Consider the following 144,179-nt stretch of genomic DNA (forward strand, 5'->3'; position numbering starts at 1 on the left):
TGGATGACGCTAATATTACTATTTGACTTTTTTAACCCCCGACGCAAAAACGAAGGGGTGTTATAAGTTTGACGTGTGTCTGTCTGTCTGTCTGTCCGTCTGTCCGTCTCTCCGTCTGTCCGTCTATCTGTCTGTCTGTCTGTCTGTTTGTCTGTCTGTCTCTGTGTGTGTCTGTTTGTGGCATTGTAGCTCCCGAACAGATGAACCGATTTAGATTTAGTTTTTTTTGTCTGAAAGCTGAGTTAGTCGGGAGTGTTCTTAGCCACATTTCATGAAAATCGGTCAACTATGTCGCAGTCGGGGGTTTTTTCAAAATTTTAATAACATATCAAGCTAAGAATTTGGAGCAAATTGTCAAAACTGAGGTTCAAAAGTTTCAAGTCTGTGTCAAGAGATGGCAGTCTATGCACTGTGATTACACATTTTACTTTGACAGTAACTCTCTATAATACCCGATCCTCTTTGCTTATACCTATGTAGATTGTGCCATTATCGTAGGCAGCCGCTTTGACTCGTAATGTCATGTTTTTTAAGGTTATGACCTTGGCAGATAAAAAAACAATTATTTACATTAACTAACTACTTAATAAAGTACGATAATTACCTATAATATTAATAATTCCTATTATTCAATAAGACCCTTATTATACAACCCTTAGATCCCGGAAAACGCGAATTTTCGAGTTTTCATGCGTTTTTCTTTCGCGTTAGTAAACGCAAAAATATGGTCGATAATTTCGCCAATCGACCCCAGGCTTCCATGAAGCTAGGAACACACTACGCGGACGTCCGTCGTGAATCGACCGCGGACGAGAATCTGGACAATGGAAATACACATAACCGTGCAAACTATCGGTCGACGGACGCGGACGTGGCCTTGAGCGCATGGACGTCCGATCGAAATCTGGCTCGCTGGATCTTTTGTTCCGTGCACACTGATAGGTCGCGGTCGCGGTCGTTTTACGACGGACGTCCGCGTAGTGTGTTCCTAGCTTGAGCCGTGGCAAAATAAATGCCAGGATAACGCAAGAAGGATGATGATGCAGTAAAAGGTTAAGTGGAATAATTATAATGGGTAAGTAATTAAAAATAAAACAAGGCAGTTATTTTTATATAAATGTAATTTACTATCTTAAAATATAATTAGTCAAAGGCAGTGTTGTTTCCACATTTTTTTGAGTATTTACCATTCTATTATTATAATTAAAATATATACTTAATATATCACTAGAATTGGGTAACTTCGTTTTCAAGACTAAAGTTTCTGTCAAAATAAAGAAGTTTTGAACAAAAGCAATACACCTTTTTTCCATTAACTTTTTACAGAAAGTTTAAAATTTCGTCACTTTGAGATGATATTATTATAAGCTGTCATTTTAATATGTTTTATGTGACGTAATCATTGACTATACGTCATTAAACTTATTAAAATGACAGGTTACTTGCTGAAGTGTATCCATTTCACTATAATTTCACTTTAGTTTCACTTACATTGTTTATAATGTAATAACTAAAGTGATGGACAACTATTTAATTAAATATTCTTTATTTTGACAGGGTAAACGTTCGTTCGTAATTATTCATACATCGTTAAAACAATATTTTAGGCCCGAAACCCAGACCTAATAACAAACCTTACAAAGTACTACCGAAAGTACTTTTTGGTATCACATATATGGCAACTTTGAATGTACTTTTATCTAACTTAGAAAACGAATGGTACTCGGGGCTTGTCGTAGAAGTAGCCTTGGTCTTCGATGAAGGGGGCCCTGGTTGTGGAGGGGGGGAGATAGATTGGGGGCGCTCGGGTCGTGGAAGGGGGTATGTAGATTGGGGGGGCTCTGGTTGTTGGAGGTGGGGTGTAAATAGGTCGCTTTGTTGTTGAAGGGGGGAGGTATATTGGTGGTGCGGTTGTTGAAGGGGGTAGGTAGATTGGAGGAGCTCTGGTTGTGGAGGGAGGGATGTATACTGGTGGTCTCGTAGGATATGTGAACGGGCTTGAAGGCTGAGGATAGTAATATCCTGTAGTTCTGGTTGTGGGGGGTGGTGGGGGCCTAGTAGTGGGAGGAGGAGGAGGCCTTGTTGTCGGGGGAGGTGTAGGCCTAGGGGTAGTTACTGGGGGTAAGTAGGTAGATGGTGGAAGTGGTCTCCTAGTAGTAGTGGTGGGGGGAAGGTAAGTTGATGGAGGAGTTCGCCTAGTGGTTGTTGGGGTTGGGTAAGTAAATGTTACGCTGGGTGTTGGGTAATTGTAACCTGTAGTTCTGGTTTGGGGTAGTTGGGTGGAGTATGTGGGTGGCCTTCTGGTTGTGGGGGTGGTGGGGGCCTGGTAGTGGGAGGTGGAGGAGGCCTTGTTGTTGGGGGCGGTGTTGGTCTGGGGGTAGTTACTGGGGGTAAGTAAGTGGAGGGTGGTAGTGGTCTCCTAGTTGTGGTGGGAGGTAGATAAGTGGAAGGGGGGAATGTTCTAGCTGTGGTTGGGTAAGTGAAGGTGACGCTTGGCGTGGGGTAATTGTAGCCTGTGGTTCTAGTAGGAAATAGTATTGTGGAGTAAGTGGGGGGTGCTCTTGTGGTTGGGGGTGGGGTTCTACGAGTTGTAGGAGGGGTAGGTCTTGGGGTGGTTACAGGGGGCAGATAAGCGGTAGTCGGTCGTCTAGTGGTAGGTGGTGGGGTTGGGCGGGGTGTTGTTACTGGAGGTAGATAGGTGGAAGGTGGCAGTGGTCTCCTAGTTGTGGGGGGTAAGTATGTAGAAGGGGGCAAAGGGCGCCTAGTCGTAGGATAGGTGAAGGTTACGCTTGGTGTGGGATAGTTGTAACCAGTGGTTCTGAAAGTGGGGGGGTTGGTGGGCGGTGGCCGAGTGGTGGGCGGTGGAGTTCTTCTTGTGGTTGGTGGTGGGGTTGGGCGTGGAGTGGTTACTGGTGGTAGGTAAGTAGGGGGTGGTGTTCTTCTTGTTGTAGTGACTGGGGGTAGGTAAGTAGGAGGTGGTGTTCTCCTAGTGGTAGGCGGTGGTGTTGGTCGTGGAGTAGTCACTGGCGGTAGGTAAGTAGGAGGTGGTGTCCTCCTAGTGGTAGGTGGGAGGTAAGTAGACGGAGGGAAAGTTCTCGCTGTCGTTGGCGGTGTACGCCTGGTGGTGGGGTAAGTGAAGGTCACACTAGGGGTAGGGTATTGGTAGCCCGTAGTTCTTGTTTGTGTGGGTGGTGGTGTACGTCTTGTGGTTGGAGGTGGAGTCGGGCGGGGGGTGGTTACCGGGGGCAAGTAAGTTGAAGGAGGGGGTGTTCTCCTAGTAGTTGGGGGTAAATAGGTAGATGGAGGGAAAGTGCGAGCGGTTGTGGGGGGTGTTGGGAAAGTGAATGGGATGCTGGGTTTAGGGTAGCTGTAGCCAGTAGTTCTGGAGACTGGGAGCTGTGTGGAATATGTGGGGGGAGGTGGTGGCCGAGTTGTTGGTGGTGGGGGTGGTCTTGTAGTGGGCGGTGGTGGTGGCCTAGTCGGTGGGTTGAAAGGGATAGTCGGCCTCTCGTAGACGTATCCTTGTGTCGGCTGCGGCACGTAGACATTGTTCTGGTTCTGCGGCTGCGGCTGGGGGAAGGGTATCTTCGGCTTGGGGTAGAAGTAGCCGTCCTCGTCCAGGTCAGCTCGGATGGGGGCGCCGAAGACGGCGTAGTTCTGGTTGGGGAAGCTGGAGATGTCCGGCTCGGAGCAGGTCTGGTGCAGTGCCAGCAGCACCACCGCTAGGTGCAGTGACAGCCTCTGGAAATGAGAGAATAGCAGGTTATTATTTGTGTAAAGAATCTCCTTATGTATCTATACTATATTATATTTAGAAGTTTTTAGCTTCTCAACTACTTTGTGTTTGTGTTTTGTTTTCACACTTTTTAAATGTGATCCAATTTTTGGTAAATTTTATGTTATTTCTAATCAGAATCCTTAGGTTTTTCAGTCCTAATAGGCAAATAATTTGCCCCATACGATTTGTTTATATTGTTACCATTTTCTATGGGGTAACAAAAGAGGAAAGTAACAAAAATATATGGAAATTCTTGGACACTTGTTGTCTCCTATTGAGATAGAAAGTGCTCATGATTCTGGATATAATTTACCTAAAATTGCGTAAAAACATAAAAAAATGGCAAAAAAAGAGACGCTCGTGTTTGTTTCATGATTTGTAAAAATATACACATTATTGTTTGACTTCACATAGTTTTACCCTTTATTTAAGGTATCCTTTGATATTAATTACAAAAGATAAAGAAAATATTACGAATAACAAATTACATTAAATTATGAATTTTTCACATTAGTGTAGTGTAAATAATTTGAGGTAAAATAAATAAAATATAAAAATTCCAGTGTTTTTGCGACATATTTTACTAAGCAAGTGTAAATAGCAAGTTTATGTCAAGGTCGTGTCGTAATGGTTAGCGCCTTAAATACTGTTTGTTTGGTCTAGCCACAGTTACAATATATAGGTATACCTACAGTATATTGTGTTAAGAACCGGTTACTGAGACTATACAATGTGTTACCACCATGCGAGCATTTGTTAAAAACTAATGATAATATGGTTCATATAGACATCATTATAATGACGTGAATTAACTGTACTATCATTTTCCAAAATTCGCACATTTTCATTCCTTATACTGTTAATGCTCAATAGTTCTCTTTCACACTTAGCTGTCATTTCTATTAGTCAATAATTTTATAAAACATTTTATAACAGTAAATATGGGAACCGGCAGATCTTAGTGAACTCGGCTACGGCGAGAGCTGGCGTGATGTCGTCTGGACTGTGAAATGAAAGTGGCGTGTTTTTACGTTGGAGGCCAAGGCACATTTTACCAACAGAGTGAGTGAGTAAATGTAGGAACACCATAAACTGTCGTAATATTTTAACTGTGTTAACCTTTAGGCCGATCTAACAAATTGCTCCCACTTCAGTTTTATTTCATGTTATTAATCTTTTGCTCTCAAATGATGTCATTATTTTATAGGTTGTTCAACTGTCAGACACTTCTACAGGTATTTTAAGACATTTTAGACAGCTAGATGAGTACAAGGAATTAATAAATATTAGATAGGAATGATGATTTATTTCAATCTTTTATTTGTTACCAAGATGTGCAGTGCAGACTAAATAATTTAGTTGTATGTGATTTAAATTTAAATAAGAAGTTAGTAGAAGTAGTATTTAGCTACACTATTTTCTATTGTAACTAGGCATAATAATAGTGATTTTATTGAAAAAAATTAGTTGCTATAAACTTTAATAGATACCATACATTAAAGAAAAAGCGACCAAGCCCACTGGTGGCGAAGCCGGGAATCGAACCCGGGTTTCCAGCTATCGCGGCTGATGTGGTTTACCGCTACCGCCGAGGTAACCGCCGAAATGCGTCGAGTGGGCTTGATCGCTTTTTCTTTAGTGTATGGTATCCATCTATTTCAGTTTATAATTTATATATATAGTAGTGTTACTTAAGACGATACGGTAGGGGTCAATTCTCCATACAAGCGCTCTCGACTATTTCCTCCTTGGTTTTTGAAGATAGAGCAATGGTTTTTTTAACACAGATTGTTATTATTTTTATCTGTGTCGGACGGTTTTGATTTTTTTGATATTCTGCTTTTTAAAGATTCTAGAGCCAATCAAAAATTTCCAAAAACGACCTTTTTCATTGTGGCGTAAAAAAGGTGTGATACTCAAGATTGGTAACAACTAACCAAAAAAGCTAAACGGTCCGATATAGATTATTTCATTGTTATTCAGATTCTTAAACTTCGTTCAGATTGATTAAGTTTTGAAGGAGGAAAGAGTCGAGAGCGGAACCTCGATTTTAAAGATTTTTTTGAAATATTTTTGACTGAGTTGTTCTTAATGGACAATTTCTTTTCGAGAAATCTAGTTAATAACACTTATATATTTAACTAAAATTCCCAAGTTGAAAGGGGGGCTCCTTTCCATTTTAGCATTTTCGCTACCGTATTGTCTTATAAAAAAACAAATCAAAACATATTTAATAAAATTATTTGTTTTGTTCTCCACGTTGAATTTAGTTGCTCTTAAATTATTTTTATAACAGAACTTTCTCTAAGAAATTGAACGTAGGTACTTTTGACCCCATTTTCATACAGGTATAAGTTATTTCCCCTTCTCCGTCACACACCTAAGAGGGGATTCAACTATCACTGCACATGGTGGTGGTTATTGACATTTTATTTTAATTAAAACTATTAATTGGGTTAAATTGTGGCGTAGGCGAGAGGCTGGCAACCTGTCACTGCAATGTCACAGTTTCGTTTTCTTTCAACCCCTTATTTGCCAAGAGTGGCACTGAAACCCACCTGAAACCGGAGTAGTTTTATGTGCTCTGCCTACCCCTTCACGAGACACAGGCGTGATTGTATGTATGTATTTTAATTAATTCCAAGTGAAATTGAGGTCAAGGTCAATTTGAAGTGCAAATATTTTTTTTTTTGGCTACCAGCTTCTCCGCTCAACTTTGCATTGGGATATAAACAGGAAATGTCGCCGGTATTATTGAAACAGCCTGGCAAAAAAGAATAGAACATTAGAAATGCAGCCATTTTTTAACCCCCGACGCAAAAACGACGGGGTGTTATAAGTTTGACGTCTCTGTCTGTCTGTCTGTTTGTCTGTTGTCTGCTGTCTGTCTGTCTGTCTGTCTATCTGTCTATCTGTCTATCTGTTTGTCTGTCTGTCTGTCTGTCTGTCTGTCTGTCTGTCTGTCTGTCTGTCTGTCTGTCTGTCTGTCTGTCTGTCTGTCTGCTGTCTGTCTGTCTATATGTCTATCTGTTTGTCTTTCTGTTTCTGTGTGTGTGTGTGTGTCTGTCTGTGACATCGTAGCTCCCGAACGGAGTGTTCTTAGCCATGTTTCATGAAAATCGGTCTACTATGTCGCTGACGGGGGTTTTTAGGGTTCCGTAGTCAATTAGGAACCCTTATAGTTTCGCCATATCTGTCCGTCCGTCCGTCCGCGGATAATTTCAGCAACCGTTAGCACTAGAAAGCTGAAATTTAGTACCAATATGTATATCAATCACGCCAAAAAAGTGCAAAAATGAAAAATAGAAAAAAATGTATTATTAGGGTAATGTAAAGTGGGGGGCTGATATTTTTTTTCATTCCAACCCCAACGTGTGATACATTGTTGGATAGGTATTTAAAAATGAATAAGGATTTACCATGATCGTTTTTTGATAATATTAATATTTTCGGAAATAATCGCTCCTAACGGAAAAAAAAGTGCGTCCGGGGCCCTCTAACTTTTGAACCATAAGTTTAAAAAATATGAAAAAAATCACAAAAGTAGAACTTTATAAAAACTTTCTAGGAAAATTGTTTTGAACTTGATAGGTTCAGTAGTTTTTGAGAAAAATACGGAAAACTACGGAACCCTACACTGAGCGTGGCCCGACACGCTCTTGTCCGGTTTTTTCAAAATTTTAAGTTTGTGGTTAGGTTATTTATCATAGCAACACATACTGTTCTTACAGAAAAGTGACTGAATAGTTAGTGATTTAAACTAGTTTATGAGTTAAATTTAAATTTTCTGTAGTAAATAGATCAGTTTCTATAACATCGTGGGTGAAGAAGATTGGTAATTATATGAAATGTTGAACAATACAAACATATCTGAGTAATCTCTTTAATACTGTATTTTGTCAAAGTCAAATTATTCATTCGACCATTAACTTTACGAAACATGTTGTTCTAAAACCTGCATGTCAAAGGTCATGACTAACTGACCCAGTTTGTAATAGGTTTGTCACGAAAAAAAAAAACAAATATTTGTCGAAAATGTTCGTTGATAGTCGGTATTTGGATAAGAGTGTTAAGACACCTTAATTGGTATTGTGTTGACGGAGTAAAGAAGAAATTACCTCTAACATAATTTGCTCATGTTTTACATCAATTATCGCAGTAGGTGAAGGAAAGTAAATATATCTCGGTTTCGTTTTTTTTAATAACACGTCGGTGGCAAATAGGTGTACGGAAAGCGGTCAACGTAACCTATGGACGCCTGCCACTTAAGGGGTGTCACATGCGCGTTACCGACCTATTAGAAACTTGTACACTCCTTTTTTAAAGAACCCCATATAATAGGTACTGTAGTTCATCGGGAATACCTCGGCAGGGAGCTCATTCCACAGCCGGAGCGTCCGCGGGAGGAAATTCCTCTGAAACCGCACGGCGCGCGACTATTTAGGTTGCAAGGTGTGTGGATGAGCGCCCTGTCAATGGCGAGCGGTGCGATGATGAAAAGTGGCCGTTGGCATCATGTCAAACAGTTATTCAGAACACAACCCATTGTACAGGCGATAGAACACACATAAGGAGGCGAAGTTTCTCCTTAGACTTATTCAATTCAATTCATTCATCATCATTCATATTCATCCATCCCGCTCGCTCTTCTTTTATTATCATAACTTTTTCAATGGTTCAACCTCATTTTCATGTCACCGGTCTTTTTCCCAACCTGCGTAACAAATACTTCTGTCAATTTCGCTAAAAGTCACAACTGCCTGTCAGTGAAAATTCCACATATAATTTACCAATAAAGTAATATAAATATGAATATAATATCGGGAGTGTAGTAAACAACGGAAGATAGAACCTATTTTATAGTTGTGGCCGCCCTAAACTACATGGACTGTGTATTCAGGTAAGGTAAGGTCCAACTCACATATTATTTTACTTTCTCTAGTTTGTTTTTAGTAATTTAATTCAATAATTCTAAAATTGTATTGTATTTCAAAATTCCCTTACTATAGACTTTATCGTTGTGATATACCTACCTAGTTTTAAATTATTTATGTTTTTAATAGCACTGTTTTTGCATGTTTATAGAACATTAAGGACCTTCTTAAATGTAACACTACACTGACTGTTACAAAACTATGTTCTGGGAATAAATATAATTATTTCTATTTCTATTTCTAATAGTTCGCCTGGAGCTGGAATATTACGCTGGTCCCTGGTTCTTCCAGCAGTAAGAGTAAGTATAATTACAATACATAATTATTATGTCATGGTAAAATTTAAAATTATACATACTATGAGGATTTATTAAATGCGTAAGTTTCCTAACACAATCATAATTGATAAATAAATAAAAATGAATTAAATACGACAGTTAAAATTATATTACTACTCTTATGGTTAAAATATAATTGGGATAAACTAATATCTTATTGGAATATGTGTTTGCATCTTTAACGCCTGTGATTATTATCCGAGCATAGCCATAAGTACGCTAATTTATGGATTATTTAAATTTTATAGGTTATACACACATAATTGAAACTAACACACATAATTGAAACTAACACAACAAAATAACATCAAATAATACAATTATTAATAATTACCTAAAAACTAACTAAACCATATCAATATATAAGGTGCATTAGGGTAATTCCAAAAGTTGTCTAATTACGAAAGTCGCATAAAAACCACCATTATTTCCATTATTTCAAGATTCCCCTTTCGGAATTACCAGAGCATTTCTGTCATTCGGAATTACCCTAATGCACCTTACTACCACTGTCTACCCTAATCATCTAATTAACCCCTTAAAAAAAACAAGTTACGTGGAATTTGCAATGACAAAATGTAGGTAAAATTGCTGTCAATAGAAATTGCCAACAATGTAAACAAACCATTATACAAAATATCAATATTTTAGCACAATTTTATTATTTCAAAGGTTGAGGATCACAATTTGATATGAATTGATTAAATGACACATGGATTTAGCCAGTATCTGATGAGTTAGAATGAAAATTAAAGACATTTTGACTACAAGGTTTGTTTACATTGTTCACAAATTCTATAGACGGCGACTTTAGTCATAAATGTCATAATTTACGTCTAATTAAATTTTCGAGGAATTTTCCTATGTTCAAGTAGATGCAAAGTTAATAGTTTGGACAGAATATATATGTAGACTCAAAAAAGGAAAAAGTATAACACTTAATAAATCTTAATAGTGTATTTTATGGTTATTAGTAACTACCTCATTCATCACTTAGCTTATACCCAATAAGAACCATTTATATCTTTTTTAATTACTTCTGAGTGCCCATCATAACATAATAGACAAGAAAAGGCACGTATAACAAATAAAATAACAATAACTTCTCAAATTCAATAACAATTCTCAATCAGTATCAAATCAAGCACGAACACAGTTAATAAAAATAATTATTCTAATTAACCTTCTGATTGAAAATATAGTGTGCGTACCCGCATGCACAAACGCTCACGAAACGCTCACGATAATATTTCTTTCGTAGCTATCTATCTCTATCGCTTTTGCGTATTGGCGCGACAGAGCCAGACTACATTTCTGCGACGCGAAACGAAAACGAAACGCCCCGAAAGGTAGTGGCTCTGTCGCGCCAATACGCAAGAGCGATAGAGATAGATATCTACGAGCGTTTCGTTTCGTGAGCGTTTGTGCCATTCGGCTACGTCCGTACGTCCCCAGTAAATTATTGCCCTTCACGCTGACTACATTAAATTGAACGCAAGTTAGTTAACTATTATGAATGATTTTGATTGATGATGTCAAATGATCAATGTAGTGGAACAGTGATCTACTTATTTATTTTCCAAATAGAGCTGTCAATTTTGACACTGATAGATCATTGTATCTAGAGCTAAGAATTGATTTAGGGTGCCTTTCCATGAGAGATATCGTCACTACTTTTAAAAAAACTTGTATCTTCGTCTGTCAATGAAAAGAAAATTGTAGTATGTATGGAATGCATATAGAATTACTGCGTTGTAACTTTGAGGAGTAACGTGAGATACGAGATTTTTTCAAAGTAGTGACGATATTTTCAAAGTAGAGCTGCGTTGCTATGGATGCGTTTGATATCCACCGACCAGTCGAATCCGTTCCCACTAGCGCTAAGCTTTGTGTAACTATGAACATGATTGGTGGATATCAAACACGTCCACGTAGTGCATCTATGGTGGAAAGGCACTCTTAGTCGTAAAGTTGAAATAGGGTCATAAGTACTTTATACTTGTATACAGTTTTTATCAAGTTAATATTATTTTTGAACTCATATTTGGAGACGGTGGATCACTCTAGGTTATATTATGGTAATTATAACAACATTTCTTTTAAGAGATATCACGTTTTTACTGGTTTAAATATCACCACCTTATAAGGATAATTAAATTGCCCATCCATCTTCTCTGCAACTTTTTTAACAAGGTGTCAATGGCAAAAATCCAAATAATTAACATAAAAATGCGGCTACATGTGTAAGGATTTTTAATAAGCAACTTTATCATGATAATGATGATTTGTAGTTTCCAAATTGAATGAGGTGTCTTTGTCAAACAGAATAACATTACCTTTTATTTAATAAAGAAGACGTTTAAAAATTTCCACTTTGGGGCCAAAATGAATTGCACATTTCTTAATATGTCCGGGTCTTTGATAAGACAAGGGTGCGCGCTCACGGGCGACAAAGTTGCTCGGCGACTTACGTATTTGTATGAAAAGTGTCGCGACAAAAAAGTCGCGTCGAAAAGTCGCCCGTGGGCGCAACCTCTAAGACAGCTTGATCTGTTTAAATAATATCCTAGTATAATTTGATTCCTTCATTAAAATAATATCCTAGTATAATTTGATTCCTGGCCCTACGTGACAATTTGCTAATTATGCGTTATTTTTAAAATTCAAATGAAAGACCTATGTTTTTTCTGTCCACTTTTTTTATAAACTAACGATTGAAGTTCAAGAAAAAAAACTGCTGTAGCACATTTTTGTCACATCGTTGCTATTCGTAACTTCCTACCTCACGGGCCATGACTAGTATTATGTTATGTTTAATAAGGCCCACTTGTACCAACGACAACTGAGTCGTCTTAACGAGTGGGCTGTCATCTGTAAAATTCCATATAAAATGAAAGAAAGAAAGAAAGAAAAAGCATTTATTAGCACAAAATACATATCAATAACTATCTAAAACTAAAACTAGTCACAAACAAAAAATTATAAGTTGCGCTAAATGGTCCTTACTCAGCTAGGTGTCACGGTATGAGCCACATGACACACTCCGCAACGCTGGTTTTCTGTAAGGCCTAGAAGATGGACTAGGTTAACCCTCGATATTTGTTGGTGCAAGTGTCTTTAAGTGAACAAATACATATTCTACAATATTTCGCAATATTGCAGGACAATTACACAAATCAGTATGTTTAATGAATGTCTCTAACCTTGTCAGTAGATAACCTAACCACAAAATTAAAATTTTGAAAAAACCCCCGACCGCGACATAGTAGACCGATTTTCATGAAACATGGCTAAGAACACTCCCGACTAACTCAGCTTTCAGACAAAAGAAACTAAATCTAAATTGGTTCATCCGTTCGGGAGCTACGATGCCACAGACAGACACACACACAGACAGACAGACAAACAGACAAACAGACAGAGAGACAGACAGACAGACAGACAGATAGACACGTCACGGGGGTTAAAAAGGAGACAATTCAACTTTTTTACAGGAAATCAACTTTTCGAGCAATATTGCAGCAATTTCCCCTGACATAGCGTACTGTTTCTCTGAGATTAATATGCGATAGATGGACGTAGTTTTTGAAAATAGTTATTCTGTAATACTCTTAATAAATGGACAAACAAGTATGTTAAAATATTTCGGCAATATTGCACGGATATAGTCCGAGAGCAGACACACAATGAGGCAAGCGACAATACATCCGTCACACTCTTGGAAAAAGTAGGCTGTCGCTTCCACTGAGCAATACACACACACCAGTAACCATATAAAGAATGTATCTCACTTATGCAAAAGTTTACCTAATCTTTAAATAGTAACTGTTGGCAAGGACGATATATACCGGGACTCGCAAAGCCCGTACAAAAAATGTACCCTGAAATGTATGGGCCTTTCAGGGATAAAACTAGATGGCGCTGTTTCGCAGTCTAGAAGTGGCAAAATTCTTTTTTTCTCCTTATACTTTTGCGTGTTTTTATTTTTTATAAGAATAAATGACATATTTCTTTATTTTAATATCATATGATATCACGTGTTAACACATCTTGAAAAAAAGAAATTTTTAGGCATAATCAGTGTAGTTATAATAGTATTTAATAGGTGTCGCTAAACAATTGAGGTGCAATTCTTAGTTTGAAGATTGTCAATCTTATTATGTTGGTATAATAATCGAATCTGTTAAAAAAAGGTATTTCCAGTAAAGAGGACTTCCGAAGAGATAGACGGAATATTTTTTCCAAAGTTGATACAAAGGGCATACCATACGCACGCAATAGGAAACTTGCTGTTGTCCTTAAAATAATAGTTATTTGTTATACAAGGGGGCAAAGTTGTATTTTAACGCCGAGTGTGGAATTGAAAAACGAGCAAGTGAAAGGATTCTATAGTTGAACCACGAGCAAAGCGAGTGGTTCGAGATTAGAATCCTGAACTTGCGAGTTTTTAACACACGAGAAGTAAAATACACTTGCACCCGAGTGTAACACAAAACTTTTCCCCTCACTATAGCGAGGAAACTACAACGCAAAAAATGCGTTTATCACTGCCACCAGTAGTTTCACAGGTGGTAAATCATCTTTATTACTAGATTCACCTACTTTTATCAATTTTAAAGCAGTTAATTTGACTCTATTCGAGGTCAAATTACTTTACCCACTAGTGGATAAAATGCGTTTTTACCCGCTGGTATTAAAGGACAAAACACGTGTTTCTGAGCTAGTGAGGGGAAAAATGGTTTATAGCATGCTGGTGACGGAAGGACCTACAGAACTAAATTTGTTCCGTCTATTGTCCTTTGAGTCGTCGGCAACCCGAACCCTCCGTGGAACTTGTACACTCCTTCTTGCTGTGTACTTAACACAGCGAAAGGGAGTGTACATGTTTCTAATGGGTTGGCAACGCGCATGTGACGCTCCTTGAGTTGCAGGCGTCCATAGGTTGCGGTACTTGCGGTGACCGCTTTCCATCAGGCCGACCGTATGCTTGTTTGCAACCGACGTAGTATAAAAAAAATGGTTTATGTGGTAGGTCTGTGCTCCGACCCTTGCTTCGCTCGATTAGGTAGCAAGATTATAAATTGTTATATTTATTTTCCATATTTTGTAAGTAATTGAAACGTTCAGTAACTATACAATTTCCCCGTCTAATATGTTAAAGACATTGTGTAAAGACTGTAAAGAGGTCATCTTGCCTAATGTAGGTTTCAATATTTAGCGCCGCGTTGGGCAGAAACGTGCGTCGTGGATAATAAGTAAACACGGAGCTTAGAAGACCTTCCTTATAGGGTTTCGGCAATCGGTATCCTTTTTAGGGTTCCGTAGTCAACTAGGAACCCTTATAGTTTCGCCATGTCTGTCTGTCCGTCCGTCCGTCCGTCCGTCCGTCCGTCCGTCCGCGGATAATCTCAGTAACCGTAAGCACTATAAAGCTGAAATTTGGTACCAATATGTATATCAATCACGCCAACAAAGTACAAAAATAAAAATTGGAAAAAAATATTTTATTAGGGTACCCCCCCTACATGCAAAGTGGGGGCTGATATTTTTTTTCATTCCAACCCCAACGTTTGATATATTGTTGGATAGGTATTTAAAAATGAATAAGGGTTTACTAAGATCGTTTTTTGATAATATTAATATTTTCGGAAATAATCGCTCCTAAAGGAAAAAAAAGTGCGTCCCCCCCCTCTAACTTTTGAACCATATGTTTAAAAAATATGAAAAAAATCACAAAAGTAGAACTTTATAAATAATTTCTAGGAAAATTGTTTTGAACTTGATAGGTTCAGTAGTTTTTGAGAAAAATACGGAAAACTACGGAACCCTACACTGAGCGTGGCCCGACACGCTCTTGGCCGGTTTTTATACTTGTTGGTAATTTTAACATTGTTTTTAACCCCCGACGCAAAAACGACGGGGTGTTATACGTTTGACGTGTCTGTCTGTCTGCGTGTGTGTCTGTCTGTGGCATCGTAGCTCCTGAACGGATGAACCGATTTAGATTTAGTTTCTTTTGTTTGAAAGCTGGGTTAGTCGGGAGTGTTCTTAGCAATGTTTCATGAAAATCGGTCCACGATGTTGGGGGGTTTTTTAAAATTTTTAATTTTGTGGTTAGGTTATCATAATATTACATACAAATTGTAGAAACGTATTTTCCACAACGTCAAAATTTAGGGAGGAAAAAGAGGATTTGGTTGAGGAAAGTTAGAATGGAGATTAGATCGTCCTCTATGTTTTTATACACGGTGTAATATGAGGAACCGAATAATTTTAACAGCGTATTCCTCATCATATTAGAAGAGTAAAATGTCATATAAACTTTTCTGGATTTCGCCTACTTTCAGAGTTAAGCATTTAAAACAGTATTATATTATTTATCAGAATAAAACGCTATTTTGATGGCGATGATGCCGTTATTCGACATAATCTAACTATCCTCGTTGGTAGATGTCAAAAAATAACTAGTAATTAATTGCAAAAAAATATTTTTTTTAATGTAAATTTTTATTTTAAGTAATAGTTTTACGAATAAAATTTACTTTTTATGTGAAAATACATTAAAAAAAAACAAAAAAAATATTTTTATTTTGGAAAAATTTGCTTGACGTCATATAACGTTTTATCTTTATTTTGCCTCCGAAATGCGTAGTTAAAATCATTCGGTTCCCTCATATTACACCGTGTATTTAATTTGTTGTACTTCAATAACATCATCTTACTAAGCATTTTCAATCAGTTATAGGATACTTTACTCCATAGCGCAGCACACGTTATGGAAATTGTATGCAATTTTAGGTTTAAGTAAGTACTTAATCTGTTCACTTTCTTCATACAATGATAGTAATTTTCCGTATTTAAAACATTATTAATAGTTTACTAGAGGTTAGGTTTTAGTAACTACTATTTTAAGCAACAAGACGATAATGTATAATGATAAACAAAGCTAGGTGACTCCATCTAGTGACAAGCTGGGTAATTAATTGATTGAAATAAGAGCCACTTGACACCGATGCACAGATATGTATTTACGATTGAGTCCGGTAAGGTTACAGAATACGGATTTAGACTGCATACCTTCTGAAATAGACGTTGTATGAGATGAAAATGCAGACGATTCGGTTTAAGTAAACAGTTAGTTTTAGCAAAGAGGATCGAGTATATTAGACAGTTACTGTCAAAGTGTAATCATGCTGCATAGACTACCATCTCTCGACAGAGACTTAAAACTTTTGAACCTCAGTTTTGACAATTTGGCCCATATTCTTGGCTTGATATGTGTTAAAATGCCGGACCTTTCTCTGTATGGTTTTGAGGTAGTACGTTTTTTTCTTAGACTTTACCCTTGATTTGAAGGTTGCCGGGTTATATGAGGTCGGAAAATTAGGTATTTTTATGTAATTAAATTAAATTTTACAGTTAATTTTATTTACTAAGCAATAGTGTGACATTAATGTAAACCATGTTGTAACAAATATCAATATAAAATAACGAACATTAATTCAGTCCTTGATAGACAGTAAGCAAACATCATATAATACTTTGTAACGTATCATAATGCAGTCGGGTTATGATGAAACAATTCCATCTTAGATTGTATATAACTTCTGTACCTAACTACCTAGTTTATTTAATGGTCTAACTATGACCTTTAAAGAGCAAATAATTTTCTGCTCTATAAATGTAAGTATTTTAAATAGATTTTATCAAAATAGTTGCCACACAAGAGCTACAATAATTTAAACAAAATATCGATGTTCATTTGAATTGAATGCTCTAGATATTTATGTAAAGATTTGATAGATATTATAAAAATACCTCTAAAATTGCAATATAAGTTTTTCTAATATTCTGAAGAAACTCTTTGTACTGAAGCAGATCTTCAATTCGAAAAAGAGGTATACAGACCACATGAAACTGGTCAGTGCCACTTAGAGGTTTCAGTTTACTAAAATTATGCTTTTCATCTATCTGATAAAATATGTCGATATACACGACATTATTTTAAGTTTATTCTTTAAGATTGTGAAGGTCATACATAAAAACATAATTATTTACTTTACAATAATCGATTTTTAATACAACCGGCAAAAGACAAAACCCACTTACGTCAATTTGAATTAATTTCGACCCTCAGCCGAGGGCATCATTATCGTTAACTTAATGACTATCGTCCATTTCTTTAAGGACAATTTCATCTTCAGTGTCTTCTGCTTTATTTGGTTCTGGTCCATGATTTTACTAAAATAAATCTGCATCCGATTCAACCATTTCATTTAAAACAAGTCTTTAAAACAAGAGGATCAGATTGCTTTTCAAAAATGTTGCATTCGACAGGTGCAGATTTAAGTTTGTGTGACAGACCAAGATTCCCTGTGAGGTGAAGTTGCCCAATACTAAATTATAGTCTCTCAATGAAGCGCTTCTGGCAATAATTTATGTACAAGAGATTGTATGGAACCATAAATGAGGTAAGAGGACGTTTTTCGTTCGATTCTGGAATGTTAAGGCATTTAATTGTTCTACCTTTATTGAGATTTTGCACTGATGTTTCGTCATTTTAGGTTTTAATGGGATTATTATAATATTTATAATTGTCATCTTTTGTGATTATATTTTAGGGGGTATTTACTTGAATTATGGGCCATTTTTTTTAAGGTTGTTCACCCCATTTTTTTGGATTTGGAATTTTTTATGTGATTTCCACTCAGAATCGCGAGCTCTTTCAATCCTAATAGAAGAAAAAAAGTGTCCCCAATGTTTTTTCCCCATTTCGTTACATTTTTTCATACATTTTGTATGGCGGTAATGGAATGGAAGGTCTGAAAAATGTATGGAAATCTTGGGACATTTTTTTTTCTCCTATCAGCGCAAAAAATACCCATGTTACAAAAAAAGTGGGGTAGACAACTTAAAAAAAATGGCCCTTATACATAACGTTGGTAACGCATAAATACTGCAAAATGTGTAATCATTTCTTCCACTTTATAACAAAATGCATGGTCAAAATAGTAAGGTGTACTTTTTGGCCTTACTGATGAATCTATTTATAGATTTATAGTATGCTTTAGTTTATGAGGATATCCGTATGTGGTTGACTGTATGTAAAACAATAAAGGCGTATAAAACATCATATTAAGCTTGTAACTATGTCGATAATGTATTAATAAAGTATTGTTTTTATGCAGGCCTTTGGCAGCACTGGATGAGATTCCGAGTCACATCCTTCTCATTGTAATTTGTAATGGACATGTCAGGGGACATTTTGTTATGAGTGATGAAGACGCTTATGAAGTAGTAGGTTTGAAGTTTGCTAACACACAGATCGTAAACAACAAAGATGTGTATTCGTTAAACCCGACGCAAAAACGACGGGGTGTTATAAGTTTGACGTGTCTGTCTGTCTGTCTGTGTGTGTGTCTTTCTGTGGCATCGTAGCTCCCGAACGGATAAACCGATTTAGATTTACTTTTTAGCTAAAGCTGAGTTAGTCGGGAGTGTTGTTAGCCATGTTTCATGAAAACCGGTCTACTATGTCACAGTCGGGGGTTTTTCCAAAATTTTAATTTTGTGGTTAGGTTAATTTTATTAGCTATAGGTAATCAAAAATCTAAATACGAGTACAATGCATGTAATGTACAACATAGACCAAAGTCTTTATCTAAAACCAGTATATCTGGCTTGATACTTCATTCGTATATTATAATCACAGAATGAGTAATTTGATACCAAAACACCTATATTAACTATAAACATCATCGCATAAGCTAGCTTAGATTAATTTATCAGACAACTTTTAAAAATATATTAAAATGCCAAGAAAGTTAATAATGTTGTATTTATTAGGTACTTGCTTTTATTTGATATGTCTAAGATTTGTCTAAGCTTTTGATTGATATTTCAAAATTGGTCTCTTAATGCACCGCCTACAATCTTCTCTGCTTTGCCCAAAGGTTGACTGGTAGAGAATGCCTCATGGCATTAAGTTCACCTTTTGTACATTAAGTTGTTCTTTTGTGCAATAAAGTTTAAATAAATAAATAAAATATGTCAATATTCACTTCTTTAGTCAGAAATTAAATAAGCAAATATAACATATCTGGTTATATTTTTTTCTCAACATAAGATAAATTAGTTATTTGGGTTTACCAAAATTAGCAGGTTTTAAACAAGTTTGCTATTTAAATTAATAACACCAGGCCCCGTAGCCGAATGGCATTTCTCCGACGCCAAACGAAAGCGATACGCCGCTGGCTCTGTCGCGCCAATACGCAAGCGCGATAGAGATAGATATCTACTAGCGCTTCGTTTCGTGAGCGTTTCGTGAGCGATTGTGCCATTCGGCTAGCCACCCAGGCCCCGTAGCCGAATGGCATTTCTCCGACGCCAAACGAAAGCGATACGCCGCTGGCTCTGTCGCGCCAATACGCAAGCGCGATAGAAATAGATATCTACTAGCGCTTCGTTTCGTGAGCGTTTCGTGAGCGATTGTGCCATTCGGCTAGCCACCCAGGCCCCGTAGCCGAATGGCATTTCTCCGACGCCAAACGAAAGCGATACGCCGCTGGCTCTGTCGCGCCAATACGCAAGCGCGATAGAAATAGATATCTACTAGCGCTTCGTTTCGTGAGCGTTTCGTGAGCGATTGTGCCATTCGGCTAGCCACCCAGAACTTCTACAAAATTGTTGTAACTTCAAGGTTACTGATAAATTATGGTTTAAATAATAATTAGAATTTTTAATTTTTAGAATTGTATAGTGTCAGACAGTAGATATACCTTTCAGATGTATGTGTGTGAGTTTGTTTGTAGGTTAAGAAAATTCAAAATAAAAAATAAAAAGGGTTACTAAAATTCGGTCAATAATATTCATTTTTAGGTGCTAAATATTCTATTTTATGATACAAGTGAAAGGCTTTGCTCAACCTCTTTTGATATTGCAAACTAGATCACAAACGAAATAGATACGTATCAATAACATCCTAGAAAGCCAGCACCTTGACTGTAACTGTGAGAAGTTCGCTTATCTAAATCACCAATCTCAAAACAAAACATTAACCATGCAACCAAATTGTTCTCACCAAATGACCTTGACTATTTAACAAAATCCCATAAAAGTACCTAAGCTACTTTTATTTTATTTTATTTGATTTATATTTTTATTTGATTTTATTTCTTTCTTTTTAATTTATATGTAGAAAGTGATGTTTTAATTTATATGTTATGGTTTGATGATGTGTGTTATTAAGGTATGTTAGAATTAAGAAATTAGTTTTTAGTTTTTTTTTTCAATGTAAATATTGTTATAATGTATGGATCATGATATTCGAAAATAAACAAATTATTATTATTATTATTAAAGGTACAACTCTAATAACCTAACCACAAAATTAAAATTTTGAATAACCTCCGACATAGTGGACCGATTTTCATGAAGCATGGCTAAGAACACTCCCGACTAACTCAGCTTTCAAACAAAAAAAAACTAAATCTAAATCGGCTCATCAGTTCAGGAGCTACGATGCTATAGACAGACACACAGACAGACAGACAGACAGACAAACAGACAGACATACATGTCAAACTTATAACACCCCGTCGGTTTTGCGTCGGGGGTTAAAAACAGACAACAATTTCAACTAGGATTGTAGGGCTACCTTGTTCCACGCCCAACAGATTGACGTAACGATCCAAAGTGGGAATGAATTCAGCCTTAGACCGTTTTCACATTATCCGATCCGATATCGGATGTCGGAAGGATTTCAATAGAAAAAATCCAAGATGGCGCCTGTAATGTATGGGATATCGGTCCGACATCCGATATCGGATCGGATAATGTGAAAACGCACTTAGAGTGAAGTGGGAAATCATATTTATTAGCATCGAGCCGCATTTTATGTATGAGATGGCTCGTTAGTGTGAAGACGCTTACGCATCGGAGAGCTGAAAGCAAGCGATACACAAAATGCGGTTCGGTGCTGCTGCTGATAGATATCACCACCGTTATTGAAACATTCGGAACCCTTGAAAGGGGGTCGGAAGTTGACGATCTGCATTAATACACATTGGGCTAACTCACCCAAGTTTTTACGTGTATTCGATTTAGCTTTTATGTTAGGTTAAGTTTTATTCTTCTTAAAAGTCAACGGAATGGTCGCAAAAACGGCCGTGTCCTTGACATTACGTCCACGACCTCGCTCTGTTAAACGCCGGCATCCGCCTCGGATACCAGAATAGGACCTGAGACGATGCCTAAGCGATGATGCCTGGCTTTTCCAGTTTGGGCGCGCTTTAGAGACCGAATGGCATAAAAACAAACTCGTAGTGATCAATTTTGTTTGGCGATTCTATTTCTGCTGTGCCCAATCATTGGACACAGCAAAAATAGACAGATTAAGTACAGATCACAGAGACTTTATATTCTTTTAGATAACAAACTATTTTTTTTAATGATAGTAAATATAATTGAAAATTTTTACGATAAATTATGAATGGGCATCTAGCTCAGTTACCAGAATAGTACTTGACTCAATTGAATGCTTAACTAAACGGTGATGTTGGTTGACGATGGTTTTCCGATAGTAGTAGTAGTAGTAACTCTTTATTGTAAAAAAAACATATTAGAAATAACATAAAATGAGAAGTCAAGTACAAAGGCAATCTTATCCCTCAAAGGGATCTCTTCCAGTACCTAACCAAAACCAAGTACATGGCAAGTACATAGGATACATACAATCACGCCTGTATCCCATAAAAGGGTAGGCAGAGTATGTATAGGTATACTACCCAAGTTTCAGTGCCACTCTTGAAAAAAAGGGGTTGAAAGAAAACAAAATTGAGACATTGCAGTGACAGATTGCCAGGCTCTCGCCTACGTCACAATTTAACCCATATCCCACAGTAGACTTTTACGACACCCATATTTATATTCATATTCTTTATTGATTATACATTATATGGTTTTACATAGGCTTTACCGCTTAAGTCTGCATAAAAGTTTAAGTGTTACACCAGATCCACCCACACTGAGAGAATCATCCGAACAAGTTAAGTCATTTTCGAGTCAAGGGCGATCAGATTATGCTAAATAAGTTGGTATTTACATGCGTTCTGATCAAATATGGAGATCGGGATGATTTAGATCCGACCTGCTCAGGGTCAGTAGAAGGGATACTCTAAGACGATGATGATGATAGAAATGGTTTTTTATACTACGTCAGTGGCAAATAAGCATACGGTCCGCCTGATGGAAAGCGGTCACCGTAACCTATGGACGCCTGCAACTCAAGGAATGTCACATGCGCGTTGCCAACCCATTAGAAACTTTTACACTCCTTTTTGCTGTGTTAAGTACACAGCAAAAAGGAGTGTGTAAGTTCCAAGGAGGGTTCGGGTTCCGACGACTCAAAGGACAATAGACGGAATAAATTAGTTCCGTAGTTCCTCCCGTCACCAGCACACCGCACCCTCGTTGAGCTCTGGCAGCCGTACTCACCGGCAGGAACACAACACTATGAGTAGGGTCTAGTGCTATTTGGCTGCTGTCTTCTGTAAGGCGGAGGTAACTTCCCCGGTTGGGCTCTGCTCTAGATTCGAGCGAGATGATATCCGCTGTGCTGTGCCTACCACATGAAGCGGAATATCTTTCGCTATGCCCTACTTCCCACAACTATGCCCTACCTTCTACCTCCTACAATGGTGCCTAGCGAAGGAATATTTTAACCTTCTGACGACCTATTGTCCCGGATTTGTAAGTTCACATTTTTGACACATTTGTTTTGAAGTATGTTGCGATGTGGCTAAGACGTATCGTTTGCCAAATCTAACGATTAATTTCGAATTGGTTGAATCGATTAGGCCCTATGTACAAGGAGGCGCTTAAACAAATATACGATTTCTATCAACTTACTGAAATGTCATTTGAATCGAAATGACAGACTCTGCCACAGCACTAGTTTAAAAATAAAAATGAATGATAAATGTCATAATAAGTAAATCCTGCGTGATAAATTAATATCGTAAAATACTCACTAACGAAGATCCGCAAAAATGTAACATGTGCTAGATTATGTTTAAAGTAAGCGAAATACTGTTTTTAAGTACTTGATTTTTTTAAATATTATTACATGATTTTATTTAAAATTTCATTAGGTTGCGCGAGTTTACGTATTGTGGACGCTGTCATGTGTCAAAAAGAGGTTCTTACAAATCAGGGACAATAGTTTCAAAATTTGCCAAAACTTGATTGGAGCTCATATACCTATGTGCGCGATTGCAAAAATATTTTGCAAACATATTCATATAAATTGATAAATCTTGATTAATCGCCATTATGACACAACCGAGACAAACAACCAATAACATAAAGCAAGACTTTTAACGCGACCTGCGTGCGTAACCGAATGCACAAACGCTCACGAAACGAAACGCTCGTAGCTATCTATCTCTATCGCTCTTGCGTATTTGCGCGACAGAGCCAGACTACCTTTCGCGGCGTTTCGTTTTCGTTTCGCGTCGTAGAAATGCCATTCGGGTACGGGGCCTGGGCACGTAGCCAAAAAACCTTTACGATAATATCGTTATCGTATCTCTATCGCTCCGCCATATTGGCGGGACAGAGATAGACTTCGTTTCAATCGGCGTCTAGCGTCAACGATTGTCATTTAGACTGAGGCTCAAATCGTCACTACTTTTAAAAAACTTGTATCTTCGTCTGTCAATGAAAAGAAAATTGTAGTAAGTATGTATGGAATGCATATAGACTTACTGCGTTTTAACTTTGAGGAGCAGCGTGAGATACGAGATTTTTTAAAAGTAGTGACGAAATATCAAGCAACATAATAAAATGATAAATGAGTGTATTGCACTATCCATACTTAATATTATAAATGGGAAAGTGTGTGTGTCTGTTTGTTTGTCCATCTTTCACGGCAAAACGGAGCGACAAATTGACGTGATTTTTTAAGTGGAAATAGATGAAGAGATGGAGAGTGACACAGGCACGGTATAATAAAGAGTACTATCGTACAGTATGGCCACTCCCGCTCGCCGCTGAAAACGCCGCCCACCCCCTCTCGGTTATCTCACAGTTACCGCCTGTCAAAAACGCGAACAGTCAACCTGTCAGATCTCACTCATACAAGCATGGTACGCGTTCACCTACACGAGCTTAGAATGTGTGCTGGGAAAGCGCCTCTTTCATATATTTGATCGCCAGTGTCCGAGATGTGACACAGGCGTCTTTTTGTCGCTCTCTAACCCCCCACTTTCATATAATTTGGGGTGGAAGTTTGTATGGAGCATCGCGCGATTTTCTAATTTACCGTGAGCGAAGCCGAAGCAAAAGCTAGTCATCTATAAATCTGTGATCAAGATTGCATACGATAAAAAATTAAGTACACTTATAACAAAGTTCAGACAAGATTTAGTGTCGAAACTTGCAATCTGAAAGCTATTAACCGCGAATCTAGAAAGGTTAGAGGTAGCGTCAATCGTAATGGCTAATACCTGGACAAGTCACCAGGAAAAAACTAACTCGAATTTAATATGTGTTGATATAAATAGGTAGTTAACATTAATGAACAATTAATTAAATATTAGTAGTTAATTTATTAGTATCTGCTGAGCGCAAAGCTCATAGACACTTAGAAACTACCGGTGACCAGAGAGCTGGCAGCTTTCTTTCGCAACGCATAAGCATTGCTATTCAGCGAGGGAATGCTGCCAGCATCTTTGGCACAATGCCGCGGGGGCCCTATTTGGATATATTTTAGTTTAGATTAGTTTTTAATTTAATTTTAAGTCGTTTTATAATTTTTTAGAGTTAGCTTGTTATTTAAGTTTTATAACCTTAATAAAGTTGTCTCAAGGACCTATTCAAACTTTGAGACAATGTGATTAAAAAAGTAAGGTACAGTGGGATAATTTCGACTGGGGGACAAATGCGACTGTTACATTTTTTCCGTGTTTTACAATATTTGCATTATCAAATTGAGTGTCCACTGTTTATACTAGTATATGGCACGCGTGTTCAGTGGATACATGTGTAACTCAACTGAATAGTGTAGGTAATAATGAAAAAATGGATCAGTCATTATTGCCCCCCAAACGATATTTGCCCCGCTGTAACTTACGTATTTGCAACAAATATAATTTTTCAAGAAAGTGTAAAATGTCACTACAAACACTTTTTTTTCTGGCTGGATTTTTAGATTTCGTACGCCAAACTGTAAATCTATACTTTTCATTCAATTCAACTCAAAATTAATGTCGACCAATCACATGTATCACGCAAAGGAAAAAACATCAACGCGCATCTGTTTAAGAAATATGAACGCGTTTATGTCTTTTGTACTTCAATTTATGTATATGAAGATTATGAAGTCACACTTTGATACAAAGTTTCTGCATATTTACGACTAGGCCTATGTCGAGATTTGAGATTCATCGCTACTAAGTGCATTTTCACATTATCCGATCCGAGATGGGATGTAGAAATCCTTGAAATCCTTCCGACACTCGATATCGGATCGGATAATGTGAAAAGTCACATACAGGTCGAACGCGATTAATTAACATTATTTTACCTTTCCACGGCCAGTGCAACCTGGCCGAAACGTTGGGAAAAAAGGTAAAATAATGTTAATTAATCGCGTTCGACCTGTATGTGACTTTAAATATGTGTACAAAGCGCGAGAACGCGCGTGTTATAATGTGAAAACGCGCTAACTTAGTTTAAAACTTAAATAAATTATGGTAGAAGGCCTAAATTACGTGATATGTATGCAAAAGCACGCCAGCCATTATGTTACATAACACAACTCGAACTTGACCGCCTATGTCGAGATTTGAGATTCATCGCTACTAAGTGCATTTTCACATTATCCGATCCGAGATGGGATGTAGAAATCCTTGAAATCCTTCCGACACTCGATATCGGATCGGATAATGTGAAAACGTATTTGAAGTCACATACAGGTCGAACGCGATTAATTAACATTATTTTACCTTTCCACGGCCAGTGCAACCTGGCCGAAACGTTGGGAAAATAGGTAAAATAATGTTAATTAATCGCGTTCGACCTGTATGTGACTTTAAATATGTGTACAAAGCGCGAGAACTTAGTGTTATGTATGTATGTATGTATAAGCTTTATTGTACATAAAGGAAACAAAAGAGACACAGTTACAGAGTCAGTAATATACAATGTAGGCGAACTTATCCCTTAATGGGATCTCTTCCAGTCAACCTTTGAGGAAATGAGTAGAAGCGAATTAACGATGAGTGACCAATTTAAAAATGTACAACCACAAAGAATTAAATGCAGATTTTGTATACACATGGTAACAAATATATACATATACAATTACATTAATACACCAATATATACATATATAATAATATAATAATAAATAAACAAATACTCATAAAATATATATTTATATAGGTACTCAGACCAAAAAGTATATGGATATTAATTCGAACCACAAAGCAAGACGACAATTTAAAAAATAGATAAAAAACATAATAATGTGAAAACGCACTTAGTTTAAAACTTAAATAAATTATGGTAGAAGGCCTAAATTACGTGATAAGTATGCAAAAGCACGCCAGCCATTATGTTACATAACTCGAACTTGACCGCCGACCTCATCTCAAACATACATCACCTGTTGATACGTCAGTTACGAGTTTTGTAATCAAATACATTTGGAAAACAAATGATGTTTTCTCAAACATGCCATGAAATATTGTCTTTACGTTCCTTAAAATGGGCTGGGAAGTATCGCTTTTTGGGCGCAACAACTCGAGAGGACTGTAAAGGGATTTCATATTATTTTTTAGGCCTAGGCCTGCAAAGTAACTTTTTTTTATAAAATATTGTCCTTTAGAGCATTTTTTTTATTTCATTGCATGTTTGAGAAAAGCACTATACATGCCTCGGCGTGAAAACGGATTCCCGGCCTCGTATCCCTATCCGGCCTCGCTCGCACGCTCGCTCGGCCGTATATACCCACTTGGCCGGAAATCCTCATTTTCCCGGCCTCTGATGTAATGTACTATTTTTTTTGTGCTTGGAGTAATTTGCTTTTTTTAGGGATGAAATTTCGATATCCTCGGAAAAAATCGTTTACTATGATGTCTACTATCACCATGCAAAGCGGCTTGCTTCCATCCAAAAGTGCAGCTTTTGGCCAAAAATTCTCCATAACAAGTATGACTAGAGAGAGTTTCTTATTAAACATGTGTACCCATAGTGTCATAGTGTTGTGTTCCTGCCGGTGAGTAAGGCTGCCAGAGCTCAACGAGGGTGCGGTGTGCTGATGACGGGAGGACTTACGGAACTAACTTGTTCCGTCTATTGTCCTTTGAGTCGTCGGCAACCCGAACCCTCCTTAGAACTTGTCCATTCCTTATTGCTGTGTACTTAACACAGCAAAAGGGAGTGTACAAGTTTCTAATAGAGTGGCAACGCGCTTGTGACACTGTTTGAGTTGCAGGCGTCCATAGGTTACGGTGACCGCTTTACATCAGGCGGGCTGTATGCTTGTTTGCCACCGACGTAGTATAAAACATGTAAAATCGGGTAACTCACGTAAAATTGTCGAAGGTCGCTCGACATGTTTCGCTCCGTATCGAGGAGCATTTTCATTGAGCACGCGCACATGATCATGTCGAGCGACCTTCGACAATTTTAGGTGAGTTAACCGATTTTACATGTTTCATATGTCTGTGTCTCATGTCTACGGTCACGTAGTTTTTTTTATTTAAATTGGTAATCTTTACTCTCTTCTTGTTTGTCTGTCTGTAGTGAGTAGCTTAAACTTTACCTATTGTGTTTCTAATTTAGTGAATCTTTAACTTTAAACGATTTTACTGTTGCACACAAACATTTATGTGATAACACACACGCACACAAATGGATTTTATACTACGCCGGTGGCAAATAAGCATACGGTCCACCTGATGGAAAGCGGTCACCGTAAACTATGGACGCCTGCAACTCAAAGAGTGTCATATGCGCGTCGCCAACCCATTAGAAACCTGTACACTTCCTTTTTCTGTGTTAAGTACACAGCAAAAAGGAGCGTACAAGTTCCAGAGAGGGTTCGGGTTCCGACGACTCAAAGGACAATAGACGGAACAAATTAGTTCCGTAGATCCTTCCTTTACCACCACACCGCACCTTCGTTGAGCTCTGGCAGCCTTACTCACCGACAGGAACACAACACTATGAGTAGGATCTAGTGCTATTTGGCTGCGGTCTTCTGTAAGACGGAGGTACTTCCCCAGCTACATGTTTTCTCTAAGAAAACAACTACATTTAGAGCAAAACTTAGTAATAAATTCCAAAAAGTTAAAATGATAGAATATGTAGGTAACATAGCTAGCCAATTTGTCTTTTATTAAATTATACCTAGCTAATAATTATTATCATAACATTAGTTAATATCTGAACAGGATTTAATATGATACATAATCATTCTAGACAAACTCGTTTAACGTTTTTATTTATTTAGTAAAATAGCTTTAAGTATAGTGAATGATTACAAATTAGGTTTAATTTTGTGTTTTATGATCAGTTACCATAATTATTATTGACTGTTATTTAGAATTCTTTAGGTCTTTATTCATCTTAAGATTTTAACAAAACTTTTTTAAAGCTTTTTGGATTGGTATTTAAAACATAATTTATACACTTTATTAGGTAATTTTACATTTTTCTTCAATAATTTACATTTTTAACCCCCGACGCAAAAACGACGGGGTGTTATAAGTTTGACGTGTCTGTCTGTCTGGTTGTCTGTCTGTCTGTGGCATCGTAGCTCCCGAAAGCATGAACCGATTTAGATTTAGTTTTGTTTGTTTGATAGCTGAGTTAGTCAGGAGTGTTCTTAGCTATGTTTCATAAAAATCGGTCCACTAAATATGTCGGCGGGGTTTCTCAATTTTTTTATTTTGTGGTTAGGTTATTTAAATCGTCACTACTTTTAAAAAAAAACTTGTATCTTCGTCTGTCAATGAAAAGAAAATTGTAGTAAGTATGTATGGAATGCATATAGACTTACTGCGTTTTAACTTTGAGAAGCAGCGTGAGATACGAGATTTTTTCAAAGTAGTGACGAAATGTGCGTGTGACGCTTGACAGTTACGACTGTATACAGTTCATACAAATCGAACAATCTTTTTTATGGGTTCCGTACCGAAAAGGTACAAAAGGTTTATGGCGCCGGTCTGTCCGTCTGTCTGTCACATTTCTAAATATTTCGAGAACATAAATTCATATTATCTTTCAAATAAAGTAAAACTAGCGAAATCGGTTAACATTATGAGACATGGCAATAGACATAGACATAGAAAGGCTTTATTTAATGTCACATTATAAAGAAATATCCCTGAAAAACCAACATACTACTCGTATTTATGTCGTGCAAATTAGTTAGCAAATTCACCGACAGATGGCGCTATACCTATAATTCTAGTCAAGTCTTTAAAGTTATATTAAGAAACGTGAGATTATGAAAGTTTGTACGAATACGGAACCCTCGGTGGGCGAGTCCGACTCGCACTTGGCCGGTTTTTTTATTCCAATCATGCCAACTGCTAAGAATGCGTCTTCACGCATATTTTAAGTAAGAACAAGCACATTTATTCTGGGTTAAGCATTATGTAATAACGTCGAGGTGGGTGCCCTTTGTGTAACATTGACATGGTTGTATCTTATGTTGTTGACTTCAACCTTATCTACTTCTTACTAGAGTTAGGTCTGATTTAGATGGCGTGCGAACTCGCATGCGATTTTAGTTACATTGCGAGCTGTTATATACAATTTTGCACAGCCATCAAATACCGCAATGTAATAAGACTCGTATGCGAGTTCTCGTACCGTCTAAATAGGCCCTTAGGCCAACATAAGTTGGCATCGATTTTTGTTGGCCCTGTAAACGTCATAATTTCATCGAAGTTTGTTTAAAATAACTTTTGCAGGGTGCAAAATCGATTGCACATTTTGTCAGTTCGGAGTTGCAATTTAAATTCATGAACGTTCACTAAAGTTACCAAGCCGATAAAGTTCGTTTGTCCCTTTCTACCACACCAATACGTTGGCAAGGGGCAAACGAACTTTATCGGCTTGACTAGCTTTTTCCCGCGGCGTCGCCCGCGTACGTAATCTTGTTTTCCCGTAAAAAATTTGGACCCCCATTCCACCCCCTTAGAAGATGAATTTTGAAAAATCCTTTTTTAGCGCTCCTGCACACCTTATAGGGAACCAACGTGCCAAATTTGGGATCTCTAGGACCAGCGGTTTCGGCTGTGCGTTTTGATATGTCAATCAGTCAGTCAGTTTCTTCTTTTATATATATTTAGATAACTTTAGTGATCGTTTATGGATAAAGGGGTAGGAAAGCCATGGGTAAGCATGCTTGTCATACCTATTTATACCTACTTATTATTGATTATAAAGACCTCCTTAGTCCCGATATTGTAAAATAAAACAAGAACATTGTTGTTCGTATATTTTTAAATTAAGTTCCTAAATATTTGCGAAGTCCTTAACCCGCATCGGGTCAGCGTGGGGGTAACCCATGCCCTCTCTCAAGCCCAGCAGTGGGAATAGTGGGATGTATGTGGGATGTGTGATGAGATTCGGCAATTTATGAGAATTAGGTAAACTTGATTACAATTGCTTCGTTTTCTGATAAAAATGGTCATGTAACATAATTTGTGTAGGTTGACAATTAATGTTCGATATTTTTTTTGTAAGATAAAATATTATAAGTATGTCATAACTGTTATAAGGCTCTGTTTTCCAATCTATTTAATTGCTGGAGACCCACTATTTAAAAAATATTTGTAGAGTTAAAAAAATCTAGCTCAAGCTACCGCAGTCAACTGCGGTGAAAAAAAAAACAAAAAAACAAAGTCTAACAGCTTGTCTCCTATTTTTATTGACAGATATCGTAAAAAAAAATGTCTTATGGTTTGTCAAAATCAAATAAGATGGTAATGACGGTATAAAATCTATAACAGGAATTACTTCAACACACATAAAGTAGCTAATAATCACAAGAGATGCTCAACTGTCACGCAAACTAAACAAAAACTACTTAAACCAACACAAATATGGCAACCCCGGATCCATTTCGACATACCACTCGTCTCAGTAGCATCGTTAAACAGATCTCCCAATAAACTATACCTTTATAATCTTAAGGTCCATAATACTGTGGACCAAATAGAATCAAATGCAAATATGTTTCAATGTCAACTTGTAACCAATGTCGTACAAACATTGATATGTCAAAGGTGGGACGGAAGAAAAATACGGATCTTCGCTGCGTCGGCACAATTTTGATCTTTATTAATATTTATATAGTTTCCAGAATGTGTTAGTGTTGTTTAATTTGATGTGGTCTGTTAACATTAATTAAAGTAGACGTAGTGTGTAATCTTGACCTTAAGTTATAGATGAGTAAACCATAGTCATATTAATAAAAGCGCGTTTGTAAATCTGCGTCTAGAACTCGTATTGTCATTTATAGGCGTATCCTCAATGTAACATCGCATTTTTTTCATCAAAAACGTCATTAAAATTGCTTAAAAAATGTAGATCAAAACATGAACTGGCTGAGACTACCTTTTTTAGGACCGGTAGAAGTGGCGTACACATCCAAGCACGTAGCGCTGACTAGAGAATGCAATACGGTTAAATGTTAAATACCCCCCCCCCCCACATCTAGCGTCGCGTCGGGCCACCTGTATGGCAAAGACCGACGCGGCTTCTTTTTCCATACAGTTGTCCCGACGCTACGCTCGCGAGATGCTAGATGTGGGCTGTGAGCCCCCCTACACCTAATTGCCATGGACAGTAATTACGTTTTTATTTTCCTGTGTGCCCTAGACCTAAAAATGCCTAAATCATTAGACCTTCTTCTTCTTCTTTGTCGTATCCTCATGACTGAGGGACGTGACGAATGTGGATGCTCTTCACCAGTTGTCTCCACGCCACTCGATCCTGGGCCCGGTGCATGCTAGCCTGCAAAGTGGTCTTTGTCACAGACGTTATTCTGTCTGCCCAACGCGTGCCCATGCTTCCACTTCTTCGCTTCCTTGCCATGCGTCCCGTGATTGTGAGTTTCTCTAGACTATCTGGTGCGGTTCTGCTCAGATGGCCGAAGAAACCCAGCACACGTTGGGTGCAAATAGACCATTAGACCTAGCGTCACATAACTTAATACCTAAACGACTATGATAAGAACAAGCCTGTTTGACAACTTCTCTGGTCTAGGCATAAGGTCAACGTAGCAAAGCCTAAAGTTACATTAGCTTTACAAATATGTTTACTTCGTATACATCTTTGCACAGGCAATTCTTGTGTATTTATATATTTGGAAAATCTCGGAAAGGGATGTAATAAATATTTATTTTTTAGTTTTTATCTTTTTTTTCTAAACTCTTTGAAAAATGCCACTGTTTGATCACTTTTAGCTTTTTTTTGTCGCGACTTGATTTCGTTTATATTATGTCAACAACAAAAGCAAAAAATTACATTTTTCTAATTTTGATGAACAAAGGACTCATCTGAACTTGTCCTTATCAGATTTTTTTAAATTGTTATGTTGTCCCAGTGTTTACACCACACATTTGTAGATGACCAATGGTCAGCCCACTCATGATGTAATGTCGACTTGAAAAATGTCGTCGGTTGATCAATTTTATATACTTTTTTTTTGACGACCGGTCTGGCGTAGTTGGTAGTGACCCTGCCTGCTAAACCGCGGTCCAGGGTTCGAATCCCGGTAAGGTTATTTATTTGTGTGATGAGCACAGATATTTGTTCCTGAGTCATGGATGTTTTTTATTATATATCGTTGTCTGAGTACCCACAATACAAGCCTTCTTGAGCTTACCGTGGGATTCAGTCAATCTGTGTAAAAATGTCGTATAATATTTATTTATTTTATTGTCGCGACTTGAATTTTTTTTAGCTTTAATAGCTAAAGCATTTTTTTTTTCTAATTTTGATGAACAATAAACTCATTTTAACTTGTTCCAATCATATTATTTCAATTGTTATAATATCCCCAGTGTTCAGACTACACATTTGTAGATGACCAATGGTCGACCCACTCATGATGTAATGTCGACTTGAAAAATGCCACTGGTTGATCAATTTTATATACTTTAATTGTCGCGACTTGAAATTTTCTGGCTTTAATAGTCAAAACATTTTATTTCTAATTTTGATGAACAATAAACTCATTTCAACTGGTCCCTATCAGATTATTTCAATATCCCCAGTGTTTAGTTCAGACTATACATTTGTAGATGATCAATAGCCGGCCCACTCATTATGTAACGTCGAGCCCGGATTTATCTCGGTTCCTTACAAGGATTGCGAAGAATGCGTCCAAGGTGACATCCTTGAGTTTTTCGCTCTTCTGATATTATGTTCGATTTGTTGTCTTATTTAATTGCTGTAATTCATAATGAAAACAAAAATGTAACGTAACGTAATATAAATAAATAATAAATAAATAAATATTATAGGACATTCTTATACAAATTGACTAAGGCCCACGGTAAGCTCAAGAAGGCTTGTGTTGTGGGTACTCAGACAACGATATATATAATATATAAATACTTATATACATAGAAAACATCCATGACTCAGGAACAAATATCTGTGCTCATCACACAAATAAATGCCCTTACCGGGATTCGAACCCGGGACCGCGGCGCAGCAGGCAGGGTCACTACCGACTGCGCCGGACCGGTCGTCAAATATTATATTTTGATGTGGAATAATATGAGAACTTATTATTCACCCCTAGTAATTATATCTCGGTGATTTTGGTCGGCTCAATACACAGCTACACATTTGGAAAAAACACCCATACATCGTTTCGACATAAAAAAGGAGTTGTAATAAGTGTTCAAGATATTTTTTTATTATATTTTTACAGACTTTTCCTTACCAATTGATTTGTGGGTGTAGTGCAATATGCCATTGTTGTCCGTATATAAAACGGAAAAATACCGTCAAACATGTGTGTAATTCTAAGTGACGTTACTTCAAAGCGTCACTTGACACTGGCATGTCCTATCCGTATCTGGAGTTAATTTTTGATGTCAGTCAGTACTAAAGTTCGAATCAGGCAACCAAACATGCCATTATTGACATGGCGCCTATATGCGTCTGCGCACAATAATAGGTCAAAGATCGTCATTTCGTCAGTAGCCATCTTCAATCACTGTCAGCAAGCCTAGCTGAAATGACACTCGCTTACGCTAGATACCGACCGAAACGCAGTCAGGCTCTATCGCGCCAATACGGCAGAGCGATAGAGATAGCTAGCTATGATAACGATGTTATCGTAAGCGTTTGTCCATTTGGTTACGTACCCTGTCGTCGCGCTGACTTGACCGTCTATCTTAATGGTTTATGTAGGTGCTATATGAATAAATTATTTATGTTGAAAACAAAGTCGTTCGTCAGTATTGTGTGTCGCTTCCTATTGTGCCAGTTTTGTTAGATCACATGAGTATCACATCTGTTTAAAGGGCCGAATAGGATACACCAGTGTGCGTAGCCAAATGCACAAACGCGCACGAAACGCTCATGATAATATCTCTTTCGTAGCTATCTATCTCTATCGCTCTTGCGTATTGGCGCGACAGAGCCAGACTACATTTTTGCGGCGTTTTGGTGGCGTTTTGCGTCGCAGAAATGCCATTCCGCGACGGGGCCTATACTATGCACTCTCTTTCAGGTCCTGTCTACAGGAGAGTAAGCACGGTAGCAAGATATGACCTATGACGTCGGTGCATTCTTTTCGCACATTCTACAAATGCGACAACGACTCACCGACGCGGCACGCTAGGCACCACTCTAGTGTGCAAGGCCCGTAAGTCTCAGAGAGTGTAATAAAACTTTTTTTCCTTTTTTTATTAGCCTATATGGTAGCCTACTGCTGGGCAAAGGCCTGAAAAAACTGGCATAGAAAAATAAAAAGAAAAAAATTTTTACCTGGCTACATTTATTAAGATGCCCCCCAAACTGTAAAAACAGTGAGCCAGGTTATTAGGACAGAATTCGGTATGAAAATGGAAACATACTTACAGCATGTGTTCTAAAGCAAGAAATAATGTTAGATATGATAACATGTCAGTTGACTTCCTCATTTTGAAATCTGTCATTCAAATTTTGTCTGCTACGAGTAGGTACAGACAATTTTGACTTTGAAACTTCACTTTCTATTCCTTGAGTTGATGTTAACATAAATCGAAAGTAAAAGTTGTGATTGTTGTGAACTGTAAAGACCATTTCCTTTGTTATAAAGATGGCTGCCAATCATTGTCGTAACATGCTACTGACTTGTATGAATCGTCAGTTTACTTTAGTAACAAAACATTTAGAACGAATTCGTCATTTAAGTCCAGTCTCGAGATTTTAACGTGCTGACAAAAAACCAAAAGGTTTCTTAAACGGGCGTCCTAATTCAGGTAAATTACAAAACTTAATGATTTATTATGATACATTTTTTTAAGTTTCATACAAATATTATACATATACTTACCTAGTAACCTATACATAATTATTATTTAAGGAAGTAATTAAGGAAAAAAACTACCTAAAATACATAAGTTGCAGCCTTTTATTTTAGGATTAGGGAACTCACAATATCTAAACTTTAAACCATTGTTGGCAGAATAATTACCCAAATTGCTGATATTTTAAAGCTAAATTATCTGTTTCCAATTTGTGCTTCATCTAGAATTCAACAAAATTTAGAATACTTATTTTTGTTCAAGTCGGTTCTCAAGTGAAACCATAATATCAAGTGGCTTTTCAGTAGATATAACTCTAATCAAAATTATATAGCTTCGATTCCTAAGCCAAAGGATTCCAATCACCTCTTCGTTTATAGCACACCATTAAAGCCTACACATTAACGACATCTGCGAAGCCTACTTGGCCCAAGGCTGATCAAATGTTACCGCTTAATTTGTTGGTAATGAGTATTGAGTGTGAATCAATTCTGTGTGGCCTTTGCGAGGAATTTCAACCACGGTCAAGGGAAAATTTAGGATTAGACACCTGAGGTTCTGGGAGAAAAAGAGTGCTCATAAGATAGTTAATTATTTTTTAATGAGTTTTATTTACATCCATACCTATCATAAGTTTTGTAGGTACGCTACGTATAATATGCTTAAGAGCGATAAGAAAATGGTGCATCATCGCATTCACAAATGCATCGTAATTTTTACTTTTCCGTATCATACTATAATTACATTTACACTTGGAATATTAGTGCAATCTGCTACAAAAAATAGTACACTGTGCATGTGCAACAAGGGGAGGAAGTTGAATATCACTAACGAGAGTAAGTTAAATCGCGACGACTTGCCGGATCGGTTTAAAGACTCGAGTTAGTAATATTCAGACTTCCCGAGTTATACACAATGTTTTTCATCACACTTGCATTATAAAAAATATGCAAACAGTTAAAAAAGAGTTCAATACAGTACTACCTCTAGAAATTTCTTAACTTCCTAGAGAGAACGATTTTTCTATAACTCAAGCTCCGCCTGCGTGCAGTAGCACATTCAGTGTGCGAGTGTGATGAGATGATAGAAATGAATAAGATGAGAGATCATATTTGCGACGATAGAATTCGTCGATCAGACATTTGTTTCATTTCGAATATCGAACGTTTTTAAAGTAATCTTTAATCTAAGTCTGACCGTCGTGTCGATCCAATAAGACAGCAAAACTGGATAGGTACCTACTTGATCACCTGTTTACAATTACTTTTAAAGATTTTTCATAATTGTTTAGTCATAACCATAAGTGAAAATGAAGTAAGTATGTACATTTATTTATCAACTGTACGAAAACGAAAAAAACTTAATATTTTTATTTATAACTGGCATTTGTCGCAGCCTTCATTTCCGTTGCCGTCCTAGGGTTTTATAGTCTACTTCAGTGAATAATAAAGTACAACTGTGATTGGATATTTTAATGAATTAATGCTATAAAATATGAATAAATTTGTTTCTAATGAAACAATAATTCCATTTAATTACCGCTGATATAATGAATCTGCGTAATAAATTTATCACAGGTGTTTTATTATCAAGCAATCTTGAAAAGGTCGCCGAACATCCAAGAAATCGAAGAAAGTGTTGCAAAAGCCCTACCGATAAATTTCACCTGCCAATACAATCTCGACCTCATTTTCCTCAATATACAGCGTAAAATACGGTACATCTGGAATTTTTAATCTGACGATTCGTCATTATGAGTTGCAAAATTGGACGAAAGTGTTGTGAGGGCCTTGGGCCGACAGATTGGTCAGATATATGATACTGTATTTCCAGATATATTAATCATCTTGATTTTTTGTTGTGCAATACTTATGCACATACAGAATGCCTAAATGTTCGATGGTTTTCCCTCTACAATTATCCTAAATTTGATTAATACTTTGCAGATCTTCTATATATTTTTAAAGGCTGGTCTAAATTCAGAATCAGAATGCTTTATTTGTAGAACATAGGTACATACATATTAGGTCTTCGGTCTATGGTTATGTCAATATTATAAATAAATGAGTATGAGTATGAGTATGAATGGTCTGAACAAACTATGTTTTGACGGTTGGCATACAAATATCAAAAAGGACGAGAGCAAATTAATTATATAAATATACATGCAGGAACTTAACTTAAAAATTAATAAATTACAATTAGTCAGAATTAAAATTACAATTCAAATAAATAGACACAACACAGGTAAGATGTAGTACTTATAATATCAACTAAATAAACTGACTGACTAATATTGATTGTTACCTTAGTTATTTTGTATAGGTATTTAAGACCATTAATTTCAATAACTAATGATTTTTTTCATTCGCGATTTCCATCGAAGTATGCTACGTATACCAAAACTAATAGCAAAAAAAATATTGTTTCTAAAATCCATTGAGTACATGTTGTCAAATTTTATTGTAAGTACTTATTTGAAGCACTTGAAGTAGAAGTTCTTCTCAAATAAGCTCTCCTACTAGGTCCACAAATCCCATAGCCTTCAAAACTTGATATTTTTGCATTAATTATACCCTACATTGTTTATACTTAAGGTCAGTAACCGAGAAACAGGAGCATTACGAAAGACAACAAAGCTTACGTTACGTTTGTAAGGACGGTGGTTGAGTCATTCATCACTTGTGTAGCAAACTGTACCTTCGTTATCAGATCGTTCGCACTACAATGGGCTATTTGACACGTTTTTAATCTAGAGGCGTAAGTAAAAATTGGTAGGAAACAAAAGATAGGGATCGCCATGTGAAACATGCGATTGCAGTCGCCCTGCGCAGGTTTTTATATTTGAAAAATGGCATATGAAACTGTGTATTCTAATAAATGTATCAACTAACTTCCTGGATCCTTGGCAAATTTTTGGGCATTTGAATTTCGAAATTTCTTTTTAACCGACTTCAAAAACGGAACCCTAAAAGGAGGAGGTTCGCAATTCAACTGAATGTTATGTTACTCGATCTCTCCGAGAATCTTGAACCGATTTTCAATGGTTAGGAGTTAAAGGATAATTCTTTCACTACTGTACATATATTCGGACTGATACATATAATATCAATGGGAACCACTAAAAATCAACAAATAAATAAACTTTTTAACAAAAAATAAAACAGCCTTCAAAAATGCTGTTGGGCTTCAAAAGGATGCTGTTGGGACTGCCTCGTTATTGCAGTGCGTCAGGCATGTTCGCTGAGGCCCGCACTGACAGTTTCGGTGCTATAATACGCAAAAGAACTGCCTCCCTGATGCGTCGCGTGCGAGACAGCTCCAACAGCCTTGTGCGCCTAGTGTTGGAATCGCCTGCTTGTGCTATCTGGAGACACTGGGATGGTGTACATATGGAATCCAGAGGCCAAGTGTATAATTTATTATAGTTTTAGTTTTTTTTTTTTTTTTTTTTTTTTTTTTTTTTTTTTTTTTTTTTTTTTAGATGTAATAAATAATATGTAAATGTAACTAACATAGGTTTAAGGGAATGTACACTAACACTATGGATTTTTTCCGAAATAAAAATTATTGAATTGAATTATTGAAAAATAAGCGCGTTACAAAACACGGAGAAACTAAAAAGCAAAAAATAATAAATCTTTGAATTCAGATTTCTCATCGGATTGCAATAATCAAAACATCCAAATTATAAACAAATCAATTATTTTTGGAGTCGGGGCCAGCCTGCGTATGGTTGGGTGGGGCAAACAGGATAGCAAGGCGACGAACAGGTCTGGTACCGACTACAAAAATAATTGATTTGTTTATAATTTGGATGTTTTGATTATTGCAATCCGATAAGAAATCTGAATTCAAAGGTTTATTATTTTTTGCTTTTTAGTTTCTCCGTGTTTTGTAACGCGCTTATTTTTGAAGGCGGTTTTGTATTCTTGTAAAAGTTCAAACCCTATGTACGAGCACCTCGTACGAAGGCACCAGGATCCAGAAGGATAATTTATTTTTAATAAAAATGTGAGATATCTGTGACAGAAGACTGCGCTCTTTCCGGGAAATATTTTGTTTACAAATTAATTTACATTTTATTTCAATTACTCTGGTTAATACATACCTATTTTATAAAAAAAAACTAGCTTTTGCCCGCGACTTCGCTCGCGTTAGAAAGAGACAAAAAGTAGCCTATGTCACTCTCCATCCCTTCAACTATCTCCACTTAATAGTAGGTATCTCCAATAATCATAGGTCACTAACTAACTAGACTAGAGAGGTCAGGTAGACTAACTAGTTGCTAACTAAGAGTCGTTGTGTTGTGAATATACAACTACAAATGCATTGTAAATATGTATACTGGTTAAACAAATGAATACAAAACTATCGCTCGCTCCATCTCATTGTGGAAGCGTTGACATGCGTACATATTGTTAGAGAGGGGTTAAGGCATAGGTAGAGAGCGATATTTCCTTCAACGCTTAATTTAGAAATAGAAGTCGTGAGTTTAAACTTCTTTGGAACTCAATAGTATCAATAATTTTGGCTAGAATAAAAAATAAAAAGTAGGTCAGAATACAGTACCTACTTTAGATATATGATGATGATGATGAGATATATTATTGTTTGTATGTCTTACAATATCTCGGGACCATGGGGTCCCGGACTTTTGGGAGGCATGTGTGGGGCCGAAGCCAACATCACAGAGGCCCTTTTAGACACTTTAATCTAAAGGCAAGGGATACACGTGGCGGATACCATCCCCGAGCGCACAATATGATACATCCGGAGATGGTCCCCGCCAGGTGTAAAGACTATTTCAGTGCAGCACTTTTGTGCTGCGATGGGAACTAAGGTCATAGGTTACTGTTGTGCAAGTTGGATGGACTGGATAATGGTCTATGGGGGGAGACTATCGGACACCTGCCATGACAACTAGTCTCAGGATTGTAAAAGACAGGCGGTGACTCGCCAACTCATTGAGTGGGCCCTGCAAAACGGCCGCACGCACGGTGCGACAACAGAGCAACACTTGAAGAGTGGCTGAAAGGTTGTCGAGAGGTGAGACTGCGGTAGCCAGATCCCGGTGATCCGTTCAGCAGGCCGCCGGCGTTATGACATTTTACACTTCCAACCTGGAGCATAGGTCCCGCTCTTGCGAATCCACTCTGGCCGGCCGGTTAAGGCAAGCGCAGAGGCGAGGGCTAGATGGAAGTGCCCTCTGGAATAGGGGTCCGCGGTGTCACCACTCACCGTCAGCTCGCCACAAGCTGCCCCCGCAAATATTATTGTTATTATTCTACTTCCAAGTACTCATTAATAGTAAGATTGCATGCTATTATAAAAACAAGTAAATGTAAATTACAGGTAAATGTAGCGATTACGGAATTATTCAGTATTCTGTATTTTTGCCTTATCGGTACATTTTTAAACCTATAGTAAATATTTATGCAACAAAATGATAAAATACTGTATTTTCTACGCATGTGTAATACAAACATACAAACCTACTTATGTTCTTAAATGTTCATGACATGACTTAAAATTATTGCATCAGAGGTCAATGCTAAAATAGTAAATATCTATTTTTAAATTGTAGGCTTAAAGTATGCTACAAAAAGTAAGGAAGATTATATTACTGACATTTAACTAAGAGGTCTCTAGATGAGCATAACAACTAGCATTTTAGGAATCGCAACCAGTTTTATAAATAATTCGTCATGTAAGAGTACTAGTATTACAAACTTGATTCCTTTGCGATAATTTGCATTTGTTACACGGAAATGATTTTATTTCGATATTTTATTCTACAAATAGATTTTATTATAACTATGTAAAATATACAAGGACGTTATACTACTCTTGAAACTAGTTTAACACTTCCTTCAAGGTTTAGTTATTCATAAAAGAAGGCTACGTGCTTTCCGTAAAAGCTACCAAAAACCGAACTGTAGAATACTTATACCGGTTCTAACGCTTTCTTACTTTTAAAGTTTGAATGAGCTTAAATTATGTTGGAAAATTAAAAAAATACAATAACGATGGGCGCAAGTATATTTGAGCCATATTTTTTTTAAGTTGTCAACCCCACTTTTTTTTGGATTTGGAATTTTTTATATGGTTTCCACTCAGAATCGCGAACTCTACAATTCTAATCGGAGAAAAAAGTGTCCCAAGGTTTTTTCCCATTCCGTTATCATTTTTTCATACATTTTGTAGGGCGGTAACGGAATGGAAGGTTCGAAAAAATGTATGGTAATCTTGGGACATTTTTTTTCTTCTATCAGGATCGAAAGAGCTCGCGATTCTGAGCATTAATCGCGTAAAAAATACCCATGTTACAAAAAAGTGGGGTGGACAACTTTTAAAAAAATGGCCCATTTCCACACGTTGAGAACTACCCGCTACCTCTCGTGTCGGACACCACAGGCGTCTGAGAACCGCCGTACATTTGCAACATTCCGCGCCGCTTTGTATAGCTTCTTAGGAAAAATCGTTTAGATAACACTTAGCCAACTCATTTGTCAGTGTGTGGCAACCACGGCGTGTTCGCAGGTGTTCAAACATAGACACAGCTGATTAGTGTATAAGTGCGTTTTCACATTATCCGATCCGATATCGGATGTAGGACCGATATCCCATACATTTAAGCCACAATCTTTGATTTTTGGCTTTGAAATCTTTCCGACATCCGATATCGGATCGGATAATGTGAAAACGCACTAAGCTGTCGGTGTCTTTAAAAATCGGTCAGTGGTGTGTCTGACCACCTCTTGATCTAGGTCAATTTTGAATTTAGAACTTTCTTTTTTTGTTAAAAGAATTCCTTCTTGTATAGAACCAGGATAGAAAGCTTATTGTGTAATATAAATAGTTACATATATCGGCCTATCGGCGAGACTGAATATTATCTGGCCGAGACTTGCATAATTTTAATGAGGAGACAGATTTTCTTGAAGCTTTCCCTCTTTACCTACACCCGATTCAACAACAAAAGGGGTATTTTTTTTTTGCTTTTTGGCTATTAGTAATGAAAAAAAATCTTCATTAAATATGGAACCTGAAGTATAAAATAAATAAATAAATAAATAAATATTATAGGACATTCTTACACAGATCTCAGACAGAAGTATCTGTCTTAAAAATGTAAAAACCAGACACACAGATTTTATTTCATCTTAAATCTAATAATTTCTAAATCTTACCAATGTTGATATCAATAAATACTGGTGACAGTGGTGACGAATGAAACCCGAAAAATTATTTTGTAGACCTTATGTCTCCGCAGTGAGGTTTACGATTTGAATTTTATTATTTAACAATATGAATGTATATGTCAAGTGTTCGTCCACTAGTCTTGTCCATTTGATGGTCAAGATGGCCATTTGGTAAACACAATGGATGCCTAATAGGTACTCTTGTTTGTGCATTCAGATTGGCTGACGGTAAGTAGATACAGTAGCTAATAGAGGCTCAGATTAACTTTTATTATGTATACGGTACTATGTCAATGAAATTGTTTCAAAATATATTTTTTGATGTTTTACAGTAAGTAGCTATATAATAATTGTGGCGGTAATTTACCGTACTAGGTATTTACTGCGCAAACTAATACTTACTTTATTTGACTATTTTGAAACTTTAAAGGGCTATAATAAAGGTGCTGTAAAATATTGTAAAATAAACGTACGGATAGGTAACTCCTACCTTTCGAAATAGTAATGATTAGTAGCACTTTTTTGTGAAATACTAACGCATATTCATAATACAACAATTTGTATTCCCAAATCGGATAGGCACAACACATGAGGTAGTCAATTTACACAAGGTAGGTATAGGTAGTAAATTTTTTTTTCACATTGTTTCTAGTACATACTATACAACGTGTTTCTGGTATCATTCAAAACCTCAGACACCCCAACTGATTTTTATTTTTTTTAAACTCATCTAGAGTATTCATCTTTTAATCTGATGGTTACTTTTTTTTTAGATTGAATTTTTAATTTTCTGTACAGCTCTACTTGACTTTTAGCTCTACACTCAATAAAATAATTGCTAACTACCATCATAAACCATAAAATTATTTATTTGTGTACGTTTCTGCAACGACATAAGGTTTACCAATAGACAGCTAAGATGTCACTGTAAAACACTTTAAAGCTTTGTTAAATTAAACTTCAAATTGAACAGGTAATCGCAGTAAGCATTTTTAAACCCAATATTCAAAATGACAAGGTTGTAATTAGGTACGAGTTCAGTTTGTTATGACTTATGATAAACATTAAGATTAAACTGACAAACAACGTCAAACTCTTAGCGGAAAAAATAATCGTCCAAGTAACCAGCCATTACTAATACTCAAAAAGGTAAACAACCTCTAGCAGTGCGATATACACAATGTTGTATTACGAGTACAATAGAATAGTCACGTAAAAAATAAGTAATAATACTAATTTAAATAAAAATACTACCCCCATCAAGATATAGCTCAATCGATTCTACTCTCGATTCTGAGCAAACTGTTCTCAGGTTTTTAGTGTTAAGTGAAACACGGTGTATACATACATACATACTAAGCATGGAGGCTTGTTTGTGGATTCTTTTACTACCAACTGTGCTAAAAGTCAATTTGTAAAGGTTATAGCTGTTTCGTTTATGATGACAACACTAGGTCTACTACGATATGGATTGGATAGGTCAGTGTTGGCTATGGCGTAATCTTAAGTTATTGGCTACTGAGGTACACTGTTGAAATTCGCACCTCTTCAAGGTTCTTATTCGTTAATTAATGAATCTGATACTATCTGAGGTTTACTGGTAGATCCCTAAAAAGGATAGAACTTTGTGTTTGTGCCAATGCTGTGTGAGTTTTTTCCGTTTTTGTATTTTGTAGAAAAAAGTGTTTTACTATTATGTATTACTAAAGAAATATAAGTTAATGCTTTCATGCATAGGTACATACATACAATCACGCCTGTGTCCCATAAAGGTGTAGGCAGAGCACATGAATACTCAACTTTCAGTGCCACTCTTGGCGAATAAGGGGTTGAAAGAAAACGAAACTGTGACATTGCAGTGACAGGTTGCCAGCCTCTCGCCTACGCTACAATTTAACCCATATCCCACAGTCAACTTCTACGACACCCGCGGGAAGAAAGGGATGGTGAAATTCTTAACCCGTCACCACACGGGCAATAAATAATATATTTCGTTAGTACAGATATTGAATAATGTAAATGAATCGCCAGTAAGTACTAAAGGAAATATTTTCCTATGGCTAAATTTGCTTTGCATAAATTAATTTTACAATCTACAAGCATAAACCGTGTTTAAGCATGATTTGTGTGACAAGCTATATGACTTACTAAACAATTGTCAGAAACTTACTTCTGCCTACAGCTTTGTCAGCCTATAATGATGATTTCGTAATAAAACCGGCCAAGAGCGTGTCGGGCCACGCTCAGTGTAAGGTTCCGTAGTTTTCCGTATTTTTCTCAAAAACTACTTAACCTATCAAGTTAAAAACAATTTTCCTAGAAAGTCTTTATGAAGTTCAACTTTTGTGATTTTTTTCATATTTTTTAAACATATGGTTCAAAAGTTAGAGGGGGGGGGGACACCTTTTTTTCCCTTTAGGAGCGCTTATTTCCGAAAATGTTAATATTATCAAAAAAATGATTTTAGTGAACCCTTATTCATTTTTAAATACCTATCCAAAAATATATCACACGTTGGGGTTGGAATGAAAAAAAAAGTCCCCACTTTACATGTAGGGGGGGGGGCACCCTAACAAAACATTATTTCCAATTTTAATTTTACCAATTTGTCGGCGTGATTGATTTTTTTATTTTATTTTATTTATTGATATACATATTGGTACCAAATTTCAGCTTTCTAGTGCTAACGGTCACTGAGATTATCCGCGGACGGACGATAAGGGTTCCTAGTTGACTACGGAACCCTAAAAAACTACATATCTTCATATCAAATTTTTGTTACATGTAGGGTACAAAACCAACTTCACAATCCCTAACGCTTCGTAAGCGCAAGGTAGCTCTACCCTATCGCTCTTCTCAGGCCCCGTAGCCGAATGGCATTTCTCCGACGCCAAACGAAAGCGATACGCCGCTGGCTCTGTCGCGCCAATACGCAAGCGCGATAGAGATAGATATCTACTAGCGCTTCGTTTCGTGAGCGTTTCGTGAGCGATTGTGCCATTCGGCTAGCCACCCAGGCCCCGTAGCCGAATGGCATTTCTCCGACGCCAAACGAAAGCGATACGCCGCTGGCTCTGTCGCGCCAATACGCAAGCGCGATAGAGATAGATATCTACTAGCGCTTCGTTTCGTGAGCGTTTCGTGAGCGATTGTGCCATTCGGCTAGCCACCCAGGCCCCGTAGCCGAATGGCATTTCTCCGACGCCAAACGAAAGCGATACGCCGCTGGCTCTGTCGCGCCAATACGCAAGCGCGATAGAGATAGATATCTACTAGCGCTTCGTTTCGTGAGCGTTTCGTGAGCGATTGTGCCATTCGGCTAGCCACCCAGGCCCCGTAGCCGAATGGCATTTCTCCGACGCCAAACGAAAGCGATACGCCGCTGGCTCTGTCGCGCCAATACGCAAGCGCGATAGAGATAGATATCTACTAGCGCTTCGTTTCGTGAGCGTTTCGTGAGCGATTGTGCCATTCGGCTAGCCACCCAGGCCCCGTAGCCGAATGGCATTTCTCCGACGCCAAACGAAAGCGATACGCCGCTGGCTCTGTCGCGCCAATACGCAAGCGCGATAGAGATAGATATCTACTAGCGCTTCGTTTCGTGAGCGTTTCGTGAGCGATTGTGCCATTCGGCTAGCCACCCAGGCCCCGTAGCCGAATGGCATTTCTCCGACGCCAAACGAAAGCGATACGCTGCTGGCTCTGTCGCGCCAATACGCAAGCGCGATAGAGATAGATATCTACTAGCGCTTCGTTTCGTGAGCGTTTCGTGAGCGATTGTGCCATTCGGCTAGCCACCCTGGGCTCGGTCGGATACCGGTTAAATTTTCAAACCGTTATCATATTGTACTTGTGGACAAACCTTTAAATTTCATTTTCGCTCGAAAAGCCGCTATTTTTAAACCGGTTGTTAGGAGAACTCTTTCATAAAGGTTTCGTTCGATTAACCGGTTTAGAATAAATATAACCGGTTTATTCCGCAGCATGATAGGTAATACCGTTCTAACCAAACAAAAACTCGCTGCGTGAACGTAGGTATTTAAATGCGTCTCGCCGCTCGTCGAATAAACCGGTTTATTTCGGTTAAAATAAAGTCCTCATGTCGTTAGCGTTCTTTAAAAAGTTCGGAGTAAAATCGAAATAAACCGGTTTTAACCGGTAAAAATAAACCGGTTCCGAGCCTTGGCTCTTCTATGGCGCGACAGAGCCAGACTGCGTTTAGATCGCCTCGTAGCGTCAACGATTGCCTCTTCGTCTACTGTCCCGGATTTGTAAGTTCACATTTTTGACACATTTGTTTTGAAGTATGTTGCGATGTGGCTAAGACGTATCGTTTGCCAAGTCTAACGATTAATTTCGAGTTGGTTGAATCGATTGGGCCCTACGTACAAGGAGGTGCTTAAACAAATATACGATTTCTATCAACTTAATGAAATGTCATTTGAATCGAAATGACAGACTCTGCCACAGCACTAGTTTAAAAATAAAAATGAATGATAAATGACATAATAAGTAAATCCTGGGTGATAAATTAATATCGTAAAATACTCACTAACGAAAATCCGTAAAAATGTAACATGTGTTAGATTATGTTTAAAGTAAGCGAAATATTGTTTTTAAGTACTAGATATTATTACAGGATTTTATTTAAAATTTCATTAGGTTGAGCGAGTTTACGTTTTGTGGTCGCTGTCATGTGTCAAAAAGAGGTTCTTACAAATCTGGGACAATAGGCCGGCAATTCGCCATGTAATTTTGCTGCTCGTTGTACACGACCGGATTCGAGCGAATTGGACACGATAGCTATGTCAAAATGGCATCATACTATTCATTCTATCAAAATGTAAGTTCGAATGACTCTTGTTCATCTAATAATTGACAGATAACTTATCCTTGGTGCTAATGACTTTGATATCTGTCGTAATTGATTTAAACTTAGTCATTTTCAAATCAATTCTCGACTCATACTTGGCGACGTCAAGATTCAAGGTAAGTTACGCAAAAAGTCATAGATGACAGTATGGAGGAGGAATCTTTTAATAAGATATTATCATTAGAAAAGTATTTATAATTATAATTATGTTCGTTGTAATTGTCGGTCGTGTTCGAACTATGTTTATAAGATTTCAACTCAATACGATATCAGTCTGTCTGTGACAAAAGCGCGGTATGCTATCGATGTGTTTTTTTTTTCATGCGTCGTTGTTCTTAAAGGGGTATTGTTAATTCTATTTAAGAAAAAGAAAAAACAGTCAATTTTGCATAACATGCAAATGTTAAGAAAAACTCATAATTGGTAGGTATAATTATGGATTATTCGGTGTACCTATTTCATTGGTATTTTGATAATTTTCCTTAACATCTCAATGTGTTGTTTTATTTGTATTAATCTAGTCACACCTAAGTCTTTTGCTAAACAAATAATAACATTGTAAAAATATCGTTCATATTTACTAACACTAATAGATAATTCAATAAAAAAGGTTTTTTCATGTTAACAATTTTAAACGAATGATATACTGATTAATGAATAATTATTCAAAACGGTGGTGATGGGTTAAGAATTTCACCACCCCCTTTCTTCCCGTGGGTGTCGTAGAAGTCGACTGTGGGATATGGGTTAAACTGTGGCGTAGGCGAGAGGCTGGCAACCTGTCACTGCAATGTCACAATTTGGATTTCTTTCAAACCCTTTTTGCCAAGAGTGGCACTGAAACTTAGTAGTTCATGTGCTCTGCCTACCCCTTTATGTGATACAGGTGTGATTACATGGATGTATGTTATGTGTATTAAAAATTAATTCTGGATTTTTTATCAAATAGGCAGCAAACGAGCTGGCGAGCCGCCTGATGGGAAGCAGTCATCACCGCCCATGGACATAAGCAACATCAGGGGAGCCACTTATGCGTTGCCGACCTTTGAGAACCCTAAATACCTGCTTCTTTATCAAGTACATAGTACAATAAAAATAAAATGCATTTATTTCAGAGTTTCAGACTACTTGGGTCCAATAAGTTTGTTAGTACATTTTACAATATACATATACATTTATAGTACATTTTATAATACATTGTTATTTTCCCTTAATATATTTTTCTGGAAATATCGTGTGTATGTATTCATAGGCTTGGTATTTCTCTGGATATCAATTACGCTGCCTACGTAAGGGCAGCTGGCGAGTGTATCCTGCTATCGGATCGACCTTTGCCATAGTATAAGATTTCTTGCTATCAATACATGTATCAGGCATGATACCAGAAATTTAATGCTGACTTGTAGGCATAAAATAGTAGGTACATACAAGTACGATACGATACAAGTGCGGAAAAAAAGTGTTTTAAATCGACACGAGTTACAAATTTCCTTTTAGCACGTGTATCGTACGACGTTTTTCAGTACTGATGGCCCTCCGATGTTTCGCCCTGACAAGAAATGAACTACTTCTCGCACTAGTTCTAAAAAAAATACCATATGTACTGAAAATAAATTATTTTCAAAAAACATTGGGTTTTTGATTTTATTACTTTATTACAAATTTCCTTTTCTCACGTGTATTGTACGAAGTCTTTTCTGATGTTTTGACTTGACAAGAAATGAAGCACTTCTTGCACTAGTTCGTAAAAAAAGCACCATCAGACCTTGAGGCCTTCGTGAACTAGCCCGGGGATATGGAGAACAGGAATGGAATTTTGTGGGACACTCAAATAGGTTAAGTATAACCACAAAATTAAAAATTTGAAAAAACCCCTTACAGCAACATAGTAAACCGATTTTCATGAAAGAGCTAAGAACACTCCCGACTAACTCAGCTTTCAGACAAAAAAAAAAACTAAATCTAAATCGGTTCATCCGTTCGGAAGCTACGATGCCACAGACAGACACACACACAGACAGACAGACACGTCAAACTTATAACACCCCGTCCTTTTTGTGTCGGGGGTTAAAAATCAGAAAAACCGTTGCTCAAGACTAGGACAAAAATACTTAAAGTTGAGAGACATAAAGGCTGCAAAAACGTACTTACAACCTAACAATAAAATAAAAATTTTGAAAAAAACCCGACATAGTAGACAGACTTTCATGAAACATGGCTCATGTTTCATGAAACAGAGTGCTCTTACTCTCGACTAATTTCTTTCACAGCTTTCAAACAAAAAAAACTAAATCTAAATCTTGGTCCATCCGTTCGGGAGCTACGATGCCACAGACAGACACACACACACAAACAGTTAGTAAAACTGAACAACTTCATCAATTCTTGTATTATTTTCTCTGATTATATATTCACTCATATTATTAAATTAAAACGGGACTTAATTGCGTAAAACTTACGTTTTATATTTAACCCGACGTTTCGGACATGACATTACGTCCGTGGTCACGGGTAGACTGTTCTAAAAGTACTTAACGTGCAAGAAAATCATCAATGGCTGTTAAATACATTTGATGTGACAAAAGCGCAATTAACAGTTTTTATTTAATTAATAATTATATACTAAAATTCCATTTGTATTATTGCATTAAAAAACAATGCACAAAGTCTGCATAGATAATTTTTAAATCTGTGTCAAGAAAACCTAGGTCCTTACCTAGGTTCAAGGAGTTCATTTCAATAAGTTAATATTCATCTCATACACGTTTTTCTCAATTTTCAATAATGTGGTGAGCAACGGCCGCTGTGACCTTTGGCTGTTGCGTCAGTTCTGACCTGCGTGTGCGCATTCGGACTTGAAAATATGATTACTGATGTCGATGTGATATTCATCGTTCAGATTCATATTAGTAAGGGTTGGATATAACATTCATAGTATCAGGGACGATATATACTGGGACTGACAAAGCTCATACAAAAAAGTCTTACCCCTGAAATGTATGGGCCTTTTAGGGATAAAACTAGATGGCGCTGTTCGCAACCTGGAAGTGCTGATATTTTTGCGTGTTTTTATTTTTTATAAGAATAAATTATATAATTTTTTATATTAATGTCATGACATCACATTAATACACATTTTGAAAAAATAAATTTGTAGGTTTTATCATTGTAGTTATGATAGTATTTAATAGGTGGCGCGCTAAAAAATTGAAGTACGATTCTTAGTATGAAGATTGTCAATCCTAATATGCCTAAATTATCCTTGATAGTATGAATAATATGAATGTTATACAGGGTGGGGCCTGTAACAAAAGCAAAAAATTAAACTGTAGGCTGTACTCCTTAAACTGACCAACATTTCTTCAGCGACTTTTAAAAATTATGAAGTCTTTAATTTTCTTATTTTTCATACAAAATAAATATTAGCTTCAATGGACGCCATTATTGTTGTCATTGACGTTGTCAGTCACACTTTAGACTTAACAGAATTCGCAATACATTACCTCTTAGGAAAAACTTTTAAGGGTGATAAATAACAAAATACAAGTTATTTTTAAAAGTCGCTGAACAAATGTTAGTCTGTGTAAGGAGTACAGCCTACAGTTTAATTTTTTGCTTTTGTTACAGGCCCCACCCGGTATATAGGATGAAATAAGAAGGACCAGCCATACTTTGCATAGTGGCTTTTGTGGTCATAATGAGCAATTTTTATTATGGCACCAATGCTGAAATCGCGGAAAAAATTGGGTGTTCCAACCAAAACGCCATGCCACTCGATTTTGTGAAACATCCAGTTTTTTTAACGATTTCAGCATGATAAACGTCATTATGTCCTTAAAAGTCACTAGGTATGTAAAGTAGGTCCTTTTATTTCACCCAAAAAAAGTTATAGTTTGTGATCGAAATTGTAATGCTTGAGTGTCGATGCAATTGAACTTATATACCACAGTCGATTTCTAGGACACCTACGCAAGGAAAGAGGGTGGTGAGACGATATGAATAATTAATAAATCAATAGAGGTATTATGGGACATTCTTAAACAAATAAACAAACCTGTAGTCGAATGCACAAACGCTTAACGAAACGCTCACAAATCGTGAACGAATCGTGAGAGAATCGTGAGCGAATCTTGAACGAATCGTCAGCGAATCGTGAACGAACCGTGAGCGAATCGTGAACGAATCGTGAGCGAACCGTAAAGCGTTTGTGCATTCGGATACGCACACTGTACTAACTTATTGCATACATCAAAGTACTAGATCGTGTTTAAATCGAGATCATGATTTGAATATTGGAATACGCTTCGATATTTATGATATTTTGTCCACTCGCTCTGTCAGAGATCAGGAGGCTAATTCTGATATACAATTTGTAATGAAAATGATATGTAGCTAGCTCGTGTATACTAGCTCTTGCTCGGGGCTTCGCTCGTGTTAGAAGGAGACAAAAAGTAGCCTATGTCACTCTCCATCCCTTCAACTATCTCCACTTAAAAAAATCACGTCATTTCGCCGCTTCGTTTTGCCGTGAAAGACGGCAAACAAACAGACACACACACTTTCCCATTTATAATATTAGTATGGATAAGTTTTATGTTTAAAAACAATTGATATGAGCAGGTTCAAAGTTTGTAGGCTGTAAAATAATTTACATTTAGCGTGGGAACGCATCGAGTGTGATGGGCACCTTTGCACCTGAGAGGGCCCGGAACAAGTTTTGTGAATAGGGTTTAGTTTTATAGTAATGTTAGTTTTAATAAACTAGTTTGTTAATTAGTATTTTTTAGTTAGTTATTCATGTAGCGATGAATAAAGTAGATTTTCTCCATTTACATTGAAAAAAAGTGTTTTTGTTTAATTATTTATAATTTTTCTATGCTTAGAGGTATTGTATTTTGTTTTTATTCTTAACTGTGTGAAATTTAATTGCTTAGTTAAATCGTAAAGCTGATACAATGATTAGATTCTGAGATTATAAACATTTTATGGTTTGAGTAAAACCAGATAACATTATACTCGTTTTATATGTGTTATAACTGTTAAGATATATGTATAAAGTATGTACCTAATATTGCGTTTGTTGTAGTAGTAAAACATTTTATAGCATAAGACAAGTACATAAACTTATTGAGAATATAACCTCGTAAGGCTCAACATATTTAGTTTTCCCGTTTTGATTTTGAGGCTTGTTTTATATATAAATTGGTAAGAATTTCGTTTGTTTTAAAAATCAATGTAATAAAGGAAAATCTTCTTTATTTGGTAATTTTGAAGGATTCAAATTATATTGCAACAACTATGTACACTGTAGTGTACATTGGGCCTTACCAGGATAATAAACGTAAGTATATAAAACTAAGTATTTCTATAAACCAGTGTTTATTTGCAAGATAGTTTGTGCATAAATTGTAATGTAAAGATCGCGTTAGCAGTGTCATCATATCCGTCTCCACATTCCATCCATATGATTTGTATGGAGACAGCCACTTCATGAAGCTTCAAAGCGTTACGTTTTATCACATATGTGTGGCTTTGCTTTATATAAGGGTTATTTCTTCAAAATAAGTTTTTTACTAGCCTGATTTAGGGTTAGGCCGTTTTCACATTATCCGATCCGATATCGGATGTAGGAAGGAATGTAAAATGTAAGATTTATGCGCTTCCAGGTCTTTATTTATGTATTTGATAGATCATTATTACTAAAAAACGATATAAAACGCAAAAATTGCGGATTTAATCCAGATGGCACTATCCTACGACAGTTTTTGTCCGAGGCACCATCGAACTGCCGATATCGGCAGGACGCTTCCGACATTTTTGGCATGCCAGACCCCCCGCCAGCTGTCGGCCGATAATATTTGTATGTGTGCGTATATAATGTAGGTATACGTTTGTAGTAGTGTGCGAGACAAAAATGGCGTCTATTAAACAGCTGTTAATGATGAATTTCTGTTGAAAAAAAAAGATTGGTATTCATCGGTCCGAATTGCGGATACTATTTTTTTCATCTTTTAGTAGATATAGTTAAATGTAAAATTATTTATTTTAGCTGCCACTCTTGAGTATTTTTATGATCGTTATTTAAATTTTACAATAAAATATTTGAAATGTAGTGCGTATAATTATTAAATATAAAAAAAATTAAAAATATTTTTTGTATCAAAATCATACTTCATTGATTTGGAACAATGCGTTTTATCGGTCCGACATCTGACACTATCGGAAGCGTTTATCGGGTGTAGGATGTCGGTCCGATACCCGATATCAGATCGGATAATGTGAAAACGGCCTTAGAGGTTAAATTCCTACTGGGCAAAGGTCTCCCCTTGCTTATTCCACTCAATCCTGGATTTTTGAAATTAAGAACAACTTTCTACATCTTAATAGAATATGTAAAAAATATTTTTTATAACACATAAAACCTAACTAACTTATGAACGAAAAACCACATTATAATTATGAAAATCTACTTATATGAGTAATCTCCAGATACGTTCGATTCATCCGTTCTCCAAAAGTATTTTAATGTGAACACTCAACTTAAAATCTGACCTTGACCTTACCATTTACCAGTATCCAATATGGATCATCCAAAGGTCATTTATCATTGACATTTCGTTGGGCTCATAAATAATTTAAATTATTTTATATAATCTATTCGGATTAATTAAAAGATGTCTGCATAATAGCTCCGGTAAATTGAATTTGTAAGTTGTTTTTTATTATTTACATATTTAAGTCAATTTGATGATGTTTTAGTTACGGATGATATGACAATTTTTTTGAGTCATTCTAATATAATATCTAACGATTTGGTATCTTAATGTTTAATTGAATACTTAGATAAATGTCAAAGCATAAAGCATTTAATTTAATTTAATTATACAATTCATTTTAATTTAATTTGTTTGTTTTATTTATTGTATTTTAATATGGGCTCAAGGTCTGAAATAAATAATATTTTATTTTTTTATTTATAAATTACGGTATTTAATAAAATCATTATTTTGGACTAATTAATTAACTAGAATTTAGCATCTTAGATTCAGATTCAATAGTTCATTTTATTTTATTTTATAGTTATGTAGTTTCTAGCTTTTATTGCATAATAAAATACAATCTAATAGACTTATATTGACTAATGAAAATAACCGTGAATCATTCAAAGCTCTTACAAGCTAATAATTTACTGATAAGTGATTTTATTTGTACTTAAGATCGCTATAGCTAAAAGTATACTTGTTTATTTAATTATGCAATCTAGCCCCCGTAATGCATACATAAACAATTTATTTACTCATTGCAATATCACTTCCGCAGAAATCCCTCTATTATTTTAAACCTTATTGATTACAAAAATAAACAAATGTATTACAAATCACTAGCGTTGATAAATGGCCTAATTGATTAAGATCACGATTACCACGCGCACGCGCCTCCATTATGTCAATTAAGTTTTTATTTCAATTACACCTCACGTTTTTTTTTCTTGACTTTGTGCAGCTATGGTTTGTAAACAAAGCTTTAAGTGGGGTTTCTTGAAAAATTATGATTTGAAAAAAAAAGAAAATACTAAAATCTGAGGTAAGTGTGTCCTATTCTACTTCCACTCTAAAAAAAGTTTGACATGACTTTTTTTTTAAGTTTCCTATTATGCATGGGAAAGATTCAATATTTTTTATTCTAATTGAAATGTCTAAAAATCTCAAAAGAATTACAAATCTTTTGGTGTTATTTCTATTGTTTTTTTTTATTTTTCCCATTACAACTACTTGTTTGAAATTCTTATTTTTTTACGGTTTATAATTGTATTTTTATTATTATTTATACTTAATTGATTTATTGATTTTTTCACAACAATTTTATGTTGAATATATATTCCACCATGTTTTTTTCTTCAATCCTTTCCTGCCATTCCAACCCTAAAAATGCCTAAAAAAACCGTACGCTGTACTCACCATGTTTTTCTGTGTGTGTCCCACTCACTGCATTTCACACGGCACTACGCGGCGCAGACGCGGCACTTGTGACGACCGCCTGCGCAGACGCAGCTATATAGCTTCGCTTATACAGCCTGAAAGCGCAAGGCTCTGTAACGGTGTTATTATCCTGAATAATACTAAATACTATGTAAGGCTTTTATGCAAGAAATGTATTGTAATTGCATATTAAGCAGTCACTTAAAATTTTTAATATGATTAATATTATTATAAAAAATATTAAAAAAAAAACAATAATGACTTTCGTTCCAGTCTAGTACTACTCTAGCTTTGGATATACAGCCTAAACACATTAGGAAGGCTCTACTCGTGTTGTAATCCTGTAAACTGAAGCTGAATTATTTATATGCAACAATATTTTTTCACGTACTTACAACTTACTTATACGTATTTACATCAATGTTTTTAAGCATTATACTGCTATATACATACCTATATGTTATGTTTATAAGTATTTAATCTATTACTACTACTACGCCTTAGAGTCAATTTCAGACGATTTATGGTGCCATGTCCGAGAGACATCGCTTTTGATGACTAAAGACACCTATGTGAGAGCGACACATTTTGCCACATAGCTGACAAGGGAAGCTTGCAACCGATTGCGGTGTTCCGCTATGGTGTCTTACTTCCCTTTTGTCAGCAAGTGCCGCAAAACCAGGTCTCATCGACGAACTTGCGACCATCTCCAACGCATCGCTTCTCCGCAACCTAATTACTCTAATTACAAATTCAAATAAACGACATAGGTACAAAAATAAGGAGCCAATCAATGGCTTTCATTCAGCCACACATTTGAGAACATACGGATCAGATAAGAGGAAGCTGGCTTTCAGAAAGCTTAATCTAATACTACATGTAAAATGACTACCATATCATTAAAATTTCAGATGGAAAGGACAGTTTATGAGTATTTTCTGAATTATCTATAGTTTAGTTTATTTATTTCATAATGGTAAATTAACAGTATAAATCATTCTACGTTAACCTATAAGAATTTACATTATGATTGTCAATTATAATAATTTGGCATGCAAAAATACAATAATATAATGTCAATAATACCCCAAAGCAATAGAAATTATTAAATTAACATTTTGTAAATATGGTTTTTAAAACCACCGTCATTAGAAACTGAATAAGAATAACTACCCTTATAGTGGAAATGAATGCTCATTAAGGTGTTATACCTCAAGGGATACGACTGGGGACTGTTATGTTGACCTCCCTAGTCTTAAAAAAGTAATAAGCCCCTAATTGAAAGAAAGGTCACCCCCATACCGGGCTTCTGATCTGTAGAGCCCGTATTAGACCCAGAGCCCAGGCCCGCCAGACCTTCCTCAAATTCTCAAGGATGAAACTTTGGGACAATGTAGAGTTCATATCGGCGGTTAATGTGTGCATATTTTCTAGTTCGGCCCATCGGCCAATTTTTTGCTATCAAGTGATGAAGGTGAAAAAAAAATGTGCTTACTTTCCTTAAATTCTCAAGGCTGATTTTTATATATGTGTTAGAGCACGTTGTTAGAAATTGGTTATCATCAATGCCAGACCGTTTCCGCCGGCCATAACTTTTACCAGACGCGACAAAGTTAGAAAAAAACGACTCTAACTTACCTCATTTTCTCAAGCCTGATTTTGATATATGATACGCAGGGACCTGTAACTAGACCGTTTGTAAGCAGCCAGACCAATCGGATGGACCCAACCATCCGCCAGACCGACTTAAAGTTTCGATATGAGCATTAGTAGAATTGAAATATTCCGGGTCTATAAAAGCTAAAAACTTGAATTTTCTACATTAAGCTACGTGTATATTGTATACTTGACGTAATAAGCGACTTTCAAAAATTTTACTTCTAAGGAAATAAAAAAATGAAAGTTTATATGTGGTGCAAGATTAATTTTAAGCTATGAATTTTATTTACACTGCGTAAGTACATGTGTATTTTATTATAAATTTAAATAAGAAAAGTAAATTAAACTTTTTTTCGGTCGTCGAACAAGGTGGTTTAAAATTAATTTTAAGATCGATCCTTTTTAATTTGTGGGCGAGGGACCTCACATTATGTATAAAGGCACTATGTGTATGTTGCATATAATGTCAAATCCCTCGCATACTACAAAAGTTATTTAAGCATTTATATAAGTTCAGTTAAAATGAGGTGGAAAGTATAAGTGTATATGTTGTGTACACACGTAAAGTATTCTAAACTTTTTATAACGGCATACATGTATTTAAAGAATGCCAAAAATGTATTCGTGTCTGAAAATTCAGGATCTCCGACATGGGTTATAACGGGGTTGATGATAAACCACCTTGTTCGACGACCGAAAAAAAAGTTTAATTTACTTTTCTTCTTTTATTTATAATAAAATACACATGTAGTTACGCAGTGTAAATAAAATTCATAGCTTAAAATTAGTCTTGCACCACATATAAACTTACATTTTTTTATTTCCTTAGAAGTAAAATTTTTGAAAGTCGCTTATACACGTATCTTAATGTAGAAAATTCAAGTTTTTAGCTTTTATAGACCCAGAATATTTCAATTCTACTAATGCTCATATCGAAACTTTAAGTCGGTCTGGCGGATGGTTGGGTCCATCCGATTGGTCTGGCTGCTTACAAACGGTCTGGTTACAGGTCCCTGCGTATCATATACCAAAATCAGGCTTGAGAAAATGAGGTAAGTTAGAGTCGTTTTTTGCCAACTTTGTCGCGTCTGGTAAAAATTATATTTATAATAAAATACACATGTACTTACGCAGTGTAAATAAAAGTCATAGCTTAAAATTAATCTTGCACCACATATAAACTTTCATTTTTCTATTTCCTTAGAAGTAAAATTTTTGAAAGTCGCTTATTACGTCAAGTATACAATATACAGTATACACGTAGCTTAATGTAGAAAATTCAAGTTCTTAGCTTTTATAGACCCAGAATATTTCAATTCTACTAATGCTCATATCGAAACTTTAAGTCGTTCTGGCGGATGGTTGGGTCCATCCGATTGGTCTGGCTGCTTACAAACGGTCTAGTTATAGGTCCCTGCGTATCATATATCAAAATCAGGCTTGAGAAAATGAGGTAAGTTAGAGTCGTTTTTTGCCAACTTTGTCGCGTCTGGTAAAAGTTATGGCCGGCGGAAACGGTCTGGCATTGATGATAACCAATTTCTAACAACGTGCTCTAACACATATATAAAAATCAGCCTTGAGAATTTAAGGAAAGTAAGCACTTTTTTTTTTCACCTTCATCACTTGATAGCAAAAAATTGGCCGATGGGCCGAACTAGAAAATATGCACACATTAAACGCCGATGTGAACTCTACATTGTCCCAAAGTTTCATCCTTGAGAATTTGAGGAAGGTCTGGCGGGCCTGGGCTCTTGATCTATATTGTCAGTGACAAATCATGGCCTTTTATTTTGACGGAATGGAAGCATTACGAACGCTCTACCCACTAAACCCACTCTGGCGTTTTAGCGTCATACGTACATCAAAATCAAAATTGAAATTTTGAAAAAAACCCCGAAATAGTGGACCGATTTTCATGAAACATGGCTAAGAACACTCCCGACTAACTCAGCTTTCAAACAAAAACAAACTAAATCTAAATCGGTTCATCTATTCAGGAGCTACGATGCCACAGATAGACACACACACAGACAGACAGACAGACAGAGAGACAGACAGACAATCAGACAGACAGACCCCATCGTTTTAGTGTCGGGGGTTAAAAAAACCTTCATTTTATTCCAGAATGTATAAAAACAAAAGTCTAACTTAGATTATTAAGAACTAGCTCTTGCTCGCGGCTTCGCTCGCGTTAGAAAGAGACAAAAAGTAGCCTATGTCACTCTCCATCCCTTCAACTATCTCCGCTTAAAAAATCACGTCAATTCGTCGCCCCGTTTTGCAGCGAAAGACGGAAAAACAAACACAAACACTTTCACATTTATAATATAAGTATGGATAGTTTAGGTGGCGAGTTAGTATGATTATTGACATCTTGAGCCTATGAGTAAAGGTAAAACCAAAATGTATAATTAAGTAGCTATAACCTTGACTTTTGATAGTTTATTAGTATGCAGATTTATCAATTTGGTATACTGTGATGTAACTCGTGGATCCGTGTGAATGACTTTAAAATTTTTCTCATAAAATATTCGAATAATTTAGACTTTTTGAAAATTAAGTTCTCCGATCTGAGCATTTAGATATTTTAGATATTATATTACTGTTTAGGATATAAATAGATAGGAGTGATAGGACGCACGTGTAAAATAATGTGATCGTGTAATATAAATATGTATAGTTTATTGCACTTATAAATATAATATAACCTAAACACAAAATTAAAAATTTGAAAACAACTCCGACATAGTAGACCGATTTTCATGAACCATGACTAAAAACACTCCCGACTATTCAGCTTTCGAACAAAAAAGAAACTAAATCTAAATCGGTTCATCCCTTCGAGAACTACGATGCCACAGACAGACACACACACACAGACAGACAGGCAGACAGACAGACAGACAGACAGTAAAAAAGACATACAGACACGTCAAACTTATAGAATAGAATAGAACAGAATAGAATAAACATTTATTCGTGAACACAGGCAAGACAAAATACACATAATAAGATAGATATACGTTTATTTGTTTGTCAAAATACACACAGAATACACAAAAGAAATAATTTACAAAAAAGAATTAGAATACATAATAAGCAAATTGGAAAACAGGAAATTACACAGATTTTTACCAATAGCGTACTATGATACTGTGCGCGTCGCAACAAGACAAAAGGGTTACGGCTCAGTATTACGCTACGCCCTGAGGCAGCAGCACTGATATTCTGCCGGAACCAGATCAGATCACGATAACACATAATTGATTGAATAAGAAATATTGTAAAGAGATGAAAGTATATACCTAAAATATCTATCTATAACAACACCCCGTCGTTGTTGCGTCGGGGGTTAAAAATACATTAGGAATAAAACAGTACTAGGCCCTCTCTTTATAGGTAATGCGTGTGAAAGGGTGACGCTGATTGTCACAAACACCCCAGGCCCCGTAGCCGAATGGCATTTCTCCGACGTCAAACGAAAGCGATACGCCGCTGGCTCTGTCGCGCCAATACGCAAGCGCGATAGAGATAGATATCTACTAGCGCTTCGTTTCGTGAGTGTTTCGTGAGCGATTGTGCCATTCGGCTAGCCACCCAGGGTGCCTAGCCGAATGGCACAAACGCTCACGAAACGAAACGATAGTAGATATCTATCCCTATCGCTCTTGCGTATTGATGCGACAGAGCCGGACTATGTTTCGTTTTCGTTTGGCGTCGGAGAAATGCCATTCGGCTACGGGGCCTGCAGTCTCAAGCGCGGATCCAGCTTCGTGCCCAGGGGGGGGGGGGGGGTCACGTGGTAAAGGCCCAGGCCCCAGAGGGTGGCACGTGGTCTATTTGGATGGCCAACCTAGGCTCCAGGGGGGGGGTCATGACCCCCATGACACCCCCCTGGATCCGCGAATGTGCAGTCTGCAAAAAACGGTAGAAATTAAATAGTGCCTAGTGGCATCATTGTATTTCAAATAAATAAAGGGTGTCCCAGAAGTAAAGAGACATTTTTAAAAATCTTACTGGCCGAAAATTTTATAAGAAAGAAAAAAAGGTTTAGGTGTCATGACGTCTATGTTTTTGTTATCTGTCATTTAAAGCGGGAATTTCATTATTGCGGAATATTTTTTCAAAATGAAGCGTCAAGAATATGAAGTATTTGCTAACAGAGTTATTCTATTTTACGAATCTCATAATAAAAAAGATACAGTAAACCACTTTCTTCAAGAAGGTGCTAGGCGAACTAGTATATATAGAATTATAAGACGTTACGAACAAACGGCTGAGACTAGTTTTAAGAAGATTCCGGGAAGAAATGGGAGGGGGGGAAGAAATGGGTGGGGAGTAAGGGGAGAACGGTAATAACATCTTATCCGACCCAAATGTCAACCCCACCTGCACGCGCCGGATGGCGGCGGCAACCAATCGGTTGCCGTGGTGCTCCCTGCTAGATAACGAACGGGGCTCTGGCGACCGAGTAAGTGGCGGTATAACCACTATCCTAGCCGGGCAACCGGCCAGAAGAGGCCTAGCCAGCCTTGGGGATCAAATACCCTCAAAAAGGAGCAAGTGCAGAAAGACTTGGGGCGCTACTGCATACCAAATGCCCTAAGAACACCACCTCGGACTTACAACACAAACATGAACAGTACACCCAGCAGAAAGATTATGCCCAGCGATCCGGCTAGCGCCCGGCGTCGGGAGAATACCGGGTCTCCCGATGTAAAATTTGTAACCGGAGAAGAATATGCGATCACAGAAGCCATGCCATTATCAAGAAGAAAGAAGAATAAACCGCTACTAATAGGCACCTGGAATGTAAGGAGCCTTATCAAGACAGGAAAACTAGAGAATACCATTCAGGAAATGAAAAGACTCCAGTTGAGTATTCTGGGACTAAGTGAGATCAAATGGTCTGACAATGGCATAGTAAATAAGGATGACGTAACGCTATACTACTCTGGAAAGCCAGCAGCAGAAAAGAACCACCATTACGGTGTCGGAATGTTGATTAAGAAGGAAATGTCAAAGTTCGTAACCAATTTTGTTCCATACTCGGATAGATGTATGCTGTTGCAGTTCAATGCTAAACCCTTTAATTTAAGTGTTCTTCAGGTATATGCGCCTACAGCTCGAAGCACAAATGACAAAATCGAATCATTTTATAAAGAAGTAGAAGAGCTAATACAGAGCATCAATTCACAAGACATGATCATTATACTAGGCGATATGAATGCCAAGATTGGTAGAGGAGCCGTAGGAAAAACAGTAGGAGACTATGGGCTTGGCGAAAGAAACGAAAGGGGCGATAGATTACTACAATTCTGCGTCGAAAAGGACTTAATAATAACAAACACCTGGTATCAACACCCACCCAGACGATTATACACGTGGACATCTCCCCGAGACACAGCCGAACATGTTGTCAGAAATCAAATCGACTATATAATGATACAAGCACGCTATAGAAACTCAATAGTTAACGTGAAAACTTACCCTGGCGCTGATATTGGTTCGGACCATAATCTTCTAGTAGCAAAACTAAACCTAAAATTAAAATTACTAAGTAAACCAGAGAGGCACAAGAAAATTGATATTAGAAAATTAAAAAGTATGGATATAAGGATGGAAACTATAAATATGTTAAATAAAGAGATTCGAGCTACCACAGACAACATAAACGAAGAGAATATAGAAAGTAACTGGAATAAAATTAAAAAAGTAATAGTAACAACATCAGAAAAATGTCTGGGTTTCAAGAAAAGAGAGAAAAGGTTAGAATGGATTACAACCGAAATCCTTGATCTCATGGAACAAAGAAGACAATTTAAAGGAATTGATAAAAATAAATATAAAGAAATAAATAATGTTATCCGAACTAAAATCAGAGAAACTAGGGATAGGTGTTTAAATGAAGATTGTGAGCAAATAGAAAAACTTCAAGAAAAAAGGGACAACTTCAACTTACACAAGAAAATAAAAGAACTTACCAAAACAAATAAGAAACAAATAATTGGTAAATTAACAAATTCTCATAACAAACTTGTAATCGATAACGAAAAACAATGTAAAACATGGGAACTGTATATTGAGCAACTGTTCGAAGATGATAGAGCAGATTTGGATACAAACGCCGGGGAAGCTGAACTCAACGTGGAGGGACCACCAATACTCCAAATAGAAATTGAAAAAGCAATAAGAACTATGAAAGATGGAAAAGCTGTTGGCCCAGATGGAATATATGTAGAAATGTTTAAATTATTAAATGATGACAATTTAAAGTTATTAGTTAAAATGTATAACAAAATTTATGATAAAGGAATATTACCAGACGATTGGTTAAAATCCTCATTCCTTCCGCTGCCTAAAAAGGCAAATGCCAAAACATGCGGTGACCACAGGCTCATAAGAGGGCCTTGTCGAAGCAGTTGTTGGAGGAAAGGGAGGAAAGCGAAGTGGAGCTCCAGAAAGTAATCAACAAAAACTCAGAATTGAAAAGGGAGCTGGCGGACAATGATGTGCAGCTGACTGATGCCCGCGGAGAAGTGGACCGTTTGCAAGGCACAATAGACACCTTCAACCAGTGCGCTTCGACACATGAAGTGGCCTTGGCCCGCATCACACAGTTAGAAGAAGAACTGGGTGCGGCTAATGAGGAACTTAATTTGTTTAGGAAAGAGCGGGAGCACTATGATGCTTCGCAGTTACAGAATGTGTACCAAGAGTTGGTAAGCGGTGAAACACAATTGAGTAGGGACTCCAAACACATAGTATTCTTTAATAGTAGTAGTAAGTTAAAAAAGTACATTAAGATTAATAGGTATATTAGGAGAACCCAAAAGCTGATCAAAGGCCAGGCATGTATTAAAAAATATAGTAAATTAAAACATACATTAACAGTTATGAAAAATAGGGTTCAAGACTGTCATTCAGAGCTGGAAGTCAAGGAATCAAATTTTCTGAAATTAAATGCCGACATTAACAGGCTGAAAGATGAGCTTTTGGCAGTATCCACCATGTATGAGACTACTAAAAAACAAGTTGAGGAGCACATACAGGCTTTTAATACATTGCTGCTAGAAAATAGAGATTTGGAGGAGCGGTGTAAGGCATTATTAAATGGAAAACATTGTAATTGTGGCCAAATGCCACCAGCAAAGATTATTCAAGCCGATGTGGCCCACGACACAACTAGGCATGCGGCAGTAGTTAAACAGCCCCTAGAGCAGTCAGTAAGACTGTTGTTTTTTCAGATCAGATTGGGTTAGGAATGGGCCCATTATTAAGCTACCAGTTAGAGCAACAAGTGACAAATTACTGTTATCAAAACATTACTTTGTCTCATTTATGTGACCTTATTTCAAAGGGATGTTATGATAGCAGTACTACATTAGTAATTTTATTAGGAAATAGTCTTAATGTAGATAAGCTTAGCATAGATAAATTGATGTCCACACTAAATGTTATTGAAAAATCTGGTGTGGGGAAAATTATATTATGTGCACTACCTTATGCAGAAAATGTATCATATGACTATAATTGTAAGATAGCTTACTATAATTCTTTAATGTACCATGCCATAGCTGTTAATAAAAAGTACCATTTCTTTGACTTAAATAAATTCATTGAGCGCTTCATGCTAGCTCCACGGAAGGTATTTTTGCCAAAGAAATTATTTGTATATTTAGTGGAGTTATTGGCCTTCAATATTGAGCCAAATAGATGTAATAGTGTTATATATAAGTCTCAGTCAGCTGACAAAGCCAAGGACCCCATGCCTCATTTAAACTAGATTGTAAGACAGCGGAAAAACACCTGAATATGAACGTTGTTCACCAGAATATTCAGGGTTTTTCCAGCAAAGAATTAGAAGTAGGATTATTTTTAGATAGTAATAATGTTGAAGTTATGTGTATTACTGAACATTGGTTGAAACAAGAACAGTTGATATTTGATTATGTTAATTTTAAATTAGCTAGTTTTTTTGCCAGAAAATCTGCTGCTCATGGTGGCTCCCTTATTATTGTTAAAAATTGTATGAAGTGTAAAGAGCGCAAAGATGTTGTAAAATATTCCATAGAAAGAACTATAGAAATTTCATGTGTTGAATTAGACAGATATATTATTGTATGTGTTTATAGACCACCATCAGCTGACTTCAGCATATTTGAATCTTCAATGGAAAATGTTCTGAATTTAGTATGCAAGGGCCAAAAACATGTTATTGTATGTGGAGATTTTAATGTTAACTTGCTCGAGTCATCTAGTAATACTGTTAAAATGTTCTGTTTGTTTAAATCATTTAATTTATTTAATTTATTTCTTGAACCTACCCGGGTAGGTGTGACTAGTGCAACATGCCTAGATAATATTTTTTGTAACTGTGAATGTATAGATAAGAAATTATTTAACTGTTTTCATTCCGATCACAGCGGCCAAAGGGCAGCTTTCTTAAACGTTATTCATGATACTCCACAAACAATAACATATAGACCCATTACTGGATCTCGCTTGGAATCATTCAAAAATGAAATTCTACATAGTTTGTCTATAATACCATTTTCGCATTATGACTGTAATCATTTGTATCAAGATGTTTTCAATGTAATTCTTAATCAATTTAATAACAATTTCAAAATGAAATCTATTAGTGGGTCAAAAGTTAAAACAAAGTTTAGTGAATGGGCTACTGTAGGTATTCACAAAAGTAGAAAAAGACTTTATGAACTTTATGGTGAGAGAGAGCTGAACAAGAATTCAGAATTCCTGGACTATGTAAGAAACTACTCAAGAATCTTCAAGAAAGTGTGTTTAACTGCCAAGAAAAACTTTATTAGTTCTAAATTGAAAGTGTCGGACAACAAAGTGAAAACAACTTGGAGTATTATAAATAAAGAAGCTGGTAAATGTAAATCACGCGATTGTCAAGTCAACATTGTATCAGATAATCAACAAATAGTGTCGAACAGCGATGTTGCCTCGGCATTCGAAGATTATTTCTCAAACATAGCCGTTAACACCACAAAATGTTTACATTCTTCTGCGGCTCAAGCCCATTCATTACTTTGTGCTAATGTTAAGAAATGTAATAATTCATTTGAATTTAGTCAAGTAGACTCTGTAAATATTGTTAAAACATTCAAGTCACTCAATTTAAAGAAAACGGAAGACTTATGGGGAACATCAGTTAAAGTAATTAGTCATGTCATAGATATAATAGCACCTTACTTGGCCGTAATATATAATATTTCAATTTCACAAGGCACCTTTCCAGATCTTATGAAATGTAGCAAAGTCATACCGCTTTTTAAATCGGGTGATTCGAGTGATATAACCAATTTCCGTCCCATATCAATACTTCCTGTACTAAGTAAAGTCTTTGAGAAGCTAATGTTAAATGATCTACTGGGACACTTCAACAGACATAGATTACTTACAAGCAAACAGTTCGGTTTCACAAGGGGCCGTTCCACGACCGATGCTGCTTCGGTACTCATTAAACATATATATAATTTTTGGGAAAATTCTTGTGATGCAATTGGCATATTTTGTGATCTTTCAAAAGCCTTTGATTGTGTGGATCATGGAACGCTCATTTTGAAATTAGAACACTATGGTTTGTCTATAAATGCCCTAAACTTTATGTCTTCTTACCTTAGCAATAGAACACAAACAGTAGTTGTTAACAAAACTCGCTCTAGCGGGACTGTAGTCCAATTAGGAGTGCCACAAGGCTCAATTTTAGGTCCATTCCTGTTTTTGGTTTATATAAATGATTTGCCATGTATAGTGAAAAACTTTTGTGAAATAGTACTTTTTGCTGATGATACATCACTGCTTTTTAATGTTGACCGAAAATCTACGGATTACAATGTAATTAATAGCACGTTAGCTGATGTACTGCAGTGGTTTACTGTCAACAATTTACTTCTTAATTCTAAGAAAACCAAATGTATTCGATTTTCTCTGCCGAATGTTAAACCAATCGATACAAAAATACTTTTGAATGATGAATGCTTAGAGATGGTAGATACAACACTGTTTCTTGGTTTAACATTGGACAAAAATCTACAATGGAGTCCTCATATAAAGAAACTAGCAAGCAAATTAAGTTCAGCCGCATACGCCGTTAGGAGAATCAGGCAACTGACTAATGTTGAGACAGCTCGCCTAGTGTATCATAGTTATTTTCACAGTGTAATGTCATACGGTATTCTGGTTTGGGGCAAAGCAGCTGACATACAGACTATCTTTGTATTACAAAAGAGAGCCATTCGTTCTATTTACAACTTAGGAACACGTGAATCAGTAAGAGAACTCTTCAAAGAAATTAATATCTTAACTGTAGCTTCCCAATACATTTATGATAGTATAATTTATGTTGTTAAGAATTTAGACTGTTTCACTAAGAATTCTGATATCCATAATTATAACACTAGAAACAAAAATAAGCTTGCCATAAAGAAGTTTCGTGTCCGTAAAGTACAGAAGTCATTTGTTGGGCAATGCATTCATTTTTATAATAAGTTACCTGACACTGCTTTGAGATTACCCCTCCCAGCTCTTAAGAACTACTTAAAAAAATCATTGATGTTAAAGGCTTATTACAGAGTCGAGGACTATTTGACAGACAAACATGCATGGCCCGAACCAGAAACTACAAAAAACGAATAGCAATTAAAATAATTGTATTATGTATAGAGGACACAGTTCAGATAAGAAAGCACATCAAATATTTTATATTTTATGTTGTGTAGGTAAATTACATATTTAATGATATTGAGATTCATATTATCTTTTTCTTCTATGACAATTTGATATGTTTTCTCTGAAGAAGAACGACGTATTATTAATCAATAATATAATTTATTGAAATTGATTTCCATAGAGTACCTAGTCTGTTCATATTCTTTGATGAATACTTTTGCATGTTAAATTGTATGTTGTTATTTAATGCATGTTAATTATAAGATGTAATGTTTTGAAAAGAAGTTGCCCGCCGAGTTTCTTGCCGGTCCCATAGTGGATACCCCCCTCCCAACTGAGGGGGGACTGAAATCTTCTCGAGGCTGAGGCGTAGGGTTAGAGCCGGCGTAGCTTTATTTGACGTTCATATGCGCATTGTAATATGCCTACTTGAAAAATAAATATTTCATTTTCATTTTCATTTCATTTCATTTTCATTTTTCATAAGCCTGATGAGTCACGCCCTTAAAGTATTTCTAAAAGTGATTCATATGAGAATTTATAATAAAATTGATAAAACTATATCAGACAACCAATTTGGATTCAGAAATGGTTTAGGAACACGAGAAGCCCTAGTAGCAGTTCAAGTGCTAGTGCAGAACAGTCTAGAACATAACAATGAAGTGTATGCATGTTTTATAGATTTTGAGAAAGCATTCGACAACGTAAAACACGAAAAACTAATGCATATACTCAATAAGACCGAAATAGACAGCAAAGACCAAAGAATTATCAGAAACCTGTACTGGAACCAGTCAGCACACATTAAAATCGGACCATATGGCACTGATGATATCAAAATACGTAAAGGAGTGAGACAGGGGTGTATCCTGTCACCACTATTATTTAATCTGTACTCTGAAACTATATTTCAAGAAGCTTTCGATGGCGTTGAAACTGGTATCAAAGTGAACGGTACAGTGGTTAATAACCTCCGATACGCCGATGATACCGTTATCTTAGCTCACTCCCTTCAAGAACTTCAAACTCTTTTAAACCGCTTAAATACTGTCGTGGAAGATTACGGCTTAAAAATGAACATAACGAAGACCAAGTATATGATAATGAGAAAGAACACAAGTTCATCAGAAGGTCCGACCACACTGTCTATTAACGGCCAACCACTTGAAAGAGTCAAACATTACAAATATTTAGGAAGCTATCTTAACGAAAACTGGGATCCACAGAAAGAGATACGTATAAGAATGGAGATGGCAAGAAGCACATTCATGAAAATGAACAAACTGTTCACCAATAAGGACATAAACCTGAAACTTCGATGGAGAATGGTTAAATGTTACGTGCTATCTGTATTTTTGTATGGGGTCGAAAGCTGGACCATAAACCGAAAGATAGAGGCAAAAATAAATGCTTTTGAAATGTGGCTCTACCGAAGAATGCTGAAAATATCATGGAGAGATCGAATAACCAATGTAGAAGTTCTACAAAGAATGAAGAAAAAATTAGAACTTTTACAAACAGTAAAAAAAAGAAAAATTTCTTATTTTGGACATATATACAGGAACAATAAATATCAATTTTTAAGGAAAATAATAGAAGGCAAAATAGAGGGCAAGAGAAGTAGAGGAGGAAGGAAGCTAACCTGGATGAATAATATTAAAAGCTGGACTAGTAATGAGAACGCTGCCATTCTGAGCAGAATAGCACAGGACAGGAATAAGTTCCGAGAGATGGTCGCCGACGTCCGATGAGGACATGGCACAAGAAGAAGAAGAAGGGAAGAAATAGGACAGTGGCGGTACCTCGTAATATAAATCGGGTTAAATCGATTTTTGACAAGACTCCTTCGACGTCCGTCAGAGTGGCAGCTGATAAATTAAAAATACCTAAGTCGTCTGTCGCCAGAATAAAGAAGAATGATCTAGGTTTGAAAGCATATGTAAAACAATCAGCTCCTAAATACATAAAGGACCAAGAGCAACGTGCAAAACGAGGGTGCCGAAGAGTTTACAACAGTCAGCTAAGCAAAGTACTCGTTATTGACGATGAAACTTATGTTCCGGTGGATCCCAACGATGTTCCTGGAAAGCAGTATTTCCATTGTACCAGTCGTAAAGATGTGGCTTACGACCAAAAAATTGCAGCAAAAGCCAAATTTTTCGCAAAATATTTAGTGTGGCAAGCTATAGACCAATTTGGCAATGTCTCCGAGCCATACATTTCGTCAGCCTCCATGAACGCAAAAGTGTATCTGAACGAATGCATTATTAAACGGTTGATACCTTTTATAGACAAGCATCATTTCAGGGATAAGGTTATCTTTTGGCCGGACATGGCGACGTGTCACTACGCTACTGATGTTACTCGGTACTTAGAGTGCGAAAACATCGACTTTGTACGTAAAGAAAAAAACGCTCCGAATGTACCACAAGCTCGCGGTATCGAAATGTTTTGGTCCCTGTGCAAAAGGGAGTACAAGAAACGACCAGAGAAACCTAAATCCATAAAAGCTTTCAAGCAAATATGGACCAAATTGTCCAAAGAAGTGGCTGCAAAATCAGGAACAGCCGTAATGCGGCGGGCCTCAAAAAATTTAAGAAAAATTGCTTACAAAGGTGTTGCCAACGCAAATTTAATATAAATATAATAATTTAATTACTTTTGTTATTATTTTCAACGAAAATTGTTACCTTTGATGTTTACTTTATATTAAAAAACTTGAAAATAAATTTGTCTCTTTACTTCTGGGACACCCCATTATATGTGAGAAAGCGGGACGTACGATCTTGCCACTTTTTTAATTAGTCTTTTTGCTACCGAAGTCACAGTATAAAGAGTACTATCGTACAGTATGCCCACTCCCGCTCCCCGCTGAAAGTGCCCCCCAACCGCTCTCGGTTATCTCACAGTTACCGCCTGTCAACAACGTAAACAGTCAACCTGTCACATCTCACTCATACAAGCAAGTACGCGTTCACCTACACGAGCTTAGAATGTGTGCTAGTAACGCGACTCTTTCATATATTTAATCGCCAATTGTCCGAGATGTTCCTAAGTTGTACTCTTATGGACAAGTCAAGAATAGCAAGTCCAGGGGCCCATTTCTCAAAACTGAAAGTTACAAGGTACAAGCGGAAGTCTCTTTCCAACTTGTCATATTTAGACATTGACAACCACTTGTAAATTGTAACTTGTAGCTTCGAGAAATGGGCCCCAGGAATAGCGGTGGCTATATAGTCTTTGCTCCAGACTCCATAAGACTTCATAAAGAAAATACTACAAAGTGCAACAACACCAGTCGTGCAACTTCTTAAAATAAATCCATCTCTTCATTAACATCATCGAGTTAATAACAAAACAATAAAATTGGACATGGTCTTCAATCAACATGATTATGATCCTCAAATTACAAATAGCTCACAAATTCGACTCAAGTACCTATTGTTTGATGCCACCCACCTTCCGAAAACGACGAATACTTAAATATTATCGTCCCGTGTCTGCTAAACGGTCACATATCAAAATTTTTGATTTTTGAGGTTCAGAATCAATCAAATTACGACCTTAATTCGGAAATAATAAAAAAGTCTACTTTAAAGCCTGGAAGATGCATATAAATAAATAAATAAATATTATAGGACATTCTTACACAGATTGACTGAGGCCCACGGTAAGCTCAAGAAGGCTTGTGTTGTGGGTACTCAGACAACGATATATATAATATATAAATACTTATATACATAGAAAACATCCATGACTCAGGAACAAATATCTGTGCTCATCACACAAATAAATGTCCTTACCGAGATTCGAACCCGGGACCGCGGCGCAGCAGACAGGGTCACTACCGACTGCGCCAGACTGGTCGTCAAAATAAACCATACATATGGAAATATATCTTCACAAAAATTGACAATTTCTTTAAATCCTGCAATACAGCAACAAATCCAAATGTCCCGTCATAATATTTTTTTTAGCGTATTAAAATTTGAGTGTCCTTCTGCTGGGCAAAGGCCTATCCTCTGGCTCTCCATGACTCCCGATTCTCCGTTTTCTCCGGCCAGTTCTTCAGAAAGGCGTCAAGATCGTTTCACCATCTTAGCCTGGGCCTGCCCGGCCCATGTTTCTTCGTCGGCATCCACTTGGTAGCTACGTTAGCCCACCTTTCTATATAAGTATTTTTAAATTGTGGCCGTATTGCACAAACTTTTGAGAAACTTTTTTTGAACTCATATAGGAAAATGTGACCCATATTACAATTATCCCATACACACATTTCCTATATTAATAAAAATTAAATGTCATAATGTAACACTAGATGGAAGCAGTATATTTTGAGGGACAATCCAAGCCCAAATATAACATGATTATCCCAACGAGAAAAAACTGACACGACTTCTCGAAATAGTACATTACATCAGAGGCCGGGAAAATGAGGATTTCCGGCCAAGTGGGTATAATATGGGGATAGGGATACGAGGCCGGGAATCCGTTTTCACGCCGAGGCATGTATAGTGCTTTTCTCAAACATACAATGAAATAAAAAAAAATGCTCTAAAGGACAATATTTTATAAAAAAAAGTTACTTTGCAGGCCTAGGCCTAAAAATAATATGAAATCCCTTTACAGTCCTCTCGAGTTGTTGCGCCCAAAAAGCGATACTTCCCAGCCCATTTTAAGGAACGTAAAGACAATATTTCATTGCATGTTTGAGAAAAAAGCTTTTTTTGATATGTGACCGTTTAGCAGGCAGGGGACGTTATCCTTCCCTCCCGCGCGCTCCTGTGTCAAGGCCGAAAATAAACTGACCATTTTTACGAGCAACGTTGTCAGCCAATTCGTAAAATTAAGGAGAATGTCCAATATATTCATTAGTAGTTTATGGAAATTAAATGTTTGATTCATATGAGTTTGAAGGTCTTAATACGGAAGGATACAGATAAAGGTCGTCAACTTGTGAACATCATCGTTGGGTCGAAATATTTGGTCCTGGGATTTTCCGACCTAGGGATTGATTTTTGAATTTCAAACGCACGAATTCGCCGTTCTAAAGTCTGTGGAAAGCCACGTAATGCTATTTTTGAAAAAGGACGGCTAGTAGTTTTAAAACTAGTGGTAATGACCACTCGTTTTCGATTCTGTTAGTAGAATTTAAATCGCTAGTAGTGGAGATATTATTGAACAAATTTCACGAAATCGAATGGCCGAGACTCATAAATCGGCCCCCTAGTCACTAACAGAATTTCTAAAATGTTAATCGGATGGTTTGGAAGCAAATCGCATTTTCATCATCATCATCATCATATCAGCATTCAATCATCCGGACAATAATTGTTAATGGAGTCGCCTTTGGGCCATTTTTTTTCAAAGTTGTACACCCCACTTTTTTTGGATTTGGATTTTTTAATGTGGTTTCCACTCAGAATCGCGAGCTCTTACAATTCTAACAGGAGAAGTGTCCCAAGGTTTTTTTCCCATTCCGTTACCATTTTTTCATACATTTCGTGTGGCGGTAAAGGAATGGAAGGTTCGAAAAAATGTATGGAAACCTTGGGACATTTTTTTTCTCCTATCAGGATCGAAAGAGCTCGCAATTCTGAGTAGGAATCGCGTAAAAAATACCCATGTTACAAAAAAGGTGGACAACTTTGAAATAAATAGCTCCTTTATGGGATATGACAAGGAAGAGGATGATGATCAGCCTTTTATCGCCCACTGCTGAGCATAATAGGCCTCTCTTCTAGTACGCCACTTGTCCCGGTTCTGCGTGCTTGGCCGAATGCACAAACGCTCACGAAACGCTCACGATAATATCTCTTTCGTAGATATCTATCTCTATTGCTTTTGCGAATTGGCGCGACAGAGCCAGACTACCTTTCGCGGCGTTTAGTTTTCGTTTCGCGTTGCAGAAATTCCATTCGGCTACGGTACCAGAGTCTTATCCAGTAGTGACCCGTAATTTTCCAGATGTCGTTCACTCAACAAGCCAACGGATGCCAAGCGCTTCTTACATCAGTAAGCGGCCACCATTTAGTTCAACTGGTAATTAAATATTATAAGACATTCTTACACAGATTTACTGAGGCCCACGGTAAGCTCCAGAAGGCTCTATATATATAGAAAACATCCATGACTCGGCGCGGGAACAAATATCTGTGCTCATCACACAAATAAATGCCCTTACCGGGATTCGAACCCGGGACCGCAACGCAGCAGGCAGGGTCACTACCGACTGCGCCAGACCGGTCGTCAAATTGTATTTTAGTACGTTGTAAAAATACAAATAATTTAGAAATTATAAACTAGTAAATAGGTATATATTAGTAGGTGTACCACTTAACTAAATACATAGTGCATTAATTTTGAACACTATATTACGTCTCGATTATGACTTTAAATTAGCTCATTAAGATTATACAATATTTTAAGCATGTTAATAGTATCTGGTCAAACAAGAACTATCAGTTTTTATCTATCAGATATTACATGATATTAAACGGGTGACTGATTCAGATGTCAAAAAGGATACTGATTTTCAATTGACTTTGATACGACTTTCAAGATTGTCTTGTACATAAAATTATTCTTGTGTTCGAACCTTATGTCAAATTAGCTGTTCTTCTTTTCGACTAGAACATGATGATTATATCCAATCCGTATTAAAATCTTCATGCGCTATTTTCATTTCAATTTTCATGTAACTATTATGTAAATATGTAATGCCTGGGCGCAGATGTCAAACAATTGAAGCTCATACAAGTATCATGAGTCGACGCTGAATAATTTTGCCTACTCATAGTGTTGCGTTCCTGCCGGTGAGTAAGGCTGCCAGAGCTCAACGAGGGTGCGGGGTGCTGACGACGGGAGGACTTACGGAACTAATTTGTTCCGTCTTTTGTCCTTTTAGTCGTCGGCAACCCAACCCCTCCTTTGTACTTGTACACTCCTTTTTGCTGTGTACTTATACTTAACACAGCAAAGGGCAGTGTAAAAGTTTCTAATGGGGTGGCAACGCGCATGTGACACTCTTTGAGTTGCAGGCGTCCATAGGTATGCTTGTTTGCCACCGACGTAGTATAAAATAAAAATTTATAATGGACATGTGTCCAAAGCATGTGCTTGCTCACCCCGCTGCACGCTTGTCGAACACTCTACTCCGAGCGTCCACACGACCCTACACTTAATATGCCTCATCTATCCTCGAGGTAATATCAAAACAAGAACAAAATCAAATCAATTATTACCAACATAATCGATCTCTTTGCCAATTTGTCTGTTTATTCCGACCTCCGAAACGAACTTGACCAAGTGACGCGATAAAAACTTATCGCTTCGACAGAGCCGCGAGATATTGTCACGCGTTACGTCGAGACAATTGGGTGGCATGGGAAATAGGCTAGTTCTTGTCGACATAATATAAATTAGATTAGATTGGTATGTGTAGGATTAGACAGGCTATGCAATATTGGCTTCAAAATAAAGTAAGTATGTGTTTTAATTTGACGTTTTGTTTACCATGTTTTCCAACTTAAACCACATTAAACGCAACTATAGGAACAAATCAAATTATTTGTCTTTAATATATGGCATCTTATTTTGATTTTTAAACCACATTTATTCAATATTGGTTACTAGTGGCAGGTATTTTAAGTAAACATGAAATGTATATTATTATTTAAAAAAACGATTCCTAAAATTATGAAGTTGAAATTAATTTATGCAACGCTCGCGTGTTTTTTTTTGACCAGTATAATGATATTCGTTTTCTTCGGGATTTTTCTTTTGTATTTTTATTTGATACCCGCAACATTCAGTTTGTAGTCGTATAGTAAGGGGTAAAAATACAATTGTATTTGGGTATTTTTGCTAAATTTTTATTCGTTTTAGGAGAAATTATTTTAAAACCCGACTATTCTTAAAGTTTCAAGGTTTGGCGATAAACCGGATGAACTACTGACTGTCTATTGAACTCAAATAGTCACGAATTATATTGATCGGCAAATCGGATCTGCATCTAGACTTTACTTGACGGAAGTAGAAATTCAATTTCGCGAGTTCTGGGAACAGATAAGCGATAAGTTTGTTATAAAAAAACGTTCGTATCCTTATTTGTAAATGTTATTGACCGTCCCAAGAACACAACTATGGATTATACGATATATTTGTCTAGTTTTAAAATGTTTTAATTTTTTTATAGAATTTGCCGAAGAATAAATTAAATTAAAATGTGGTAAAAATAAATAATTTAAAAGTGTCGACAGTACCTAATTTAAATGTATAGGTTAAATGTATGGTGAAATCTTTATGCAAAATCACACAGCCACGAAACCTTTAAAAAAACGAATACTTGAGCATTTCTTTTTTTTGTCACTTTTATGAAGTGTGATATTTTTGAAAAAAAAAATGCTATTTCTACTCAGAATTACTATTTTTTTTGTCTCCCAGTGAGATCGAAAGTACTCGTGATTCTGAGTACAATTGACCTAAAATTCCCTAAAACAAAAAAAAAAATTGGCAAAAAAAAAAAGAAATGCTCACTTAAGGTACTTCATATAATTATTATTTATTTACCATGCCATGTCGCTTAGTGGTGAAACTAAGAACGTACTAAATAAAGACATAAACGCGCTTTTTCATCTCCAACAAAATGTCAGTGAAGATACGACCATTCTCCGAACTTTCAGGGCTGAATACACAAATATTGATGATTATGAGGAAGAATACACATTTTATAAGACATGATTATATTAAGAATAAGGAAGAAAGTGTCATCAGTTTGGTCTTCCGGGTGTAAATTGATTCCGCAAATTTACTGTTATAGGTTACAAGAATCATACAAAGGAAAGGAATGGAAGGAAAGGAAAGTACACGTTTTTAAATGAAATGAAATGAAATATTTATTTTCCAAGTAGGCATATTACAATGCGCTTATGAACGTCAAATAAAACTACGCCGGCTCTAACCCTACGCCTCAGCCTCGAGAAGATTTCAGTCCCCCCTCAGTTGGAGGGGGGTATCCACTATGGGACCGGCAAGAAACTCGGCGGGCCACTTCTTTTCAAAACATTACATCTTATAATTAACATGCATTAAAAAACGAGATACAATTTAATCAGCAAAAGTATTCATTAAAAAAAAAGAAATATTAACAGACCTAGAACCTACTCTATGGAAATTCATTTCAGTAAATTATACAAAGTACAAAGCTACTACTATGATTAATAAGAGATGTTAGAGATGTATAGAGTCTCTAAGTGTTAAAGTACATCTAAAAAAAAGAAAAATTATACATGATGAAGAAAAAAAAAACGAACTGGTACAAATAAAAGATAACTAAAATAACCTTAGAATTGTAAAAGACTCTTGAAGTCTCAATTAAAAAAAAAAATTAGATATACTTAATCTACTTTTTTCCTTGGAGATGTATATGGTCTCCAAGAGTTAGAAAGAAAATAAACAAACAAGGACCGAACAGAGTGCCTCAATGTAATCACAATTAATGTTACAATATAATAGTTATAGCCTCTATTAGCTGAAACAGACCGGTCTTCACAAACAGCACCCGTTCACGAGTATGGCGCGTAAGCTCGCTAACACGTCTGCTGTCACAGGCATTTATATGCTTCTGTAGCTGCACTAGCTGCTTACCATCGGACAGGCTGTATGGATGTATTTTTATTACTTACGCATCATCATTTGTCATATTAGGTACTCGTATCTATTAAAAATCATTGCAGCGTAGCGTCGGATTCGATCAGAACCTGCAGGAACCTTGCTAGAAATAATAGGCTACTTTCCTCCTAGTCAAATCAGCATCTTTTTAAAAACTGTCAAAACGATTTTGAATGACTTGCTCATATGGAATTAATATGAAATCGAACTGAATGACGTCACGGTCAACTGATTTACTTCATATATTTTTATCTGATTTATAAAATATAAATTGGAGTTAAAAATAATTTCTGTCCCTGTTTTTATTATAATTATCTGATGCTTTATTTCGTGCATGGTATAAAATATTTTATTTTAAGTACAGTCATGTTGCCTATTAATTATTACCATAAATAAACTTAAGGGTCCCATCCTGCATATTTTTCCTCCCAATTATCTAAATCCTAATTATTTTCCGTTAATTATTTTGTCACTCTTGTGTTTACACACACACACACCTAGATGCAAAGCCTAGTTTAGACACACCTACATGCAAACTTGTACACATTCATAAGCACTTATACATACTACTACGAGGTATTTATAAACTACAACAAAAAACGCTTAAAATGCTGAAGCTTCTCGAATCGGGACATAATTTAAACTTATTACATCTGAGTTAATTTCCCAATCCATGTATCATTTTATCACCCCATCAATTTTATCGCGCGACAGTCAGAAGGATGTAGACATACTTCGCACGCTTTTATCGCGTGACTTTTTAAGTTATTTTAGTTGAGAAATAATTAATTATGTTACGGACAAGAAAGGGCGTTTTCTTCTTTTGGTTATTGAGCTACTTTATAGGGTTTAATTTAATAATATGTACGGTAAGAAATAACTTACAGCTCGAGTCCTACCATTTTCGGAGCTAATATCCGACGTATCTTATACTGTCTTATAGTTTGAATTGTACTTTTGGTATGTTGTAGTAATTCGAAGAAATCAAAAATATTTACAGGAAGTAACAGCAGGCACATTTTCGAAGAAGGGGTTCCTGCTTTTAAATCCCGGTCATCGTTTTTAATTGCATACATACAATCACGCCTGTATCCCATAAAGGGGTAGGCAGAGCACATGAAACTACTAAAGCTTCAGCTTCTTTCATAATACTTATATTCGTGTTTTTTATTTTATATATTTGTAAGTGGACTTACGGAACTAACTTGTTCCGTCTATTGTCCTTTGTCGTCGGCAACCCGAACCCTCCTTAGAACTTGTACACTCCTTTTTGCTGTGTACTTAACACAGCAAAAGGGAATGTACAACTTTCTAATGGGGTGGCAACGCGCATGTGACACCGTTTGAGTTGCAGGCGTCGATAGGTTACGGTGACCGCTTTTCATCAGGCGGGCCGTATGCTTGTTTGCCACCGACGTAGTATTTAAAAAAAAAGTGGTTTCTTCCTCACTACCAAACTTCAGGTAGCCTAGTCCTTTGTTGGTAGCATAGTTTACATTAGAAAATGCAATCCCTATGTATATATATATAAATTTGTATATATATATATATTTTTTTTTTTTTATTAATCCATACTAATATTATAAATGGGAAAGTCTGCGTCAGACACGCGTGTCTTCACTGTGTCTGTTTGTTTGTCCGTCTTTCACGGCAAAACGGAGCAACGAATTGACGTGATTTTTTAAGTGGAGATAGATAGTCGAAGAAATAGAGAGTAACATAGGCAATGTTTTGTCTCTTTCTAACCCCTCATTTCCCTAAAATGGGGGAAGGGAGTTTGTATGGATCATTGTGCAATTTTCATTTTTCCCCGGGCAAAAGCTAACTATTAAGTTTTATGCTTGGTATTATAATTTATGTAAATTTGTTCATGTACCTATAACATATTATTTCTATTCGTAGTGATTTGGACGACACGATCAATCAAACACAACTGAGTTTCTCTGTAAGAAAAGATTTATTGTATCATTATACAAGTATTTAGGTTATTCACAACAGTACGAGTTGAACAATAACAAAAGTAAACTTTACCTGTAAGAAAAGAAACGACATTTAATGTTATTAATCACAATATCGATTCTCAAATCACTATTCAGCTATTTCAGCTAATAAAGTATTAATTATTTATTGCTTTCTTATGAGCCATGACATGACAGCCTTTATGGTTTATAGTCTACCACAGACTATGCAATCTGTGTATGCTGCGACCTGCCAGTGACTCTCGACGCGCGGGATAATTAAAATGAAAGAAAATTATATTTTTCTTTACATACCTATACTTCGTTTCTTTTAAGATTAGAATTATCTGTCAAACGGGTAAACAAAGAAGCAGTGGTCGTAGACCTTCCTTCTTCGATTTCGGCCGATACCACTGATTTCTTGGAACTTATAACTTGTAATACTATGTACATAAGTTCCAAGAAATCAGTGGTATCGGCCGAAATCGAAGAAGGAAGGTCTACGACCACTGCTTCTTTGTTTACCCGTTTGACAGATAATTCTAATCTTAAAAGAAACGAAGTATAAATAGAGAGATCCTCACAAAATTTGAACATACCTAATAACTATGTCCGTCGTAGTAGACATAAAGACGACCGGCTCCCAAATTATATGTATTTGATAGTCAACAAAAAAATACATGTTTCTTACAATTTAAATCAGATCGCGTATCTTAATAGCTTGACATTTAAACAAAATTTATTACAGAGCATTCTACAAAAAAAACATGTTCAAATTTTCTTAAGCAGTGAGATAATACTGAAATCGTTATTTTAAATGTATACCTATGTTTATTGTTTTATTATGTAAACGGTTCAAGGTTGTAGATTATAATTAATTAGTAAATAAGTAGATCGACCGTCTGAGCGACACATTTTACGTTTTATATATTTAAATTACACAAAATATGCGTTACATTTGCTAAAGAGTACTGATTATTTGTTTTTATAAAAGTTGGTATGTTATAGCAACGAGGATCGAGTATTATAGAGAGTTACTGTCGAAGTAAAATGTGTAATCACAGTGCATAGACTGCCATCACTCGACACAAGCTTATAACTTTAAAACCTCAGTTTTGACAATTTGGCCCATATTCTTAGCTTGATTATGTGTTAAAATGTCAAATATTAATATTAGCGCCATCTAGCCGAGCGTCCCCCAAAGGTGTAACGCCATCTAGGCCACCGTACCTATTTCTATTATGGTTCTGAGGTACGTTTTTTTCTTAGACTGTAGCTGTCTATACGGAGTTACATAATATGAATATGAATATGAACATGAATATGAATATGTCCTTGGTTATAGCAAGGATTATTTATATAGGATTCACAATCTTCGTACAGTCGAGTTCATAAATATGTGTACATTTTTTCACCTTATTGCAACGAGTTAAGGTGAAGAAATGTACACATATTTATCAACTCGCCTGTACTAAAAATCGTGCCTCGTTGTTTTAGCGCCACCTATTAAATATAACTACAATGATGACGCCTACAATTTTTTTAAATGTGTATTGACATGATATCATGACATTAAAATAAAGAAATTAATAATTTGTTCTTTTAAAAAATACTAAAAACACGCAAAAATATTTGGGAAAAATATGATTTTGGCCACTTCCAGGCTGCGAAACAGCGCCATCTAGTTTTAAGCCTAAAAACCCATAAATTTCAGGGATACGCTTTGTATGGGATTTGTCAGTTTCGTATTATATCGTCCTTCGTTATACTTACTTACTTAATACGCTGGCTCAGCGACCCGAAGTGGATCTTGGCCTCCAACATTAGACTAGATTAGATTTATTAACATCTTAAGTCATAGCATAAGTTAGATATAAGTTAAAATTGCAGTGCCCTACAGGGTTTCGTAGCAGACCAAATATAATGTACCACCTGTATAACCTACGAAAGCAATAAACATACTGATTACTGATTACTGACTCCGCCATTTGCTCCTATCCTGTGTGATCTGAGGCCACTCCGTCACTTGAAGGTCACACAGGTCTGTCGGGACCTTATCGATCCATCCGTTCTTTAACAATTTCTTTCCTTAACCAATTATACTTGGCAAATTACTCAAATTACTTGCTGTTTCATAGCTCAGCCCTCAAGTCGGCTCGATATTGTACAAGTAGACTAGGCATACCAACATGAACACTAAAATTAACTCATTTTACTTACTTAAAACTTAGAATATCTGGGCAACCGAGCTTCGCTCGGTTCTGTTTCGTATCCTTGACATGTGTCGCCATCTAGTTCAAAAATTAATAGTACCTACATCGAGCGAAAGAATTCTCAGCCTTAACAACACAACTACTGCACACGAGATGGCGCGCATTTCGCCACAAAAACTCAAATAGTGTATTTTCTATTCGTTTTAGCCTTGACCTGTGTCGCCATCTAGTGTTTGCAATAAATAGTACTTACATCGACCGAAAGAATTCTGTCTTAACAGTACAACTACTGCACACGAGATGGCGCGCGAAGAAAACGCATGAAAACTCGAAAATTCGCGTTTTCCGGGACCTAAGTATAAGTTAGACCGATTTTTCACCCCCAAAAACCCCACATAACAAATTTCTGCGAAATCGTTAGAGCGGTTTCCGAGATCGTCAGTGTAAATATATATATATATATATATATATATATATATATATATATATATATATATATATATATATATATATATATATATATATATATATATATATATATATATATATAAATAAATAAATAAATATACAAGAATTGCTCGTTTAAAAGTATAAGATAAGATAAATACGTACAACTCTATTTATGTGCCCTTATCTGGGTAAAGGGACCTTATTGTCGATGGCGCTTACGGCGTTATGAGCCATGTTCGTGTACAAATACGACGCCGCGGGACGTAAGCGCCATCGACAATAAGCTCCCTTTCCCCAGATAACGCCACATATAAAGAAAAGTTTATATGGCAGATTTTCTGACAGGGAGTAAATTGTAGAAACGTTTGAAACGTTTTTGTACTGCAAGATTGTTCTTTCGTGCAATAATAGTTATTTGTTATACAAGGGGGCAAAGTTGTATTTTAACGCCGAGTGTGGAATTGAAAAACGAGCAAGTGAAAGGATTCTATAGTTGAACCACGAGCGAAGCGAGTGGTTCGAGAATAGAATCCTGAACTTGCGAGTTTTTTAACACACGAGAAGTAAAATACATTTGCACCCGAGTGTAACACAAAACTTTTCCCCTCACTATAGCGAGGAAACTACAACGCAAAAAATGCGTTTATCACTGCTTCCAGTAGTTCCACAGGTGGTAAATCATCTTTATTACTAAATTCACCTACTTTTTCAATTTTAAAGCAGTTAATTTGACTTAATTCAAGGTCAAATTACTTTACCCACTAGTGGATAAAATGCGTTTTTACCCGCTGGTATTAAAGGACAAAACACGTGTTTCCGAGCTAGTGAGGGAAAAGATTAAAATAAATAAATAAATCTTTATCACTCATGCGTTTTTGACATTTATTTTTATAATTCTCGTATAGGTGCCGATTCATAACTATAATCGTGATTGCCGATTGTGTCAAGCTCGTGCTGTTCGGTTTCAATCACTATTTGATTATTATAGTATAGTTACTCCTGTCCAATAAGTTTCGACCGACTGCTTCCATTTCCTGCAATAGTCTGTAAATTTAGTTTTGCTACATCGCAGTTTAATGTCAACTAACCCATACTTAGCTATAATGTGTACTTATTTATTTGATTCATGGACCCAGATTTTTTTTTGCTCAAAGAATATCATATATAATATGACTTTTTTATCGTAATTATATAGAACCTTAACTAACATTTGTAACTGTACTAACATTTACTGATCTTTTTTTTTTTTATACTACGTCGGTGGCAAACAAGTATACGGTCCGCCTGATGTAAAGCGGTCACCGTAACCTATGGACGCCTGCAACTCAAACAGTGTCACATGCGCGTTGCCACCCCATTAGAAACTTGTACACTCCCTTTTGCTGTGTTAAGTACACAGCAAAAAGGAGTGTACAAATTCCAAGGAGGGTTCGGGTTGCCGACGACTCAAAGGACAATAGACGGAACAAGTTGGCAGCCTTACTCACCGGCAGGAACACAACACTATGAGTAGGGTCCAGTGCTATCTTTGAAATTAAAGAAAGATCTTTGTAGAATAAGTATTTCCGTAAAAATTAAAATGTTAAAAATTGTATATAAAAATAAATACATTGTATATATACGGCGACCCTAATAAATATTGGAAAATAGGTGTAAAAAATATTTATTGGAATTATAAATCATCATTATTATCATCAAATCTTAATAACTCAAATAAATATTGTACCTTAAAAATGTAACCTTAAGGAATATTAAACGATTCCTCGTAAAGATTCACCTGCTGAGGTCAACCGAATTATTTTTGCCGTTGTGAGCGACGCCACTGTCGCATACGTTCATAATAAAATATATTGAAAACGTTTAGTTCCGAATTTGACCGACTACATAAATAATTTTGTACTGTGACCGGGTATGCAGTTTTACCAAGATATCTTTGCTGTTAAAAGAAGCGCTCGCCTCGCTCTGAGCCTTTGATGTTATTATGAGATTATGAATAGTTTCTATTTTCTCCGCGTGCGCAGATAAGTTTGTAGTTGAGTTGAGGTCACCGTGGTCACCTGATGGCCTCATACAGCACAGTAATCTGCTCCATAAAGATAAGGCAATTATTCTTATATATTTTTATTCATATGTCGTCGGCAGTTATAGATGAATATGGTAATATAAATATAAAAATTACAAAAGAACCACTGCAAGTACCTAAGTAAAAAAAATGTTTTATAAACATAAATATTCAAACCAGACTCAAAAATAGCTATATAATTAATTAATTATGTATATAAATGCTTGTAAATAATTTACTTATTGCGCTAAACGTTTGGTTTTACCACCTTTTAATAATTAGACAAAATACGCTATTCATCACAATACCTTCTAAACTATTTGTTTATTATATGTTTTGTGGCATATTTCAAAACAAATGTCACGATTATGTAATAAATATTGTTAACAGTACATTGACTTTTAAACAAAAACAAAGGTTATAATCATTAAGCCACTGGTGTTAAAATGTGCGTATTTGTGTTAACTACACTTACGAAGATAGTGTTTTAAAGCGTTGACATAGTTTATGTGTTTTTAATTATTTAACAGTATTAAGAAGTAATTAATTATGGACACATAAAGGTCGCATTAATTAACACATTAAGTCGAAAATTAATGTCATTCGATTTTGTTCGGTATTTTTTAGAAAAATAAAATACATACCTATAGCACAAACAGTATTTCGCTTCTGAAATCGATAAATTATCTAAATTGTTATTTCTACCATCGCCGTTTTCCTATTGCAGTCTCGCAGAAAACCTGCAGCGAAGATTTATTGTATAAAATATCGGAATTTATTTAATTTACCTCATAAATATGAATGAGTTAAATATAGAGAGAAAAATATATAAAAAATATAAAATTTTACCTCATACTATACTCGTAAGAAGCGACTAAAACAAATACGATATTTATTTAAATGCCGTTATTTCAATACAAATGCCGTCCTTAGCACAGTTCTAAGTTAAATTATATTATTATCGTAGACCACTCGTAGACGCACATTTAGAAATATTTGAACATAGAAATAGCTCAAACAAAGAGAGCTGCAATTACAACAGAAATGTTATAAGTGCCTTTATCGTTATATGCGAGATGAGTCGTTTTAGTTCTGTGTTAAATTGATGGCCTTTAAGTAGGTATATTTACTGTTGGCTAGTTTCATACGTTTAAAAAATAGGAACGCGTGAAATCTCTTAGTCAGCAATTCCCGTCAACTTTGTACAAAAATTAAGGGAAAAGTTAAATTTGTTTTTATTAATTCCTATTTTGTTACCAAGATTTTGTTGATTAATTGAGATTTTATTAAGTTTTATTTCATCATTAAGGTTCTCTAGTATCTATATTTTCTTAATTATAACAATTATCCTGTATATATCTTACGAAAGTCGAATTATATTACTAAATGTTGGTAACAAAATAGGATCAATTAAAATTTGCTGACGTGGCATTGTACAAAGTTGACGGGAATTGCTGTAGTAAATTTCAGTAAACACCTAGTTTTGTTTAGGCATTAAAAGGCGGGCAAAAACATTTAGTTGGTGGCTGTAACTATTAACGTATTTAATATTTATATTTTATCAATAAAATTTTATTGATTGATGAACCGCCACTACAAAGGTATTTGGGTACGGTACAGCGGGACAAATCTCGACTGGGGGGGAATTATTGTAAATGGTTAATTTTTTCCATGTTTTGCAATGTTTGCATTATTAAGTAGAGTGTCCACCGGTTATATAGGTAGGCGTGTTCAGTAAATACACGTAGAACTCAACATCATAGTGTAATAATGGACAAATGGATTAGTTACAATTGCCCCCCAGTCGAGATTTGCCCCACTGAACCTTACAAAACATAGGTTACAAGGCGCATATATACTTTCAAATTGCGCCTTAACCCTTAAATTGTTTTTGTCCGTTTTAAATGACGTCCTGTAAAGTCTAGGCTAACTCAGATTCCTAGGCACTCTGGCGCAGGTGGCGTGATGCACACGGTCTAGCGTCTATCCCTTTTATTTTTACGCACTTTCGCATCGCTTTCTCTTATCAAAATTTAAAAAAATACTCAGTTTAAAAATTACAACCGTGAGGTCTTTTTGCGCTTGTGACAAATGTCGTTGTTATGTAAGTAGTTTAGTAGTTTATGCGTATTTTTCACTCAATTTTATTGAAATAGTAATGAAGTTACTATTTAGTGTCATTATTGTGAATAAATGACAAATATTTCAGTATTATTTTTGAAGTTATAATATAATATGTCACTTCAAAGTGACACTGCCAGTTAGTACTAAATGTTGTGTTTTTTCTATTTGTCACCTGTAACGGACATTGCCAACTTTTCTAAACGAATATTTTTTTGTGTATTGTTAACATTAGTTGCAATTTTACAATAATATGGCTGGGCAACGTTTGAGGTCAAAGAGGATAATAGCTCTTCTACCTAGAATCTTCTATTTAGAATCAGACAACGAAGAAAAAATGAGAATCTTAGCTAGAGAGTTTTTTTAGAGACGACTGCAGCAGTAAATCTTCTTCTCCTAAAAGTGTAGGTACCTGTTTATTTTGCCTAGACTATATTTTTAATTTATTTATTACAAAAACCCACAGATAAAGTTACTATAAAGCTTATAACATAGAAACAACGAGCCAATAACAAGTTTCCACAGATAGAAACTGGGAAAAGTACATGCGTGCAAAATTACTGAAAATTGTGTAATTTATTTAAAGATTATGTAATAGATATCTATATATGAGTTTAAACAATGAGTCAGAGCAAACAATAAAAGAAAGGAAAAAAAACAGTAACCTGTTTATAGTGTTATTTGAGAGTTAACAGTGGGAGAAGTCTTGGGTCAGTAGTTTGCATACTGATGTAAAACTGTCATAGACCAGATCGATGGGGTCGTGATCAAACCAAATTTGATTGAAATATTTAGTGGTTCTTATAATAAAGGAGTTTTTTCTGAAGTTAGTATTAGCGGCAAGGATATGAAACATTCGTTTAGTGCGAGACGCAAGGCGTGAGGGGACTACGAAGTGGGAACTTCAAGCTTGACAGCAGATCCGGGCAGTCAATATAGTTTTGAGCATTTTTCATAACGTAGATTACGTAAGAGATATTGCGGCGGACAGAAAGAGGTAGCACGTAAAGTTTCAGACAATATTGAGTGTAACTTATTAAGTTTACGTTTTATTTTTCTATGTTAGCAATGTGCATGTGTAGTTGGCAATGTCCGTCCAAAGTGACGTCTTTATGTTAAGCAGTAGTTGGCAATGTCATTTATAAGTGACGCTTAAAAAAAACCATTTCCAATTTTTTTTATTTTTTTTTTCACATATTTTTCCCTTAATAGAATAGAATAGAATAGAACTCATTTATTCAGGCAACACATCAGTAAGTACAAATCAATTAATAAAGTAGGAGAAAACACATCAAACATCAATAGATAAAATAGGACAAAAAGTTGCACAAGGTAAAAAGTAGTTGCTTAATCTACCCTAACTGAACCCAAAACACCAAATTTCATTATAAAAATCTTGCGCGGTCATAGAGTGGCAATTTAAGGGTTAAACATTTATTTGTGAAAATCCAATAATAATACTGACAAAAAGCGCTACATTTTATTAGCGTGTCTGTAGCTGAGCTACGCTAGCTTGTATTTTCTCTCAAGCTACTAGGAAAAAGCTGATAAAATATTAAGAATTTAGAGCGACAGTTTATTAAATAAGCTTCTGTACCGTTATTTAAAGCCTATTTAATATTTGAGAGATACATACTGTTTGCGATAGTTATTTTTCTCGTTGATTAAATTAGTTCCGACACAGATGGAACAAAACGAGGTTTTGGACTCAGAAAAACTTAATATATTATAAATAGTAAAATAAAGATTACAAGGAACGTTATGACATTAATAGCGTACATAGACAAGGCATAGAGGGAGGTTTGTGGCCTACTTCCAACAATCTCATTGTTATTAAGATTCTCAAGTTCCGATTGGTTAAGTTTTGGAGGAGGAAACAATCGAGTGCGGTACTCGATTTCAAAAAATTTTTTGCAATATCTTTTACCTGGATTGTCTTTAAAAGACATTTTTTTTAATACCTATATCTGGACTCGAGTATATTTAGCTAAATTCCCAAATTTTAACATTTTCGCTCCTGTTGCCTCTTAAAACAATGACCGAAGCCGAACTCATCTCCATAAAGATAGTGGCGGGAATTATTTTAAGCACATGGGCGGAAACATGAAACGCCAGTTTTCGGCAAGGTCCGCCGAGCGGGCACGGGCATTAAAAAAGAAATTAATTTGTACCTGAAGTTCGAAGGCTGAAAACACTATAAGTTGTAAAGTTGCAGTTTATGCCACAGTCAAATCATCTGATGTACACTTAAAAAGTTTTGGTATTAAAGTGCTGTTTGTTTAAATTATTATTATCTTTTGAAGATTGCGGAACGCTCCATAGAAACTCCCCCCCCTCCCCCCCATTTTAGGGAAGGAAAAGGTCAGAAAGATACAATGAGCATTTCTTTTTTTTGCCATTTTTTTAGGGAATTTTAGGTCAATTGTATTCAGAATCACGAGTACTTCCAATCTCACTGGGAGAAAAAAAGTGTCCCAGAATTTCCATACATTTTTGTTACTTTCCTCTTTTGTTACCCCACAAAAAATGTACGGAAAATGGTAACAAAATAAGAAAAATCGTATGGGACAATTTTTTAACTACTATTAGGATTCAAAAAGCTAGTGATTCTGAGTAGAAATACCATATTTTTTTCCAAAAATGTCACATTTCATAAAAGTGACGAAAAAAAAAGAAATGCTCTAATATGTATTCTGTGACTGTGGAATGAATTGTCGCCTGTGGTATTTTCGGACCGATACGCCCTTCAAGAAAAGAGCGTTTACCCATCTTAATGGCCGGCAACGCACCTCAATACTTCTGGTGTTCTGGGTGTCCATGGTCGTCAGTGATCGCTTACTATCAGGCGATCTGTCTGCTCGTTTGCCTCCTATCTCGTTAAAAAAAATACAATGCTTTTGTTGTTGGTACTCAGATAACATATACATATATGTACCTACTTAAATAAATAGAAAACACTCAGGAACATACACCACGATACCTAAAACTAGACAAAAATATTTTTTTCTACTCGTCGACTTTAATCTGTCAATTAGGACACCACAGACTAAACTATACGTGCTGACTTTTCAGTGTTGAATAGTCTTTGACCTTAGTCAACTATAATATTTCATTACACTTCACTTTAGTTAACTGAAAAAAATTCAAAATAAGACAATTTTTTCTGCATCTGAAACACACTTTTTTATCTATAGCGTTATCAACCAATCAGAGACGGTTATTACAAACAATTGGTTGCCAGGTACGTATAATTCGATGTTGATACAACGGTGAACGACGCTATTAACATTAATTTTAACTTGAATGGTGATATTTTTCGTCCATTGATGATGAAAATGATGACTCATAGAAAAAGTATTGTACCTATACAATAGTGATATAATTAAGCTTTTCACTCTCGTACCGTACTATTAGGCCACTCAGCAAGCTTCGTGGCCTAAACATGATACTCGACTGAAAAGCTTTGTATTATATCACGATTGTATAAAATACTATAAATAGATTTGAACCATTATGCATTTGATTTTCAAAATATATTTACTTAATCTAGTTAATTTTAAAAACCAAAACTTTGTACTGCTTTCAGTATTTTTTTTTACTGGCATCGTGAGAAATTATGACAGCAGTAAACTTCTTCGAAGCGATATAAAAATGCACGACACGTTTTTGAGATGCCGCTTTGACTTTTATTTTATGCACTTAATTGACTTATCTTTATGACTTTTATTGTTTCTGCAATTATTTAAAATGTCAACAAATTTGGTCGGGTGAGTCAACTATAAAAGATTCCTTCCAATTCTCGTACAGTCAAGAACACAGCTGCGATTAGAGATGCATCGAATATTCGGTTACTGTTCGGTATCCGGCCTATTCGGCCCTAATTTTAATATTCGTCCGGATACCGGATAGTGACGTATTATCCGGCCGGATACCGGATGTGCTATTTTTGATTGAATGATTGGGGTAAACAAATTTAAATGTAAAAAAAAAAACAGTTACGGTTATAATACTTATAATCATAGCCCTTTATTATTAAAAAAACTAAACATTTAAAACAAAAACGGACTCTGCGCGAAGTTCACTACGAAACAAGTCAAAACCTGCACGACGCGCCCGCTCCCTGCTTAAATTGTAGGTATTGTAGGTAAAATTCTGCTGTCCGAATATTCGGCGGCCGGATACCGAATATTCGGCCGATGGTTAGGCTGAATATTCGGTATCCAGTATCCGGTCAAACAACTATTCGTTGCATCTCTCAGCAAAAAGTGTCAAAAATATGCATACACACCTTGATGTACAGGCAATAAAGTTCTGTATTAGTTCTGTGTTTTGACGACCGGATTGTCTGACGACCGGTCTGGCTCAGTCGGTAGTGACCCTGCCTGCTAAGCCACGGTCCTGGGTTCGAATCCCGGTAAGGGCATTTATTTGTGTGATGAACACAGATATTTGCATACATCACTATACATTTTTTTTTATAAGTCTTACAACTATATTTACAGTTTCCCAATGCGATAATGTATACAGGTTATTTACATCATACTCAGGTCATTTACAGGTTATAGGTTGTTCCTGAGTCATGGATGTTTTCTATGTATATATATAAGTATGTAGTTATCTATTAAGTATGTATATATCGTCGCTTAGCACCCATAGTACAAGCTTTGCTTAGTTTGGGGTTAAGTTGATCTGTGTAAGGTGTCCCCAATATTTATTTATTTATTTATTTACTTTGTCTGTATTCACAGCTGTATTGTTGACTATACAAACATCAAAGAGGATCGAGTATTATAGAGAGTTACTGTCAAAGTAAAATGTGTAATCTGTCTGCCATCTCTTGACATAAGCTTAAAACTTTTGAACCTCAGTTTTGACAATTTGGCCCATATTGTTAGCTTGATATGTGTTAAAATGTCAAATATTAATATTAGCGCCATCTAGCCGAGCGTTCCCCAAAGGCGTTCGCCATCTAGGCCACCGTAACTTTTTCTCTATGGCTTTGAGGTACGTTTTTTTCTTAGACCTTATCAGTCTTTACGGAGTTACATATATTTTTGCTATACATGAACTAAAACATGTTTGTGTGTTTATAAATATTATATCGAAAGATAGATGCAACTAACGTAACGGTAAAATGTATATGGCAAAAATATATCATTAATATATTATTCAATTTACGCATGTCCTTCTAAAATTACTAATTAATTAATAGGTTTATATATTTATCGCTTATCAGACTGCAAAAGCTATAAACACAAACTCGTGATATTCTATAGCAAAATGTACCTTATAGCCGTCGGCGCTTACGACGCATGGCAACTCAGTAGTATTGGAGCATCATTGATAATAGCAGAAATGCCAGAGATATAGGAAGGAAGGAGATCAGTACCTAGCCGAATGGCACAAACGCTCACGAAACGAAACGCTCGTAGATATCTATCTCTATCGCTCTTGCGTATTAACGTGACAGAGCCAGACTACCTTTCTACAGCGTTTCGATTTCGTTTCGCGTCGCAGAAATGCTAGTCGGCTACGGGGCCTGACATGCTATTGTCCCGGATTTGTAAGTTCACATTTTTGACACATTTGTTTTGAAGTATGTTGCGATGTGGCTAAGACGTATCGTTTGCCAAATCTAACGATTAATTTCGAATTGGTTAAATCGATTAGGCCCTATGTACAAGGAGGCGCTTAATTTTTAACCCCCGACGCAAAAACGACGGGGTGTTATAAGTTTGACGTGTCTGTCTGTCTGTCTGTCTGTCTGTCTGTCTGTCTGTCTGTCTGTCTGTCTGTCTGTCTGTCTGTCTGTCTGTCTGTTTGTCTGTGTGTGTGTCTGTCTGTGGCATCGTAGCTCTCGAACGGATGAACCGATTTTGATTTAGTTTTTTTTGTTTGAAAGCTGAATTAGTCGGGAGTGTTCTTAGCCATGTTTGATGGTAATCGGTCCACTATGTCGGAGGTTTTTCAAAATTTTAATTCGTTTTTTTTTTAATAAAAAAAAATTACAATGGTATGTGGCTGATTCTTAGCGGCCCGAAATGTATTACAAAAACACCTAAATACTATTTTTTTTCAGCCTTCTAGCTCAAAAAATAAAGATTTTACACCCGGGTTAGATTTTTTTGAAAAAAAAAATTATCCAAATCGGTCCAAAAAAATGTCTATATATACGAAAATTGTGCCACCGAAAGCCCAAATCTGAAGTCCATTTTGGTCTATCTCTTATCGTTTCCGAGATATAACGTCTTGAAAGTACGAAATGTACTAAACTTCTACTATTTGTTTGTGAAATCGTTGCTATCACATTCCATCAGGCGCTCATGACAAAGTTGTATGGAAGAGTCGAAATCCGACTCGCACTTGACCAATTATCGTAGAAAGTTGTGTTTCGACGTAAAACGATGAGGTGTTATAAGTTTGACGTGTCTATCTGTCTCTCTCTGTGTGTGTGTGTGTGTGTGTGTGTGTGTGTGTGTGTGTGTGTGTGTGTGTGTGTGTGTGTGTGTGTGTGTGTGTGTGTGTGTGTGTGTGTGTGTGTGTGTGTATGTGTGTGTCTGTCTGTGGCATCGCATCGTGTCGTAGCTCCTGAACGGATCTACCGATTTTGATTTATTTTTTTGTTTATAAAAGGTGAATTAGTCGAGTGTTTTTATTTATATTAGCTGTAGGTGAGGGCCTTTCTTCCCGTGGGAGAAGGCGACTGTGGGATGTGGGTTAAATTGTGGCGTAGGCGAGAGGCTGGCAACCTGTCACTGCAATGTCACAGTTTCGTTTTCTTTCAACCCCTTATTTGCCAACAGTGGCACTGAAACCTGAGTAGTTTCATGTGCTCTGCCTACCCCTTCATGGGACACAGGCGTGATTGTATGTATATGTAGCTGTAGGTGATGGCCGCTGGTCCAAGATGGTCGCCGCCACAAAAAAAAATATTTATTTATTATGGATTACAGAGGCAAGCATGATCGCGCGATAAATGATAAAACCAGCAGGGTTAGCACATGATTGCCGCGAGAGTATGTCACCGCGAGATAGACTACCGGTTCTTATGTCATTAATACAATTACGACAAAGACGTGTCATCTCATCTATCTCGCGGCGACATACACTCGCGGCAATCATGTGCTAGGCCTAAAGGGGCGGCTCATTCTGCGATTCTATCGCCGCGCTACATGTATATGGCGGCGGCCGCGAGTTTCGCGGCCCGTTCACTGGTGACGACCTTCACGCGGCGCAATAGAATTCTATGTCGGCTGCTCGCGTGCGGTCTGTTTGTTAATGTAGGTAAGAATTTAGAATGGCGGCATTTTATGAACATCAAAGGAGTGAGCCTTCAGTATTTGTACTATTATATTCTGTGATATTCGTACTATTAGTAAGTGCGAAAAGGACGGCCTGGCGCGACCATGCTATCGGTGCTGATTTTTAACCGCCGCCTCAAATCTCAAAGGAAGGGGTTCTCAATTCGTCTGTATTTTATTTTTTATGTTTGTTCCTCGATATCTCCGTCGCTACTGGACCGATTTTGAATTTTTTTTTTGATAGTATATGAATACAGATTGGTCCCATTTTTCTCAGAACTCCTCAAATCTGAAAGGCATACATATGGTGATTTTTGTGTTTTTAAAGGAATGGCATGCATTTACTTACGGAACAGTGACATTTGGTGCAGTGGAACTGCTGATGATGGTCAGAACGGAACTCCTCAAATCTGAACGGCACGCTTATAGTGACTTTGGTATTTTTATAAGATCAGCATGCCCTTACGTCCAGAACAGTGACATTTGGTGCACTGGAACTTCTGATGATGGTCAGAACGGAACTCCTCAAATTTGACCGGCACGCTTATAGTGACTTTGGTATTTTTATAAGAACAGCATGCACTTACGTCCAGAACAGTGACATTTGGTGCAGTGGAACTCCTGATGTTGGTCAGAACGGAACTCCTCAGATCTGAACGGCACGCTTATAGTGACTTTAGTATTTTTATAAAAACAGCATGCACTTACCTCTAGAACATCTTGAACGTAAAAAATGTAGGTAAGTACTTAACATACAATTCGGTACTTGAATTCCAAAACACAAGAAATATGACAAAAGAAAGAGCCCCCTACAAAAAGAAAGAAATAAAAACCTTAAATTATAAATTTAAAAAACCCCCGACACAAAAAAAAGGTGAATTAAATTAAAACTTAAATAAAAAAAGGGTGAAAAAAACTAAAAGTGCGAGCTTTCAAAAAGTAATAAAATAACTAAATAAGTAGCTCTAGGAATACCTACCTTCCTTCTTACGAAATACCTACCTTCTTCTTCTTAGGAATATCTACCTACCTTCTACCTTCTTACGAAATTCGTAAGATGAAAACCTAACTACGAAATTCTTGAACGTAAAAATTTTGGTACTTAAACATAAAATTACTTGAATTCTTAAACACAAGAAATATGACAAAATAAATTATTAATTATTATTCTCTTTATTGATTTCCATTATTAATTAATGGTAAAGTGTTGTCGCGTCGGGGGACCGCTCTTTGCCTGTCTAACTTGAAACTTAAAAACTAAATATTTACACAGCTAAACTAACTTAATAAATGTTTAACAAAAAATTCACTAGGTACATACATTAAACTAACTACCTGAACATGAACAATGTAACTATACAACCAAAATGTCAAAGGAAGTATTAGAATTACAAGTAACGTATATGTTTACAGCCAAACAAACTAGATAAGTGCTGAGCAAAAATTTCAACACCCAATCTTAAAATAAGACTCTAAAGACTGCATCGGAAACACAACCGTCAACGACGTCTGCCCTCGCGCTAATATTGAGAGCGGTCCCCCGACGCGACAACACTTTACCATTAATTAATAATGGAAATCAATAAAGAGAATAATAATTAATAATTTATTTTGTCATATTTCTTGTGTTTAAGAATTCAAGTAATTTTATGTTTAAGTACCAAAATTTTTACGTTCAAGAATTTCGTAGTTAGGTTTTCATCTTACGTATTTCGTAAGAAGGTAGAAGGTAGGTAGATATTCCTAAGAAGAAGAAGGTAGGTATTTCGTAAGAAGGAAGGTAGGTATTCCTAGAGCTACTTATTTAGTTATTTTATTACTTTTTGAAAGCTCGCACTTTTAGTTTTTTTCACCCTCTTTTTATTTAATTTTTAATTTAATTCACCTTTTTTTTGTGTCGGGGGTTTTTTAAATTTATAATTTTTATCAACTTACTGAAATTTCATTTGAATCGAAATGACAGACTCTGCCACAGCACTAGTTTAAAAATAAAAATGAATGATAAATGACATAATAAGTAAATCCTGCGTGATAAATTAAAATCGTAAAATACTCACTAACGAAGATCCACAAAAATTTTGCATGTGTTAGATTATGTTTAAAGTAAGCGAAATATTGTTTTTAAGTACTTGATTTTTTTAAATATTATTACAGGATTTTATTTAAAATTTCATTAGGTTGCGCGAGTTTACGTTTTGTGGGCGCTGTCATGTGTCAAAAAGAGGTTCTTACAGCTCTGGGACAATAGATAGACGCTCCTACTACACAATACACGCACATAACTATGTATGTGTTGTACAAGTCTACGAGTACATGCGAACGACCAGCGACTCGTGTCATCGCGCACCCACACAACGATAGCTGTATGTTAAATGAGCTAACAAATGAGGAGTGTCTTTTCAAAAAGACTTAATATTTATAGAGGTTATTTTTATCTATGTCTTCCTAGAGAAGTAAACCTTGTTGACTTATAGAAATAAGTCCTTTTGACAAGACACTCCTCAAATGCGACACGGACGCGTGCGGCGTGTACGCGCTCTAGTAATACTTATGCTCCTCAGAAGTCCCAACCGCCATAAGGTATCTTTTCTTCTGGAATGTACTCTCTCTCTCTTCCAAGCTATTAATCCCACATGGTGGTGGGGTCAGCTTTCCTTGTCAACCGCTTCCACTTCGCCCTATCCTTGACGTCGTCTTCGGACACTCTGCACTCAGTCATATCTTTTAGCACTACGTCCCTCCATCTTGTCTTCGGTTTTCCTCTGCCTCTCTTACCGGGGATGGAGAATCGTAGAGCTAAATTTCCAACGTAGTCTGGTGGTCTTCTCCCTACATGCCCATACCATCGCAGCCTACTTTTCTTTTCTTCTGGAATGTACTATGTATGTATTATACATACGTACAATCACGCCTGTATCCCATAAAGGGGTAGGCAGAGCACATGAAACTACTAAAGCTTCAGGGCCACTCTTGTATTATATGCATTGTATCCACTGTATGTATTATACGCATTTTATACATATTTTAATGGACTTCATCAACACGAAGGCCTTTATTGGGTAATTAAGTTAAAATAAAGATGTATTTTTCTGTATTTTCCACATGCAACAACTTCTTGATATATTGCAATAATAAATCTTCGCCGTGAACGAGAATTTGATTAATTTAGGCACTCAAAAGTTGATGTAGACATGATTCTGTGTTATCTTAATTTGCTACATAACTATAGGTACTATCAGCTGCAAAATTCCAAGGAGAAATTATGAATGAGTTCATTGATAAATTTGCCATGCACTTTTGCAACTGATAGTACCATTTTAGGCGTAGCAAGATTATGAAATAGTACATTACGATACAAGTGCGTAAAAAAGGAAGGTCGAAACGAGTGGCGATAAAAAACACGACCGAAGGGAGTGTTTTAAATCGACGAGTTATGAATTTCCTTTTCGCACGTGTATCGTACGACATTTTTCAGTACAGATGACCCTCCGAAGTTTCGGCCTGGCATATAATGAATCACTTCTCGCACTAGTGCGTAAAAAAACACCATCTGTACTGAAAATATACTTACTGTAGACTCTAGAGTAAAATCGTTCTGGTTTCACCTTTATTTTGAAGACGAAAGTAGTTACGCAGAAACGTTTCAATCCACATGAAATTGTCATTAAATTTTAGACCTTGTATGAAAAACAAAAGTCTTTCATTTCAATGACAATTTCATATGGATTGGAACGTTTCTGCGTAACTACGTCCTATATGCTTATTTATAAAACGATTCGACTTTTTTTCTACACTTTTTTTTTATTGGAGTCTAATATATATAATTTATTTACATAAACCATACTTACTGTTATAAACTTAAAAGTTAGCTTATATCTAAAATAGGCCATTGAGGGATTGTACCAAGCCAAGGACGCTGACAACATTAAATTTCCTGCGGGGAAGTCGCTTCGCGATTTCTTCAAAAATCTGTTGCAGTAAAAAACATCGTTGATTTGGATTTGCGACCGGACGAAGCCTGCGTTGCGGGACTTGCGGGAAAATTTTCAAATGGGAATAGTGTTAAGTACTATTTTTATTTTAATGTTGGAATTGTATGTATGTATGTATAAACTCTTTATTGTACAAAACACAAAACACAAATATGACACAGGATAGACAGAGGAATATAGGGATGGATAGATAGAGGAATTGTAATTTTTGTACATTTTTATTTGACTCTAATAAATAATTTCATTTAGTTAAAAACTGTTATAGGAAGATTTAAAGCTCTTATTTACTAAATAAATAAATATTATGGGACTTTCTTACACAGATTGATTGAGTCCCACGGTAAGCTCAAGAAGGCCAAATCGAACCGTATCATCTAATTTATCCTAAAATACCTCATCTAAGTCCGGTCTTAACTTGACTTGGTATAAATTTGTGATTAGTATAATACGAAGGCCAGCGACTGGGGCTGGTAGATCTTACATTTTGGTCTATCGGACGCATCAGTATGCTATTAAACTTCTTGCATATATTATAGTAAATATCAGTACTACGGAAGTTATTAGGTTTTAGTTCCTTTTAGTAAGTTTAATTATAATAATAATAAGTAAAGGTTCAGGTCGTGTCGTACCAGAAGGTGAAGGAGTTGGCAGAAGACCGGACGAGTTGGAGATTGCTCCACCGACAAGAGCACAGCTCTTAAGTTAGAAGAAGAAGAAGAAATTGTAGTTCAAGACTAATCGCGAAAGATAAGTATCAGGGGCCAATAACCAACATAAAGATAGGTATCATCCGATGAACTGGGTGGTTTGCCAACATCACAGTCGCTTGTGTTTCATATCATAAGCATATCGTAGCTAGCTCTTCCTCTATCTTTTTTTTTTCATTTTCGCGAGAAGAGATAAAAACACTTTTTTTCCTACTCAGAATCACGAGCCCTTTCGATCCTACTATGTAGGTGAAAAAAAAGCGTCCCAAATTGAATTGTTCTACTGTGTTATCATTTTTCAAACACAGCGGTTACAAAGTGGGAACTATGCAAAGTACCTATATAATAGAAAATTCTGAGACCTTTTTTTTGCCCCTTGTTCGTTGATCTAGATCAAAAGGAGTCGTGATTCTGAATAGGTCATCATAAAAGGTACCTACTTAGGTAGATCATGAAATTTACTAACCTTTAAAATATTGCTATCCCTTTTCGCGAAAATGCTCTCTTCTGTAGTGGAGGCAAACGCAGTCGCGTTTCGATCACCACGTTTTTTTTACGTAGCAGCAATGATTATCACTTCAGCAAGCTGATTATTTTTTCTATTTAAAGTTCTTCTTCAAGCTCTTTACAGTGACGGTAGCTGATTACTTTTTTCAAATTTAATTCCTCGATACCAATTTAAATTAGTTAGAACTTTGTCACAGTGTATATTTAATGGACATAAAACTTAAATAACAAATAAATAATATCTAACTCTAAAAAAGTAATAATAAAACAACTTAAAATTAAAAACCGGCCAAGAGCGTGTCGGGTCACGCTCAGTGTAGGGTTCCGAAGTTTTCCGTATTTTTCTCAAAAACTACTGAACTTATCAAGTTCAAAACAATTTTCCTAGAAAGTCTTTATAAAGTTCTACTTTTGTGATTTTTTTCATATTTTTTAAACATATGGTTCAAAAGTTAGAGGGGGGGGGGACGCACTTTTTTTTCCTTTAGGAGCGATTATTTCCGAAAATATTAATATTATCAAAAAACAATCTTAGTAAACCCTTATTCATTTTGAAATGCCTATCCAACAATACAGTGCGTAAACGTAATAAGGGCGATAAATGAAACCAGGCATATAATTCAATACTGTTATCATTAATGATAAGGTGTTTTTGAGTTACTCTTAATTTTCAGCCCATTATTAATTTTTGAAAAAATTCCCAGCAGCAATGTACTGTAAACGTGGTTGCGATGACAATCAATGACAACTGTCAACGAGCGTTTAACGCGAGTGTGTTTGCATTACGTTGCGGGCCGAATTAATTTGTATGGATAAAAATTTTTTTTCAATTTTAAGTAAAAGTTATCTAATTCCATTTTTTATGTCCTATACTCACCACCGTTAAGAGGTTCGCCCGTATTAGGTTTACACCCTGTATATCACACGTCGAGGTTGGAATGAAAAAAAAAATCAGCCCCCACTTTACATGTAGGGGGAGTACCCTAATTAAACATTTTCTTCCATTTTTTATTTTTGCACTTTGTTGGCGTGATTGATATGGTGTCCTGCCGTTTCGCCAAAAAACGTTTCGTCAAATTTCATTTCCCAATAATCATATCGCAATAGTTTCATTTCCCAAAGTATTGTTTGGCAAAGGTATGTTTCGCAATGAATTTGTTTGGTCAAATTATCATTTGGCACAATTTTACTTAGTCAAATTTTATTTAGACAAAACTTTATTTCGCAAACGTTTTTAATGGCAAAACTTATATCCCAAAAACATGTTTGGTCAAAATTTCACATCGCAAATTTCGAAAATATTTAGGCATTTGCATTTTCATTTCTACGGGATTCATTTAATTTACCGAAGATTTTATGGCCAAATTTAACTTAAAATTGTCAAATGATAATTTCAGTTTTATTCCCAAGGCTTCAGTTGGACAAGAAAAGTTTGCTCACCTTTATTTATGTCAAATTAATTACTGGACAAAATTATTTTGTCAACTATTTTGTTGTCAAAAATGTTTCTACAAATTATACCATGCAAAACCACGTTTGACAATAAATATTACAAGGCATAAATGTAATGTAATAATTTTATTAGTATTGTAACAGAAAACTCGTGTGCGACAGGGTCAATTTAGGTGCGACGACGAGCGAAGCGAGGAGGAGCGTGTTAGGTTGACAGTGAGCAAACGGGAAATGGCTTTTTAAAGTAATTAAAAATTAATAGAACATAATGGTCTTGAAAACATAAGGTTTCTTTTTAATAATCCTTCAAGAGGAAAGGAATGAGAATGAATGTCAGTAAGACGAAAGTAATGGTATTTGAAAGAGATGAGATTATAACAGATTGCGAAGTTGAGATCGATAATGAAAGTTTGGAACAAGTGAAAGAGTTTGTGTATTTGGGAACGTTGTTTACAAGGGACGGTAAACATGGAAAAGATATTGAAAGGAGAGTGAATGCTGGGAATAGAGTGAATGGAGCACTAAACGCTTTTATGGGCAGCCAGAAAGTGTCGCAAAAAGCACGTCTGGCGGTGCATAGAGGAGTTTTGGTGCCTACACTTATGTATGGTAGTGAAAGTTGGGTGTGGGATAAAAGACTTCAAAGTCAAGTGAATGCCGTAGAAATGAGAGCGTTAAGAAGCATGGCTGGTGTAAAGTTGAGTGATAGGATCAGAAATAGCGTGATAAGAGAGAAGTGTGGAGTGGATGTAGATGTGGTGACAAAGATTGAGATGGGTATGTTAAGGTGGTTTGGGCATGTAGAGAGGATGGATGAGAGGAGATTAACGAAGAAAGTATATGAAAAAGGAGTGGAAGGGTCAGTTGGTAGTGGAAGACCTAGGCGAACTTTTCTTGATCAAATCGGGGAAATATTGCAAAGAGGCCAGGTCAGAAGTACTCGAAACCGACGAGCGTGTATGAGAAATGTTATGAAAGTGTGTGAAGCGAAAGTGGTTTGTCAGGATCGTAGTAAATGGAAATCCGTGATCTCTGCCTACCCCTCTGGGAAACAGGCGTGATTGTATGTATGTATGTATGTATGTCTTTTTAATAAAATGTATCCGGACATGTAAGTGAAAATGTCATCCTTGACATTTGCAGCAGGAGGAAAAAAAGTACGACATACACATTATTTCACACAAATCTTGGACACAAAGTATAAAATCAACAAACAAATTTCTAGTGCGCCATTTAATTACAATATATTGGGAAATGGAAATTTTGCCTAACAATACCTTTGACTAAATAATATTTGGTAAAATGAAATTTGACCAAGTAAATATTTTGGGAAACAAATACTTGCCAAAAAAAGTTTTGCTAAATATCAATTTGCGATAAGTTGTTTTGCCAAACGTTTATTTGGGAAATGATAATTTGGGAATAATAGTTTGGGATGTGAAACTTTGGGAAACGTGAACCCTAATAAAAACTAAAATACTTCTAGGGCCCCCGCGGCTTGGTGCCAAAGATGCTGGCAGCATTCCCTCGCTGAATAGCAATGCTAATTTAAATTTAGAAGAGAGTTTAATACATTTAAGTTGCAAGTCTCCATTAACCTTTATCAACCTTCAATAGCTTCAATATTTTGATTAAAATCACCAGTGAATTATTTCTAAAGTATAAATCATACTTTATTATAAACACTGACCAGATGATGAGGTAGAAATGGTAGAATGCTTATTTTATGCTTAAGTATCCAAATATGAATAGTGTTTGATGATTTATGATTTACTTATTTGCATAGCCTGGGGCTGATATTATAAACTTTGCTACCGTGAATCCATACTTAATATTATAAATGGGAAAGTGTGTGTGTCTGTTTGTCCGTCTTTCACGGCAAAACGGAGTGACGAATTCACGTGATTTTATAAGTGGAGATAGTTGAAGGAGTGGAGAATGACATAGGCTATTTTTTGTCTCTCTCTAACCCCCCACTTCCCTAAAATGGGGAGTGGAAGTATATATCAAGTATTACACAATTTACGAATGTAACGCGAGCGAAGCCGCGGGCAAAAGCTAGTTATTTATAATGTGGGCGTATAATTATGTCTTTACAATTTGGTGGTAAACTTTTAAGTAGCACTTTTGGTAGAAGTGTCAAGTTCAAGTATTGCGGCTTCCTGATATGGTTACGTAAAATGCATTCTAATTTTATTCTACTCCCGTACTGTTATTCGTGAGTTACAAGGTCGTGCATAGAACTTTAAAACCCTACATAAAAGATGTCAGGACAAGTCTATCTAGTCTATACCCTGAAAACATTTAGTAGCAGTAGCACGATATAGCTGTTACAGTTCAGTAAATACATTGCTACCAACTTAACAAACCAATTCGCAGAGTCGAGACTCCTTCGTTTTCTGCTGCGTTCATTGGCGACGCGTCGAATCGCATTCAAATGTATGAGAACTCGATTCAACTCGGCTCGATTCGTCTTAGTGGCCAGGCTTCAAAGAACCATACCATAGACAGTTTTATTTTCATGTTTGCACTCAAACTGCATATTCAAAATGGTAGGCGATCCACTAGATAACTAAAGATGACTGAAAGTAGGTATTTGTTGATTTATAATTTTCTTTCAAAATAAGTGCTTGGTCGTAGAAAAAGTATTGTATGCAACGGTGTTTAACTGAGTCAAAAAATGCTCGTGGCGTCTTTATTAACAATTTTCGGCTTCGCCTCAAATTGTTACCCACGCCACTCACCTTTTTTGACCTCTTTTAACCACCAGTTGCATAAAATACTATAACTTGTGTTCCTAATATGGAAGTTGTTAAAGATAAAAAAAATTTTTCATGTCGGTATATTACAATGCGCTTAGTAAGGACTTAGGTATTTTTTTTATTTGTAAGTTTTTTCTTAGATTAAATATAAGATCATACCATCCCATACATTAAAATGCGACCACCTAAGATACGCGCATACACTATACCACACATAGATGGCGCCACAAAAAAAATGTCTTGTAGCTTTCGATAGATGGCGTTAATTGTCACTTTTGACATAGATTTATGGCTCGAAAGTGACAGTTAACGCCAATTTACGAATAATCGGTGGCAACAAGGCATTTTTGTGGCGCCATCTATGTGTGGTGTAGTGTATGAGCGTTCTTAGGCGGTCGCATTTTAATATATGGGATGGTATGATCTTCTTTTATTTAATCTATGGTTTATAGTATGAGTGTTTTGTGTGTAAATAAAATACTACTCCCATTTCGTTTAGTAAAAATCGACTTAAACCTAACTTAGAAAAACAAACGATTAAATCTAATTATCACTAATGTTCTACGGGAATTCTCTAATTCCTGCCAGACTACTATCTCAGTCTATGGCTGGTTATAACGACTTATTTCAAGCCTTATTGCCGTTTCATCATCATCATCATCATCAAATGCGTTTCGGTAGGCTATGAAATAATACTAGATTTCAATTGCTTTTTAAAAGCCTTTATTTAATTTGCTTGATGTAAGTACTTATGTATGTTCGGGTGAAATCTTGCGACTCAATTATGAAGCAGATGTCTTTTTCGATAAAAGAAAAGTTGAAATGATCAAATACTAGTTATAATAATAGCCTACTACACTTTATGCGACCTGCCTCAGGTGCCTGACCGTGCCGTCGCTATTAGGCTGACATTGACTTTTTAACTATTTAGCTACGACATTGCGTAGCAGTTAGATATATATTGAATATTCGATGACCGCGCTAGGAGGTGGCCAGAAAAAAAGAGTCTTATTTTATTTTATTTTATTATAAAAGACACACCAACAGTACATAAACAATTCAAAGAATATAATGTGACAATAGAGGACACCCATAATATTTATGCACCAATAAGAGGCGTGCAGCAACACTCAAACAGTTCGAGGCTTTTACACTACTACCTAGCTAAAATATATTATAAACTATAATTATCTTATACCTAATGATTACAAATTATTGTCTTAATTTAATGATTTAATTTTTTTTTACATTCAAAAAACATAATTTGTAGTACTAAACTATCGAAACCATATGTAAAAACCAACTACAATAATATAAGGGAACAATAAATCTCAGGGGCAAATAGAATATAATTAACTGTTACTTTTAGTGCGACCGCCGTCAGCTATGGCTGTCAAAAATTATGTTTCTGTAGACACTTCACTGTCACACTAACATATTCTATCCATGTCGTATGTAAAGCCGTGTGACAAATCTGTTTTTATATTAATTTGGAATAATCAAATCAAATTTGTAGTTCGGCAAATTCATCATTGGCCTTAACGTCTATTGGAGACGGTTTATTTATCATATGGTGTAACATTCGAGAGGCACCTTTTTTGGTGACTTAATAGATCGATGCGAGACCGACATATTCCGCAGGAGTGACAAGAGAAGTTTGCGAAAATCGGCGCTGAAACACAAGACAACTTAATCACTACAGAAAAGAAATAAAATTTTCGCAAAGGTACCTATTATTAATTAATAAAATTTAATTGTAAACGTTTTTTTTTATTAGCTCCCGGTCTATCACGAGCCTGACCTACGACGCATTTAGATGCTATAAAATATATCGCGCAAAACAAAATAATTGATATTTGGTTGATCGCAGGCGCCGAGGACGCTTCACTTATTAACGCGTGAGGGGACTAGTTCACCTTACAGTAGCGTCTTTAATATTGTTGTGCCCTGAGACATTCCAAAATAATCAATATTTGACTTATTTTTTAATCATGCAGAAACTTCTTCGAAATACATATTTTAAAATTAACACTTTCGAAACCGGGCTCTACGCGGCGCTACGACATTTTCGCTACATACGGGTTTCCCCATGTAATCGGCTACGCTTCTACGAGCGGTGTGCCCGACAGTCGGGTTCTTGGTAGCGAAAGTGTTAAAGGAAAAATGGAAAAAGTTCTGGCAGAGGTGTTAAATTTCATTTTTTTCTTTTATTTAAATTGTAGAATCCATTTTGTTTGAAACCTTTTCTTAACACCAAGTCGGTGGGAAATAGTGTGACTTGTCACCTTAGTCTATAGTATGTATCTACACTTGCAACTCCAGCGTGCGTAGCCGAACGCACAAACGCTCACGAAACGAAGATACGAGCGTTTCGTTTCGTGAGCGTTTGTGCGTTATCTATCTCTATCGCATGTTTATATTAAAGGAAAAAATTGAAAAATTTACGCTTCCGGCGGGACTTGAACCCGCATCATTTGCAATCCGTGCAAGGCTCTTAACCAATTGAGCTACGGAAGCCACGCCGGACATCGCAAATCTTTCCATGCCTTTCCTTATGTACACACGTCTTGGGGTGACGTCTAGCGCCATCTACCGACAGACTATTACATCTTGTAACGGCACTGGAGTCTCAAGTTATATTGAGAATTCACCAGTAACAATGTGCTAACCCATACTAAATTTATTTTTAACAAGCAGAAACGTCTGCTAACGATTCTAAACATTTTTATATTAAAGGAAAAAATGGAAAAATTTACGCTTCCGGCGGGACTTGAACCCGCATCATTTGCAATCCGTGCAAGGCTCTTAACCAATTGAGCTACGGAAGCCACGCCGGATATCTCTATCGCTCTTGCGTATTGGCGCGACAGAGCCAGACTACCTTTTGCGGCGTTTCGTTTTCGTTTCGAGTCGTAGAAATACCATTCGGCTGCGGGGCCAGAGGTGTTAACACTTTCGCTACCAAGAACCCGACTGTCGGGTACACCGCTCGTAGAAGCGTAGCCGATTACATGGGTTTCCCCGTATGTAGCGAAAATGTCGTAGCGCCGCGTAGAGCCCGGTTTCGAAAGTGTTAAATGCACGGAGGAATTCCTCTTAAATCGAACAATGCACGACAATTTTGTTTCAAGCGTGTGAGGATGAACAAGATTATCGACGGTGGAAAATTAATTGCATTATGTCAAACAATTTTTAAAAGCGTAGCATATTGTCCAAGTGGACTGTACATAACAAAGTTTTTCCTTAGACATACTTATGTACATAATAATTATGCATCATTTCACAATCATTTATTTCAACGCATTAAATATTAAATAAATATTATAGGACATTCTTACACAGACTACTCGTAACTGAGTCTCACGGTAAGCTCAAGAAGACTTGTGTTGTGGGTACTCAGACAATAATACTTAAAAGATTACTTTTCACTTCACTGAAATGTTATTCTAGCTTTTCTCCGCCTCTCATTTTTGCAACCTCGTAAGACACAGACTGATTTAGATTTTGGAACTTGCCTTTATTTCTTTGAGAGTTCAACTCGAATTTAATTTGTACTTGTCTTCTTCTTCTTCATCCTCGTTCCCTCAATGCTGAGGATCGCGACCACAAGTAGCGTGTCTCCATTGAACGCGGACTTCGCGGGTCTATTTTGGAAGAACTTAATGTCACCAGTCACCACACGCCTCTCCAAAATATGCCAGGAGCGAACCCTTAGATTTTTCGGTCACATTATGAGATCACCAATGCATAATATGGAGAAGTGCATGGAGAAGTGTATCATTTTGGGGCGAATGAATAGTAAACGCGCTTGGGGTGGGGCTCGTATGAGATGGTCAAACTGTGTGAAGAAGTCGACTGGCGGCAGCCTATATCGTGCAGTCCACATGGCTTATGACCGCGTTCAATGGATTGTACTTGTACAAGTGGATGCTGATAAGCAACAATGTGTCAACCCACACGCCAACCATTTTGAGAAAATGGCGTCTAAAGATTTTTTCTCATTTTTTTGTGTTTCTCTTAAAAAAAATTGTTTTTATATAGATTGTTGTGTTTTTCAGCTATAATACGTTCAGTAGTAGTGATTATTGTAGCTTAATTTCAAAACAAACTTCAATTTGACGAAATAATGCCCTTTTCTTTTATTGCGAATTGTTCGACGACGTCAAACTTTTTCAAGACTGTGTTATGATACTTAACCCACTTTTGCTAATTGTTTAAAAATATCTATGAGTCTTAAATAAACATGTTAAAGCACATAAATTGTTATTGTAAAATACTCTACCTATGCATATTTTTAACTTTATAAGTGTTAAGTAACATATCAGTCATGGTCACTTATGTTATTAGGTATGTAGGAATCAATACATTATTTATTAATCAAACCTTTTAATGATTTTTCTACTCCCGAACTGTTATTCGTCATTCACAGGATTGTGCGTATCGAAAAAACTGAAAACGCATTGTTTGGTTCTGTAATCATGGCAACGCATTGCATTAACGATACTGCGTGCGTGCGCGGAAAGGCTTTGGGCAGCTGAGCTGACAGTGCAAACCTTTGCAATACAGGAAACAGTGTGAATTTCGCGAGAATTATTAAAAAAAAACTATTAAAAACCAAGTGCATGGTCTTTGTAAAAGTATTGTATGCAATGGTGTTTAACTGACTCCAAAATACTCGTGGAAAGTACGCCACTCATATTTCTTGACCTCCTTTAAACGCCTGTTGAATAAAATACTATAAATTAACTATTAGAGTAATGATCATTTCTAGACACATATTTAAATTATCTGTGCTTTTTCAACAAAAAATCGTTACAAAAACCAAATAATCATCTTTAAAAAAAATAAACTACTTATCTAAAATATACAACAAAATATTTTTTGACGCTAAGAAATAGACTAAGTCATTTAAATTATGAATAACTTATGACTTGTACAAGAACAAAACATAAAATATATTTAACAAAATAATAAACTACCATTCAGTAACTATTCAAAAATCAAACAATATTTTTATGCATACATTAACACGTCTTAATGTAATTAGTAATTATAAAAAAATAGTAGCTTATATTAGATTTTTATATAAACACGTACTTGTAAAGAATGTTTGCAAATTATAATAACGAACATGTATATTCATAACTTAAAATGTTCAATTTCGTACTGAATTTACCATTCATGTGCAAAAATATACTAATGGACTAAGTCATAACTTATTCAAACATAAATTAATATTAAAAGTTATATTTTACAATATAGTGTCATGGTACTTATACACCAAAAACGAACAATTTATGACCCGAATATAATTTAACAATAATGACTTATGTTTTATAACACGGGTCGTAGCATAAAACAACGAATAAAATATCATTTTGCAATAATCATTCAAGTCTCATAGTGGGTAACTATGTCATTTTTTACGTTTTGCAAGAATGAGTCAAGTGTAAAAAAATCGTTGAGTCAACCCTCATAACACATTATTGTAATTTAAATATGTCTTCTGCCAATTACTATAATAAGTTAAGGTTCTTGACACATTAATGCAAAACAGGCAACACGCGATAAAGGATTTGTGTTAACCTATTTTTTTACTTTTGGGATAGTAAAAATTTTCAAAATGAAAAGGTCATTTTTGCAAATAGAAGTTTAAAAATCCAGCTATAACATGGCATTAAAATCTCATTTTTTTAGTTTTTGTGGGTTGACACATTATTGCTTATCACCATCCAAGTATGCCAAGACTTGCGAGGTTATTTCAGCCTTTTCTTAAGTAAGATGAGATACGAAATTTTTTTATTGCTCTTTGTCTACAGCTTGGAAAAAAAAAAGAAATTGAACCAATTTTTTTCATCATGGCAACACTTACTTTTCTCATACGAAGTGTCAAAATAATTGCCACATACAAAGCGGTTTACATAGACGGTGGCGCCCCCATTTTTTTCTATTCTTTTTTTGCCAGGCTGTAGCTTTAAATGGCGTATTCGATAGCTAAATTATTTCACTCGACTAGGTTCCCAGACATTTGGCCGGCCGGTGTAGCAACAAACCAATCTAACATCTACACATTCCCGTCCATAAGAGGACGTTGTTATGCGATATTATGTCCAAGAAATTGGAATGAATTTGCATTCGGTAAATATAGATGGACAGCGCCACCTGTTGCGCAAGAACTGGTTCATTTGGCATGATGACATTCTAGATGGCTGCGTGGTTTGAGATGAATATTGTTTTATTTTACATTTTTTTAAAGATAAAATTTGTATCTTAGACTATTTGACATAAATATTACTTTTCATCGAAATCTTGTTGTTTTTAAAGCTTTTCATAGTCTTGGAAATGTATATTAATAGATGGAGAAATTAATTAACGATCTTTTGTATCTCTTTTTGTGTTTGTGCGGCAATGTGTCTATAATGAGACAATATTTGCTTTTAATTATGACGACCTACTAAATAGTAGGCTTGGAAATATTTTAACAATTTCATAGAGGCAATGGATTTCATTTCCAAGTTAAATAATGTTTATATTTTTTTCTCTTATGTACAATTTATTTTTGAAAAATTTGATGGAGGTGCTGGGATTGCGGGATTGTTCTCAAAAAGCTTACCTATACTTTTTTTTTAAATAAAAGTCTGCTCTGGAAAAATGTAAATAGTACTTTTGAGTACAGATGGTGTTTTTTACGTAAAAGTGCGAGAAGCGGTTCATTATATGCCAGGTCGAAACTTCGGAGGCTCATCTGTACTGAAAACCGTCGTACGATACAGTTGCGAAAAGGAAATTCGTAACTCGTGTTGATTTAAAACACTCCCTTCAGTCTTGTTTTAATTTATCGCAACTCGTTTCGAACTTCCTTTTTTTCTCAAATGTATCGTACTTAAATTACTATTTCTTGAAAGTAATTCATTTAATATGTATTTTGAATAATGGTATTGTTTAAATAGGCAAAAAAGTTATATAGTTAGTCAATGGTATATCTCGGCAAATACGTATGAATTTTATGTATAAGTACTTAAGTCTAAACTGAAATAGATACCATACACTAAAGAAAAAGTGATGAAGTCCACTGGTGGCGAAGCCGCGAATCGAACCCGGGTCTCCAGCTAACGCGGCTGACGTGCTAAACCGTCACACCACCTCGACCGCCTAGTACTTAAGTCTAGTGAAACTAACCGTGAATAATTCAACACTCAGAAAGATTCGCCGCTATCAAGCATGTTTTTGAAACATTTTAGGTTAGTTAATATTAGAGATGGGCCGAATATGGACTTTGCCGAATACGAATATTCGGCCGAACATTCGGTTCAGCTCTTACCGAACCAAACATTCGGCCGAATATTTGGTTACGCCATATTTAGAAAGCAGATGTTAAGAAAAAAGTATTAAATGATTGATACGTTACTAGAACTACATATGTTATTACGATTTAGTGAATTTAACTAAAACAGTTAAAACAACTCTAAACTCTTCTCAACTCTTAAACTACGGTTTTTCCAACTTTGTATTTGTATTTTGACGCATAGGCAATTATCTCTTTCTAGTAGTTCCTTAGAAAGCTACTAAAATAGGAGCTTATTATCCAAAGGAATACGTAAGATCTTCATTATTTTTTTACTTTTATTATTCGGTAAATATTCGGCAAAGCAACCGAATTATTCGGCCGAATACGAACATTGAAAAACTTGCCGAATATGCCGAATACCGAATATTTACCGAATATTCGGCCCATCTCTAGTTAATATTGATATAATTATTGTAAAGTAAATAGATAATATATAACACAATAGAATAATGGTTAAAAGAACACTAATAAATGGTTATTTATTACTAAGATGATGCTTTTATTTATAGTGAAGCATAGAAATGTGTAATCAAGGATGTAGCGACAACATAAATCACATAATTGGAGCAAATTCCTGGCATACTTGTTCAATGTTTAGATAATCTATCCATACTAATATTATAAATGGGAAAGTCTGTGTGTCTGTTTGTCCGTCTTTCACGGCAAAACGGAGCGACGAATTTACGTGATTTCTTTAAGTGGACATAGTTGAAGGGATGGAGAATGACATAGATTACTTTTTGTCTTTTTCTAACGCCCCACTTCCCAAAAAGGGGGGGTGGAAGTTTGTATGGAGCATTGCGCTAGTTTCGAATTTAACGCGAGCAAAGCCGCGTGCAAAAGCTAGTAATGTATATTCTTGCAATTATTATTGATGATGATGATGGAGTCCGACCGATTTCGGCCATGGCGACCACTTCGACCCCTAAGTAATGTTCCGACGCTCATTTATTATTATTACCCTTAGTATAACTACGCATAGGAGCTATAAGCTACAGTGGGACCATTTCGACTGGGGGACAATTGCAACCATTTTTTCCATGTAGGTATTACACTTTCCACATGATTGTATCCACTGAACACGCGTGTCATATATAACCAGTGGACACTTTATTTAACAACATAGGAAAAACTGGATCAGTTGCAATTGTCCTGCAGTCGAAATTGTCCCGCTGTACCTTGGTTAATTATCATAGTAGTATAGCAAATCTCAATGTATTATGAGCTTTATTGTGTAGGCACATAATATTTTATTGCTGAACACATGAGTTTGACATAAATATTAATATATTAATTATGGAATAATCTTACAAAGCGGCGGCCACAGTCAGCTTAATAAGGCTTGTGTTTAATTGTATGTGCTTACTTGACGACATTATAACTATAATTTATGTATAAAACTCCCGTGAGACTCATACATATTTAAAAATATTTTAAGCGGGTTACTCACGTATTAAGTCGATATAGCGTTCGACATGTTTCGGCTCAATTTCGAGAGCCTTTCTCAAGAGTAGCGACACCCCGCCTTTACATGTCGAGAGCGCGACGCATACTGCGGGCGCTTGCTCGGTGCGCGCGGCTGCTGAGGACAGGCGCAGGGGGGGTCGGCGGCGCGGGCGACGTCACCGTGGCGAGATCGGAGCTACCCACTATGTTACTTTTGTCAAAAGCAGGATTGCACACAACACTTATTACGTCACTTGTTATGTGGTGCGATGTCGGGACAACGGAGTGATACCGAAGTTTGCACGCATAAAACCGGTTAAGTGTATTCGGGACTATGAATCTTTCTTTCGTGTGGCGAATGAGAAATTACTGGCGAAGATTATTTCGGACTACCGTCGAAAAATTGCTTTTGTCACTAGTGAATTGTACTACTTACATCTAGACCTCAGTAACTACCTAGATCCGGACTTATGGGCAACTTTGGATGCAATGTCGAGTAGTAGGGCTGAACGCATTTTTAATGGGACTGTGAAAAGGCATAGTGATAAATTATCGCGACTGACAAAATGCAATCTACCCCAACAAAATGTAGTTCCCCAAAAGTCAGCCAATACTGTAGTAAACCTGTCGTCGTGCAGTGTGAGTAAAATGGCGGAGACAGCCTTGGCGAAAGGTTTGAATTTTGCTCCCACTCCTAATCGAATACCTATTGAGACGATAATAACAAGTGTTGAGGGTACAATCATACAAAATAGAATACCAGCTACGGGCGCTGATTGTATCAGACAGGATGTTGCGTCCATGATCCGTAAGTCCCACTTGCCAAAATCTAACATGCCGCAGGGGGAGTTGAGGGCGCTGCGCGAGCTCCGCGAGAACTTGGACGTCTTGGTGTTGCCAGCTGACAAGGGCAATGCAACGGTTATTGTTGACACTCAGGCGTATGATAATAAAATTGCCGAGCTGCTAAGTGATGCGACAACATATAAAAAGGTTAATTATAATCCTACGGCGAGAGTGACGGCCAAAGTTAATAAGCTATTGCAGAATTTACCAGATAAATGTATGGCAACACGACTGCGTCCACATAACCCTACGTCGCCTAAAATTTATGGTTTGCCTAAAATTCATAAGCCTGATTGGCCACTAAGGCCGATAGTGAGTCAGATTGACTCGCCCACTTATAAGCTTGCCCGTCATATGTCGTCGATATTACAGGACTTCACGGGCGAGACCGCGAGTTACATACGAGATTCGAGGCACTTCATTAATTTGCTGAGGGATATTCAACTGTGTGAAGACGAACTTATGGTGAGCTTTGACGTAACATCATTGTTCACGAACGTACCAGTGGATGAGACTATTAAGATAATATCAGACCTTTTGGCTGCTACTGATTTACCTACTGTGTACTTGAACGCTATTGAGTTGTGTCTGAAATCTGGATATCTGATGTGGCATGGTGACTATTATCTTCAGGTTGATGGAGTGGCCATGGGTTCGCCGATAGCTCCCGTTGCTGCCAACATTTTTATGGAATGGCTAGAGGAAAAGTTATTAAATAGCTCGCCAATAGTACCAAAATGTTGGTGGCGGTATGTAGATGACGTGTTTGCGATTGTCTCAAGGGATTGCCTACATGAGTTCACAGCATACATCAACACCTTGCACGCTAAAGTCGAGTTCACGGTGGAGAGGGAGTTAGATGGGAAGTTTCCCTTTCTGGATGTATTGGTCATGCGAGATCCCAGGGGACGGTTACATACTACAGTGTATCGAAAACCAACTCACACTGACAGATACCTAAGGGCAGATTCACACCACCACCCGTCTCACTTGTCGTCTGTACCGAGAACATTGATCAACCGCGCCTTGAGTTTGTGTGATCCTCAGCACGTAAACCGGGAATTGAGTCATGTTAGGGGTGTTTTGGAAAGTAACGGTTACAACTGGAGGCATAGTAATCGAATTGCGAATGCATCCGCGCGACCACGACCACCGGCGGTGGAAAGGCTGCCCTTATACTTGCCGTACATCAAGGGAGTGACGGATAAGATCGGACACTTGTTACGCCGAAGATATAGCATCAAGACGATTTTCCGTCCTCACACGCAGCTCAGGAAATGGATGCGTTCGCCAAAAGACAAGGAGCCCTTAAATGTTCCCGGGGTGTACAGGATCCCGTGTTCCTGTGGGAAGTCATACATTGGAGAGACCGGCCGGAACATCTCGACAAGGCTTTCTGAACACATACGTAGTATGAAGGGCCGGGACACCCACAGCTCTGCGGTGACAGAACACGTATTGGATTCGGACACGACGCACTATGTAAGATTTGATAGGGTAACCGTACTGGCGCGAGAAAAGTTCTTCGTTCAGCGGAAAATACGGGAAGCTATAGAAATTAGTCGTCATCCTAATTTCAATCGTGACAGTGGTTGGTCGGTGCCACCGAGTTGGAAAACAGTTCTAGGCACTACGTCGGTCCCCAGTGTAAACGCACCCTTAACAAGTGACGTAATAAGTGTTGTGTGCAATCCTGCTTTTGACAAAAGTAACATAGTGGGTAGCTCCGATCTCGCCACGGTGACGTCGCCCGCGCCGCCGACCCCCCCTGCGCCTGTCCTCAGCAGCCGCGCGCACCGAGCAAGCGCCCGCAGTATGCGTCGCGCTCTCGACATGTAAAGGCGGGGTGTCGCTACTCTTGAGAAAGGCTCTCGAAATTGAGCCGAAACATGTCGAACGCTATATCGACTTAATACGTGAGTAACCCGCTTAAAATATTTTTAAATATATAATTTATGTACCTATACATATATTTGTTATGTATATAGTTAAGATAGCAGATAGAGGAGCAGCGGAGGAACTAGCAGCATCATGGAAGCGCGACAAATATTCGGCGCTGCTGTCGCGCTATCTATTTATCCCGTTGGCAGTGGAGACGTCGGGGTACTATCGCAATACAGCGTGGGAACGCATCGAGTGTGATGGGCACCCTTGCGTCTGGGAGGGCTTTTTTTTTTTTATACTACGTCGGTGGCAAACAAGTATACGGCCCGCCTGATGTAAAGCGGTCACCGTAACCTATGGACGCCTGCAACTCAAACAGTGTCACATGCGCGTTGCCACCCCATTAGAAACTTGTACATTCCCTTTTGTTGTGTGTGTGTGTTTTGTGTGTTTGTGTTTTGTGTGTGTGTGTGGCTTGGAACGAGTTTTGTAAATAGAATTTAGTTTTATAGTAATGTTAGTTTTAATTGAGTAGTATTATATCAATTAGTATTTTTAAGTTAGTTTTACATGTACCGATGCCTTTTGAATAAATACTTTCTTTTTATTAAAAAAAAAAAAGTTGATATACAGAATTATTGTTTCCCCCATATAAGGACTGGGTAAACAAATGCACTAGGTACCAGTGGCGTAGCGTCGATACAACTCGACAACGGGTTCCCTAAAACTCTGCAGTATCTGTAGAAGTTCATACAAAACAGATCCCAAAAACCCCTCCGGCTTTACCAGCAAAAATGTTCACGCGTCGCCACTGCTAGGTGCCCCTCTTCCCAGTGGGTGTAGTGAAGTTGACTGTGGGCGATGGGTTCTTTTAACCCCTTAATTTCCAAGAGTGGCACTGAAACTTCAGCTGTTCCATGTGCTCTGTCTACCCTTTTAGAGGTATCGGCGTGGGTTTACGAATGTTGTTAGGTCTATGTGTAGGTATGGGTAGGTAGGGGTATGTTATATCTTGAAATCAATCTAAGACCAGTAAGGGCCACTTGCACCAACGAAAATGGTGGGTTAACCCACCATTTTATATGGATTTTGACAGTTGACAGCCCACTAACCCCAAGTGAAGTGGTTGGTGCAAGTGGACCTAATAAGATTATCCTTAAAATACAGAAAATACCGAAACATAAAAAAAATCATTACTCATATGACTAAGAAAAACTTTATGTACTATCAAGGTACATAAAGATTTTCTATATAAGTAACAGATACACTTTCAAAGATGTCGTGGTCACAAAATGTCACTGCTACGGCCCTATGTATATGTATGTATAGAAAATATGTAAAAACAATCGTGCCGCATCAAGGCCTAAATGGGCATTAATCAAATTAACACATTGATATAAAACTATTGACACTTTGGCGCCAACCATCTTTATACATACTAATTATGACTTATTACGACTGCATGAGGCTTAGTTTGTGTGGATAGAGTAGGGTTAAATATAGATGGCGCTTGGGCTGTTTTAGTTTCGAGAATTTAGAATGACAACGACATTTTGTCTTGAAATCAAGAGTGAACAGGCATCTTCTGGGCGAGCTCAATCCATCGTAGGCCACGTCTTTGCCTTTGGCTATTTTGTGGCCAAGAGTAAGCACATTTATAATATTTAAAAAAAGAACTTGGCATGATAAGGGTCTCCCCAACCTATCGACGCGGAATCGCCGATTCGACCATTCGATTTCGTGAATTTCATTCAATATCTCCACTACTAGCGATTTAAATTATACTAACAAAATCGAAAACAAATGGCAATCACCACTAGATTTAAAATTATCCATCCTTTTTCAAAAACAGCACTACGTCGTTTTCCATGAACTTTCGAACTGGCAATAGGCTACTTGACCCTTTTTTAAAGTCTGTCTTATATGATTAAGTACTGTCCAATCAACCGAAATAAAATATTACCATATTTTATTATGACTTTAAAACAGCAAAAAATATTTTCAAAGTATACTTTTACGTAAGCAGGCGAAAACAACACAGTCATCTATAGATTATCTATGCATCAAGTCATTCTACTCTAAAACAACATTTTCTGACTTTTTAAGTATGAGGACATAAAGTTCAATATGTCAGTGATTGTTTTGACATGCAGTAAGGTTCGAATTCGATGACGTCACTGCATCGCTGACAGCGTTTCCGGTGGCCAAAATAAATAAAAAATTACATTTATTTTTAATCTAAAATACGTAATCACCCCGTAACTTTCAATACCAAAAGTCTATAAATATAGGTTTTTTTCAGAATACAATCATTTATTGTGTCAAATTCGATATGAGTCTAGTAGCGGCTATTCGCGCGTTCGAAATTTAAAAATCGTTTTCTATCTCCAACATTTTTGCACAATCACATTTGCACGTCTACGTATAGTCGGTATCTGGCCTAAAATCTTCAAATCAACTGCAATATACTTTAAGGTCGTAAGCGCCATTGAGATAACATTCTGTTGATTGACCGACTAACTCACAGACATATATTGAGTAGATGCTGCATTTCCTACTTAATCAAACAATTTCATCTTAAGAATAATAAATAATATGAATCAGAGACATGATGTGTTGAGAATTTATACCTGCAAGTTTAATTATTTATATTGCTTCTTCATTATTCTGCTTGCTTATTGCTTATTCATTAACATTATTTTACCTTTTTTCCCAACGTTGTATGTGTTAAATTAAATATGTGTACAAAGCGTGAGAACTTAGTGTTATAAGAATTCATATGTTCAGCTGTTTATATTTTTTTGTAAAGTGACAGTGTGGCCTTTTTGCTGAATATGATTTGTATTTGAAGACACAATTTTAACCAAAATAGTAAATTATATGGCAATGGCTCGATGATTTAACTATCATAAATTAGCTCTAAAATATATATTTTTTTTTACTGTAAACAAATTGTAATCTAATACATATTTGGGAAATGGGATCCGTTTTCTAATTATACAGAAATATTTTTTATTTATTACAGAATAAAGTAAATTGTATTTTTTCCTGTCTGTCAAACACGCTCGCGGTGCAACAATACTTAAATGTTTATGCATTGAGTGTTCTATTTAGGTATGTCTGTGGTCTGGTCCCACGTTTTTTGTGTAGGCATGTAAATAACTGTCAATGCAACAAAACTGTTACATCACTGTATTAATTGTTTAAAGGTTAAACTTAACTCGGCTTGTTTTTATTATAGTTTGTGTACGTTTGTCATAAAACTGATATTTTATGTTTCTGTGTATACTTACAACTTATGTACAACCCATAAATACATAAAAAATATAAATGATGTAAAAAAAATATGGGCAGGGCACGTTTGTCGTATGCCGGATGACCTGTGGGCTAAAGCGACAACCAATTGGGTCCCACCAAATCGAACCCGGGGTCGCGGAAAGCCTCGACGGCGTTGGCGAGATGACCTTGACGCTTTTGATGAGAACTGGTGGGAAACGGGTCAGGACCGGGATACGTGGAAAGGGAAGAGGGAGGCCTTTGCCCAGCAGTGGGACACTCTAGGCTCATATAAATAAATAAATAATAAAAAAAAATATAGACGGATGGTATTGCAGAATCTAAATAGCGTTTAACGCTAGTGTGCTTGCATCACGTTGCGGGCCGAAATATTTTGTACTAGATTTTGCCCGCGGCTTCTCCCGGGTTAGAAAGAGACAAAAAGTAGCCTATGTCACTCTCCATCCCTTCAACTATCTCCACTTAAAAATCACGATAGTTCGTCGCTCCGTTTTGCCGTGAAAGACGGACGAACAAACACACACACTTTCGCATTTATAATATTAGTATGGATGGATAAGATTTTGATTTCAATTCTAAGTAAAAGTTACCTAATTACATTTCTTATGTTTCGCCCGTATTAGATATACACAGTACACACAGTACACACAGTATAGAAAACCGCGAACAAATGAATAATACTAATTATTATGTTACTCGCTTTGGCAGGATGGTGAGACCTCCTGATCGGTGGACCTACCCCGTTCCCGAATCTCGTCGAAATTAGATTAAGTACCTACTTACCAACTAACTTACCTTCCCAGATTGTAAACAATAAAAATATGAATGGATGTTATAAATATAATACATAAATCTCCTTAATGAACGCACATTATATACAATGTTTATATAATTGTCATAAATAAATTAAATAGTTTAAAAATAAAAAACCTGTCTATGTCATTGTCATGTAATAGGTACGGTAAATAAGTGAATTATGTAATTAATTGCAAAATGCATGTATTCATATAATGTAATTAAATAATTATGCTTGTGATGTTATGAATGTAAGATAAAAACAAAAATGAGATCAATATATACTAGATATTAGATACACTTGCATGCGTAAGTTTATTCTTATCTAGACGAAAATAGAAAATTAAATAATTATATAAATGGTAAAATTGTTAAATTAATTGGGTAAGAAATTTATCAAAGAAATATTTTTTGTAAGGAAGGAAAATGTGTGTAATTTGCATGGGTAAACTTACTATATTTTTGTTTTCTTTTTTCAAAGGGGAGTTGTCACATATTACTATGTGGGTAGATTTGTATGTAGGGTAGGCGGTAACGTCATGCAAGCGAAAATAATAGATCAGTCTATAATCAGCTGAGGTGGTTTCATTGTGTGTTCCCTAATACTTTACATGGCGCGGTTTGGTTAGTTACACACAGTATAGAAAACTTCATTGTTGTTTTTTTTAGAAAAAAAATAATATAAGGTATTTCTTAACCTAAATATCAAATTATTGAATATTGCATTTACATTTACATACGCCTACTAGTACCACCATTAATCAAATTATGTTAACAACCCTGCACGGATAGCATGGTCGCGTGATAAACGATAAAACATCAGGCACTCGTTTCGAACTTCCTTTTTTACGCACTTGTATCGTAATGTACTATTTCAGTACAGATGGTGTTTTTTATACGCACTAGTGCGAGAAGTGGTTCATTATATGCCAGGTCGAAACTTCAGAGGCTCATCTGTACTGAAAAACGTCGTACGATACACGTGCGAAAAGGAAATTCGTAACTCATGTCGATTTAAAACACGACCGAAGGGAGGGAGAAGGGAAATTTATCGCCACTCGTATCGAACTTCCTTTTTTACGCACTTGTATCGTAATGTACTATTTCAGTGCAGATTTTGTTTTTTTACGCCCTAGTGCAAGAAGTGGTTCATTGCTTGTCAGGTCAAAACTTCGGAGGGTCATCTGTACTACTGAAAACCATCGCGTCGTACGACACTCGTGCGAAAAGGAAAATCGTATTTCGTGCAGATTTAAACACTCCCTTCGATTGTGTTTTTATTTATCGCCACTCGTTTTGAACTTCCTCTTTTTCGCGATTGTATCGTAATGTACTATATTTTCTGAAAGTAACTTATTTAACATGTATTTTTAATAATGGTTTTGTTTTAATAGGCAAAAAAGTTTAAGGTAATTAATATCCCGATCAATACAATATGAACATCAATACTAATATTATAAATGGGAAAGTGTATGTGTCTGTTTGTTTGTCCGTCTTTCACGGGAAAACGGAGCGACGAATTGATGTGATTTTTTAAGTGGAGATAGTTGAAGGGATGGAGAGTGACACAGGCTACTTTTTGTCTCTTTCTAACGCGAGCGAAGCCGCGGGAACAAGTTAGTTATGTATAAGTACCTACTTAAGTCTAGTGAAACTAACTGTGAATTATTCTAGGTTCTAAGAAATATTTAACCATATTTTATCAAGCATGATTTTGCAACATTTTTAACCCCCGACGCAAAAACGACGGGGTGTTATAAGTTTGACGTGTCTGTCTGTCTGTCTGTCTGTCTGTCTGTCTGTCTGTCTGTCTGTCTGTTTGCCTGTCTGTGTGTGTGTCTGTCTGTGGCATCGTAGCTCCCGAACGGATGAACCGATTTCGATTTAGTTTTTTTTTCATTTGAAAGCTGTGTTAGTCGGGAGTGTTCTTAGCCATGTTTCATGAAAATCGGTCCACTAGGTCGCGGTCAGGGGTTTTTTCAAAATTTTAATTTTGTGGTTAGGTTATTAGGTTAGTTAACATTAATATATTTTGTGGAGTAAATAGATATAACGCAATAGAATAATGGTTAAAAGAACATGAACAAACTGCTATTTATTACTACGATGATGCTTTTATTTATAATGAAGCATAGAAATGTGTAATCAAGGATGTAGCAACAACATAAATCACATAATTGGAGCAAATTCCTGGCATACTTGTTCAATGTTTAGATAATCTATCCATACTAATATTATAAATGGGAAAGTCTGTGTGTCTGTTTGTCCGTCTTTCACGGCAAAACGGAGCGACGAATTGACGTGATTTTTTTAAGTGGACATAGTTGAAGGGATGGAGAATGACATAGATTACTTTTTGTCTTTTTCTAACGCCCCACTTCCCAAAAAGGAGGGGTGGAAGTTTGTATGGAGCATTGCGCTAGTTTCGAATTTAACGCGAGCAAAGCCGCGTGCAAAAGCTAGTAATGTATATTCTTGCAATTATTATTACCCTTAGTATAACTACGCATAGGAGCTATAAGCTACAGTGGGACCATTTCGACTGGGGGACAATTGCAACCATTTTTTAGGGTTCCGTAGTCAACTAGGAACCCTTATAGTTTCGCCATGTCTGTCTGTCCGTCCGTCCGTCCGTCCGTCCGTCCGTCCGTCCGTCCGCGGATAATCTCAGTAACCGTTAGCACTAGAAAGCTGAAATTTGGTACCAATATGTATATCAATCACGCCAACAAAGTGCAAAAATAAAAAATGGAAAAAAATGTTTTATTAGGGTACCCCCCCTACATGTAAAGTGGGGGCTGATATTTTTTTTCATTCCAACCCCAACACGTGATATATCGTTGGATAGGTATATGAAAATGAATAAGGGTTTACTAAGATCGTTTTTTGATAATACTAATATTTTCGGAAATAATCGCTCCTAAAGGAAAAAAAAGTGCGTCCCCCCCCTCTAACTTTTGAACCATATGTTTAAAAAATATGAAAAAAATCACAAAAGTAGAACTTTATAAAGACTTTCTAGGAAAATTGTTTTGAACTTGATAGGTTCAGTAGTTTTTGAGAAAAATACGGAAAACTACGGAACCCTACACTGAGCGTGGCCCGACACGCTCTTGGCCGGTTTTTCCATGTAGGTATTACACTTTCCACATGATTGTATCCACTGAACACGCGTGCCATATATAACAAGTGGACACTTTATTTAACAAAATAGGAAAAAACTGGATCAGTTGCAATTGTCCTGCAGTCGAAATCGTCCCGCTGTACCTTGGTTAATTATCATAGTAGTATAGCAAATCTCAATGTATTATGAGCTTTATTGTGTAGGCACATAATATTTTATTGCTGGACACATGAGTTTGACATAAATATTAATATATTAATTATGGGATAATCTTACAAAGCGGCGGCCACAGTCAGCTAAGGCTTGTGTTTAATTGTATGTGCTTACTTGACGACATTATAACTATAATTTATGTACCTATACATATATTTGTTATGTATATAGTTAAGATAGCAGATAGAGGAGCAGCGGCGGAACTAGCAGCATCATGGAAGCGCGACAAATATTCGGCGCTGGTGGTGAGTTGTCGTTCGACACCCCTGCTGGGGTGTGAGTGGCCCCTTCCGCGCTGGGCGCTGTGGGGGCTGTGTCGGGGCGCGCCCCATCCTTGTGGGGCGGTCTGACGCCGTCTTTTTGTGGACGGCTCGGCGATCCGGTGTTTGCTAGCCCTACCGCTACCGGCCGTTATCCAACCGCTGTCGCGCTATCTATTTATCCCGTTGGCAGTGGAGACGTCGGGGTGTTGGTGTGCGGAGGGGAAAGCCTTTTTGGTCGAATTGGGGCGGCGGCTCGGCGAGAGAGGCCATGACCCTCGTTCCGGGTCTTTTCCGATGCAAAGGCTGTCTATCGCAATACAGCGTGGGAACGCATCGAGTGTGATGGGCACCCTTGCGTCTGGGAGGGCTTGGAACGAGTTTTGTAAATAGAATTTAGTTTTATAGTAATGTTAGTTTTTATTGAGTAGTATTATATTAATTAGTATTTTTAAGTTAGTTTTACATGTACCGATGCCTTTTGAATAAATACTTTCTTTTTATTAAAAAAAAAAAGTTAAGATACAGAATTATTGTTTCCCCCATATAAGGACTGGGTAAACAAATGCACTAGGTACCAGTGGCGTAGCGTCGATACAACTCGACAACGGGTTCCCTAAAATTCTGCAGTATCTGTAGAAGTTCATACAAAACAGATCCCAAAAACCCCTCCGGCTTTACCAGCAAAAATGTTCACGCGTCGCCACTGCTAGGTGCCCCTCTTCCCAGCGGGTGTAGAGAAGTTGACTGTGGGCGATGGGTTCTTTTAACCCCTTAATTTCCAAGAGTGGCACTGAAACTTCAGCTGTTCCATGTGCTCTGTCTACCCTTTTAGAGGTACCGGCGTGGGTTTACGAATGTTGTTAGGTCTATGTGTAGGTATGGGTAGGTAGGGGTATGTTATATCTTGAAATCAATCTAAGACCAGTAAGGGCCACTTGCACCAACGAAAATGGTGGGTTAACCCACCATTTTATATGGATTTTGACAGTTGACAGCCCACTAACCCCAAGTGAAGTGGTTGGTGCAAGTGGACCTAATAAGATTATCCTTAAAATACAGAAAATACCGAAACATAAAAAAAATCATTACTTATATGACTAAGAAAAACTTTATGTACTATCAAGGTACATAAAGATTTTCTATATAAGTAACAGATACACTTTCAAAGATGTCGTGGTCACAAAATGTCACTGATACGGCCCTATGTATATGTATGTATAGAAAATATGTAAAAACAATCGTGCCGCATCAAGGCCTAAATGGGCATTAATCAAATTAACACATTGATATAAAACTATTGACACTTTGGCGCCAACCATCTTTATACATACTAATTATGACTTATTACGACTGCATGAGGCTTAGTTTGTGTGGATAGAGTAGGGTTAAATATAGATGGCGCTTGGGCTGTTTTAGTTTCGAGAATTTAGAATGACAACGACATTTTGTCTTGAAATCAAGAGTGAACAGGCATCTTCTGGGCGAGCTCAATCCATCGTAGGCCACGTCTTTGCCTTTGGCTATTTTGTGGCCAAGAGTAAGCACATTTATAATATTTAAAAAAAGAACTTGGCATGATAAGGGTCTCCCCAACCTATCGACGCGGAATCGCCGATTCGACCATTCGATTTCGTGAATTTCATTCAATATCTCCACTACTAGCGATTTAAATTATACTAACAAAATCGAAAACAAATGGCAATCACCACTAGATTTAAAATTATCCATCCTTTTTCAAAAACAGCACTACGTCGTTTTCCATGAACTTTCGAACTGGCAATAGGCTACTTGACCCTTTTTTAAAGTCTGTCTTATATGATTAAGTACTGTCCAATCAACCGAAATAAAATATTACCATATTTTATTATGACTTTAAAACAGCAAAAAATATTTTCAAAGTATACTTTTACGTAAGCAGGCGAAAACAACACAGTCATCTATAGATTATCTATGCATCAAGTCATTCTACTCTAAAACAACATTTTCTGACTTTTTAAGTATGAGGACATAAAGTTCAATATGTCAGTGATTGTTTTGACATGCAGTAAGGTTCGAATTCGATGACGTCACTGCATCGCTGACAGCGTTTCCGGTGGCCAAAATAAATAAAAAATTACATTTATTTTTAATCTAAAATACGTAATCACCCCGTAACTTTCAATACCAAAAGTCTATAAATATAGGTTTTTTTCAGAATACAATCATTTATTGTGTCAAATTCGATATGAGTCTAGTAGCGGCTATTCGCGCGTTCGAAATTTAAAAATCGTTTTCTATCTCCAACATTTTTGCACAATCACATTTGCACGTCTACGTATAGTCGGTATCTGGCCTAAAATCTTCAAATCAACTGCAATATACTTTAAGGTCGTAAGCGCCATTGAGATAACATTCTGTTGATTGACCGACTAACTCACAGACATATATTGAGTAGATGCTGCATTTCCTACTTAATCAAACAATTTCATCTTAAGAATAATAAATAATATGAATCAGAGACATGATGTGTTGAGAATTTATACCTGCAAGTTTAATTATTTATATTGCTTCTTCATTATTCTGCTTGCTTATTGCTTATTCATTAACATTATTTTACCTTTTTTCCCAACGTTGTATGTGTTAAATTAAATATGTGTACAAAGCGTGAGAACTTAGTGTTATAAGAATTCATATGTTCAGCTGTTTATATTTTTTTGTAAAGTGACAGTGTGGCCTTTTTGCTGAATATGATTTGTATTTGAAGACACAATTTTAACCAAAATAGTAAATTATATGGCAATGGCTCGATGATTTAACTATCATAAATTAGCTCTAAAATATATATTTTTTTTTACTGTAAACAAATTGTAATCTAATACATATTTGGGAAATGGGATCCGTTTTCTAATTATACAGAAATATTTTTTATTTATTACAGAATAAAGTAAATTGTATTTTTTCCTGTCTGTCAAACACGCTCGCGGTGCAACAATACTTAAATGTTTATGCATTGAGTGTTCTATTTAGGTATGTCTGTGGTCTGGTCCCACGTTTTTTGTGTAGGCATGTAAATAACTGTCAATGCAACAAAACTGTTACATCACTGTATTAATTGTTTAAAGGTTAAACTTAACTCGGCTTGTTTTTATTATAGTTTGTGTACGTTTGTCATAAAACTGATATTTTATGTTTCTGTGTATACTTACAACTTATGTACAACCCATAAATACATAAAAAATATAAATGATGTAAAAAAAATATGGGCAGGGCACGTTTGTCGTATGCCGGATGACCTGTGGGCTAAAGCGACAACCAATTGGGTCCCACCAAATCGAACCCGGGGTCGCGGAAAGCCTCGACGGCGTTGGCGAGATGACCTTGACGCTTTTGATGAGAACTGGTGGGAAACGGGTCAGGACCGGGATACGTGGAAAGGGAAGAGGGAGGCCTTTGCCCAGCAGTGGGACACTCTAGGCTCATATAAATAAATAAATAATAAAAAAAAATATAGACGGATGGTATTGCAGAATCTAAATAGCGTTTAACGCTAGTGTGCTTGCATCACGTTGCGGGCCGAAATATTTTGTACTAGATTTTGCCCGCGGCTTCTCCCGGGTTAGAAAGAGACAAAAAGTAGCCTATGTCACTCTCCATCCCTTCAACTATCTCCACTTAAAAAATCACGATAGTTCGTCGCTCCGTTTTGCCGTGAAAGACGGACGAACAAACACACACACTTTCGCATTTATAATATTAGTATGGATGGATAAGATTTTGATTTCAATTCTAAGTAAAAGTTACCTAATTACATTTCTTATGTTTCGCCCGTATTAGATATACACAGTACACACAGTACACACAGTATAGAAAACCGCGAACAAATGAATAATACTAATTATTATGTTACTCGCTTTGGCAGGATGGTGAGACCTCCTGATCGGTGGACCTACCCCGTTCCCGAATCTCGTCGAAATTAGATTAAGTACCTACTTACCAACTAACTTACCTTCCCAGATTGTAAACAATAAAAATATGAATGGATGTTATAAATATAATACATAAATCTCCTTAATGAACGCACATTATATACAATGTTTATATAATTGTCATAAATAAATTAAATAGTTTAAAAATAAAAAACCTGTCTATGTCATTGTCATGTAATAGGTACGGTAAATAAGTGAATTATGTAATTAATTGCAAAATGCATGTATTCATATAATGTAATTAAATAATTATGCTTGTGATGTTATGAATGTAAGATAAAAACAAAAATGAGATCAATATATACTAGATATTAGATACACTTGCATGCGTAAGTTTATTCTTATCTAGACGAAAATAGAAAACTAAATAATTATATAAATGGTAAAATTGTTAAATTAATTGGGTAAGAAATTTATCAAAGAAATATTTTTTGTAAGGAAGGAAAATGTGTGTAATTTGCATGGGTAAACTTACTATATTTTTGTTTTCTTTTTCAAAGGGGAGTTGTCACATATTACTATGTGGGTAGATTTGTATGTAGGGTAGGCGGTAACGTCATGCAAGCGAAAATAATAGATCAGTCTATAATCAGCTGAGGTGGTTTCATTGTGTGTTCCCTAATACTTTACATGGCGCGGTTTGGTTAGTTACACACAGTATAGAAAACTTCATTGTTGTTTTTTTTAGAAAAAAAATAATATAAGGTATTTCTTAACCTAAATATCAAATTATTGAATATTGCATTTACATTTACATACGCCTACTAGTACCACCATTAATCAAATTATGTTAACAACCCTGCACGGATAGCATGGTCGCGTGATAAACGATAAAACATCAGGCCGTCCCTATCGCACTTACATATAGTGCGCAAAAGACTGCCTGATGTTTTATTATTCATCACGCCACCATGCTTGCTTGCGGTAACATTAAAAAGTAGACATCTTCGTCTCATTAAAACCATATTTGGTGCCGGAACTAGTTTTATTAATAAGTAACATAATTTGTATCAATCTATTAAGGCAAAGGTCTTTGGGGTATTTATATCTACATATTTGTAACATGTTATATGGCAAGGTCTATATTTGGGTGTGTAATTATTTCAATGATATGATTTTTTTATTATAGATTAAATTCTAGTTTGTATACAATATACACGGTGTAACATGAGGAAGCTGATTAATTTTAACAGCGTATTCCAGGTAACATTTCAAGAGTAAAATGTTATAATTATATTTTTTTATAGATTTCGCCCAGAACCGGAGTTATTACCATTAAACAAACATTGTTATTTTTCACTACAAAATGTTTTTTTTTTTCATTGTGATGATGACATTATGAAGCATAACTTACCTATCCTGTATCCATACCTACCTAAATGTCATAAAGTGTCATGAAATGTAAGTTTGAGGAAAAAAAATGGTGTCGATGATTTAATGATAATTTATTTATTTATTTATTTATGTATTTATTTGTTAGAAAAAACATGTTTACATGACATTCCAGTAAAACCAATGCGTCACGAAACTTAGATACCAAAAAAGAGAAAAAATAAATAGAACAATAATAATAGGGAAAACAATAAAAATATAACTAAACAATTGATTTGGGCGATGACGTTACAGCGTGGCTCCGTTGCGTCATTTGCCCCGGTGTGGGATTTGGCAGGTTGCCCCGGAACCGCCGAAAAACCACACCTTTCGGCCAGAAGTCTGCGCTCGCGATGGTGTCCTAACATTTACTTTTAAGGGGAAAAATACACCTGCATTTGCATATGTTATTTGAAATTTATGAATAAAGCGCCATCTATAAAATTGAGTCGTAACTACACAGAGTTTCCGTTAACCAAAGCCATACTTGTCTTAAAAGCCTGAGAAAATGCGAGGCACTTGCTATACGCGTAGGCACTGTTGGTGTTTTAAGTTCAGGGTCACATCGGTAGATGGCGCTGTTATTCAATGTAAGTATTCAATAAAAGACTTCAACGAGTGGCGGAAATTTGTGTGCGTAGCCGAATGCACAAACGCTCACGATTATATCTCTTTCGCAGCTATCTATCTCTATCTTTCTTGCGTATTGGCGCGACAGAGCCAGACTAGTTTTCTGCGGCGTTTCGGTGGCGTTTTGCGTCGCAGAAATGCAATTTGGCTACGGGGTCGGGCCGAATTGTATAAAACTGTATACAAATACACTAATTAGTATTTTCTTGAATTGTATACAAATACACTAATTAGTAATTAGTATTTTCTTGAATTGTATACAAATACACTAATTAGTATTTACTTGACAGGAGCTTAGAAGGTATTTTATGAAATTTAAAGCAATTTTTTTATAAAAAAAATAAAAAAATAAGTATATAAGTATGGAGCGCCACAAGTGGGTTTGTGTTTATACTGAAACCCATACTAATATTATAAATGGGAAAGTGTGTGTGTCTTGTCCGTCTTTCACGGCAAAACGGAGCGACGAATTGCCGTGATTTTTAAGTGAAGATACCTAGTTGAAGGGATGGAGAGTGACATAGGCTATTACGTTTTGTCTCTTTCTAACGCGAGCGAAGCCGCGGGCAAAAACTAGTGATCCATATTTTGGACAATGCATAGGGTAACATATTGATTTACTGTCACGTATTACCAAATTATCAAAAATAATGCAAGACAGCAATTTATTTTCTGCTCGTCGAATAAAAACTATCAATTTGCATTACAAATTAGGTAAATATTACAGTCATGATTATGTCTGATAAAAGAATAGATATGTATTATTTATATTGCGACCTTAATCAGTTTAATCACCTAGCAAAAACCTAGATTTGCCGGTTTAACACGCACACGTCTTCTCACTTTTTTATAGATGTTAAATTACAATAATTAATAATAATACCTAATTTATCGTTTTAGTCACGAGTCAGACCAATACTTAGGAATGTTTCGTAAAACCAAACTTGTCTACAGGAACCATTTTCTTTGTTTATAAATTAGTATTTTACAGAAGGAAATAAATACAACCAGGGTTACTCTTTAATTTTTAACACGATTTGATTCAAAAATACTATTTTGATGGAACAATAACTACGGCACCCTACATTGAGCACGGCTCGACATACGGTTGCTTGGTTTTAAGGGGCCGACAACACCCAATTGCGCAAAATTGATGTTACTTGCGCAGTTTTTTAAGACAAACTATTAGTTTTAGTAAGGCAAGTAAATATATTATTATTGATTATATTTCAACGAACATAGCCGAACTCGATACACGATTTAATGAAATCGGCTCGATAGAAAAAAATTGCAAAGATTGGTCTCGAGTTCGTCATTAAACGGTTCTATGACGTTCACTTAGTTGTCTTTAATTAAAATTACAATAACAGAAATATACATATCTAAAACACAAACGAAATATATTGCACAAATATTGCATCTTTTTTTAAATATTTTTTTATATTGGAGGACACCTTACACATATCAACCCAGCCCCAAACTAAGCAAAGCTTGTGCTATGGGTGCTAGGCGACGATATACTTATTTATATAGATAAATACATACTTATATACATAGAAAACATCCATGACTTAGAAACAAATATCTGTGTTCATCACACAAATAAATGCCCTTACCGGGAATCGAACCCGGGACCGCGGCTTAGCAGGCAGGGTCACTATCACTACCGACTGAGCCAGACCTGTCGTCGATCGTCTTCTTTCTATTTTATTTTAATATTCTTCCGTACTTTGCGTACCTAGCTCTTTTAGTGACATCGCGCTCTCACTTACTCCCATACGAATAGACAGTGTACGCTAGCGGCAAGGTCATTGGGTGTTGTCAGCGTTTTAATTAATAGAACACGATTTTTACACATATGTAAAATCACAACTTAATCGCGTATTACTATGTTTTAAACACTAACCTTCGATCAGTCAGTCTGCTCCGAGACCACGGGGACAGTGCCGTCCTTAAAACGTTGAGGTTAGTATTTGCAATTTTAAATACATAGGTACAGATCACTGAGTTGGCTGGTTCTATCTTTTAGTGCAGTTTAGTGACGTCATGACGAAACGAATATTAAGGAATAAGAAAAAATACACAGAAGAGAATGCTATTCACATGTTTTTATTATCATAATATACACAATATACTCTTACTCCTATTTATACATAGTATATTAAATAGAGGCAGTGATGAAGAGATCTTAGCGCTATTTATTAAAACCTATTTAAGTACAGGCAAGTTTTTCAATTGAAAAAAAAAAAAACATAAAAAAAGGAAAATAGAAACTAAGTGACTGAGAACAAACTTATTCGAAGGACTTAGATAAGCGATAAAGTAAATAAAAATAAAAATAGAAAAGGTATTTTAAGTAAATAAAATAAATTAATTTTAGTGAAACGGTATTCTTAGACAAAATAAATATTAATACTGGCATTTTATATTAAATTACAATGTCGTAGAAATCAGCTGTATTAAAATATTGTATTTTTTATCATTAAAATACCGGATGCAAAGTATAATACAACTTTGACTGTGCCAAATATATCTCGAACATATTGCATAATAAAGAATACTAGTGATTTTACATACAAAATCACTAGTTAATTTGTATTTTATTACGCAACAGGCCTGGAGTTTATTTTTTCTGTGATAAATCCTTAAACAAACCATGTATCCATTCGTTGTTATCGCACACTTATTTTACCACCAATAGCCACCGTGTCCGTAACCCCAGCCGCCGTACCCGCCCAATCCGTACCCGCCGTACGGCCATCCGTACCCGTATCCGTATCCGTAACTAGGCCAGCTGTAGTAGCTACCATAATACGGGGATCCCCAGCCGCCGTAGCCCCCCCAATGTCCGCCGTAGCCTCCCCAACCCCCATAATGTGAGGCGGCTGTTTTGAGGTCCCCCTTTTCCGCGGGGGCCTCGAGGTCTTGTTTTTCTGCGGCCTTTTCGGCCGGCGCGGCACGAGATAGTGCCAGGAAGAGGAGGAAAGCGACGGAGATGATCGCGAACTGAAAAATGAGACGAATTAGGTTATTTATTGTCAACAAGTCGAGGTGAGTAGATGCGGACAACGTGCCAAAAATATGTTTACACTACTTTATTACTTAACCCCTCAAACGCCTTGTTCCAGATCTGTCCCAGACAATTTAAACTGTAATTAACAGATTGAAGGTTATTAATTCAGTAACAAATTTTTGACAACGGCGTTCCAGGCGATTAACCCTAAGTTGTAGATACATATTTTAGTTACTTTGACCGGCTTGGCTCAAAGATCTTGATATAATAGATGGGCATGTAAGTAGATTGTAATATGTGACAGATATATCTATAATAACAAGTCTTCAGACAACTTATGAAATAATCACGGAATTTAACGTTTTGCTACGCAACTTAAAAACCAAGTGCCTAATTGCCTACTCATTTTTTTTTTCGTTTTATATATTCTATATACTTATTATATTTATTTTTTAACAATAACATTATTTAGTACCGAAATATTATTAAATCTGGCCTCTTCACTTCTTTTCATCTCACAAATACTCACAAGACGTTCATATACATCTACGAAATTACAGGACACAATATTTTGTCGCGTGACAACTATCACGCGACTTGTCCGTCATAAAAAAAGTTGTGAATAATTCGCTTCACACGATCCATTCAAGGCTCACGCGCGCAGAATGTCTAACAAGCCCCTAAAAGGGCTATTTTAAACGAATTTACATACAATTGTATATTAACTGTTACATTCGTAGATGGAATTTATATGTTATTGCTATCTGTGCGGATTATCAATGTAATTATGTGCGAAAATGTAAGTTTTGAAGCAAGAACGATTTAATACTGGGCTGACAAAGCCCATACAAATAGCGTACCCATGAAATGTATGGACCTTTTCGGCTTAAAACTAGATGGCGCTGTTCGCAGCCTGGGAGTGGCCAAAATCATATTTTCCCCAAATATTTTTGCGTCTTTTTATTTTTAGGGTTCCGTACCTCAAAGAGAAAACTCATGTGTCTGTCTGTCCCTCTGTCACAGCCAATTTCTCCGAAAGTACTGGTTTATGAGAAGAAATGACATATTTCTTTATTTTAATATCATGATATCACGTCAATACACATTTTGAAAAAAAAAAATTGTAGGCTTTTTTTTATTATTAGACAGTGTAGTTATGATAGTATTTAATAGATGGCGCTAAAAAATCGAGGAACGATTTTTAGTGTGAAGTATGTAAATCCTATATAAATAATCCATGGTTTGAAGTGTTTGTTCTTGGTAACGATGAAATTGTAGTAGACTATACAACAGTGGTAGCTAAAGTCAGCCCACGATAAGTTTGCAACAATTTTGACAGCCTCACCGGTGCAACTGTTATTTTAAACACACTTCGATGAAATGATGACGTTTACTTAAAAAGACTTACAGAGGTAGGGCTATCAAAATCGTTGCAAACTTATCGTGGACTGAATCTATGTAAGTAGAAAACACAATGATGATATAGGTAAAGATAATAGGCAATCGAGTGTAATGTGATGTACTTAGTGTTATATTGCGTATTTAATTTTATACGTTGTTATGTGTTATTTAAGTTTGACGTATTAGCTCACTGTAATGTCATGTTAACGTATCGACAAATAAAATAAATAAAATAAAATAATGTGATATACAGTCCGTTATACATTTAAATAATTGTTAAGGATTGCTTACAAATTGTTTGGTCATGTCAATCAGTTCATATATTATTATAAATACTTAATCTTAATGTAACAGGTGAATAGTTAAACATTTTTTTTCGATGACATAATATATAAAAAAATATACCTTTTTAAAACTGAAATTTTTATAACAAATTGCTTCACACACTGTTAGAAAAACGTATAAATTGTATGTTTTTCATTCACTTTGCGATGGTTATTTTTCGTTGATTTTATAGTTTTGCTTGACAAAAAAGAATTTGTGTTTATTTCTACGAGTAAGTAAACACTATTTGTTTTATACTTATAGCTTTTACATTTCCAAATCATTTTATTTTGGTACAAGATTTAGATTTAGTTTCTACATACTTTTGCAAAACTTTTTAAAATGTGCAAAAACGTGATACAATATATCACTTTTTTGCACATTTTAAAAAGTTATGATGATTTGCACACTGGTTACCATAGGCACCTTTTATATTTATTTTGAGAACTATTAAGTTTTTTGAATATTAATTCGAGTTGAATAATATATTTGTTGCAAAAAAAGTATTTTTTAATAAAGTAAACAATCTATCATTTTAAGAATAAACAAAATTTGTTTACATTACCAATTGTAGTTTTTAACTACTTTCCCATTTATCTTTTACTTCTATTAATTCCTTTTGTCACAAATACTTCTAATTACAACCACGATCCACTGACCCAACACTTATAAAGACTTACTTTGGCCATGTTGCTGTCCACAGTTGCTGCCGAGTGTGCTCCTACCGAGGCGGCGGCGGATTATATATCTGCTGTGACGCTTCGTTGGTGCCATTGACCTCACACGGGATGGGATATGGGGTAGGCCATGAGGTGGTATCCCATTTGAGGTAATTAGGTAGTCGCCGGTTAGGGTATTATGTGACAATACGTAAGGTAAGTTTATATTTAATTTCATATTGTTATTGAATACCTTTTGTTTAACTAAAGGGTTAGATATTCGATTTGGTTGCGTTTATAGTTTATGCAATATATGGGATAAGATATGGGCCTACCCCATGTGGATGCGTAATCCATTTGATGGTGTAATTATAATGTGTATCGCTTAGACTGTTATGTGACTTAATCATGTGATAACAAGTAAGGCATTTTAAGATTTTTGTTAGATATCTTTTGTTCGATCTAACATGTAGGTTTTCTATTCAATTATATGATATCGCATGCCATGAAGATACGAGTATATTACGTATCCAATTTGACGCTGTCCTTATGCTTGCACTATTATTAGGTATTGTAGACAGACAATTGATTATTATATGACAATATGCACAGCAATTGGTTCCGAGTATTAGTTGCTTGCGCGGCTGAACGGCCGTGCCTCTTTTTGATCGACTTGGCGGGGGCACTGCCGTGCCCCCAGATTTCGTAGTATAAGTGATAATGTATTGTATGTGGTATATGTGGAGTAGGCCATAAGTATTGGTATCCCATTTGATTTGTCGTTTTTAACCCCCGATGCAAAAACGACGGAGTGTTATAAGTTTGACGTGTCTGTCTGCCTGTCTGTCTGTGTGTCTCTCTGTGGCATTGTAGCTCCCGAACGGATGCACCGACTTAGATTTAGTTTTTTTTTGTTTGAAAGCTGAGTTAGTAGGGAGTGTTATTAACCATGTTTCATGATAATCTGTCCACTATAAGCAAGATAAGACTGGTGTTTACCTGCGGTCAAAAACAGACCGCTATTCCAAAAGTTCGCAGATTCGAATCCTGTCGAGAGTGTGAATTTTCCCATTTTTTCTTTAATTCAAAAAGTTGGGAGCATATGTGGTTAATTTCATATAGTTATACTTACCATATTGAGCATGGAATTTCTTTAAGTTTATCATTTTATTGCATACATGTCATAATAAACATATTCATATGTATGTTTAAAATAATTATGTTCTTTTAACACGTAATTATCCATCTTAATTATTCAATAATGACTAATTAAACTCAAATTGTTTCGTCGATTCGATGGCAGTTGTATCACCGTAAACAAATAGGAGAAAAACGGCGTAATAAGTGATTAGTAATCAAATGATTGTGCATGTACAGTGGAACCTCGATAAGGCGATTTAATTAAATATTTTTATTATTATTATTATAAATGTGCTTACTCTTGGCCACAGACTAGCCAAAGGCAAAGACGTGGCCTACGATGGAGTGAGCTCGCCCAGAAGAAGCCTGTTCACTCTTGATTCGAAGGTTGCCGGGTTATATGAGCTCAAAAATATAGCCGCCGGAAAGGAATTCCACTCCTTGGCAGTGCGCATAAGAAAATAAGAAGCAAAGCGCTCCGTGCACGAAAGAATAACTTAATGAACAAAAGTCGAACTAAATGTTTCTACCAGTCAACCTTTGGGCAGAGAAGAAAATATTGTAGGCGGAGCATTACGAAACCAATGTAAAAAATATCTATAAAAACTTTAAACAACATAATACATTATTATGTTTTAATAAACAAAAGAAATAAAATAAAATAATGTTTAAAGTGTAATATTGATAGCTTATTATGCAGTAAACTAATGGTGTAGTGAGAAGCTGATGAAGAATTGTTCTCGAAACGCGTTTAGCCTCTTTTTTGTCGTAAGCGGCCGGTAGTCCACGTGCTCTTGTAAAATCTAGCTATCAATTTACAAGTGCTAAGTCACCGTACAATGTCGTACTTACTGTACAAAAATTACTAATATTAGCTCATATCACCTTGACACTGGCGAAATAGTCTCAATGGACTGAAGCCATTTAATTTTAAAAACTGAACTGAAATAAATATAATCTACCCGCTTTTAGTTAATGTTTAATTCCCACCATGTTTATTTTAAAGGTAAAAATAATGTTAATTAATCGCGTTCGACCTGTATGTGTCTTTAAATATATGTTTAATGATTTCTTATCAAGTGCTAAAATATAAAGTTTCATGGTTTTATCATTTAAAATTAAGAAATCCCATACAAACTTTCAACCTCTTTTTCAACCCCTTCATCCCTTTTTTTCGAAATAAAAAGTAGCCTATGTTCTGTCTCAGGGTCTAAAGATTGTCTGTTCCAAATTTCATCAAAATCGGTTGCGTGGTTTAAGCGGGAAAGCGTAACAGACAGACAGACAGACAGACAGACAGACAGACAGACAGACAGACAGACAGACAGACAGACAGACAGACAGACAGACAGACAGACAGACAGACAGACAGACAGACAGACAGACAGACAGACAGACAGACAGACAGAGTTACTTTCGCATTTATAATATTAGTATGGATTTAACAGACACGTAGTCATTTTTAGGGTTCCGTAGTCAACTAGGAACCCTTATAGTTTCGCCATGTCTGTCTGTCCGTCCGTCCGTCCGTCCGTCCGTCCGTCCGCGGATAATCTCAGTAACCGTTAGGACTAGAAAGCTGAAATTTGGTACCAATATGTATATCAATCACGCCGACAAAGTGCAAAAATAAAAAATGGGAAAAAATGTTTTATTAGGGTACCCCCCATACATGTAAAGTGGGGGCTGATTTTTTTTTTCATTCGAACCCCAACGTGTGATATATTGTTGGATAGGTATTTAAAAATGAATAAGGGTTTACTAAGATCGTTTTTTGATAATATTAATATTTTCGGAAATAATCGCTCCTAAAGGAAAAAAAGTGCGTTCCCCCCCCCCTCTAACTTTTGAACCATATGTTCATAAAACATGAAAAAAATCACAAAAGTAGAACTTTATAAAGACTTTCTAGGAAAATTGTTTTGAACTTGATAGGTTCAGTAGTTTTTGAGAAAAATACGGAAAACTACGGAACCCTACACTGAGCGTGGCCCGACACGCTCTTGGCCGGTTTTTATTCTTAATTATTTAAACGTAACGCATTGACTTTATTTTATGAATAAACCTACTTGTTTGTATGATTACAATAAAGTATTTCTCTTAAATCATACTGTTTCTTATCATGCATCATTAAACTTCTTTAAACAAGCTAAAACCTAGGTATGACAACATATTATATATTTAAGCTGATAAAACTAACAATTTTGTTGCATTTTTCCCTTGAGATTCGTTCTACCGAGGTTCTCCCGTATAATCAAATTAGCAGTCAATTTGCCGCCACGCCGTGCGACGCGTGGCCCGTGTGCTTTCCGCAGACATAACCACTGACGATCCGTGGTGTGGATCACCATTGATGATTTAACTATAAATGATCAATCTTCAAATATTTTTTTTTTATACTATGTAGGTGGCAAACAAGCATACGGCATGTTTCAGTACATATGGCACTATTTCAGTACACATGGTGCTACTTTATCGCACTAGTGCGAGAAGCGTTCATTATGTACCTATGTCGAAAGTTCAAAGGACCATATGTTATATGTACTGAAAAGCGTCGTACGATCTCGTCTCTCGAAAATTCGTTGCTCGTGTCCATTGAAAAGACTGCCTCTCGAATTTCATTCATCAAATTGTATTTATACCTATATCCCATAAAGGGGTAGACAGAGCACATGAAACTACTCAAGTTTCAGTGCACTCTTGGCAAATAAGGGGTTGAAAGAAAACGAAATTGTGACATTGTAGTGACAGATTGCCAGCCTCTCGCCTACGCCACAATTAAATCTATATCCCACAGTCGACTTTTACGACACCCACAGGAAGAAAGGGAGTGGTGAAATTCTTAACCTATTAACTAATTAGGCTAACATAGAGAATATAAGCCAAGCTCTCTTTTATGAGAGGAGGCCTATGCACAGCAGTGGGACGTACATACTTAGGCTCAATTTTTTTTTTTTTTACTCGAAATCGTAATAATGTTCTAGTGAAAATATTAGTTATTGATTAGTAACATACTAGCAGTAATAAGTTAAGAACTTGCGTGTCGATATGCCTAAGGTTTTTTACATTATTTTAAACATTTTAATAGTCCTATTATCCTACTATTAACCTTATTTTTCATCCGCTATTATCTACAATATTAATAAATAATTATATTAATCAATCAATGGCTCGATCAATTGTAATCGCATTTCAGCGAAGGAATATTCGTGAGGAAACCGGACTAATAAGGGTGTCCCTAACGCCGTGTCTTGCGTGGGCGCCGTCGCATCTCATACTTCCATATCGATAAGGTTTGATTTCGTATGCGTCGCATCGCCATCAAGGGAAGAGTTGTAACTCCATACATCAGTAAATGCGGGTTATTTGTACAGGCATAGTGAAGTGACATCTAGCGACAATCACGCGTCAATCACGCGTCAACTAGCGTAAATAAATACGCCTTAATAAAGACGCCACGAGTATTTTTTTACTCAGTTAAACACCGTTGCATACAATATTTTTTTACGACCATTCACTTAGTTTTTAATCTTAGTTTTTAATATAAAAATTTTCACTTAGTTTTTTTTATTTTTTATTTTTTTATAGTTTTCTAGAATAACTTTTGTGAGTTTCACACTGTTTCCTGTATTTTGAAGCAAAGGTTTGCATTGCCAGCGTTCGAGCCAGCTGTCCAAAGCCATCCCCCGCCGGCTTACCGCGCACGCGCGCAATAACGTTATAACAATGCGTTGCCATGGTTACACAGCCAAACAATGCGTTTTAATTTTTTTCATTACTGCACGCGTGCGCGGGAGCCGGTGGGGCTGGCTTTGGGGAATAGACTTATAACCTGGGGTTCAATGTCCTAATACTAGGACAAAATACCTACGATGAAATTTGAATCTACGTTAAATAGAATTGAGTTGCTTTTGTTTTGATTCGTTCGATTTACAAACAAAAGAAATTCAGCTCTGTTTTCTAATACCGTGGATTCAAATTTGATTGGCAATTTTTTTGTATGGTACCCACCATACAAAAAACCCGCTAAAGGTTATGTAGTGTTTTAAAAGTTGGGGAGTAGAAAAAAATATATTTTCACCATTTTAATGTAAGGTATATCACAGCAATGTCTAGAGAATGTTTACTAGGTAGGTACATCAATATTTACTTATGGTAAGTGGACATATGGGCATGACCACCTCACATCGGGTTGATTCCTAAGGTTTTCTATATTTATAATGAGTTCTTGGAACGCACGTACATATGTGGAATATAATTTAATTTTTGGTGATGGGTAGCATCGTTAAAAGCCTGCCTAATCTCAGAAATAGTACATGTCAACAGAAAATATTTATTTGAGTCACGATATTGTGCTCATTTATAAATCTATACATATAAAATATTTTCATGTGTTTCGGCAGAGGCCTCGCTCTGCATTTTCTATCGCATGTATAACTGAGAGTGCTCCGAGGAATTGTTCAGATTAATCCCTGCCGCTTCTTTCCGCTATCGCCCTACGCGACAAAATTTCCATCTCCATCGTTTAGATGGCTGGCAGTCCTCAACTGTGCGTTTCTCCAGAAACTTCCTGCCCCGCACAGCTAAACTGTGGAATGAATTGTCGCCTGCGGTATTTCCGGACCGATACGACCTTCAAACCTTCAAGAAAGGAGCGTACACCCATCTTAAAGGCCGGCAACGCACCTCCAACACTTCGGGTGTTTCGGGTGTCCATGGGCGGCAGTGATCGCTTACCATCAGGTGACCTTTCTGCTCGTTTGCCTCCTATAACATAACACAAAAAGAAGTGTTTGCTAGTTTTTGTAATATTAAACAAAACTACGTATTTCGTCGCCGTAGAGCGAAAAGTCACCAAATCGTTCATTGGTCATTTTGAGTTATGAGAGTTTAAAGAAAAAAATAATTAAAATAATTTTTACTGAAATTATCTTCAGATGAAATTGTGGTTTTATATCTGTTTATTAATTGGAAACTGCTATTCTTTGGGCTCAAAATGGATTTATATTATTCACACTTACGATTTAGGAGCTATAGGCGATAATTAATTTTTGCCCTTAAATATTACACCTTAATTATGACTTAGTGATTTTTTGAACGAAGTTAATGATTATTTGCACACATTTTAGTGTGTTTAGACTTAACTAAGTAGAGTTAGTTGAATTATGACTGCTGTGATAGAGTGAAAATACGTGTTAGTTAAAAACTAGGGCAAACCTTGGCTTATTGGTGATACGTAGTTATTCGGTGATATCTGGTTATTATCTCGATTTGTGGGCACAGTGAGGAGATAAAACCTATAAAATCATTACGAATTAAATCGGAACATCCGACAGCAGTTGATGGTGGTGATTTTATAGGTTTTATCTCCTCACTGTGCTCACAAATCGAGATAATAACCAGATATCACCGAATAACTATGTATCACCAATAAGCCAAGGTTTGCCCTACTTACTATATTTTTTTTTGGATTCTGCTTAATATTTTAGGAACAAATTAAATCACGTCATTTCAAATTTTGCATACACTTTATTAAAATAAAATAAACATCAAATCAAATTAAAATGGTCTCTAATTATATTAAAATCATCATTAGAAAATCCATAAAAATTAACATGGTCTTCCTAAAATAGCTTTCTTTACGCATCACAGTCACTCTTCGTCCTCGTCATCTGTTTCTGTGACATCAGGCTCACACAATCTGTCAATAACTGTCTTATTGGTCGGCAGACTTTGGTACCATGAATGAAGCTCTCGAGGAATAACTCCCTTAGTGCATAAATTTAAGAAATCTTTTTTTTTTCGCCTCAGATATAGGCAATGCCTGTGGATATGCCTTTGGAATGGGATAGTCTTTTATCTTATTGATCCAGTCCTCGGCGTCGTCATGGTTGTCTGGTTCATCAGGTACACGCCCCTTGAGCCTCTTTGTGCGTCTCAGCGGCTTTGGCGGGCCACCGTAAATCTGTTGGACATTAAATTCAGAGTAGGGGCCCATGGCTGTAGCGAAATTTGACTACACGAGGAGGCTGCTTCTCAAATCTGAGACACTTAAAATTTAAGCCACGCCAATTTGTTGCCATCAGTGTCGTGTTTCTAACGAAAGCTTCATTCAACGCCCTGACATTGAGCATTTCGTCGTGAAGTAACTCTTTTACGACGTATGGTGGAGCATTCGTACCTTTATCAAAATGACAACACTGACAACCAATAATGAAAGCCGCTAGAAATTTCATGTCGTTCTCACTATGACTAGGTACCTACAGTCACCGGCAGTAGTATCTTCCGACAATAAGGCCGCAAAAATATGTGACGCGCTCTTATTTGTAGGGTTAGAAGAGCGAGTCACATATTTTTGCCGCCTTCATGTAGGAAGATACTATTGCCGGTGACTGTACGAAGTGTAGAAGGAATTGAATTTCGTAACCGTATATTACTTGAATGCACAATTAACTTAGCACGTTTCATACTTAATCTCGGTACACGCAATTGTTATGAAGCAAATTATTATGCTTTTTTACATACTATAAGTACAACAACCATTACATGTTTATTCAATTATTTACTCAAATATAATAATCCGCATTCAAGTAATATACGGTTACGAAATTCAATTCCTTCCACACTTCATACAGTCACCGGCAATAGTATCTTCCTACATGAAGGCGGCAAAAATATGTGACTCGCTCTTCTAACCCTACAAATAAGAGCGCGTCACATATTTTTGCGGCCTTATTGTCGGAAGATACTACTGCCGGTGACTGTAGGTACCTAGTCATAGTGAGAACGACATGAAATTTCTAGCGGCTTTCATTATTGGTTGTCAGTGTTGTCATTTTGATAAAGGTACGAATGTAAAAGAGTTACTTCACGACGAAATGCTCGATGTCAGGGCGTTGAATGAAGCTTTCGTTAGAAATACGACACACGACACTGATGGCAAGAAATTGGCATGGCTTAAATTTAAGTGTCTCAGATTTGAGAAGCAGCGTCCTCGTGTTGTCAAATTTCGCTACAGCCATGAGGGCCCCTACTCTGAATTTAATGTCCAACAGATTTACGGTGGCCCGCGAAAGCCGCTGAGACGCACAAAGAGGCGCAAGGGGCGTGTACCTGATGAACCAGACAACCATGACGACGCCGAGGACTGGATCAATAAGATAAAAGACTATCCCATTCGAAAGGCATATCCACAGGCATTGCCTATATCTGAGGCGAAAAAAAAAGATCTCTTAAATTTATGCACTAAGGGAGTTATTCCTCGAGAGCTTCATTCATGGTACCAAAGTCTGCCGACCAATAAGACAGTTATTGACAGATTGTGTGAGCCTGATGTCACAGAAACAGATGACGAGGACGAAGAGTGACTGTGATGCGTAAAGAAAGCTATTTTAGGAAGACCATGTTAATTTTTATGGATTTTCTAATGATGATTTTAATATAATTAGAGGCCATTTTAATTTGATTTGATGTTTATTTTATTTTAATAAAGTGTTTGCAAAATTTGAAATGACGTGATTTAATTTGTTCCTAAAATATTAAGCAGAATCCAAAAAAATATATATAGTAAGTAGGGCAAACCTTGGCTTATTGGTGATACGTAGTTATTCGGTGATATCTGGTTATTATCTCGATTTGTGAGCACATTGAGGAGATAAAACCTATAAAATCACCACCATCAACTGCTGCCGGATGTTCCGAATTAATTCGTAATGATTTTATAGGTTTTATCTCCTCACTGTGCCCACAAATCGAGATAATAACCAGATATCACCGAATAACTACGTATCACCATAAGCTAAGGTTTGCCCTAGTTTGCTCATGCGCAACGACTGGCCGGAGGACGCGGCGGGGGGAGTCGCGTCGGTGCGGTATCGGTGCGGGGGCCCGCGGCACTGGCCGAAAAGTCACTAACTTGCGAGCGAAATTCAATCAAATCACGTCGGAGTACAGTACATTCTTTATTGTAAAATTAATTAAATATGATTAGTTATTGTATTCTACATTTTTTTGTAGGGTTAAACTCATTAAAACTGTTTAATTAATTATCGTTTTGGTTAAATGATGTACATTGCCTTAAAACTATAAATAAAAAATAACTAAACAGACTTAGTTAATTTTCGCTTTCACACTTTTGACATACCAGGTATTCTAAAAGTAACTAAGTATATTAAGTGACTTTTTGAATGAGGTTCTTCGTGGTTAAATCGTTTAGTAATAGTTTGGGAAAAATAACTAAAATGACTTAGGTACGCTCATAAATAAGTTCAAAGAAGTATAAAAAAGTATAAAAGAATTAGGTATTTTTCGACTAAAATATTGAATCCGAGGTGGGTTTTTAGTTAGTTCTTTAACTTTGTAAAATTAGAACTATGATCTCTATTGCTACCGCAATAAGACTCAAATTTGGAGAAAAAAAATGTGATTTTGATGACATATACAAGTAAATTTTGGCCATTTTGTGATTTGGTGACTTTTCGCTCTACGGCGACGATTTAATATTTATTTAAAATTTAAGTGTTTGTGTATGTGATTTTAATGTTAACCAAATGGGTCTTTTGTTACCTGATGTAATAAATAAATTAATAGTACATGGCCTGCAATATTAAGGACCCCGCGCCAGTACGCATAGGCGATAAAGTTGTCGACTGTACTGACCAATTTAAGTACCTGGGATCCGTACTTCATGCGTCCGGGGACATCGACAACGACATCAAGACTCGCATAACGGCTGCGTGGGCAAAGTGGCGTGAGGTGACTGGTGTCATTTTCGACCCAAAAATGCCGGTTAAACTGAAGGAACAGGTCTATAAATCCATCATTAGACCTGTCCTCCTATATGGAAGCGAAGCGTGGCCTGTGCTTGAGCGGCACAAGCAGGAGCTGCGCGTCACGGAGATCAACATGCTCCGTTGGATGTGTGGATTTTCGCGGAGAGACCGCGTGAGAAACTCCCGCATTCGCGGCAGTCTTCATGTCCGTGACATAGCAGACAAGCTCCAAGAAAGCCGCCTACGATGGTACGGCCATGTCTTACGTAAACCGGCAAGTTACATAGGGAACAAATGTCTTGCCATGGCACCTCCGCCTGGCCCCGGACGAAGGGGAGCACCCAAGAAATGTTGGCTTGATGTTGTTGGGGTTGATATGCTTGCTAATGGTCTCACTAAAAGGGATGCAGAAGACCGTGCGAAGTGGAGGAGAAAAAGCCGGAAAGCGGACCCCGGGCTCCGAAGCGCCC

General features: G+C 36.4%; 4 protein-coding genes across 4 annotated transcripts; 2 read left to right on the top strand and 2 right to left on the bottom strand.

The window, feature by feature from the left end:
* Positions 1–2,082: 2,082 nt before the first annotated feature.
* LOC125226559 (mucin-2-like) lies at positions 2,083–55,717 on the bottom strand. Its single transcript, XM_048130555.1, has 2 exons — positions 55,639–55,717; positions 2,083–3,741 (listed from the first exon to the last, which is right to left on the bottom strand). The coding sequence occupies exons 1-2, from the start codon at positions 55,639–55,641 to the stop codon at positions 2,227–2,229; spliced, it is 1,518 nt and encodes a 505-aa protein (XP_047986512.1). The 5' UTR covers positions 55,642–55,717; the 3' UTR covers positions 2,083–2,226.
* A 6,239-nt stretch (positions 55,718–61,956) lies between these two features.
* Positions 61,957–69,773, top strand: LOC125225985 (craniofacial development protein 2-like). Its single transcript, XM_048129799.1, has 4 exons — positions 61,957–62,739; positions 63,717–63,957; positions 68,704–68,815; positions 69,584–69,773. Exons 1-4 carry the CDS (start codon positions 61,957–61,959, stop codon positions 69,771–69,773), a joined length of 1,326 nt encoding a protein of 441 aa, XP_047985756.1.
* A 42,888-nt stretch (positions 69,774–112,661) lies between these two features.
* LOC125225986 lies at positions 112,662–114,259 on the top strand. The gene is made up of 2 exons (XM_048129801.1): positions 112,662–113,741; positions 114,191–114,259. Exons 1-2 carry the CDS (start codon positions 112,662–112,664, stop codon positions 114,257–114,259), a joined length of 1,149 nt encoding a protein of 382 aa, XP_047985758.1.
* A 16,233-nt stretch (positions 114,260–130,492) lies between these two features.
* On the bottom strand, positions 130,493–133,839 carry LOC125226658 (neuropeptide-like protein 31). The gene is made up of 2 exons (XM_048130705.1): positions 133,820–133,839; positions 130,493–131,407 (listed from the first exon to the last, which is right to left on the bottom strand). The coding sequence occupies exons 1-2, from the start codon at positions 133,826–133,828 to the stop codon at positions 131,090–131,092; spliced, it is 327 nt and encodes a 108-aa protein (XP_047986662.1). The 5' UTR covers positions 133,829–133,839; the 3' UTR covers positions 130,493–131,089.
* Between the last annotated feature and the right edge of the window lie 10,340 nt (positions 133,840–144,179).

Source organism: Leguminivora glycinivorella, chromosome 5 (genome assembly GCF_023078275.1).
Source record: "Leguminivora glycinivorella isolate SPB_JAAS2020 chromosome 5, LegGlyc_1.1, whole genome shotgun sequence".
Classification (NCBI taxonomy): domain Eukaryota; kingdom Metazoa; phylum Arthropoda; class Insecta; order Lepidoptera; family Tortricidae; genus Leguminivora; species Leguminivora glycinivorella.

What these genes read in the sequence shown, in the direction of transcription:
- LOC125225985 (XM_048129799.1), top strand. Translation starts at nt 61,957, where the DNA reads ATGAACAGTACACCCAGCAGAAAGATTATGCCCAGCGATCCGGCTAGC. An exon ending in ACAGTTAGAAGAAGAACTGG is followed by an intron (nt 63,958 to 68,703) that starts GTGCGGCTAATG and finishes CATGTTTTATAG; the next exon opens with ATTTTGAGAAAGCATTCGAC. An exon ending in AGAAACCTGTACTGGAACCA is followed by an intron (nt 68,816 to 69,583) that starts GTCAGCACACAT and finishes ACATATATACAG; the next exon opens with GAACAATAAATATCAATTTT.
- LOC125225986 (XM_048129801.1), top strand. Translation starts at nt 112,662, where the DNA reads ATGGCGGAGACAGCCTTGGCGAAAGGTTTGAATTTTGCTCCCACTCCT. An exon ending in GGAAGTTTCCCTTTCTGGAT is followed by an intron (nt 113,742 to 114,190) that starts GTATTGGTCATG and finishes CGGGGTGTACAG; the next exon opens with GATCCCGTGTTCCTGTGGGA.